The sequence below is a fragment of the Lipophrys pholis genome, assembly GCF_963383615.2.
Source record: "Lipophrys pholis genome assembly, chromosome: 19".
Classification (NCBI taxonomy): domain Eukaryota; kingdom Metazoa; phylum Chordata; class Actinopteri; order Blenniiformes; family Blenniidae; genus Lipophrys; species Lipophrys pholis.
The window spans coordinates 7,110,169-7,227,859 of record NC_137647.1 but is presented as its reverse complement, the minus strand read 5'-3'; the positions used below and the strand labels follow the sequence as shown (position 1 = coordinate 7,227,859).

General features: G+C 42.6%; 10 protein-coding genes across 29 annotated transcripts; 7 read left to right on the top strand and 3 right to left on the bottom strand.

Moving 5' to 3' along the window:
* The first annotated feature begins 4,925 nt into the window (after window positions 1-4,925).
* LOC308124847 (3-mercaptopyruvate sulfurtransferase-like) lies at window positions 4,926-8,380 on the top strand. The gene is made up of 2 exons (XM_080488198.1): window positions 4,926-5,690; window positions 6,816-8,380. Exons 1-2 carry the CDS (start codon window positions 5,102-5,104, stop codon window positions 7,109-7,111), a joined length of 885 nt encoding a protein of 294 aa, XP_080344324.1. The 5' UTR covers window positions 4,926-5,101; the 3' UTR covers window positions 7,112-8,380.
* A 229-nt stretch (window positions 8,381-8,609) lies between these two features.
* LOC308124846 (3-mercaptopyruvate sulfurtransferase-like) lies at window positions 8,610-12,440 on the top strand. 2 transcript variants are annotated; one of them, XM_080488197.1, is made up of 2 exons: window positions 8,610-9,269; window positions 10,791-12,049. In XM_080488197.1, the coding sequence occupies exons 1-2, from the start codon at window positions 8,681-8,683 to the stop codon at window positions 11,069-11,071; spliced, it is 870 nt and encodes a 289-aa protein (XP_080344323.1). In that variant the 5' UTR covers window positions 8,610-8,680; the 3' UTR covers window positions 11,072-12,049. The 2 variants fall into 2 exon arrangements, with proteins under 2 accessions (XP_080344323.1, XP_080344322.1); XM_080488196.1 differs by having other exon boundaries at window positions 8,618-9,269; window positions 10,849-12,440.
* A 915-nt stretch (window positions 12,441-13,355) lies between these two features.
* On the top strand, window positions 13,356-18,128 carry LOC308124172 (SUMO-conjugating enzyme UBC9-like). Of its 3 annotated transcripts, none has more exons than XM_080487040.1 (7): window positions 13,356-13,425; window positions 13,961-14,046; window positions 14,940-15,023; window positions 15,167-15,239; window positions 15,970-16,079; window positions 16,282-16,361; window positions 16,775-18,128. In XM_080487040.1, the coding sequence occupies exons 2-7, from the start codon at window positions 13,981-13,983 to the stop codon at window positions 16,836-16,838; spliced, it is 477 nt and encodes a 158-aa protein (XP_080343166.1). In that variant the 5' UTR covers window positions 13,356-13,425; window positions 13,961-13,980; the 3' UTR covers window positions 16,839-18,128. The 3 variants fall into 3 exon arrangements, with proteins under 3 accessions (XP_080343166.1, XP_080343167.1, XP_080343165.1); XM_080487041.1 differs by having other exon boundaries at window positions 13,356-13,533; XM_080487039.1 differs by having other exon boundaries at window positions 13,356-13,690.
* A 6,199-nt stretch (window positions 18,129-24,327) lies between these two features.
* Window positions 24,328-32,238, top strand: LOC308124980 (interleukin-2 receptor subunit beta-like). Its single transcript, XM_080488418.1, has 10 exons — window positions 24,328-24,454; window positions 25,029-25,121; window positions 25,264-25,396; window positions 25,478-25,544; window positions 27,074-27,167; window positions 27,303-27,448; window positions 27,621-27,804; window positions 27,908-28,013; window positions 28,097-28,163; window positions 28,826-32,238. Exons 2-10 carry the CDS (start codon window positions 25,058-25,060, stop codon window positions 29,558-29,560), a joined length of 1,596 nt encoding a protein of 531 aa, XP_080344544.1. The 5' UTR covers window positions 24,328-24,454; window positions 25,029-25,057; the 3' UTR covers window positions 29,561-32,238.
* Window positions 32,239-36,741: 4,503 nt separating this feature from the next.
* Window positions 36,742-43,934, top strand: LOC308124518 (complement C1q tumor necrosis factor-related protein 1-like). Its single transcript, XM_080487554.1, has 4 exons — window positions 36,742-36,918; window positions 37,602-37,735; window positions 40,680-40,874; window positions 42,059-43,934. Exons 3-4 carry the CDS (start codon window positions 40,682-40,684, stop codon window positions 42,610-42,612), a joined length of 747 nt encoding a protein of 248 aa, XP_080343680.1. The 5' UTR covers window positions 36,742-36,918; window positions 37,602-37,735; window positions 40,680-40,681; the 3' UTR covers window positions 42,613-43,934.
* Window positions 43,935-44,688: 754 nt separating this feature from the next.
* On the bottom strand, window positions 44,689-54,524 carry LOC308124517 (carbohydrate sulfotransferase 12-like). Of its 2 annotated transcripts, none has more exons than XM_080487552.1 (5): window positions 54,399-54,524; window positions 49,684-50,386; window positions 48,594-48,746; window positions 48,321-48,500; window positions 44,689-47,429 (listed from the first exon to the last, which is right to left on the bottom strand). In XM_080487552.1, exons 2-5 carry the CDS (start codon window positions 50,047-50,049, stop codon window positions 46,881-46,883), a joined length of 1,248 nt encoding a protein of 415 aa, XP_080343678.1. In that variant the 5' UTR covers window positions 50,050-50,386; window positions 54,399-54,524; the 3' UTR covers window positions 44,689-46,880. The 2 variants fall into 2 exon arrangements, with proteins under 2 accessions (XP_080343678.1, XP_080343679.1); XM_080487553.1 differs by lacking the exon at window positions 54,399-54,524 and having other exon boundaries at window positions 49,684-50,058; window positions 50,142-50,166.
* A 2,217-nt stretch (window positions 54,525-56,741) lies between these two features.
* card11 (caspase recruitment domain family, member 11) lies at window positions 56,742-78,278 on the bottom strand. The gene is made up of 25 exons (XM_080488342.1): window positions 78,033-78,278; window positions 71,198-71,397; window positions 69,758-69,895; window positions 68,794-68,970; window positions 67,845-67,993; window positions 67,538-67,717; window positions 67,263-67,409; window positions 66,894-67,019; window positions 66,611-66,811; window positions 66,360-66,509; window positions 65,735-65,804; window positions 65,409-65,641; window positions 65,189-65,295; window positions 65,013-65,053; window positions 63,893-64,025; window positions 63,592-63,793; window positions 63,368-63,494; window positions 63,045-63,288; window positions 62,617-62,701; window positions 60,979-61,074; window positions 60,774-60,891; window positions 58,491-58,673; window positions 57,812-57,933; window positions 57,541-57,656; window positions 56,742-57,145 (listed from the first exon to the last, which is right to left on the bottom strand). Exons 2-25 carry the CDS (start codon window positions 71,385-71,387, stop codon window positions 56,941-56,943), a joined length of 3,540 nt encoding a protein of 1,179 aa, XP_080344468.1. The 5' UTR covers window positions 71,388-71,397; window positions 78,033-78,278; the 3' UTR covers window positions 56,742-56,940.
* A 2,826-nt stretch (window positions 78,279-81,104) lies between these two features.
* On the top strand, window positions 81,105-88,775 carry ap5z1 (adaptor related protein complex 5 subunit zeta 1). Of its 2 annotated transcripts, XM_080488335.1 has the most exons (17): window positions 81,105-81,231; window positions 81,472-81,609; window positions 82,851-83,031; window positions 83,278-83,428; window positions 83,523-83,635; window positions 84,242-84,416; window positions 84,600-84,653; window positions 85,684-85,824; window positions 85,925-85,962; window positions 86,392-86,554; window positions 86,631-86,952; window positions 87,037-87,155; window positions 87,397-87,524; window positions 87,615-87,712; window positions 87,797-87,929; window positions 88,021-88,235; window positions 88,329-88,775. In XM_080488335.1, exons 1-17 carry the CDS (start codon window positions 81,191-81,193, stop codon window positions 88,579-88,581), a joined length of 2,463 nt encoding a protein of 820 aa, XP_080344461.1. In that variant the 5' UTR covers window positions 81,105-81,190; the 3' UTR covers window positions 88,582-88,775. The 2 variants fall into 2 exon arrangements, with proteins under 2 accessions (XP_080344461.1, XP_080344462.1); XM_080488336.1 differs by lacking the exon at window positions 84,600-84,653.
* Window positions 88,691-96,834, bottom strand: LOC308124936 (monocyte to macrophage differentiation factor 2-like). 2 transcript variants are annotated; one of them, XM_080488337.1, is made up of 7 exons: window positions 96,448-96,834; window positions 94,219-94,300; window positions 92,844-93,004; window positions 91,985-92,059; window positions 91,766-91,867; window positions 91,508-91,577; window positions 88,691-90,715 (listed from the first exon to the last, which is right to left on the bottom strand). In XM_080488337.1, exons 1-7 carry the CDS (start codon window positions 96,474-96,476, stop codon window positions 90,515-90,517), a joined length of 720 nt encoding a protein of 239 aa, XP_080344463.1. In that variant the 5' UTR covers window positions 96,477-96,834; the 3' UTR covers window positions 88,691-90,514. The 2 variants fall into 2 exon arrangements, with proteins under 2 accessions (XP_080344463.1, XP_080344464.1); XM_080488338.1 differs by lacking the exon at window positions 91,985-92,059 and having other exon boundaries at window positions 96,448-96,823.
* A 5,118-nt stretch (window positions 96,835-101,952) lies between these two features.
* Window positions 101,953-110,093, top strand: wipi2 (WD repeat domain, phosphoinositide interacting 2). 14 transcript variants are annotated; one of them, XR_013936330.1, is made up of 13 exons: window positions 101,953-102,199; window positions 103,017-103,099; window positions 104,568-104,737; window positions 104,940-105,036; window positions 105,274-105,371; window positions 105,481-105,573; window positions 105,677-105,747; window positions 105,833-105,946; window positions 106,086-106,250; window positions 107,344-107,451; window positions 107,584-107,681; window positions 108,672-108,944; window positions 109,414-110,091. XR_013936330.1 is itself a non-coding variant. In XM_080488075.1 (13 exons), exons 1-13 carry the CDS (start codon window positions 102,126-102,128, stop codon window positions 108,782-108,784), a joined length of 1,344 nt encoding a protein of 447 aa, XP_080344201.1. In that variant the 5' UTR covers window positions 101,956-102,125; the 3' UTR covers window positions 108,785-109,318. The 14 variants fall into 14 exon arrangements, 12 of the variants coding, with proteins under 12 accessions (XP_080344209.1, XP_080344211.1, XP_080344201.1 ...); XR_013936329.1 differs by having other exon boundaries at window positions 101,956-102,199; window positions 105,833-105,940; window positions 109,414-110,093; XM_080488075.1 differs by lacking the exon at window positions 109,414-110,091 and adding an exon at window positions 104,119-104,166 and having other exon boundaries at window positions 101,956-102,199; window positions 107,584-107,693; window positions 108,672-109,318.
* The last annotated feature ends 7,598 nt before the right edge of the window (window positions 110,094-117,691 follow it).

Genomic DNA, 117,691 nt, shown 5'->3' with positions numbered 1-117,691 from the left:
GTTGGTTTTTTTTTTTTGTTTTTTTGAAAGACAGAAAAATCCCATGGCTACCTCAAAAAAGCAAGGAATTCCAGCCGAGTGTTTTTGAAGTGAAGCCTGCAGCGGTCGCTGGGTGTCGGCGGGGTAGTTGAAGTTTTACTTTATCAGAAGGAGTAACCGCCTAGATTCAAGGTGCTATTGTCTGAGGTGTCCTGGATGTGCCGTTTGACTATACTGTTCTGTTGTGTCACAGTCACTCCGGCATGTACGGGACCTTCTTGGTGCTAAAAATGAAAGTACAGCTTTGACTCTTGGTGTCCAGACTGAAACAAACTCCTTCCTCTATTTCCATTCTTGGCCGTTGTTGGCAGTCCAACTCTCTGTCACCAAGTTCCAGTGAAAAGTGGATCTTTTGAACCTTCTACCTTTTCTGTGATCCAAATTCTTCTCCACATCCCTTCATACACATATCTGTTGTAGTTTGTTTCTTGTTCTTTTTTGTTTTGTCATTGTGCAATGAGTAAATAACAACAATTAGAGCTATAGATTTTTTTTTTTTTTTCTTTTTGAGAAAATGCACAAAAAGAGAGCCATCAGCAAGGAGTTTGTGAGAGAAGGCAGACAGCCAAACCCATGGGGAAAAAACACCACAAGAATCTGTACCTATTTTGTATATGTATAATAAATTGAGATGTTTTTAATTATTTTGAATGCTGAAATAAAGCATGTTAAGTGGTCTAACATTGCATTCTGCCTAATTCCCTGACTGACTCACTGATTGCTGCAACTTGAACATAAAAGTTTTTTGTTTAGTTTTTTTTTTAACTTAAAAAAAAAAACTTTAAACTAAAGTTAACAAAAATGCTGGGAATGTTTCCTTTTTAGGATCTCTAGGTGAATACATACAGCTTGTGGTCAAAAAGATAGCAGATTTGTCAACAGGAACTCCTTTTCCTGCCTTGCTTCTTCTTTTTTTTTAATTGATATTAAACCTTTCCTACTTTTTGCTGCCTTATCCTGCATATTTAGTTGCATATTCTGTGTTTCAGAGGTGATGAAAGGAAAAAGTAAGAGAGCGGCCTACCTCTCAGTCAGTGGAGTCCTCATTGTTCAAGAGATGCTGGTTTCTCTATTAAATCCAATGTAAAAAAAAAACTAAACTAAAAAACTCCAGGATCCATCAAAACAACAAATGCAGCTTTGGCAATCCACTAAATCATGATCACGGTGTACTTTCTCGCCCCCCAAAAAAATCAAAATTATCCACAGCCATAGAGAGAGACCCTCTGCACAGCTCGAACTGCCGGACGGAGGAGAACTGGGCCGGCTCCGGCCTCAGCCTGCCTGGCATCAGCTTGGCTTCACAAAGACACTGATTGTCTCACCTTGAGGGAGGCAGCTGCCCAAGAAGAGTGGATAGGTTTGCACTCCCAGTGGGAATCTGGATTATTTCTGCAAGAATCTGGGCCCTTATTTGAGGCCTGAGCCGAGGAATGCCAACCTCTCCGGTTTCAGGCAACAGAGGGGGCTCTGTTTGCAGAGAGGAAGCCCCTCGTCAGGCCAGTGCCACTTTACACTGAGGGTAAACGTCAGAGGGATGCAGATGAAGATGAAGATGAAAGTGCAGACACATGCAGCAAATGAAGATTAAGACTGGGCAGGTATTCTCATGCCAGTCTTGGAAGTGTTACATCACTTAAAAGATGGGCTAAAATAAAAATTCACTGAGTCGGGAAGACAAGTGGTCCATGGAACTTTTTACTGACTATCGTTTGACAATTTTCAGGATATTTATGTTGTGGTAATTTAATGTGTTTACTTTGTCTCCATGTTTGCGTTTTACCCTTTGGACATCAAAGTGCAATTGTGTCACTTTTATTATTTTACAACTTTACCAGAGCTTTTTACTGTTAATCACATTGGCATGAGCGTTAGAAGAAATTTGGCATTTAAATTATTTCACCCAAGACTCAAAACATGTCCAGAAAATAATCAATTCTGAATCAAAGTCTCTCTTAGTGAAACAGACTTGTGCCATTTGTTTGAGACCAAAATCTCTTCCAGAGAAATATAGTATATAAAAGCAACGGTGAAGAATCTAAAGAAAATGAGCGATCAAGTATAACTGGTTACATTGCTTGATTTGTACTAAATTGAAAGTGAACATTTGTTGTTGAAAATAGGTAAATACTGTACATATGAATCGGAATGCAAATAAAAAACAAATAAAAAAACAAACTGCAAAACGTAGTAAGAAATGTGTCTATGAAAGGGTTTCAGGTTCTCCTCCTTACCCCATCCATCAAACTATCCACCATTGGACTGACAATCTTTGAGACTTTTGGCTCTCTGATCATGTCTTGAAGCCTGCCTGTTCAATTCCATTTGATTGGATTCGATTGTGCAGCAGGAATCCGCCCCTGATTGAGAATGGGATCGAGGCTTTCTGAGTGGAGTTTGCATGTTTTCTGGATTTTCTCTGATAGACCAAAATCATGGATTTGAGGTTAATTGGCGACTCCAAAGTTGCCCGTCCATGTGCCGGGCTCTCTCTGTGTATTTGCCCTGTGATGGACTGGTGACCTCTATTCACCCCTTCTCACCTGGAATTGATTAAATTGCCCAGTGACCATAAGTCTGGTTGAATGGATGGATGTCACAATGTGTTGATGTCTCTGAAGTCTATCTGCTAGATTCCAACCCTCCTCCAGGAGAGGCTCTGTGCCGCACCTTGTAGGTTTCTCTGTACATGTAAAAACATCCAGGACCGTCAATGATTTGTACTACAGTGGTGGAAATACAAGAGAAAATCCTAGCAATGTTGGGCGAGCATAATCGTGAACCAAGAGCGACACCTTGTGACGAAACACTAAACTACACTGGTGCTACAGAATCAGCCCCACGATTCATTATTAGAAATTGGGATAATTGAATTATTTTGAGCATGTTTAGGTTTTTGTTAAGTGCGTGCATGTTTAAGTGTGTATTTTGAGACTGCTCAAGAGGTAGAAAAGCACTACATATATAAACACAGATCATTTACCAGTTATGTGTGCTAAATCTATTTTACTTTTAACTCAAGTTAACTGAGTTCCCCCTGGACACAAAGCCCTGACTATCGATGATCTGAATTAACCTCCTTCAGCCGACCACGGGACGTCTTTCCAGAGTTAATCTTTCTGTGAATTTTGTTTTTGTGCTGAGGGCTTGAATCAGCTGCCTTGAAAAAATGTGACATGGTGCTGCGTCACACGCACTCGTTCTTGAACAGTGGCTTGCAAAAGTACGAACACCCCTTGAACTTTCCTCCTTTTCTCACATTACAGCCACAAATATAAATCTATATTTTATTGGGATTTAACGTGACCAACACAACATGTTGCATAATAGTGAAGTCGAAGGAAAAGCTGAAGGGAAATGATACATGGTTTTTACATTTAAATAAATTTTAAAGTGTGCATCGGCAAAAGTATTCATACCCCTTTACTCTCATCCCACCAAAATAAAATCCAGTGCAACCAACAGCCTTCAGAAGTCATCTAATTAGTAAATAGACTCCAGCTGTGTGCAATCTAATCTCAGTATACGTCCAGCTGTTCTGTGAAGGCCACAGACGTTCCTTAGAGAACATTTGTAAACAAGCACATTCACGAAGACCAAGGAACACACCACACTTATCAGGGAGAAAGTTGTGGAGACCTGAAAAGCAATGTTACATTATGGTTTTTTTTAAATCCAAAGATTTCAGTAAAAAAAAAAAGATAAAAAATACAAAATATCTCACGGTAATGATGTAGTCCACCATCACAAAATGAAAAGAATATGGCACATCTGCAAACCTAAAATGACAGGCTGGGAGAGGAGAGCATTAACCAGAGAAGCAACAGAGAGGCCCGTGGTAACTCTGGAGGAGTTGCAGACATCCACAGCTCAAGTGAGACAATTGGTCCACAGATTCTCTAATCAGATCAAACTAAAATTTAGCTTTTTGGACTAAATGCAAAATGCATGGGTGGTGTAAAACTAGCAGTGAACATCACCCTCAACACAACGTCCCCACAGTGAAACATGGTGGCGGCAGCATCATGCTGTGGGGATGTTTTTCCTCAAGAGACTGGTCAGAGTTGATGGGAAGATGGAAGTACAAGGAAGAGAACCTGATAGAGTCTGCAAAAGACTTGAGACTGGGATGGAGGTTCACCAGCGACCCAAAAAATAGGACCAGAGCTACAATGGAAAGATTTTGATCGAAGTAAATTAATGTGTTAGAATGGTCAAGTCGAAGTCCAGACCTTAATGCAAATGGAAATCTGTTCACAGACACTCTCCATCCAATCTGACTGAGCCTCAGTTATTTTTTTAAAGAAGAATGGACAATAACTTCAGATCCTACATGGCAAAGCTGGTAGGTTTTCAGTTTTGTTCTGGTTTGAGAAAAAGGAAAACAATGTTTAGATTTTGTTTCAATTCACAATTATGCAGCAGTTTCTGTTGATTCACCACTTAAAATCCCAATAAAATACATGGAGACGTTCAAGGGCTATGAATACTTTTGCAAGCTGTGTGTGTGTGTGTGTGTGTGTGTGTGTGTGTGTGTGTGTGTGTGTGTGTGTGTGTGTGTGTGTGTGTGTGTGTGGGAACTGTTGACTGATTATTAGGAATATATGAAGTAATATAAATATTTGATACAAGTTAATATTAGTAACTATTCAGTGTTAATGGGTAGGACTAGATGAGTTTAAACTTTTTTTTTTTTTTTAAATCTTTTTCATGTGAGGAAATACATGGAGAAACCAGATGACGGATGTTGTGTGCTTTTGTGCTTTCTCCCTCAGTCCAGGTCATTTCCTGTGTGCAAAGAAGGGCTGTCTAATATGATTATTTTTTTAATAAGAGGTGTGGCTTTTAGGGTTGCTATATAAAGCAGATATGTGTAGCAGGACAGTCTTTATTTCATTTTATGTTGTTAAGTATACTTCTCGTTTACTGATACATCCTTCTCTGGGTTTCTGTGTGGGCCGTCTGCGCTGTGTTATTGTGATAAAGACTTATCAGCCAACCTCTATAAATAAATAGGCAGAGCAAGTAGGTGTTGACACTGACCATTCAGCCCGGTGCAGACATGGGCTTGCAAGCTCAAACTCTCGTCTCTGCGAAATGGCTCGCGAACATTGTAAAGCGCAATCTGGTCGGTCCGCACCTGCGGATCCTGGACACGTCGTGGTACCTGCCATCGATGGGGCGTGACGCCAGGAAGGAGTTTGCACAGTCTCACATTCCGGGCGCGTCTTACTTCGACATCGATGAGTGCACGGACCGGACCTCGCAGTACGACCACACGCTGCCGACCGAGGAGTTCTTCGCGGACTACGTGAGGAATCTGGGCATCGGGAACGACAGCCATGTCGTCGTTTACGACGCGAGTGACCTCGGCGCGTTCTCCTGCACCCGGGTCTGGTGGATGTTCCGGCTGTTCGGGCATCCGAACGTGTCGGTGCTGAACGGAGGCTTCAGGAACTGGGTCGGTGAGGGTCACCCGGTGTCCGCGGCGCACTCCAAGCCCGAGGCATCCAAGTTCACCGCCACCATGAACCGATCCTGGGTCAGGTCGTTTGAGGACATCACAGATAACATTCCAACTCAGAAATTCCAGCTGGTGGACGTGAGGACATACGAAAGGTTCCGTGGACTGGAACCAGAACCAAGAGAAGGTGACTACACTTTTACGCGCGCAATTACGCACAAGAATAAACTAAATCCCGAGTTTAAATACTGACAAAACATCCACATTTTACTGTTTTGCACATTTCAAAAAGAGCAATTGGAGCCTGAAAAGGAGAAAGAAAATAGACTAAGACATCAGAACAGTAGTACAAGTGAGTGAAGCGGTGAAGCGGACAGATTGCGTCCTTATCACAAATCGCTGCCTCTCACTTAAACAAATATGGGTGCAAACTTTCACCCACATCACCCGCCTCTCGCGACTTGTTTGTCTTTTACACGCTTCAGAATAAAGATTTACTTGTAAAGAAGAAGAAAATCAATACTCTTCTGCGTCTGTTTTGCGTGATTTGAAATAATCTTGTCTTATGCACACAGTGGGGCTGCGCAATATCAGGCCAACGTGTAATTTGCGATAATGTAGAATGTTGCAATAACTATGATTTGTAATAGTGTTTGCCCTCCCCTCAAATCAACTTTCAGTTGAGAGTTTTAGAAGAGTTTTACTCTTGACGACAGACTACTTGACGACAGATACATTTGTGATATATTGTGCATCCCTCACACACTTTGTCTTCTGCTTTGCACAGAAGTCAGTGATACTCAAATGTATTAGGATGTCCCACCCCTCAAACTTTGAATGGCACATATTTCATACTGCGTATTTGTCTTGTGCCAAGTGATTTATGCTTGACTGAGACTCCTGTATTTAATTGTTTTCCATTATCAGACATAATTGATGACATCTATTAAGATCTTTAGGGAAAATCAGACTTTTTGTGTGCTAGTTAAAGGTTTTTAAATTTAAACTCAAGTAGGTCTTTATATATGGCCTACAACATGTTACACTTATGGTTTTACCTTAAAGCCAATTTCACCAATTTAATGTGTCCCCAATTCACCTACAACCAATTTAGTGATAAAAATAAAATCACTAAAAATCTTCTGGTTCATGATTTCACCGGGCGGTATACTAAATAGGCCTGAAAATATGAAACTATTATGATGAATATTGATACTTTTAACAACTCTATTTAATTTAAAACAAGAAATCGCATACTTAAATGCAAGTTGCACCACTAACTGTACTCTAAATGGGTGTCATTGTTTCACAGGTATTGATCCAGGCCACATCCCAGGCTCCAAATGCATGCCTTTCAACATGTTTCTTGGGGAAGACGGCAAGATGCTTCCCACAGAGAAGCTGAAGCAGTTTTTTGAGGAGTCACAGGTGGATCTGGGTAAGCCTTTATGCAGTACCTGTGGCTCCGGCGTGACGGCCTGCCACATGGTGCTGGCTGCCCACCTGTGCGGCGCCCCCGGCGTGCCGGTGTACGTCGGATCCTGGTTTGAGTGGTTCAGCAAGGCTCCGCCCGAGCACATCCTCTCAGAGGCCAAACACGAGCTATAAGAAGGCGCGTGAACAGAAATAGCTGCTCTTGTAAATCAATACCCACACTGTGCAGCTGAATGAATCATAGCATTGCTGACTGATTGTATTTAATCACTATAAGCTTAATTATATCTGAAGCAAATATACCGGTTACTCTATACATTCATGACAGCCAGTAACATCTGTTGCGCCTTAATTACAGACAAAGTATTCTGTGTATGTAAAGCTATGCAAGGTGTGAACTGTGAATCAATTTTGTCAAGTGGTATGGTTCTTCCTCTGCCTTTTTCAAAAATATTTTTTTTATTTGAACTTTGTAATGTACAGACAAGTGACAAATAAAAGAAAAACCTAACAACTGAATGTGTTTTATTAGAGGGGCTCATTGGCAACCTTGTTAAATCCCCAAATGTCAAACTATACTAGGTAAAAGTCCTATTTAATCCTGCTCATTTGCATGCAGCTTTAACGCATGAGCCAAAGACTGCAGATTTCAGTTCAAATTGATGAGTATATCACAGACAAGCAACGTAATATACATGTGGGCACAGAGGCGGACTGGCACCATAAGTGCACCATGCCAACTGTCTTTTGTATTGACTGACAACATCCTTCGCATAGATCACATGGTAGAGCAAAATGCTTGACTGATGCTGCAGCCATCCTTGTCCCAACACTGCATGTTGATTCCAAGTGACGTAACAGACTGAGCTAAGTAACTGTGCAGAACTGTGCATCAAGGTTGTCTATCAGGATTCATAATCCAATATGTCATTTTATACACCCCAAATTTTAGCTAAATTAAGCTTTTTTTAATAGTGGAGGGGGAAATGAAGCATTTCAGAGACCTTACGGATTGTGCAAACATGCCATCATAAGATTTTGCACACCTGGAATGAATGTCGATAAGTAGCCTCCCGAGTTCATTCAGGGTTTTTCTTGATCTGTCACGTGTCTGTTAATTTTAATTGAAGAAATGTCTGACCTTTTAAGCAGTGTTTTTAAGTTGAGTCTGAAAGTAATGATTGATTTTAGCATTCTACTGGTGGGAGAGATACATTTGTTAAATGCATGTGTGGAGCCTTTGTGAGTCCAGCTTTCCAATTGTTGCACGTAATGTCTTAAGCCTTGAAGTACTTTAAAGGATGCAGCTTTAACCACCTTAGTTACTTGGTACTTTTGACAGGTTTTGGTAGGTGACTGAATATGTTTGCATTTTTAATATTCACAATAAACACTAACTATCAGAGTGAGAAAGGTGTTCTTTTCCCTTGCTCTGATCTGATGACTTTTACGGTGTTTCTTGAAGATTGGACGAAGCAAGAGAATTATCCAAGTTGTTATTGTGGTGACATAGGAAAGAAAAGCTGTGCTAATTCATAAATTACTGAATGCTTGTGCAGTATTGGGCGCTAATTTAAGAAAAAGTTTTTTAAAACAGCCAGATATGTTTTTCAATATGTTTATTAATATTATTATTATTATTATTAAATTGTTTGTGCGTTTGAATGTGTGTCTGCACTGTGCGCACCTGTGGAGTTCTCGCCCTCTCGCGGTCGGAGTGAGCACTGCAGGCAGCGCGTCGTCATGGCGGCTCAGCTCCGGAGTCTCGTCTCTGCCCAGTGGCTGGCTGATGCCATCAGAAACAACCTGGTCGGTCCCAAACTCCGCGTCCTCGACGCTTCCTGGTACCTGCCTAAAACCAAGCGGAACCCGCGGGATGAGTTCGCGCAGAAGCACATCCCGGGCTCGTCGTTCTTTGACCTGGACGAGTGCAGCGACCAGAGCTCGTCCCTGGACCACATGCTGCCCGCCTCCGGTCACTTCTCCCGGTACGTCGGGGACCTCGGCATCGGGAACGACACGCACGTCGTGGTGTACGACACCAGCGACTTCGGCTCGTTCTCCGCGCCGCGGATCTGGTGGATGTTCCGGCTGTTCGGCCACGGCTCGGTGTCGGTGCTGGACGGCGGCATGAAGAACTGGGTGGCGGCGGGTCACCCGTTGACCTCCGAGCACCGCAAACCGGAGCCGAGAGACTTCCGGGCCGAACTGAACCGGGCCTGGGTGAAGAGCTACGAGGAGGTTCTGGAGAACATCAAAACCGAGAAGGTCCAGGTGGTGGACGCCAGGTCCGCAGGGAGGTTCAGAGGCATCGAGCCGGAGCCCAGAGATGGTGAGCAGGACTTTTTGATAACTCCTTGTTCACATCGATACCGATAATCGATAACTTCCTGCTTCTTACAACGGATGCTGGTGCCGATAACCGAAAAGATTTTTACCTGAGTTAATGAAATCGGTTTTATACCCCCTCTTGGCACTTCGGCTGAACTTTATTTTCATACTGCGACCATGTTGTCTTTTTCAGAAACAGTGAAAAATGTCCTCACTGATAATGGTCGTGTCATGTTTCTGGTGATGCATCAATATGGTATAACCAAGTAACAGGGTAAACAAACGGACTGAAAATTAGCAAAATCAAGGAAAATGTTTATAATCGGATCTTGTCCTCTAAAAAAAAAAAAAAACTTTAATTTCTGTTCCCCAATATCGGCTCGATAACTATCGGTACTGATAGTTATCCCTACTTTTCTGCAGAGATAAACATGAAAGAAATCATCACTTTGCGAATCCAGATTGTCACATCAAAACCAGACACCAAATTAAAATGACCAGATGAGACACTTCTCCTGGCCCCAAGATACTTAAATGATACTTCCCCTCTTCAAAAAGAACTTTATGTTCCGTTTACACATGATAAAATGTGTTACGAACCATTAGACTGACCAAATAGCCAACTTTAACCACCGTGTCCAGTTTAAAAAGTCTCCAAACTGGATAAATCTCTTCCTGCGTCTTGTAAATGATTGACTACCTGCTACTGGGCACTGCAGTCCTGCTGTGTAATCTATGATTTTATGGCTCATTAAAGCGCTCATGGTTATAAACTCGCAACAGTTTTATGTGTACTTGTGGTTTGAACTGTTTTTTTTAGCTTATTAATAGTCTCAAACTGACGAAAACAAGCAGCAGCTCCCACTGCACACAACAGAATTAGCAGATATTGTACAAACACGATCAAATATGTGCGTCTTTACTGACGCTGCAGTACTGGATTGTTAAAGCTGTGGAAAAAGAACCAGGATTCAGCAGAGGTCAGATGTTCATGGTAACTCTGCAGATGCAACATTAATAGCTGATATTTACTCTATCTTCTGACACCCATTGTATGACAAGAACTGGACAGATTGAATGTTTTTTACATTTTGGACAATTTGTCCAATTTGTCCACAGACACCGTAGCAGGACTTTGAGTTCCCGTTGTCTCTAAAGATAGTTCTTTATGGCTCCGGCTGCACGTTTTAAGTTCGTTTTCAGGCCGCGAGACATGTTTCTAGAACTGAACAAATACTTCCCCAAGGGTCCCGCAGCTGTTGGACATTATTTTCCAATGACACCTACAGATTTCTGCCGTCCTCAGACAACTCGACCCAAGTTTGTTTTTATATCGCGCTTTTAAAACAAGCACAGCTGAAACTATGTGCTGTACAGGAATGATTGGACGCACACTTTTTGCATTGTTCTACATGTGATATCGATCAAAATGTGTTATAATTGTACATATTTAGTGAGATATTTGTCAGAGTAATTGTCTAAAATAAGCCATCCAGTGATGTGGCTTGGTGACGGTTCTCAGGGTTTACGCAGGTTCACCACCGCGCCGTGCGTCTCTCATCCCTGCTTCTCCGCCACAGATGTGCTTCCCGGACATTTCCCCGGAGCGATCAGCATGCCGTTCACGTCCTTCCTGGACGCCTCCGGGAAGGAGCTGGGAGCCGAGAGCCTGTCCAGACTGTTCACGGAGGCCGGGGTGGACCTGCAGCAGCCGCTCTGGGTCAGCTGCGGCTCCGGCGTCACGGCGTGCCACGTCGCCCTGGCCGCTCACCTTCTGGGGCACCCCGGAGTTTGTATTTATGACGGCTCCTGGGGGGAGTGGTTCAAAAGGGCTCCTCCAGAGCTCATCATCTCAGAGGGAGAGGGGAAGAACCAGTGACCGGCTCAGCCAATACAACAGAAAGATGGGACGTTTTTAATGCTTGCTTTTTTAAAAAAAACGGGAATTTTTCGAGACTCTATAAGGCTGGAGTCGAGTGGTGTAATTTGCACTAGTTTCGAGTGGGTAGTACACTGTTTCTGTTCATCTTCTAAAACACTTTATCGCACTCATGGTTCCTCCTGGACAAGCTGCCACTGCTGTATGCAGTTTGACATACCTGAAACCATCCAGTCTAGACCGTTTCACACTATCTGAGGTGACTTATTGCACAAATTCGTCAATCAATGGAGGTTTTCATGCGAGTTATATAAGCTTTCGTTATAGCCATGTCTCTCTTGGACATATGTATTCAATAACGGGAAAAGTAAATATTTAGCTTCGGTCAAACGGCTGTGAAAGTCAAAAGGGCAAAATGCAGAGGACTATTGATCAGCCGTATCGCTTAACTAATAAGATAACTTCATTTTTTATTTTTTTTGCTGAAACGAGAATGTCACGTCTTTAAAACGTACAAAGTCCTACTTTCATAACCGTTTTAGTTTATCATTGTCGGGTTTGTTGTGGGGTGATGGTGTTACAGTGGTGGGTGTCATATCAAAGGTTCTTCAGATTGATCCTGCCGCCGTCACGTATAAAGAGTCTATAACGCAGATTGAAAAAAATAAAAACTAATCTAAAATCTGTTGTGTTGTTCATACAAGAGACTTCAGTGCCTTGAATTTTAAATTCAACATCCGATATCCTTGACATAGACCGAGTGACGTCATGAGATGGTTTAATATAATGCTGACGTTGACTGAAAACGAAATTAAGTGGAAATGTTCATTGAATGACGTTTAGATGAATGTATTTTGTAAAGATGATGGGGAATATATTTTCAATAAAACGCGATGGAAATCAGGTGGCCCTTTATTTATTTTTTTTAAGACATCTGAAACATTCTATAATTTCTATACAGGCATTTAATTTAATTTTATTTTTTTAACTCCTCACATCCCAGCGCAATCTTCAATATATCAGCCAAGTTTCAATGTGGTCGATTCCAATGCAGGTATCTAAAATCACTGCACATTAACAGTATTGTCAGTACAATAGAAAAAAAAAAAGGCTTTGTCATCTTTCCTCTTTAAGTGTCATTTCGCCTTCCTGAATTTTCTTCTTTCACAAACCGGTCAGACCAGAGTTTCTCAATAGGTGGGGCAGGCCACCACTTTTCCCAGCAGGTTTTTTGTTGTTTTTTTTGTACCTTTCATGATAAAAAAGAAATAAAAAAATTCAGACGAGGCAATTAATTAACCTCACTTGCTTGTGACATGACACACACACACACACGAGGAGAACATAGAAACTTCACACAGAAAAGCCCTGGTCTGTCTTTGAACCCACAACAGTCTCGCTGTGAGGTGAAAGCACCAATGTCAATAAAGGAAAATTAGGAGAATCTATTGAGTTCGATCGCAAACAAAAAGCAATGATGCACAGAGATGTGCAAATATACATTTTAGGATAATCATATAAATGCATGTTTAAAAATGCTTCTCTATTTACACACAAATATGTATAGTCACATTTAATAAGATTAACAAAGTTATATAAATACCTCTTAATATATACATATTATACACATGTGCATATGCACAAAATAGATGTATACACAATGCACACACATCGACCTAGCACATACATCTAGCTTAACATTTTTGAAAAGGGGAAGGGAGAAGTAAAACAGTCAACTTTATATATTAAGCTTTTTTAAAATTAAGAAAAGAATTTTTGGTGGTTTGTACTTTCTTCAATTTCTTGCAGTTGTCTTAACATTTTGATGTTTGTCCCTCATTGTCCATAGACTTGCTTGTTTTTTTTATAAAGCATATTTAAAAAAATAAGATTTTATAAAATAATTTTTACTTTCATTAAAATATTTGCACTCATCTTAACATTTCTATGAATCTCCCTCATTGTGCATAGACTTGCTATTTTGTTTTTTTGTTTTTGTTTTTCTGCCTGTCCTCCGGTGACCGACACATTTTGGACACGACTCAAATCCAGAGGGACGCAGAACGGCTCATGCCTCAACGAAGATGGCCGCCTTGCTGTATTCCAGTGGGACGCGGTTGGCCGCGTGCCTCAACAAAGATGGCCGACTGACGTGGTCAGTGAGGCGTCCCGCGCACTGCCTGAAGGTCCTCACGAAATAAACAAATTGGGGTCCTTCCTGGCAAAGGGACTGGCTGTCGAGGTGTTTTTCGGAGTCACATTGTTACACACAACTGTGGTAAAATATCACCAAATTCAACCACCGTATCCGAGCGGGGTGTTTGAGTAATGTTGATAAAATAATCGGTTCACACGCCTCGGGTTTTTTTTTTTTCCTAACTAGCAGGTTTGTTTCGGGTTTTCTTTTTAAACCGTCGAAGGGTGTGTTTTTTTTTTTTTCGGTCGCCGACATTACACGGTAGCGTTAGCGTTAGCATAGCTAACAAGCTCGCTCTAAAACCCGCTAAACGCCCATTCTGATACTCTGTGAAGTTAAAAACTTGGTAAGTCGATTTACAACATGTAACTAAATGCTTACACTTGTTCAACGTTGGGTCAACTTACCTTTATGTGTGGCTTTATGAGTGTCGTGTTGAGAGGCTTGCTGTTGCTCAGTCAATTAACTTCTCGAGGCTCGCGCTCATACGGATAGTAATTGCCGAAATAATTCGAGATTTTATCATCATGTGGTGTTCTTACGGTATAAATAGAATCAATATGGGCTCTTTGAAATGTTAATTAATTTGTTTTGGGTTGTTTTCTTTCCCCCACAGGGAGGCGTTGATGAGCAGCGATGTCTGGCATTGCTCTTAGCAGACTGTCTCAGGAGCGCAAAGCTTGGAGGAAAGATCACCCGTTTGTAAGCTGCATGTTGCTCAATACTGAACAAAATCAGCCTTTTTTTTTTCTTAATAAGATACTACTACCTTTTTATGTTTTCAAACTCAACCAAATAATGACCAACCTCAAATTAAAGACCTGTGACACACATGAATGCAACATGAATGATATCAAATAAACTATAACATTCCTTTGTAAAGTTTTACAGGGTTTATTTTTGAGCCCACTAATCAATATATTCAAACTACGTGAACTAATTAACACTTGGAAGATCTAGTAAGATTAAGTTAATGTCACCTCTTTTAAAAAGCATCATAAATTAAATTATATAACACCATTCAGATATAAGGCATTTCACGGTGCTTCACAATGAAAATGCGTGAAAACAAGGCAATTAAGAATCTTAATATTAAGTGATTGAAATTGTGAATCACACTAAAGTGTTACCAAGTTTGATATGAGCCTACTAATCTCTTAATATATGCTAACTACATATACAAATAAATTGACAGTGTTTCATCTGCAGGGTGGAATGAGGTAGATTGAATTAATCAGGCTGATAAATTGAGGTAAAATTAAGAGGGATTCTTTTAATTATCTGTGTTAAAGTGTCAAACCCTTGTCAGTAATCCAACACTCTGGAAAAGACCCCCCCCCCCCCCCCACACACACACACACACACCCCCCACCCCCCCAACAGTCGTGTGGTAATTTTTGTGTGTTTTACACACAAACACTTAATTTAAAGTATTACAGTGTCATGAGTAACACAATACGACACATCCCTGGTCTGAATCCTATTCAAACCCAAATTAAATTTTAAATGGGGATAATATGCAAACACACTAAGTGTTGATGTGCTTCTGCCACAACCTGACGCCTGCCGGTTTGTACTTCATGTCAACCTCACAGGGCTTTGTTGCTGTACCCACCAAGAATCCCGATGGAACCATGAACCTGATGAACTGGGAGTGCGCCATTCCCGGGAAGAAAGGAGTAAGTCACCATCAGAGAGCAACGTATAGCGCTCATGGTGTTTTGAAAAAAAAAAAAAAACTTTTATTTCTTAAGTTAACTGTACGTTTGATTGATATTCTCAGTAAGATCAATAAAGTGATACATTTTTCAATTCTCATCAGACTTTGTGGGAGGGAGGACTCTACAAACTCCGAATGCTCTTTAAAGATGACTATCCTTCCTCTCCGCCTAAATGTAAGTACCACTTCTCTTCACGAGCAGAGATACTTGTAAAAGCAAGTAACAGGAGGTCCTAAGGATTACGTGTTATGACCATCATTTTCTCATTTTCCTGTCAAAATAACTCAACGTATCACATTTTCTGTTGACTCTAAATATACAGCTTACAGAAATTACTACAGTGAAAAACGCAACTTCCTATTAGGTTTTGAATCGTGTGCTTGCTCAGAGGCTGTTTGTGGGTAAACTTTTCATGCTGCTTCTCGCGCTGGGGTTTGTTTTGAGCTTTCGACTGTACTCTTGTGGCCATCGTCTATAGATTCTCACCGTACCATTCGACTCCTGCGTAGGTGGTTGAAAGGGGTTAGTGGTGTTTGAGTCTGAAGCGGCTCGCAGCAGAATTCACAAGTCCACTTTTCTAGTCCGTGTCAAACCTTTTAGATTGAAAGCACAGTGGTGGAACGGCGGTAGCCCCTGTTCTAGGTGCACAGTCAGTTTGGTGGTTGGAGTCTGTTTCCTTTCCGGACTTACCCCTTAAAGTTCACTCTGCTACGTGGCTGTGTCGCACGCATCAGCCACAAAGAAAGCTTCAGGTTTTTGCAAAGAGACAATCCTCTCACAGATCCTCTTGTGTTTTAGGGACATTGTGTGAAATAATAGTGTCCTACTTCAAATTTTGTGACTGGGCTGTTAAATTGTGCCAGGCTCTCATGTCCTCCTTTCACTCCCAATCTCTTCCTGTCAGGCAAGTTCGAGCCACCGATTTTCCACCCAAATGTCTACCCGTCAGGCACCGTGTGTCTGTCTATCCTGGAGGAGGACAAAGACTGGAGACCTGCCATCACTATCAAACAGGTCAGAACACACACACACACACACACACACACACACACTGGTGGTCTTACGCCTGTTAGTAGTAGAGTTTCCTCATTATGACTCTACTCCAATTATGGTCCTAATTATGTGTAGTGATTTGGTTTCAAGCGGGTGTTACTCCAGGGAAATTACCACATTGTAGTGAACGAAACACGGATTAAAACCTTCCCTCTGTTTTTAGATCCTGTTGGGTGTCCAGGAGCTGTTGAATGAGCCCAACATACAAGATCCGGCACAAGCAGAGGCTTACACAATCTACTGGTAAGTCTTCCCAGGTAGACCCTGCTGGAGCAGACATTATCCTGTGATGGTGTCAAATTACAGGCACTGGTTTTCCTACTTCCATTAAAAACAGAAGTGACTTTAACATTTGTAGAAATGTTTCTCAAATAATCTTATACCATTAAAAGGTTATTGGTTGTCACTTGTTCCTTTTTAATTGCATATTAACTATAATTCAAGTATTTTTGAAATTTAAAAGTGATATTTGCAACATCAACTTTTCCATTGTGTTTTTTTTCTCTCTCTGCTTATTTCATTTGTTTATTTGGAGTAAAATATAGACATTAATTATGTGTGAAGCTTGATTGATATCAAAACAAATTTCTCTCATCGCCTTCAGCTGTTGTGTTCAGTGTTTCTCACAACCTGCTGTTGTTCTCTCCTCTTTTCAGTCAGAACAGGATGGACTACGAGAAGCGAGTAAGGGCACAGGCCAAGAAGTTTGCCCCGTCATAAAGTGGCGGTCCGGCCGGCCTCCGTGGCGCCCGACGAGCAGCCTGAACTGAGAGGTTATAAACGGGAGGACCACTCCGACAGCAATCCGGTTTTGAGTATTATTACACTTTTACACAGGTGTCAAGAGGACCTGTTTTACTTTCTTCCTTTTTTTTTTTTTTTTTTTTTTTTTTTTTAACATTAAAAGTTCAGTAAGATTGTAATTTTACCTGTCTTCAAAAAAAAAAAAAAAAAAAAGAAGAAGTAATGCACCTTGAGTGCATAGCTGATGATCCTAGGACTCTGCTGTTAGTATGTATCTCTTGTATAATCCATCTCTCCAGTTTCACCATGAGTGCAGAGCGCTCCTCCATTCAAGCTATAAACCATGATAATGTATCGACCGAGCTGTAGAAATACGATTTTATGTCCAAAAACACTCTTTGTAATGTTCAGTCGGCATCAGCAGAGAACAATTTGAACTATTAGCAAGTTTTTTTTGTTTTGTTTTTTAATGAAAACCCCGAAGTATTGTAGATAGTTTCATGAATGTGGACGTGAAGCGGTCAGAAGCACGACACCAAGCGCCGCTGACCCGTCGTTGCCCGCTCTTGTCACACTCGCATCTCGTCTTGCGTATCAAGAAAAATCCTCAAAAGCATCAAGACTTTGAAACAAAAGACAATCCTCACACTCGTGACACGTGGGTTGTAGATCATTTAAAAAAAATAAAAAATAAAAATAAAAACTGCCGCCCCGTCCAGCGCAGGCTCAGAGGGAAGATGAGGGAGGTGGATCAGGCTTCTGCTTCTTCCAGTGATGTTTTATTGCAGTGAAACCAAGTGAGTCGATTCAGATCCAAATTTTAACCGATTGTCACTTTTACACTTTTGCACATTCAACATCAGTATGACTTCTTCCAAAGACGCAGTACGACTACAGAGAAGTCGCTTAGTAAATTGAGTAAAAAGCTGTTGCTGTGTGCGCTCTCCATCGGGTTGTTTTCTGCCACACTGCTTACAAAGTGAATCCGGACCGAGCTGATGGATTCTCGGTGGAGACGGCCTCTCGACCAGCAGCGGCGGCAGATGAAAGTGCACTTGAGCAAAGACCTGATCTTATTAATTCTTTTCGGTTTTTTTTGTTTTTTTTTTGCCTCCGAATATACGAGTGCATGTACATAATATAAATAATGGAAAGTTGTGGAAGTTATGTTTTATATTGTTTTAGCCAGTTGACATTTGTGTGTGGTATAACAAAAGACAAGGAATTGCATAAAAATTGTGAAATAAAGTGAAATTTTAAAACGGCACTCAGCGGTGTTCTGCGTATTTCTTGTGGAGGTTTGTGGGATTATAATAACTGAATAAGTCTGAATGACAGGAGCGTACCACTTGTTTACACCATGTTTATACAAGGTTTTTGTCATGTGCACGTACGTATCCAAAATCAACAAATAAAATAAAGTGTACAAAAAGGGTTCTTATGGCAAAATCTTTATGTATAGCTATTTAGGAGCGACATAGCCTTGTGTAGAACTAAAACATTTATTTTTTCTTGTATATTTCTCACACTATCACATCAGATTTTGCCTTTAGACAAAAAGAAATTTGTAAGATCAAAATAACTCGGTGTGTGGAGAATATGTTGTGCCCCCTTATTTTACATAATTAATTATTCACTGCCACTTGCTGATTTGGTTCTATTTTATATACTGCAACTTACAAGTTCAAACCCTCCTATTATAAACCACAGTGCAGAAATAGGCTAAATACAAAATTAGGAAGCTTTACGTCGAGACAATGCATCTTAGCAGCAAATCAAGCGTCATTTTTCTCGGGAACATTCAGATTTCTTGTTTCTGAAGCTCATCCCACAGATGCATGTTCTTTCTGCTCCGTGATTTCGAACACGAACCCTCTGATCGTTTCACTTGTCATTTGCACGCAACTTTGTCTTTGTACGCTGCAGAACGTCTTGACATTTACTAGTAAATGTCACCACTTTGGTATATCCCCCCCCCCCACCTTCTCTCTTTGTCCAACAGTGGAACCTGACGTAATGGGCTCAGGTGTCTCGCATGCCATTTCTAAGAAATGCAACACCTTTTGTTGTGCCTCGCCTCGCCAGCGGTTCATCCTCTGGCTATGACCTCACCCGGGCGAACAGATCTGGCAAAGCCTCAGGTGAGAAGTCAAGAATGTTGGTGGGTTGTTTTGGTTTGTGTTTTTTTTGTATTTTTTGGTCGTTTAGTTGTTATTCCTGCTGGTCTTTGATTCTGAGAAAGGCTGTGTTGAATCGTAGGCGAGGTTGGTAGAAATCCCGGCGGTGCCGCCCCTGCCGCCGCCGCCTCCATGTCCCGACCCCGGAGCCGACCTTCAGCCTCACGGCTATCACAGCCTGAGTCGCTGCCTGCGTACCGACGTCTTTCCAGGTTTGCGTGTTAAAATCCAGATCAACACTCTCCAGACGGGTGGCTCTCCCGGCTCTCCTTTTTTTGGTTTATCTGAAGTAGTTTTCTTCGATCCAGAGGCCTTTCTGCTTGAACTATCTGTCTCACCTGGTGTGAAAACATCTAAATTGTACAAGAGTGTCCCGATCCAGTATGTGTTTCCTCTATTCACTGGGTTTTGCTTGAAGGGAATCCCGAGCAGTTTGCAACTCTGTGTTGTCCTGATGAATAATTCAGCCGTGTGTGAATGTTGCCATGTCTACTCCCGACACAGTGACACGCTTTGAAATGTTCAGCTTTCTTTGTTCATATGAGTGCATGGCAAAAATGTATGTGGAAGCAGAATTTCCAGTCACTTCATGAGAAAGTCGGTCTCAGTCATCAGGCGTGAGTTTAACTGACCCGCGTCTTCAGTTAGTGAGGATAAAAATATCCACTTCTAAAATTTCCAAAATAAAAAGTGTATGTGTATATATTTTCTTGGCTGGTGGGTTAAATCTTTAGATTATCTTCAGTCGTGATCAGAACTATCAAAATTCTCATATTTATCAGGATTTTAAACATTTCGATTCCCGCCGCATTACATTGATGCTAGAATTTTTTTTTTAATGAAAAAATGTACTAAAATTCACTTGTTTTCCGTATGAGAAATGTTGCATGGCTGAGAGATTAAGAAACAGGTTTGGAGATACTTCAAGGTAATTACAAGATGGAGCCATGCTTTTTGTAATGTTATGGGGTTTTATTTTGTTGAGAATATTTGTTAAATTTGTCACTATTACTACAAATACTCTTTCCTATAGATGAAATTATGGTCACTTCTTATTCATAAGACAAGTATAAAAACTGCAGTAAAGCTTGTCCATTTAAATACTTTTTGAAATCAGTGAATATATATTTTACATACATCAGTCGACATGAAAATTGAGACTCAAGACAGCGTTGTATTAATATTTCAGCAGCATCTTAATCGTTCAAATCTTGATAATTATGTGATTTGTTTGGATTCAAATATATAACCGCCAAACAGTTAAAATATACTAATCTATATTATTTAAATTCCAACGTGTGTGGCTATGTGAGTGGAATCCATCCATCATACCTCCTGGATAGCAGCAAACAAACAAACCAGTGCTTGAGTTGGTAGGCGACTGAGTGTCGTCTCACTTTAAGTTCGACCCTCTGGTCTCTAGGTGCACGGTCCACCTGGGTCTCAGAGAGCAGGGACTCCTACGTCAGACACCCTCTGAACAACTGGCCCCCTGACCCCCGGCTCTGGTACGGCCACAGAACAGACGACGTGGGTAGGTCTTCTCTCCGCTCGCGCACACGTTCGACTTCGTCCGTGGAACGACTCGCCTGAACCGTGTGGCTTTTGTCAGTTTATGAAATGGGAAGTGGTGTGTAGGCTGCCCTCGTTCCCAGGCGAGACGCGTCCTATCGGGTTATTTCACGTCAGCGCATCACATCCTTTAACACCTGAAGCAAAGGAGAGCCTCTTTATTTTCTCTTTCTCATACATATATACGTAAATAAAATAAACCTTACATGGCACAAACACACCATAATATAATAATAGTGAGTCGGTGTACCCATCAGTCTCCCTCCCTCACACAGTCTCGTGTTTTTGTTCTCTTTTGAGGAGAGTTCAGATTCTAACTTGCAGGAATTCAGTGTGTTGCTGCAGCGCAGCTGCGCAGCGACAAACAGCCACTTCCCAAGGTCATCTCACTTGAGCTCTGCTCTGTGAGTCTAAAAAACATTTGATTCAAACTTTGTATGAAAGAGGACACACGCTCACCAGGGTCTGCTACGTTTTACCCCGAATGATCGGTTTGGATTTTTTTAAACCACTTTTCACCATTTAAGATTTGTCTGAAGCCACAAAACATTGTTCAACCTTTAGAATAGAATAGAATAGAAATACGTCATTAATCCCTCATGTAATTAGAAGCTCATAAAGTCACGTATAAAACTTTGCCACGTACACAAAACCTACATGCATTAGATCCTTAATGTTCCATAGTTGTGAATTAATCACATTTTTAGCGTCAGTATTTGCCGTTTCTCTAAAACGTCACATTTGTAGGTTATTTTGACCTCATTTAAGAAGCTCGTTCGACACGCAAACCCTCAAACGTCTCGTCTGTCTTTGCCGTCTATTCGCAGTCCGGTGGACGGAGAGGAACATCACAAACCAGAAGCTCAAAAGGCTTCTGACGGAAATGGAAAAAAAAAAGGTCGCCGCAAAATGAGGTCCTGCTTCCTACTCCGACACCACAACACACAACTGCGCCCCACGTGATTCACACTCTCGGGTCTTGAGGCGATGCAACTTGCTGCGCAAACAATCGGCTGATCACTCCGGAGATTACTATGAAAGATTAGTGGCAAGACGGAAGGTGTCCCTTGAAATCTGGTTTGGGCCTAAACCAAGCTGTGGTCAGCTGGAAGCAGCCACGCAGATCCGTGTGGGACATGCAAGTAATGAAAATAAAAGAAAGTCTAAACTAAGAAAAGGTCTTCGTCGTCTTTAATGCGCCTGGCGATGAGACGTTGACGTGAGCAGCTGCGCTTCTTGCTTTATGTGACGTAGAACGGAGGCAGTTTCAACTGAAAACCACTGAAACTGTTTTATTTTTTTCGTCAGAAGCATCGTGCCGACGAGAGGAACCGGGGGACTGAGGGGAGTCGTTTGAAGTCTCACACACCGACTTACTGACGACGCACAAACTGTCAGAGTCCACCTGAACCGAGTTATCATACAAATAGAAACGCTAAACGCCTAATATCAACCACTTCTGTGGATTCCGTTTGTTCTGTGTGCGTCCGACACAAGGCTGGGGCTTTTGTGACGTGAAAAAAATACTCTTCGCTCTACTAAAAGTCTCATTGTAAAAAAAAAACCACATTCACACACACTGATAGACTCGCCAATAAACCTCAAATCATCAATCACAGATTTTTAGCACTGTGGGAGAAAAAAAACAACCAAAAAAAACAGCCGTGCTCTGGAAGAACATGCAAACTTTGCACAAAAAAGACGTCTGCAAGACTCAAAGCAGGGATTTCCTGGAGAACGAGACGATGTGCCGTCGCCCTGTGCTGCACACGGTGCAGAACAGGGAGAGTTTCTATGTTTCATTTGTTATTTTTTTTTTGTCATAAATAAGCCCCAAATTCATATTTTTGGACATTGGAAGGAAACAGGAACTCAATTTATGTTATTCGTCAAACTAATCTGAATGCGGCTTTGAAATAAACCTTGAAATGTGTGTCATGTGCCACGGGGCCCCACGGGGCTCTGGTACAAGAGATTGTTCTTCGTCAGCTCTGGCTCTTCATATTATTAGGGGCGTCACTTCTCCATATATATGTTTGAATAATCTGTGTCCATTGCGGGTGTTTTTACCCGAGAAGAGCCGCTGTTATTGTAGAATAAGTGGTGAGTTTGTTTGGTGCAGCAACGGTTGAGTTGATCCTCCCTTGTTTCTTTTCACACCTCCTCCTCCTCCTCCTCCTCCCCGCTCGGCCTCTGCGGTTGTTGTCGATTTGAGTCGGGGGTTTTTTCTGGGGTAACTGCGAGAACGAGAAGCGCTGCCATCAAAATGCCCTCTGGCCTACACTGCAGGTCTGAGCCCACGCAGGCGCCTCGACTGGCTCTTCAAAACAGCTCCACTCGTCGACGCTCAGGCATGTTGCATCATAAACCATCACTGAACTTTTAAGACTTTTTTTTTTTTTTTTCTTCAAACTTGCAGTTTTCAGTTGGTGGTTATTCAGGTTTGTGAGTATGTGATGGAGGGGGTGGAAAAAAGAAAGAAAAATCACAAGCTGACTGGAAAAGAAGCCTGAATTTGTTTAAAAAAATAATAATAATAATAATTCAAAAGCCTTCAAATATTCATTCCTTCATTAAGATTTGAGGAGTATTTTCTCTCTCTCCTTCATTTAGGTCACGTTACAATGTTAAAAGCCAGAAATCCATCAGAGCGACGAGGGGACAGTTGGGCCAAATCAGAGAAAATAATAAAACGACACAGTGTCGTCTAAAGTCGAAAAAAAGACTCAAAATACAAACAAGGACTCGGACCAACAACCTTGTGATTTTACCTTAATATAACCGCTTATGTCAAAATTGTGACTTGGGTCATTTTATTCATCCTGTATCACAAGACACTGCTATTTTTAAATATGGAGAATTCAGACTTTGGTCCAGTTTTGTTCTTCTTTTGAAGACTGACTTCAGTTAAAAACCCCTTTAGTTTACGGGTTTATGTCTTCATCATTACATCGACTTCATGGTCCCCGATTGGTTGGCGAAGCTTCCGAAAGACATCCAATCATGAATCTAAATTTAAAAGTCAGACTGCTGCTTCAACTTTCAACCTCTTCCCTCTTTACTGACGCTGGAGTGTAGCAGCGGTGGCTGCGGCGACGGCGACGGCGGTTTTGACGCCGTACCTATTTGTTTGAGCGCGAGGGTGTTTGTGTCTTCAATGACCTCGCCGTCCTCGCGAGTCTAAACCTGGTGTCATTAGCCAGTCTTCTTTTATCCTCTCGATCCTTTGTTTTCGTTTTAATCTGGGTCTCATCGACATGAAACCACTTCATAGGCCGGTTTCTCTCTCTGCAAACCCACTTCACGTTGAGATTGAAACAGGATGTGGTGTTGCTTTGTGTTTCTTGTTTTCACTACAATTATTATTACCTGACGAGATGTGGCAGGGCTCAGGTGGAGGAGGGGGGGGGGGGGGGGGGGAGTAGCAGGAGGAGGAGGAGGAGGAGGAGGAGGTCCTCTGCTGCTCAACAACCACCACTCTGGCCCGTCCTCTCTCTCTCTCTCTCTCTCTCTCTCGCTCTCTCGCTCTCTCACTATCACTCACCGCTCTCATGACGCTTCCTGTAAGCCCTGAACTCAAGCTGTGGTTACGAGTGGAAAATGTCACTGGGCACTAAAAAGAGACGAGAGAGGGGTGAGAAAGAGGGGATGGAGGGATGAGTGACAGAGTGAAAGAGAGAGACGAGTGAGGGAGGAGGAGGAGGAGGAGGAGGAGGAGGAGGGGGGTGTTTGTACAAGACTGTGAGGTACTGATGAGCGAGTAGAAGAAGGACAGAATCTCCACCACCAGAAGACAAACTTGTGATTTCCTCTCCATCACCACCGGTGGCCAAGTCCCGTGAGGTATTGTTTTTTATTTTAATATCCTCATCATCCTCATCATCCTCATCATTCTTACAGATGCATGATTCATTTCTTTCAATGCATAAACTGCAGCGCCGCGCGTTTCAAAGACGTTTCAGGGGTGAATAACAAAGCGAGTGACTCGGCGCGGCGGCACAAAGGGCAACTTGTTGGAAACGTGAACCTTCTCAGGTCATCGCAGCTCGTCCTGTGTGTTCGCAGGGAGAGATAAATAGACGCATAAATGAACACTGTTTTAAATTAGGAGCCTTAATTTGTTGTTCTACGTGTCATTCGGGCTAATTGAGTGCGACGCTGGTCTTTTTGCCGTTCGCTGACAGGAAGCGCTCGCTAACACAGTTAATATATTCTCTGTCGCGTTATGAGTCAGGTTACATTGGTTCTCGTTCGCCGCAGCCTCCTCAACACCAATCCTACCAAATGTATGTCGACTTGTGTGTTTTCTACTTCCACGTTTCACTCATGAGTTTCAAGAGCGCTTTCAATTCAAACGCACCGAATCACTAAAGCGGTCCTCAATTCGTGCCTGATTATTTTACCGCTCTGTTTTCAGAATCTCTTTGGACAGATGTGGAGTCGGCCATGGAGAAGCTCTACCCCGTCCTGGCGGCTCTGTTCTCACTTCACGCAGTCCACTCCCACAAAGGTTCACACAAAGAAACAAACGAAACCGAAATCTCATCTGAACTTTTGTTTTGTTTGTTTGTTTGTTGTTGTTGTTGTTGTTGTTGTTGTTGTTGTTGTTGTTGTTGTTTTTAACCTTGTCTGTTGTGTCTGTGCCCCTGCAGGTCTCCTCTGTACCAATGACTACCTCAGCAGCGTCAACTGCTCGTGGTACGGCTCTGCGCCGGATCCCGGCGGCGACTGTTGGATCACCGGCGTCAAGAAAGTCTTCGTCCACGGGAAACCAAAGCTGATCAAGTGAGACGTCACAATCCTTTTTTGTGGAATTATTGAAGAGATTTGCATTCATCTTGATGGAGTCTGTTCTCTGTTTCTTAGCCAAAGCTGCCAGCTGACGCGGCGTGAGAACTCTCTTCCAGGCTGCAGTTTCCTGTTTGAAAATCGAGTAAGAGACAATAATAGACGTGTCTCATCCACATCCAGTGGAATCATATTCAGTCATGTCGCTTTCAACCTGGTTTCATTTCTGTAGCGTCAATTACAACACCATCATCATCGTCTCACAGAGGCTCATGAAATACTTACTGGGGAAATACTACTGGTAATATTACTACTAGTACTAGTAGAAGTACCACTGTTAGTAGTCGTAACAACCCAACTGGGTGGGTGTGGCTCAGTTAGTAGAGTGGTCGTCTCTCAATGGAAATTCTGCAGGTTCAATTCCCCAAATTGACTCTTTCCACGTGTTGAAGTGCCCTTGAGCAAGACACTGAACACCAAATTGCCCTCAATGCAAGGACTGAGCGTCCTGCATGGCAGCCGCCTCCACTGGTGTGTGTGTGTGTGTGTGTGTGTGTGTGTGTGTGTGTGTGTGTGTGTGTGTGTGTGTGTGTGTGTGTGTGTGTGTGTGTGTGTGTGTGTGTGTGTGTGTGTGTGTGTGTGTAAAGGTGTGTGAATGATTCATAGTGTGAAGCATTTTGATTGATCGAGCTGTTGAAGTGGTGGAAGAGCGCAAGTGAAATCCATTTACACCTATTACTACTGCTATTGTTACTACTGTTACTTCTACTACTATAAATACTGCTACTACTGGTATTACTACTATTACTTCAAATGCTACTATTACTACTGTTACTTCTACTACTACCGTTACCCCCACTACTATTACTATTGTTGTTGTTAGTATTACTACTACAACTACTATTACTACTGTTACTACTACTACTACGACTACTACTGTTACTATTACTACTACTACAATTATTACTACTGTTTCTTCTACTACTACCGTTACTCACAATACTATTACTATTGTTGTTAGTATTACTACTACAACTACTATTAATACTGTTACTTCTACTACTACTACTACTACTACTACTACTACTGTTACTATTACTACTACTACTATTATTACTACTGTTTCTTCTACTACTACTGTTACTAATACTGTTACTCCCGTTACTATTACTATTGTTGTTGTTAGTATTACTACTACTACTACTAATACTACTACTATTACTATTACTACTACTACACCGATATATAAAAAATATATTAAAAGAGAAAAGAACAAAGACATACACATTTAATTTAAAAAAGAAGAGTTTCCATACATACATACATCCACCCACACACACACACACACACACACACACACACACACACACACACACACACACACACACACACACACACACACACACACACACACACACACACACACACACATACATACATACATCCCAGCTGACTCAGAGCGATGTCAGGGTCACGTCACCAGTCCATCACGATGTAAACACATGAATTTAAAGTCCTTAATTAACCCGAAATGCATGTTTTCGGAGTATCAGGGGAAACCTGAATATTCAGAGAAAACTCTTTCCCACACAAGGAACACATGCAAACTCGTCACTAGAAGGGCTGGGAGCGTTCTAACCACTCCATCTCGTCTCACTTCATTGATCCCTGCAGGAATTCTCCGGGTTGGAGAAGATGCCCAACATCAGCATGAAGTGTAACGGCACTTTGGTGGCGGCGATCCATAACTATAAACCGAGCGGCCACAGTGAGTCACATTTCACTTCATGTGGGCCAGATGAAGATAGGCTCACTCATAATCGTATTAGAATCCAGTCGAAATCATTTGTTCAACAAATGATTGTTGTTGTGTGTGTGTGTGTGTGTGTGTGTGTGCATACAGTTAAAATGTATCCTCCACGTGCTCCTCGGGTCAGTTGCACTGCCAATGGAACGTGGATATATTGGAGTCCAGGTCACAATGTTTCACACTATCTGACTCGCTTGGAATTTCAAGTTCAGCTCAAAAAGAAGGAAGAAACCTGGCAGGTGAGTGTTCCAGCGTGAAAGTTCAGGACAATTTCACGAGAAATACAACGGACATGAGCTGAAACTAAGACGTACACATTGAAAGCTCATGCAACCAGACTCGTCGTGTCGTCATTATGCTGCGGGTCAATTTCAAAATAGTTTCTTTTTTTTTTTTTAAACTTGTCACCAGAGGGCCAACGTGTTGTACACCAACCACAAAGACCGGACGATCCCAGTGGAGGAGCTGAAGGGGGACCTGCAGCTCAGGGTGAGGGTCAAGCCCCTCGACAGGAAGAACAGCCAGTGGAGCGACTGGAGTCCCACGACGTCCTGGACGGGCCCTCCGGACAAGCCGGAGCCGTCAGAAAATGAAGGTAGACGCAGGGAAATGTTGGGCAGACTTGTGGCTCCGCTTCCCTCGATGCTCACACATAGATGAGATATTTGCATTTGACAGTTTTTCGCTTTCGATTCCAGAGTGGTGGCTCCGTCACACAGCGGTGCTGTCCGTGGGATTGCTGCTCCCGTTGTGTCTCCTGATTTGTGCTCTCCTGCTTATTTACAGAAGTTGCAAGAGGAGGGGGTGAGTGCATTGCAGCTGTGTGCGTGTTTATTTTCACGTGTTATTTTTGTACAACCTGTAATGACTCGCCCATGTTGTTTCAGGCTCCTCAAAGAGAAGCCCATTCCGAACCCTTCAGAGTACCTCACCGTCTATGAAGGGAATCTCAAGGTAAAAAAAAAAAAATTAAATACAGGTCTCTCTAAACCTTTTCGCACAACATGCACCAGAGTTTCACAGCCGGTTAATTTCACCCCAAAACGTCGCTAAATGTGTAGTAGAGTGTGTTTGCAAAGTACAGCAATGAGTTTCTTTATTCCTGCGGCTCTTTCATTCAAATGTTCAGTCAGTATCAAATGTATGGGTAAAGAAGCTTTTATTTATTTTGTTTGTTTGTTTCATTGGTTGCATATAAACAATAGTTTGTAACCCTGAAAATGAAATGTATTTTATATAATTATATTATATTATATCATATTATATTATATTATATTATATTGGATTGGATGAGATTACAGTAGAGTAGAGTAGAGTAGAGTAGATTTCCTCAATGAAATGTATGTTCCAGCAAGCAAGAATCCAGGAGGAAGGAGACAGTACTGCATCAATCAATCAATCAATCAATCAATCAATCAGGCTTCATTGAGGTTGAAATTAGAGCTGAATTCATCTTTTGTGGCGAAAAACTGGTGAAAGAAAGTTTGAAACTGGAAGCTGAAGCTCCACCGAACCCCCCGAGACGGAGCGTGAACCCAAACAGTTTGTTAGTTTCCACTGATAAAACGTTTCACCAGAGCCCTGCTTCACCTCCTCAAGTCTTTTCTCCCACACAGGACTGGCTGAAGCCTCTGAGGGTCTCCCCGTCGTTCTTCACGTCCCAGCCATGCGAGCAGATCTCCCGGGTGGAGGTGTGTGAGGACCGGGACGCGCTCCCCACTTCTCCTCCTCCCTCAGGCTCCACCAGAGCCCTGCTTCACCTCCACATCCACCCCTCTGGCGGCTCCCAGACCAGCGGCGTCGCTGGCGACTCGTCCTCCTCGTCCTGCTTCTCCAACATGGGCTACTTCATGTCCAGCTCCTCCGGGGGCTCGGCTCGCACCGACTCCAAAATGGCCTACTTCACCTATCAGGACGATTCCTGTGCCCTCCAGCCCTTCGTCTTCCCTTCGCCCGCCACCTGGAGGGCGTATGAGAGTCTGAAGAAAGAGCAGCACAGCCCAGACTCTGGCTTTTGCACCGGAAAGGATGAAGAACTGGACATTGACCTGGACGGAGAGGAAGATCTGGATGATCTGACCTCACATCTTCTGACCCTCCCTCTACATCTCCCGCTCCAGATGTACCCGCTGTCCCGTCCACCGTGTCCTCCTCACCCTGTCTTCGTGGCGCCGCTCTCCTCTGACCTCCAGCAGGAGGAAGTCCCAGCCACAGCTGCTAGTGGCGGCTCTGCGGCCTGGGTCGTTCCCAGTGCCGCGTGCAGGCCTTCCTCCATGCCGGTGGAGCCGCGTAAAACCGGATATCTGACACTCAAAGAGCTGCAGATGACGTTCAGCAATAAATCCATCTGAAGGGGCGACGTCGTCACCAATTCTCAAATTGGGTCATTGTTGGGCCACACGGGTGGAGCCAAACCAAAAGCAAATACACGAGCAGACCAGCGTATTACTTTATAATGGAATTTTTATATATATATATATATATTTTTGGTCTATATTTTAAAGATAATTCTAATTTCATCCACAATGCGGTCTAACGAGGTGAGCATGGGTACTATTTGAAAACACCACTCAGTTCCAACGAGGTTTCAAGATGGGAACGCATCGATCCTGTTTGGGTTCCATGTCTGGCGGCTGACGTTCAACCTGGAGCTCTGATGAAGCTGAGGCGCTTCAGACTGGAGGTTCCTCCACCTTTCGCTTTATACTTCCACTCCGCCAGCATCTCAGGTGAAGCTTCGTCTGTGCAGCTGCTGAATGCTCGGATTAACAAACGAGGGACTGAGTCCTGGCCTTTAGAAATGTAGACTCTAATAAAGGACAAATACATATCAGAATGTACCTGCGTTGGATGAAGGATGACAGTCTGTGGAGTTTGCATCCAATTGCAGTTTGAGTAACTCAGCTCGGGCTTCAAGCTGCTATGAAGACTTGGCTCGTTATCTGTGTGAGGCTGGTGTCAAATTACGAGAACATCGCGCTATGTTTTGGCTTGGCCGTTAAGATAAACAGCTCGGGTTTAACAAATCTACGTCCGCAGCATACACAAAGGTACTTACTGGCCCTGGGTGTTTGTGCCGATTGTTCTTTTTTTTTTCCAGGCAGGTCATCGATGCAAACGGTTGATTTGGAGATTCACATGCAACACTGAGCACTGACGGACGGGCTCAGTCAACATGACAATCTGAACCTGACGCAAAGAGGCAAACGGCGCTGACAGGGGCTGCTGGGGTGATAATTAGGTTTGGGACGATTAGACTAATTCTGAAAGTAAATAAGGTTAAAATCTGAGCAGGGAAGCTGAAAAAGTGACTCAATTTAAGGGCCAAAATTGCATAAACAAAAAGGGAGCGTGGCGTTAACTCAGTGAACTGTATGGCAATGTTCGTGGCCCTGCTTGCCATCGTACAGGAAGCATCTGTACATACATGAACTTCTCCCTGTAAAACAAGCGGAAGCCATAAACATACGTCACCTGAATAGTTATTAGACAGTTTAAAAAAAAAAAGGAAAATTGCTAATTACATTCCTTGACTAGTTATCCCAACCCTGGCATTAATCATCTTACATTTACCATATTGAGAAGTATCATACTTCTTCAACAACATGTACTTCAAACTATCTATATATCATTTTTGCTTGACTTTATCTGCATGTATAACAACATTGCAATGTGGGAATTACTTTAAAATGTATGCAGCTCTGTTAAGAACAGCTCTCTTTAAAATAAACAAAAAGCACAACGACCGCAGGATTTCAGTGAGCTTTGTATTACTTTAACTTGTGAAGATATTTGTTGCGGCAGTTCTTTCAGACTTCAAAGATCAGTTGAAGTGCTTGGATTTGTGTAAGTAGCTCCAAGTAATCCTAACAAATAGCCCGCAGTGGTGAATGTGAGCGTGTGTGTGTGTGTGTGTTTGACCAAAGTCAGCTGGGATCATCTAAAGCTGAATGAAATGGAATCGAAGGTGGATGGACGGATGGACGTGTCACGAAAAGTTCATAATAACGTGTAATCACTCACATAAAGTGACTGAGCCGATAACAAAATCTCAGCATTTTACTTTAATTGACACTGATACTGTCTCTGTCTTCTTATATAGTCCAGAATTGAATGCTTTGTAAAAAAAAAAGTCCACTTTATTCCAGTCACGCACTCCATATTTTATCCCATATTTTAGCTTTTTTGAACGTAATCTTCTTAAAAAAAAACCACATAAAATAAAATATATATAATCTTTTAACATGAACTAAATTACAATATTTCAAATGGATGTGGTAATTATCAGTTAAGATTTGAAAAAGCAAATAATCCAGAAAAGAATGAATAATTAACTCAAGATTTCTACATCTTCCAGGTCTGGATGAATCAGGGGTCTGTAACCTTTATGACCAAAAGAGCTGTTTATCAATAAACAATTGATCACAAAACGTGCAAATTATCTGGAAAAACAACAACAACACATCTACAAAAATGCTGCATTCATGTTTCATCGCTACAATTCAGTAATATTTTATTTGAAGCCAATATGAGTACATGTTCCTCTTTTTTAAAATGAATTGAACAGTTTAAACTATATAAGCAATCTTAACCTTTTTTTGTCTGCGATTTTACCATTTCTGCTGTTTTGCCTGTGGTTTTCTTTAAATACTTTTAACAATTTTTTTTCTTTTTTTTTCGCAACTTTAGCTATTTTAGCTCTTTTGCCATCTTTGGTTATTTTCAGCCAGGTGATTAGACCATTTCTGGACGTAAAAACTGTGTAGTATGCACCAAAGAAATTTTTTTTTTATGCAATTTAAGGCCACATATTTTTACATTTATATAGAATTTGGTGGACGCTTTATGCCACGTGTGGCTCCAGAGCTGCGGGTTGCAGACCACTGGTCCGAATGATCCCCACCTCTCTAAATCCTTCTCAGTCGAAGTCTGACATTTCGGACAGAGTTGGTTTGAATTTGTGAAGGTCGATTTGTCTCCACCGACACGCCGCGGCGTCTGTAAAGAGACCAAACCCAATAAAAAGCTCTGGTAGAAATGTGTCAACCTGTGACTTCCTGTGTGTGTGTGTGTGTGTGTGTGTGTGTGTGTGTGTGTGTGTGTGTGTGTGTGTGTGTGCGTGTGTGTGTGTGTGTGTGTGTGTGTGTGTGCGTGTGTGTGTGTGTGTGTGTGTGTGTGTGTGTGTGTTTACATGTCCTGTCAGCTGGTCCCGGTGGTGTGTTGCCTGTGAGAGCGAGTGTGTGTATTAGTGCGGTTTGACATTCAGCTGTGACACAACCAGCAACATCCGCTCACCTCACAACAGGATTGACATTATTTCGCCATGTCAGTTTAAAAAAAAAAAAACATACACGAGATGCTGCTTTCCATCTGCGTTTCTGCAATCTCTTCTCTTGGTTGGTTGCACAACGTCTGGCAGGAGCTCTTCGGTTTCAGCGACCACGTCAAATTACACACGCCATCAGACGGTGCCACAAACGATTCACATTAATATTCACTACTATATTCAGTCCTCGTATCCTCACGACATGGACATTCGAGTCAAAAAAAAAGAAAAGAACAGAGTCAAATAGATAGGATTTTATCCCCAAGTTCAATTTTTCATTTGACTTTATGATTCCAGAATCTATCGAAATGATTCGTTACAGTTTGAAAAAGAAGAAATAGCAGAGGGAGAAAAAATACGCCAAGAATAAATCTAATTTTCATATTTGCTTTAGCTTTATGTATCTATTAGTACTTGTATATAATGAGCTTAAAATAGAATCGAATAGAATTGAATAGAATAGAATCGAATCGAATCGAATCGAATAGAATAGAAAACAAAATGCTTTAATGATCCCAGAGGAAGGTTTTATTTATCCAATAAATATATCTACATCAAGGCTGAAAACCTTGTTTTTGCTGCAGTATTTGAAATGTCCACATTCTCTGTGTGCTTTTGTAATTTATCTCCAGCCTCCTCTTAAAATCTAGAAACATGCATGTTGGGTCATTTCAGTCTGAATTCGACACTCGTGTTTGTTCCGTGGATAATTTCATCCATTTGTACCTTATACACACCTTATACACATAAACACCCGGTATAAGTTTAATGTAGGTTTTTCAAACGTACACGAACATAAACTGTAGAAACACTGACGCACTTTTTCACATCGCCACTAGATGACATTAGAAAACTCTGAAGCGGTGCCTTGCCTTCCTCTCATGCCTTACAAACACATTTATTCCTACACCGACACCTTGTGCCGTGATTCCAAGTACTCGCCTGAAGATCCACTGACAAGATCATTTAATACTCAGCGTATCAGAAGTCGGACCAGAACCTCAGTGTGAGTCGCTCAGGTCGCTGACGTCACCTCCCATGTCAAGATGTTCCTCCTCCATTGGGAGCAATTTAGGGTTTTGGGGGTGATTTCAGACGGGGGATCAAACAGGGTGACATTCAGCTCGACCAACTGAGCCACGGAGAACTACGTATTGAATTTCAGAGAGTTGCCCCTCTCATATATTTATATTATGTGTACAATTTGTCCACTTTATATATTGATGCACAAAGTTATTATAGGACAAACACAATGACCATAACGGTTTTATTTCTTTTTAATAAATCATTTTTGATCATTTAGATCTGTCGCCCTGGTTTGACTCAGTTACTCAGCAACCTTCGATCTATCAGAGCAGAAATACAAGAGAGAACAAACCCGATGAGACATTCTGTTAAAAAACTAAAAAAAAAGAAAAGAAAAACCCACACAGCCCCTTCACTTCCCTTCATGCACCGTTTGATAAACACCTCACCTTAAAACGGAGGAAGTCAGAATGTTGCCCAATATCTCCGAAGCAGCTCAGGGGAAAATATCTATTTATATATGGGGGGAAAAGAAGGGACAAGATACCACGAACTTTGTTTAGTCAGAGGATAAATATCATTATAGAGCGGCGCCATTCTTGATCGTCCAAGAAATTGGAAAGATTTAGAATTTTAAAAAAAAACCTGCATTTTATACAAACTCCTGACAGAAAGACTCACTAAGAACATGTTAACCTGCTCACTAAAAGTAAAATATGTCATTCCTGATAATAACGTCAGGGTAAGAAATATCTCTGCACACATTAAATGTCTTTTAATTCTAATGTTAGAATATTAGTGAAACGGGGTTTGTTTTGGAGTGGATCCCCGGGGAGGAACAACGACGACAATACAGAACAATCTGAGCAGGAAGAAGAAAAAAGTGTTTCGGCAAAACTGAACAATTCAACAGAAAATGTACTGATTTGTTGTGTCTCTTAAGGAAACTGTTGAAAAGTTAATATCTCGGTCGTTTTTACAATTTATGTGGTTGTTTTGTTTCAATTTAGGACATTTTCCTCCAATTAAAAATAGAAAGATAGTTTACACTTTAGCAACCATTCAAATATAATAAACAAAATATAGATGTAAATTGAGTCGGTGTAAAACGCTTTGGAAATACTGCTGCGCAAAAGATGAAACTATTTTATATCAAAAAGGAAATGTTAAGGTAGTTTTCATATCAACTGGAAAAAAAAAACGTAATAATGATGGAAACCTTGATAGTTATTATGTTTGATGCTTGAAGTAAATTCAATCGTTCCAAATGTCCCTCGTCCCTCACACACAAACTTCCATAGTAAAGATGGACCAAACCATTTTCAGTCTGATTAGGAGAGAAAATACTCTGTGTTTTATATTATTGTTATTAAGAGATGAGGTATTAAGAAGGAATTACTTTATATTTTCACTGGAATAAAAAACAACTATTTAAAATTCCCTACAGTGATTTTCTTCATGGATTTTCTCCAATAAATCTGAAAATGTCGAATAAGAAAATACCAACAATTTAAATTGTTTTATTCGACTGCCATTATTTGAGCCTTGTCTTTATTTTATGATCCGCCACTAAATCCAGGAGTGGAGCCGTCAGTTCACCTGCGAGGTCAAAGGTCAGACGCACGAAGACACTGGACCTAAAGTCCTGGATGACACCCGCTGAGCTCGGAGGACAAATGAGATTTAAAGAAACACGCAGGAGGATTAAAAAGCGTGGTAACCAGGGGCGGGACGGGTGAAGCAGAGCAGCATCAGGTGGGTTTTTTTTTTTTTTGGTTTTTTTTGTTCCTCCTCACAGTGGAGACAGACTGAATCACACACAGGAATGTCGTCCTGTTGTAACAGCAGAATTTGTCCATGAGAGCTCGAGCCGCCCCGGGGTCCCGCACTCAGTAATGAGTAGCAGCTGTGCTCGTCGTGTTCCACACATCCTGCCTCAGCCGCCGCCGCCGCCGCTCGTTCTGCCAGAGGACTCAGGTGCAGCACACCCCGGGGGGGTGCTGCCGTTTGGGTGTCTGTTGTAATCCCCCTGCAATGAGGTGAACTCAGGAAGATTGTTTTCTGCAGGGACTGAGAGAAAATCGGATGAAAACTGAGGATTTCCGTTGGTACCTTGGCGTTTGGGATTTGGAAAGATGGTTTGATCCTGCTTATCCAGTCTTGTAAATCCAATGTCGAGCCTCAGCCCAAAAAGAAAAATAATAGATTGAATTGTAAACACAAGAGAGGCTGGCACTCACAATAATATGACAACAATGTGAGAGAAATTCAAAAAAAAAAAGCTGGAATAAAGTCAACAGTAACTCACTACTGCCACCTAATGTATAAAAGGGGTAAAACTTATAATGTACAAACTGCAGCTTTAAGGTTTAATTTAAAAATTTAAATAAAACACATTGAGGTGTATAAGACGTTGTATATTTCAACCTTTTATATCACAAGGATACATGAAAATACCTTTTATTAAACAATTCGTCAAGATTATTCTCTTTAAACACCAGCCAATAAAATACAGTAATTTAGTCCTTGAATTCCCCAACATTGAGTTTTTGTCACCAAATTTTTTCACTAAAATTCACTGAATGTTTATTCAATTATTTACTTTAATGGCGCTTAATGAAGAGCTGTAGTAATAAAGGCATTTATTTACTACGCATTTATGTTATGTTAAGTATTTATGTTTAATATTGTAATTTACTTGGATTGGATTTTTAAGTTTTTTGCTTTTACTTCACTATATAGTCATAGAAATGTCCCATTTTCTGCATCATTATAATTGTCAGCTTTAGTTACCGTCCAGTTCAACAGTGAGGTTGGAATAGCACAGGCAGTTTAAAAATAATAATAATAATCCAACAGGCTCTTTGAAACTCTTTTCTGGTGTCTCTGATATCTTAAAAAAAAAAAACAAAAAAAAAACACGACAGCCCAGATGTCTGTGATTTGCTCTGATCTCAACAAAGCAGGGATTTCCCCAGTGATGCTTTGACAAGTTTCCTTTCAATGAACCAAATGTTACAAAATCTCTCGAGAAAATAAAAAAAAAAAAGATGAGGGGAAACAGAAACGGTTCAAAAAAAGTGGAAACAGATTTGTGGATCCGTTTTTTTTTTTTTGTCTTAACATGTGTTGACTTCGCCCACGAAGCCTCCATCCAGAGTGGAGACGTCCAAAGCAGGAACATACTGAAATGTATCGCCTCATGATGACAAACATCTTTTATCTTATATTCTGAACTGCTAATATTTAAGCTTTGTGTGTGTGTTTTCATTTACTTTTATCTACTCGCTGACTTTTGTGATTTCAGAAGGTTCTTTTCATCCAACGCTGGATCTTCTTCTTCTGGGGCTTCCCTTGGTGAGACGCTTATTATGAAATAATCTTTGAAAAAAAAGAAAAGAAAGAGAGAAATCCCTTTTCCAAATGACCCTGGAATGACTGTGGAATGAAGCCCCCCTTCCCCCCCCCCCCCCCCCCCCCTCCTCCACTTTGTTTTTTTCCTCATCAAATTCTTCCAGCCCAGAACTTCTATCAGGAGGATGGGAAGTCTTTGTTGTCACCCCAATATTGTTTTTGTAACTTCGCACTGCCTCATGTAGCAGCTGTTGAAGTGGGAAGTTCAACTCCGCCAACTTTCCTCCAGCTTCACTGAACTTAGAAGAAAAAAATAATAAAATTCTGGATCTGGAAGTAAATATGGACTGAAATCAGTATTTTACATATTTCCCATTTTAAATCCCCACCCTGCAGTGTCTCTCTCTCTCTCTCTCTCTCTCTCTCTCTCTCTCTCTCTCTCTCTCTCTCTCTCATCGCTCCTACAGTTATAAGAAGAGCTCCACTTTGCAGGGTGTAAAAAGTTGCTCATCAATTCGACTTTGTCCTCAATATATTCATTTTCTTTAAATCGGTTTGCACTCTCCATTGTTGCTCTGAACAGGTGCAATAGTTTTCCCATCACATCAGGATCCACAGCTGCCACCAGGATTTTTTTTTCTCTTAAGTTTGTTTTTACAGTCCAATAAACCCTTGTTCCCATGAAGGAGGGATCAGAGAGGAGCTGGACTTCCCTTCAGAACTTCAGAACCCGCACAGTGAGGGAGCTGCTGACTCAGGCTTCTCTCTCTCCTCCTCACCTGGTGTCTCCTCGGCGGACCGAAGCGGCTGCAGAATCGAGGTGAGAGTCCTTCTCAAACAAATCTCTGTCGTGCGTGTGTGCGCATCGTTCGCGCGCGCGCGCGCGCTATTTGCGGATTTTACGCACAGTTTACGCACGAACAGGCGCGCTCCACGACGCAGCCCGTTCCGCGGAACCTCTTAAAGTCTCCACTGCTTTTGAATGCACGCATAATGTTAAAGTTTATACATTTACAAACTTGTCAGTGTGACATAAACTGCAATAAAATCCTTTGTAAGTAAATGTTCATATCAGAGATTATTGCGTTTTATGTGTTTCTTTGACAAGCTTCCAGCTCAAATAGAGGTTTCCACCAGAAAAAGAGTTATGTAACATTCTTGTTGAGCGTATGAACCATATCAAACACACTGCATGACCATCTGCGGTCTTTAAATCCCCCGAAGAGTCCAAACACAGGCTGCAGATTTCCCCTACAAGATGGATGAGAGTCGGGGAAAAAAAGAAAAAGAAAAAGAAAAAGAAAGAAAACACCACCCGGATCAGCAGGAATGTTTGGTTGGAATGGGAACTTGTACAGCTGCGAAACTGTATTTGGAAACTGGTGCACACAGCTGTGTTTTCTCGTGTTTCCATAACTGGGACTTTTAATCAAACTGAAATTTAGCTTGAACTACTTTAAAATCAAGCCTCGATTGGAGCATTTAAGGATTTATGAGGAAGTCAAGTTCCCACACTGAGAGTCTGTAAACACTCAAGTCCCACAGTCTGAGTAATTACCCCCCCCACACACACACTAAACAGTTGTTAGTTTTAATTTGGAGGAATTTGTTGTGATTTTAGTCCCTGTTTACTTCTTTCCACTATTATTTATTTGACTTTACAAGAGGAGATGTGTGTTTCATGAACCCCTTCATGAATACCAATAAACTCCTTTTACTCACTGGCTTTTGACCCAGCATCACACAATGATTAAATTTTATTTGTTTTAAAAAATTGTATGGGTTTTTGGCTGTCTCTATTCCTGTTTTTGTTGGATTGTATAGTTGGATTTGTTTTCTTTTAGTTTTTTTTTATCTTTTATGTTTTAAATTAGGGATGCACCGATACCACTTTTTTCCAAAACGAGCACTGTATGCGTACTTGCATTTGAGTACTCACCAATACCATTACCGAGTACTTAATTTAAAAAACAATTGACACCGATACATATACTGTAAGAAAACGTCACGTGCGTGGCCCCTTAAACAGGCGCGCTACGAGCTTGACCAGTGTGCCTGAGAGAGCGAGCTTGCTTATGCACGAGCCGGTCGAGCACGAAGCTGCACATAAAAGTAACCGGCAAATAAATACAATAAAAACAAGAGTTCATCTCAGGAACTGAGTTCTAGGTCCTGCTTTCTGCCGGCTGTGAAGCGAGGGAGTTAACCGCTCCTCATTGCCCGCCCTGTGACGTGCTCTCCTTACCGTGCCTTGCAGCGACGTACCGTAAACCGCGCTGGTATGTCTTCAGTGTATCTTCCTACATAACAAGGATCCAGTAGTCGATAAAACCGTCTGTTTATGTACACACCGAACATACACGGGGGAGCAACGGCCCCCTGGAGGATAACGCAACACACACACACACTACAATACCCACAATGCCTTGTGTCCGTCTCAACTGCAGCAGCCCCAGTAGGTCTAAATACACAAAACGCGCGCTGCCGTAAAGCGGTATCGGGTGTCGTGGTATCGGTGGCACTTTTCTGAGTACGAGTATTCATGCCTGGTATTGAACCGATACCCGATACTGGTATCGGTGTATCCCTTAAGAAACATTTAATAATGAATTACACAGAGGCACAACACAGAACATTAAAGGCAGTAAATATATGAGCTTTAAAGGCATCATTTATGTAATGCACTTTTGTTCCTCGAGTGGCAGTAGAGAGTCACTCGATTTGTCTTCAGACCAAATCTTTTGGATTTGTGTGAACGTTGTACCAATTAGCATTTAAATTAAGCCGACAATAGCACCATTTTCCTCCTACATGTTTGACTGTGAGGTGCATGGTGGTGCAGTGGGCAGCACTCCTGCAACAACATCAACGGTTCGAGTGCAGTTCGGGCCTTTCGATGCAGTCATCATGTCCTATCTGTGCATGGATGCTGCAGTCCAAAAGCATGCACTTGAGAATATGAATCTGATGAAGCTGTGTAGAACATAAATGAATATTTAACTGCTTTACTTTCCTCTTTCTGAGCTGTCATTCTCACACAAACTATTGTATTCAGCAATATAGCTAAACCATGTACTTGTAGGAAGGGTATAACAGATCCAGCTGTGTCCTATAAGCACGGCAGTACACATTGTGCCGGTTACAGTACACACTGGATACACTCTGGCACGCGGCCATAGCTTTTCCATTGAAACTGTGCTTCTCTTGGCTTGCTTGTCAGAAAGAAAGAAAAAAGTGTTGGGAACATTTTTTCCAAGTGATTTATGATCCATGCAGACTTGAACTCTGGCACTGTTTGGAACTTCTCTCTGTTTTGAGTTTTAATGTAAAATTTAACTGAGACTTTAAGCACCGTGTTGAAACAGCACATAAAACGACACAGTGAGTTTATGGAGGCCATTTAGTTCTTTTCTTTTTTTTTAAGGGGAGGGATATATATATTTATTTTTTTTTGCATGATTTTCCACAACCATAACTATGTTTTTTCTTTCATGAGGTAATGAACGGTTGAACACACCACTTTTTCTTCCATCCGGGACGACATTTATGAGTCATGATTACATTATTTGTAATATTTCAGCCGTGACATAGCGTCTTTTTTCTTTATCTTTATTACTGCAAAAGTTGATTGTCCTACTGTGGATGGGTGCTTCTCATATAATCTTCATATAATCTTCAATTTCAGCCTAAAAGCATTAAAATTGAGGCACAAGAAATAATCATCTGAAACTTGTCCCCCCCCCCTGCTTTTCTCCCATGCACAGTTATGTTGGGTGTCCTCTTCCTCCTCCTGTCCTTCCTCTCCCTGGTGGCCCCGGTGCCTCCTCCACCTCCTGTCCCCTGCAGACGCTGCTGTGACCACCTGGAGCCAGCAGAGGGCAGCGGAGATCAGCCCAGCGCAGGACTCTTCAGCCATGTCCCAGAGGTCCGCACCCACATCAACATGTCCATTCTGAAAGGTGATGCATCTGCAACAGAATGCATCACACAGGTCATGCGTCAGGTCATCATTATCATATACATCTCAATACAGTATGAATTCCCAGTTTTTGTTATCATCTAACTGTATATAGTGTTTTAGAAGATGGATGAATGGATGTAAGTTAACAAGGAAACATTGTGCTCTCTTTGAAAGGCACTGGTAAATGTGATGCACGAGCAACATGACAAATATCAACTTATATGCAGTAATATTCCTCTGAGTAAAAACATAATAAGTAATCCATCGTGCACTGTTCCGCAATAGTAGCTTCTCGTTGGAGTTTTTGCACGACCGTCCTCTGGTCTGTGACAAACACGTGTCCAAATTTTTGGCCGATTCAATTCCACTTCAAAGAAAAGCTCAAAGCATAACATTTCAAACCAGCACCATGGTTCAGAGTTGGAAGAAAGTGTCTCTGCTGAAATAAATCGCTCTTTGATTTGTCAGTGCAGAGCATATTCTTTAAAAAAAATAATTAAAAAAAGAAGAAGAAAAAAACCTGTTTTTCACTTCTATGTTCTCTGGCAAACTGCAGTTTGGCTGTGGTTGTTTCTGTTGGATGGCAGAGACTTTGTCCTGGCCAGCCTCGCATGTAGGTCAAATCTGTGCAATTTCTGTCTGATTACGGAAAGATGCTCTACGACACCAAACAAGAGCTGCAGACGCTCTCATTAAAGAAATTCACTTCTCGGAGGCTTCGTCCTGCATCAAATGATCTAATTGGGCGTTGCAGGGTCAGTCAGTCCAAAACTGGAAGGAGTTTGAAATTGGCATTGCTTACAGGTCATTTTCCTCACTGTGAAATCATTTATTTCAAACCACTTGGTCTTGTGAGACTTACAGGCGAACACACAGATGTGGTGAAGTGCTTGGAGCAAAGCAAATCCTTCAGTAACAGGGAATCCAAATGTGAGACTTTTGGATGAGACCGGTTTTGAATTGGTTGGTTGGTTGGTTGGTTGGTTGGTTGGTTGGTTGGTTGGTTGGTTGGTGCTATGTTGATGTGAGGGAGTACTTGAGGGGAAAGATGGATCTTAGTGTTTTGCAGTTTGTCTGTTTTTTATGTTTTGTTTCTGTGTAGCTTGAAAATCCTTATAAAGAATGGAAATTGCTCCTCTGACTGTTCCATCAATCTCATAATGTTGAACTATTGTTGCCCAGGAGACAAAGGGGACCGAGGGGACCGAGGGACACCGGGTAAAGCTGGACTAGAAGGCCCTCCGGGCTCCAGGGGGCCCGCGGGAGCCAAAGGCGGTAAAGGTCAGGCGGGTCCTCCAGGAGACCCGTGCAAAGCTCAGTACTCCGCCTTCTCCGTCGGGCGCCGCAAATCCCTCCACAGCCTGGACTCCTACCAGGCGCTGATCTTTGACACCGTCTTCGTCAACCTGGACAGCCAATTCAACATGTTCGACGGGAAGTTCTTCTGCACCATCCCGGGGATCTACTTCTTCAATCTCAACGTCCACACGTGGAACTTCAAGGAGACGTACCTGCACATCATGCAGAACGAGGCGGAGCGGGCCATCGTGTACGCTCAGCCCTCCGACCGCTCCATCATGCAGAGCCAGAGCCTGATGCTGCAGCTGGAGCTGGACGACGAGGTGTGGGTCCGCCTGTACAAGCGGGAGAGGGAGAACGCCATCTACAGCGACGACGTCGACGTCTACATCACCTTCAACGGGCACCTCGTCAGAGGGAGCGCCGAGGGAAAATGATGGAGAGGCCCACGATTCCAGCTGAGCTCAGAAAGCAATTCGCCCTTAAGGTGTTTTCTTCTGACTTTGACTTTTTAGATTGAAAACACAAAGACTCTCCTTGGGCTCAGAATAAAATTTGGAGTAGCAGAATGAGTCATTTGGCTTTTAGAAATTGGGAGGTCAAGACGTTCAGCAGCTCCAAAGAAAAGTATCATTCTTATATGTTACGACAATGCCAATGGTGCTCTTATTTTGAAGATGGTGCTATAAACAACACTGCTTTAAGATTTTATAATCCTCATTCTCGGTTTGATAATATAATAAATGTGAATGAAAACTTGCACTAAAAACCTAAATCCAGTTCGAAGCCGTTTGTTGCTACCTGGTGTATGAAAAGCATAACTCTGCATTGTTAAAAGCTATAATTAAAGATATATTGGATTAATGCGTCATTAAGTGTTTGTGTAAAGGCTGGGTGGTATGACTGATACCGTCCTGCCTATAAATCCACTTTTTGAACCAAAAGCGTTTTGTTTTCTCTTGTAAAAGACTAATTAAGCCCTCAACACATTCTGTACCTGTGAATGCAAACTAAAGGACGTCAAAGCGAACATCTAGAACAATGTGAAATTAAGAAAACGACGCTAAAGCCTTTTGAAAGGGTGAATTTGAATGCAATATATTGTGCTGCTGTAAAAAATACTAGCGTTTCCATTCTAATCTTTCGGGCGGGAGGATAATGAGGGATTGGCTCGAAAAGTCTTGCAAGATTAAGTGAAATCAATGACTCCTTAAGAATATAATGAAGAGTAATCCTCGGTTAAAACTTCGGCGTTTATGTGAGCAGGCCTTTAGGCTCGCCTCATTAACTCAAAGGACAAATCGTGAGTGTGATAGGCTGGATTAGTCCCTTTCTGTAAACACTCTTTTTTTTTATCACTGGAGTTTTCCTTCCTTTTTGCTCTGATACAGGAAGACTCCACTTCTTGCCTGATGCTTGCAGAATGAAACCACATTTGGTGTATCTGTGGAACACCGGGGGAGAACGGGAAGCTCCTTTTTTATCTTCCGCTGGAGAAAAGTGATTGTCACAGACACAATAACAAATCCTCCTTCATGCCCCACAACCTTTATTTCTCTTGTACGAACAACCACAAATACTGATGAAATTGCATGAATATTTGTACAAATCTTATAAAAACAATAATCTCTCTCTCTCTCTCTCTCTCTCTTTTTGTTTTCTTCTTTCTGTGTGCTTCAATGTGCTGTCAGGATGAGGTCAAAATGTAGGACGTGGTTTGGTACCAAAGATTAAACAAACCATCGAGTTATTCTGGGATGAAATGTTGCCCTGGGTTACTGTGGGTAAAAATATGCGCATCAGCAGTCCGACTTAACAAAGGATCATTAAACCCGTAAGACTGATTTCAGCCCTGGAAAAGCATAAACCCGGTTTTATTTTGCCAATACGTGAACAAGCTCCTTTCTTTTATTTGTTTTGCATCTTAACGACGCAACTTTTTTTTCTTTTATTTTGCATTCTGACAAAAAATAATAAACAGCAGAAATAACTGAAATGTTGACTTAACATAAACAACAACAAAGGTATGAAAAGATGACGGCTTGCAATACAACACTGAAGGGGTGGGAGTGCAAGTTTAAACTCCTTTTTTTTTATTTTTTGTTTTTTTTTAATGTTTACACACAAGCTTCCCTTTGTGTATGTTGACACCAGCGTGAGGAAATGACGAGGGAACAATGCTGCTTTAACATTTTACAGCGTCACAATGCCCCACGACTATAGAAAACAAACCAAAAGGCACTGAGACAACACTGACTTAATCGTGTGTGTGTGTGTGTGTGTGTGAGTGTGTAATTGAGTGTATACGTCTTAGCGACCGACGCGCGCGTGTGTGTGTGCGCCATCGCATCCACGCGGCGATGATAACACGGTGCAACCCACTGAACACAAGCACACAGCGTAAGAAATCATTCAAACCTCCTTCTACTAAAGGGCTCAGCTGTTCCCTATTTGTCCCAAATAATAAGTCACATAAGATAAACAAGGCCAGTTTTTTTTTTTTTTTTATCAAATATACCTTGTTGTGGCTTGAAGTAAAAAGTAAGTCCTCCTAAAAAAATATTTTTTTTTTTTTTTTTTTTTTTTTGTTGCAGTGTAAACTTTTTCAACCAAAGGCACGTTATCCTCTCACATAGATCCTTGTTCCTTCTCAGCCGCTGTAGCCGTCGGCAAATCAGTTCGACCTAAAAATTCCTACAGTAAAACTCCGACTCCATGCATCTTCACAACAGTGCATTCGCATTGTGTGTACGTGAATATGTGTGTATTTACAGTTGGCTTTGTGCAATGTGCTTCAGCTCCTTGCTACAAAGAACCACGCGTCCCATGAAAACGTTGCCTTTAAAAAATAAATTGTGGTTTAAGTCTCCGGGGGGGGGGGGGGGGGGGGGGGGTCGCCCGCTGTGGTTTTAATGTTACAAACTGCCTTTTGTAGGATTAAAAAAAAAAAAAAAAAAGCAGGCGCAAAAAGAACTGTAAGAAATCGTTCCCTTTAGAAGCCGTTAAAATAAGCACACGCACGCGCCTTTGCACGTGCAGCGCCGATGGAAATCTAAACAACGCGGTCGCTCCGGTTCTTCGCTGTTTTGTCGTCTCACAAGCAAGCCGAGATAAATCCCGCTGTGTGGCTGCTGTGCTCCCGTGTGACGAGGCTACATCGTGGCGTTTGCATCATGCTGGAGAACCGGAGGCCGACAAAAGCAAGCGGCCAAAACTGTCTCGGAAACGATTGAGGTGATAACAGCGATCAGCCATGACTCTATGACCACCTGCTCGGTGTCGCTGTGTCTCCTCTTCTTATGACTTCAACATCTGGCACCAAGATAATAGCAGCAGATCTGTTCAAGTACTGTCAAGTTCAATCAAGGTCATTCAGAGGCTAAATCCACAACCTCCATCTGGTTGTTGAATAACTCTTCCCTTCTTCCTATAATAAGTCCTGGCATCATGAGTTCCCATTGACTAGGCTTTTTTTTTTTTTTTTATATGCTTTCGATAAACAATGGTCCACACAGGCACCCTGACTCCTCTGCAGCTGCACAGCCTCACTTCTGACCACTTTGAGATTACATCCAGGATTAATTTCGGCAGCAATTTAAGCTACAATAGCTCATCGGGTGGATTAGGCCGCACGAGCCGGCCATCAAAAAGCTCTGCTTGCCTTTGACCTGGAGGGGAGTTCACCGATTCTCCTTCCGTGCGTCACTCTGGATGGATACCAACGACCGCAGACAAGGAAGAGCAGTTTTAGAGATCCAATTGGGTCCCTGTCAGACTCTCTAATCTTCACACTCGCCCACAAACCAGGAGCTACAATAAAGACACCACCTGTCTTGTTTTATTTAAAATATTATGGCTGATCGGTGTCAATTCTGAAAATCATCTCAATGCCGAAGCTTCAAATAAGTCAGGGTCGTTTTTCCGATGATGATATGCATGTCAGTGAGGTAAAAAAAAAAAAAGAACCTGTTTCTATTGTCAGTGAGTTCTTTGTTCAACGTAAACATCCCTTTACATTGCACTTATAAAATGTGAAATAAATTAACTGAAGACAACCAGTCTAGTGCAACTACATTTAAAACTAACCTCGAAGCACACTGGGGTATTTTTTTTTATTTATTTTTTTTTAAATCTGAACACCCCGATTTTCTTTCCAAAGCCGTTTCATGTGTGTTGCCATCGCAACCAAAATGCTTCCAATGCCTCCGCAAACACAGAAGTGGCGCCATTTCTCTGAAACGCCGTGCGATCATCAGTCACAACGCGAGTGCGGCGGCAGCCGGTGCGGCGTGACATCAAAGTAAGAGGCGCTGAAGACGTGGACTTCAGGATTACGCTGGACGTGACACGTCGTGAGCTCTCCGGCCTCCACAGCCCACCCTGACGCGTGTGCTTCTTCCTATTGGTACGGTGGCGTGAAAACAAACTCTAAAGGCTCCACCTCATCCGTGTGCTTCGAGCTGAGCAGTGAGTGTCCTCGCCGATGTGCACAATCGAACGGAGCGTAAACAAGAATTTGTATGCAAAGCTTGGGATAAAGAGATAAATGCATCGCTGTTGTCAGGGTGGGACACTATTTCAATACATTAGAAAAAAAATGCTTTTTTTGTGTGTGCGTGTGTGCGTGTGCGTGTGCGTGTGTGTGTGTGTGTGTGTGTGTGTGTGTGTGTGTGTGTGGCCGTTAAAACTGTGGAGACCCGCGGGGTCACTCGTTGAGGAGTGACTCCGGCCTCTCGTAGCCAAATAGCCTGAAGTCGGGTTCGTACAGCTTGTAGAGCTCCCTGCGCGCCTCCACCGGCACCGTGCTGAACCAGTCCGACTCCCAGCTGCTGGCCGTGAGGTTCCTCTGGGAGGCGGGGAACTCCACCACGTTGTCCACCCGCAGCTGCCGCAGCAGCTGCTCGGCGTCCTCCTCCACCGTCTCCAAGTGGCCCACGAAGTCGTACTGAATCTGGCAGGGGTGGCAAAGGCGGTAGACCTGCCGCCAGTGCTCATTAAAGGGCATGTCCTTCTCCGTCTGCGGGTCCAGGAGGTACTGGATGAAGTGGGAGAACAAGGGGTGGACGCCCACGGCGAACGCCTCGTCCACGGAGGCGGGGGGAGTCGGCTGGTTGGCGTAGCGACGCAGCATGACCTGCGCGAAGCGCCGGTAGAAGTCCTCGTTGCGCTGCTCAAACTTATTCCGGTAGGCGGAGATGAGGCGCACGAAGGGATCCCGCACGAAAAGAAACTTGGTGTACTTCTTCAGTTTCACCTGTGAAAGAAAATGAACAGATTCTTTTCAACAGAGGAGGTACAAAAAAAAAAAGAAAAAAGGGTGCAATAATCAAAAATGATAAATCAATCATAAACATGCACTCTAAAAATCTGATTATCATGTGATGTGAGTTATTAGATCCATTAATACGACTTTATTTTACCACATCTACAAAACTGAAGTTACTTTATCAACAAACATGATTGAATCATCTGGACTGAGGAAAAGACTCATTTCGTGCCAGGTTAAATAGAAACCCACACGATGAGTAACACCATCGACATTCCCACATTTAACAGGATATGTTGAAAATACCATGAAGACTCAGTCTAAGTTCACCAAGCATGTAAGTAATAATCTAAACAAGTGCACATAAACACATCACATCTCATTATTTTCACTACGAGATGAATCCCAGTCGTGTAAACGGGCTCACTGAAAGAGATTAGACGGTTAAAAAAGATACACCCTTAACAAACGTTCAGGAAAAGAAGTCAACAAAAAGAAAATCCCAGGAAGCTGATTGAAAGATGTTTTTTTTTAAATTGTACTGTCCCTGTTATAAATGAAGCACAACTTGTCACCTTATCTCTCTATACTGTTTTCTATGCAGCTGAGGAAAAAGCTAGATGTGTCTCCGCTCAGCTCACCTCCAGGCTTCAGCCGATGTCACATTAATTTTAACACAGTTGAGTTCACAACAATTTGACTCGGAGTTGCGGCTGTGAAGCTCAACACCTGATGAGATTTTCCAGCCCAAACACGTAAGCAGCACATTTAATGAAAAAAACAAACAAACAAACCCCCCCCCCCCCCCCCCCAGCACTTGTGTGTCTCTCCATCAGTATGTCCCTGCGACGCTCGCTGAAGCGTGAAATTTGAACAGACCTTCATGAGGTGCCTGGCGAACTTGCTGTAGCGTTTCCAGAACTTATTGAAGGTGAAGTGCATGCTGGAGTTGTGGACCAGGTCGGTGGGGATCGCCAGCGGGTCTCTCTGGGGGACGCCGTCCTGCAGCATTCTCTCGCTGAGAACTATCATGATGCGCTTCCAGTTACTGCACGCCACCTGTGTGGGCGGTGGGGAAGCAAAATTCAGCCACTCAGTCATTTCAGCCACGACTTGGCCCATGTGCTGGACCCACAGCGTATGTTGTTCTACCTTGGGAACGTAGCAGTAGATGATGCCATGCCTGTCATCCACAATAAGGTGATCCAGCTCCTTGTTGGGAATGTCATCAAACGAGCGGTTTTTCCCGGGAAACACCACGCTGTCGTTGGCGCACATTTCCCGGAGCAACCTCCGGCGCTGCTCCTGTGGAGGCAAATTCACCATTAGAGACGGGGAAAGAAAACATCATCTGGCAGGGGGCGGCGTTAAATTCTAATTGTTTGTAGCAGCAACGGGAGTTGTGTCTATTGCAAAGAATATGAACGTGTTTTCAGCAGAAGGCTGGTTGGATTCCTGAATTTGTATTAAATAGAAGTGTTTTCACATGAGCTCGTCTGGGATCCTGCAGCTCTGCTTTGTGTGTTTGACAACTTGATTTCACTACGATTCCTTCTCAAAAATGACCATTTGTTACTCTTTTAATCTCGTTTTTTTTGGCTGAAAATGTTGGGAACTAACAAATATAACAAATCACAGGAAGTAAAGTGCCTTTGCTTTTTTTTGCTTTTTATACAAAACGCTTCCTAAAATGAACTCATGTGACCACTATGATAATAAACTTCTCATTTCCCGGGAGGAAACAGTCATTTCTAGAAAAAGAATAACAAAAAAAAAAACAGGCTGTATTGAGAGTATTTTTGGTAACTTAAATCATCAAAAAGTAAATATGGATCTTTTAAACATAACTAAACATGGTAAATGGGATTACATTTCTCCACCAGAGAGGCTGCTGCTGTCAACCTGTCAGAGTATTATTTCCTTGCAAGCTCTCCAGTCTTGTTTTGTTATTTTCCAGCTTAGAAATGTTCATTTTTCAAAGCAGGAAAAAAAAAGCAGGTGGAACACATGACACCAATGAAAACTCTATCTAAGTATCTTATTAAGTCCTGTCACTGAATCAGCATGTGACTGGCTACTGCAGTAAATTGAGAACAGCCCGTCATCGTTTTATTTATTCCTCCTGTGCGTTTTCCTTCTGAGACATGTCAAAATGTCGGCGCTGGAAAAGCTGATTCAATAAACCCTTCACTCCCATACAATTAAACCTGCTATTAATATGAGTGATAAGAATGTAATGAACCTGTCGTTCAATGAGCTCCGCTGCCACCGGAGTCAGATGGATCTTCCACTCCCTCCTCGGTATGTACCGCTCATCCGCCTTCTCCGATTGGTTGCCCGTGTCGGCCGGAGCCGGGTCGGTGGGCTCGCCGGTCCCCGGCTCTAGGAACTGGTTGACGAAGGCGTCAATGTCGGACAGGAAGGACGGGGTCCGAGAGGTCTGGGGCTTCTGCTGGGGGGGCAGGTGGGGGGTTTTGGGGCCCGGCGAGACGGGGGTGTGCAGGTAGAGGTGCGACGCGCCGACGTCGTCCCAGTAGATGATGATGAGGAGAATCATGAAGGCCGAGCCCAGGATGACGAAGATGTGGAACAACCTGGACGTTCCCATGGTGGCTCGCTACAGAATCACCATAGCAACATAGTTAGGACTTCACAAGGTGTCGCTGCGGCGTCGCCATGGCAGCAGATTGAAACAGTTACCCGGGTATTTTTTCATGTGACAACCAGGGCCACAACGATTATGGATTTCTTGCTACAGGGTCACCATGGCAACAGAGTCAAGGTCCAGGAGCTTCTTTGTTGGCGATCCCCATGGCTCTGAGCGCACGGCAGCTATAGCGGAGTCTGCGGCAGCATCGGGGCTGTCATAATAGAGGCACACAGCAGGGGTCCGCCGCACAGCCAACGAGGAATAGAAGCCTCACCGCGGATCCATACGTGCTCACCTGGAGACAGAAGCGAGACAAGACGTAGAGAGGGAGGAAAAGCACAACGGGGTCTTCAGTTTCTCCATCATTTTCACTATTTATCACTCAATCAGGTGATTGAATGCCCCTTTATGTCGGCGAGGACGATTCCATGTAAACTTGTTATTTTTAGGTCGAAAACGCATCTCGAAAAACACACAGCTCAACGCTACAATTTGAAACAAACAAAATGCTCCTCTACTAATAAAGAAAAAAAAGAACTCAGAAACTGAAGCAAAAAGTCACGCCAGTCAGTTCACCGGGTTCAGTTTTCGACGAGCTATGCACCGAGTTCCTCCTTCAGCTCTGAGTTGACCCAACTCCCACTCCCGGCAGTAAAATCACGAGCGGTTGTCAAATATCTACATGCCGAGGAGGAGGGAGGGAGGGAGGGAGGAGGGAGGGGGCGTCTATGCGCACGCCATAAAGCAACACATTTTGCATTGCACAAGTATCCTGCTGTACCCATGCCAACCCTTCCTATGGATCACGGTCCGTCACAGGTCGGGCACCCCTGAGGCTACAAAAGCCCCCTTATGTGAAAAAGCTTTGAAAGTGAGCCAAGCGCCAGTAACTTCAAACACCAAACCGGGATGCATGTAGAAAAACACGCTGAAAAGCTTGCAGTGTTTGCGCCACGCACAAAATAGCAAAACTGAAATAAACAGCTTCAGGTGGGTTGCTGTACATATAATATTTATTCTACCTGCGACCTATCTCAGCCACTTTACACGTGTCTTCATCCCCCGTTCCGTCTTCCCGTCCCTGATTAGTCTGAAAGTCACAGGGTGTTGCTTTTGCATTCCGGTGCACTTCTAAATTTGGAGCCTCTCGTACAACAGTGCTCATATTATTTCCTCTTTCCTGAAGCAATGAGGGGACCACTGGCATGGAAAAATCAGGATTCCTCTCTCCAGAGGCTGCAGACTGCGCCGCCTTCTTCCTCTCAGCACACCAAACAAATGATCTTCTGCCACCAGGATCTGCATCGTAACGGAATGATCGGGGGCGAAACGCGTTCAGCTCCTCTGCCGCTGATACTCAGGTGCTTAAGTGTGATTAAGAGATACTTGCGGCTTAATTAATGAACAAAATTTGCAAGCCGGGGCAGGAAATTATGTATGTTGAAACTAGTGACTGCTGAAAAGTAGTTATGTAATCATGATGATGAGCCCACTGATGGTGTCACCTTGTGACACTGTTACACAGGCACTGAACGTTTCCAAAAGCATGTATGTTTAAAAAAAATAATTACTTGTTGGATTTATTTATTTATTATTCACAAATGTTACTTGTTTGGATTTATTTATTTATTCATTTTATTTATCTAGTTTAATTTATTATTCCAAAAATACTACTTGTTGGATTTATTTATTTATTCATTTTATTTATTTATTTTAATTTATTATTCCAAAAAGACTACTTGTTGGATTTATTTATTTATTCTTTTTTTTTTTTTTTTATTCCAATAATATTACTTGTTTGATTTATGTATTTATTTAGTTATTCAAAAAATGCAAAATGTAGGTGCTTTTTTCCCCCCAAAGATAACTTCAACTTCGGGTTACTGTTGACGGTAGTGAAAAGCTCATTTTCAAACATTTGGCACTCAGTGGATCTCGTCAACGCTCATCCCACAGCCCGGAGTTATGGGCATGAGAAGTATGCATGCAAAATCCTGTCAACAGCAACAAGACTCGACGTGCCTGGAAAGTGTTAAATGACCTATGATGACTCCAGTCAATGAACCTGCGGCATCAGGTGATTCAATACATGTAAACATTTATTCATATATGCAGGCGTTAAGCCTTTATCAGGTGAGGAGCTGTATTTGGCCACTTTTAACTCTTGCGATAACTTTAGCTTGTGAAATATTTCTACATTCTGAAAATTACAACACTTCTACAACACCCCTCCCTGAAATCTCACAAAACTATTCGGGTTAGGGTTAGGGCTATGCATGTCACACTAGAGCACGTTACAGGAAGTCCATGTTTGAACAAATATGTGATATTCAGGCCATTTTGGTCGGTGAAATACTTCATTATGTTGTAGGACAGCAGCAAACAAAATGACATTTACCATCTTTTTGCCATTTATAAGCATTGTTTAAGATATCGGACAAAATAAGTGTGGCTATGGTTGAATCTTTCTTCCGTAAATATAAAAGTTAAAAAAATCCTTTCCTTTATTCCTGCTCTTAAAAAGTCTTGAAATGAGGTTAATTTATTCTATTTCCAGGTATTTTGAAGTGTTTAGTGCTACAAGGATTTTCCATATAATGACTGTTTACACGGTCAGGATCTGCTATTGAGCATACTCCAATTATTATTGGATTTCTGAGTAATAAAAAAAGCCCGCCTTTAAAATCTAGTGTGAAGCCAACATGACATGCAGCATTGCCCGGCATGACCTCCAAGTGAATGTGTGTAAAGGTTTTTGTCCTCAAAGCTTACACACAGAATATATCAGTTATTCTATAACAGTCACAGTCATTGCATCTCCGCTGTGCACACAGTTTAAAAAAAAAAAAAAAAAAGTTGTGCAAGCCGTTTTGTTTGAACCCAACAAAAAGCCTCGATTTGATCATTAAAACTGATCTTCTTGACTCCCATTCTACTGTGACTGAGCAGTAATGAGCAATCTCTTGATCCCGTCTCACAACTTATAAAGCACCTTCACAGCGTTGAGGTCCTAATATAGTGTTTACAGAGCACAGAGGATCATGTTTCTCAATCTTAACCCTTTCGATTCTCATTTCTGAATGTGTTATGGTCTGCAGCAGGAAGATGAAGCCTTTGCTCACACTGTGGTCATCCTGCTGTTTCTCCTCTGATCCACCTCCACCCTCAGAGCCTCTCGGAGCAGCTTTGAGATTTGTCATGTAAATCTTTGTGTTGAAAGGCTTCACTGCACATTTGCATCAGTCTGTCAGGTTGTCGGGCAGGAAAGAAACTCCACCTTAAAGCTGCACTATAGAGATTCATTGAACACACGTTCATTCATGTCCACATCTCCACCAATACCGTAATAACCAGACGAACATTATACTTCATGGGTTTTTCTTTATGACTTATTTATAATGCGATTTGCTGAGGAATTTGAGCCCTGCTGACAGTTATTTCTCATGAATTTCTAAATGATCTTTTACAGTCTTATTTCTCATTTGAAGTTGACAGAATGACTGAATTCAATGGAAAAACAGTTTTGTTGAACCGAAATACTGAAAGTTTCCGTTACTTTCTCAGTTGTAGTTGCTTTGTCTACATTTGATTCAATTTGCCAGCATATAAAATATACACTTCAAACATGTCACATGATATACAGTGGATGTTAATTAAAGTGTGGATGTATTTATGATTGTAGTAGATTACATGGTGCCACTGTACTAAAGTTGGAGTGAAATGACATACTTTGTGGTGGTGGGGGTGGAGGGGGGGGGCATGTTCTCAAAAATACTCCTTAATCACAGGTTTGTGAGTATTTGCGACTTCCAGCCCTGCTCGGTCCACATTAGTTTTATTTACCTCCGGTGCGAAGCCCCCCCCTACCCCCCTCCCCCGGGCCGAACCGTGGCAGCGGGCCGGGGCGCAGTGAACGAGCGGCGGGTCGCGCGCTCCGTCCTGCCCGCTGCAGCCGCCGGCGGATGCCAGACCGGACACAATGTAGCCTTTGACGGGGAGGGCAGCGCCGCGAGGACTGGCTGTTCCTCATACCGGGGAGTCCCCTGCGCGTGTGGCTCGGCTCATTAACCTTTTAACACAATTCATGTCAAATAATATAAAACACAGGGAGAAGCATAAAGGACGCTTTTCCCAGGACCCGCTGTTGTTTTTTTTATCAATATACGCTGTCAGCGTGGCTCGCAGTCTATTCCTCAGAGAAGTGCACAGAATGAGAGTAAAGAAAACCTGCTGTCACCGCCGGGAGATGTTCCGTTGTTTCTAATGATTCCTGGGAATGAGAAGTCATGAGAATAAGAGCTCCTCACCTCCGTTGTGTCTCCCGGCTCCCTGCGCCGCGTCAAGCCGAGCTGAGCTGCCTGCCTGCCGCCTGAGAGGAGAGCGAGAGAGAGAGCCGCTTCTTCGTCTTTTTCTTTTTTTTTTTTTTTCCACTTGGCGATGGAGCGAGATCACGGTGCCAAGCATCGCGAGAGTTCGTGGTGTTTTCTGCAGAGTGAGTTGAGCTCATGAGGAAAAAAAATAAAAAAATCACTTTTTTTTTCTGGGTCAGCTCGAGCGCATCATGTCTGCTCAGGGATGATTTATGTAGACATACCCCCCCCCCCCCACCCTCACCCCCCACCCCCTACCTCCAAAATCCTACCGAGCTCAAAATAACCTCTTGTACCTGCAAAAACAAATGTCACCACACACACACACACACACACACACACACACACACACACACACACACACACACACACACACACACACACACACACACACACACACACACACACAAGCAATTATACAATTATAATGATCACAAGGAAACGTGGCAGTGGGTGTCCGCGACTATCTCTGCTGCCTGCGGCTCATGAAATCCTCTTATTTGTGAAACTCTTCTCATCATGTGCCATCAAACCTTGGGAGGAGCCCCCGCGGAGCAGCTGATTCACTGTGCCACACACACACACACCCACACACACACCCACACAGTTCCCTCACTATATTCTTAATATTGATCCGTTTTATCCGACTCGTGTGTTGCGGGAGCGCTCTCACCTCACAGCGAGAAGGTCACGGGTTCAAATACTGGTCAGGCCTTTTTCTGTGTGGATTTTACGTGTTCTCCCAGTGTTTTGCGCGGCTTTCCGCCGAGTACTCTGGTTTCCTGGCACGGTTCAAGAGCGTGCATGTGAGATAAATTGCCTGTAGGCATGAATGTGAGTGTGTGCTTGTGTTTCTCTCTGTGGTGACCTGTTCAGAGGATATTCACATATGTGCATGTGTCACACACACTAAATTATAACATCATATCTTTAGTAGTGAGAGGAGGACAATGGAAAAGCAGGTCTGTTTCTCAGGGATCATAAATTGTACTATTATTATGAAGATGCATGTAAAGCTGAGGTCATGTACTGTTACAGTATTTTATTCATTTCCAAATATGACATTTATAATATTATTGTACGTTGCATACACACAGCAAGAGTCTGATGGCGTGTGTGTGTGTGTGTGTGTGTGTGTGTGTGTGTGTGTGTGTGTGTGTGTGTGTGTGTGTGTGTGTGTGTGTGTGTGTGTGTGTGTGTGTGTGTGTGTGTGTTCTCTCGCATTTGAGGAGATTATCTGATGAAAGAGGTTAAAATAAATCCTCTCCTGGCCCGTCCATATTTGTCTGATTTAACCTTCACTGAGCCACTGCGAGAAGAAGAAAAATACATTCAAGCTCTAGAAATCAACACGGGCAGCCGAGTCAAAGCTGATAAAGCCGTAAGAACACGGACTTATACCAGCTGCTGGATTATATTAATGTTGCAAAAATACATTTTGTTGGGTGGGTCTGTGGATTGAGGTCTGGTGGCTTTTCAGCTTGAAGTTTGCATGTTCTCCCTGTTGGTCCCAGAGTTTTCTTTGAGCCACAAGACCTCAGTGTGTTTGTTTGATCCATTCTGTGACGTGTCTTTTTTGAAGCCATCAGTCTCTTTTCAAGCGGTAAAAATTCAAACTTCGAAAGTATCTCATTCATTCATGTTTTACTCCACCCGAGTATTAACAAAATTCACAGATGAAGACGTTTCTCCAGCATAAAACGTTCTATGAATGGGAATAATCATAATTTGATCCTGCAACCCTCAGCTCTTGAGCCACAAAGCAACAAAACTTCATTTAAGTAATTATAATTCTTTACTTTTAACTCAGATTTTCTTTTCTTTTTTTTTTTCTTTTCCTGATTATTCAGATTGTGGATTGATATATATAAAAAAAATAGATAACAAACAACAACAAAATTGATAAACAGTTATAACGTTTCAACAGTTTGCAAATCCAGTTCTTTCAATTTCATAAATGCAATTAAAACTAGTTTATTATTATAATATATCAAAGTTTTGAAAGTGTTAACTTAATTTGAAGGGTAAAATGTTCTCTGCGTGGCTCAAGACATATTTTATCCCTTGAAAAGGGTAAAAATGGCTTTTAGTAGACTGGCTTTGTTCATTTTTAATGGTGAAGTTACACGCAAAAAAAAAAAGAGAAAGGAAACAACCTAATATCAGCCGCAAGGGGGCGCTGTTATCCAGGCAAAGCAAGATGTAAGTCAAAATGACACCATAGTTTAAAAAAGTACTTCAATGGTTAATAATTAATAAAAAAAATAAAAGGCGTGGTTTGTCTTTCATTCTGTTTATTCTAAATCAAATACACATTTACAAAATATATAATGTTAAAGTCTTTAACATGTCCAGTGCTAACATGAACTTTTATTTTGGTATAAATACAAATGTGTGACAGGATGATTTACAAGATGTTTTAGGTGTGTGTGTGTGTGTGTGTGTGTGTGTGTGTCTGTCTGTCTGTCTGTCTGTCTGTCTACAGGAGGTCCTGCTCCACCCAGACGGTCTTCTTCTGCTCATCCACGATCCTGTCCTTGATGATCCTGATCAGGTCGTCCGTCCCCGTCCAGGCGTCGGGCTCCAGGGTGGCGTAGAGACAGGGGACGCCCTCCAGCTCCTTCTCCTTGGCCCGGCACAGCTTCACAAACTCGTCCTCCGACTCCACGCTCAGTGGCAACTTCCTGTGTGGACAGGAAACAGGAAGGAAGCAGTGTTGTGGCGATGAGTGCGGTGATGCTCAGAACCCCGTGTCTGCGAGAAGATCCTGTAGACGCTCTGCAACAGTGGTCTCCGCGCTTTGGCGTGCTTCTCAGAAAGACTCGACTGACAAGACCAGTTTGATGAAGCTCATTTACACCAAAGACCGAGGCAATTACACACGGAGAATCAGAAGAACATGCCACTCCAGACCGAAACACTGCAAGATTATCGTTCCTGTCGTATTGAGTTGAAGCACACGACTTCACGAACTGCCACGTGCTTCACCCGGCTCCGTCTCGTCCCTTGCCTGTTTGCTTTTCAGAAGTGTGGTTTTGCAGCTGTGTGGTTTCAGCGAGCACGTTGCGCCGAGCCCTACCGTAGCCTCTTCACGTTCTTCTCGCAGATCTTGATGTAGATGATGATCGGATAGATTTCCCTGCGCAGGAGGTCCTTGATGCAGCTCAGCTCGGCCTCCAGCAGGCAGTGTTTGCCCTGGCGACAGGTGGAGAAATCGGCCTTAACACACAAACTCTGAGCGACGCTTCGCGCCGGACGTGTCCATTCTAGAGCCGCATTTGTTGACACAGGGAAAACATCAATCGTCAACTGCCTCAGCGCATATCAGCAGACAAATCAGGCCCCCTCACCTTGGCAGCGACGGCCTCGATGTTTTCTCGGGTGATGCATTCGAAGGTGGTCTGTTTTTCTTTGTAGTGAATGAAGGGCTCCACATTCTGCTTGAGGTGAAACTCCTCTTTGGACAACATATCTGCGCAGAGAGGGGAAAACGTTTGGCCTATTCTGATAAAAAAAAACTCCCAGAACGGAGCTCATTTGGTAACAATCATTTACAACAAGGAAGTGAAACTTTGAAGGTGTTCCGCCCCGGGGGGAATACGCGTGTGTAACCAAGTGGTAACGCCGTCTCTCGGCTTGCCAGATGTTCGGCTCGATATTCCAGCAGCACCTCTAGACGAAGCCTCTCCCGGGAGCTGCCAGATCGCCGTGGGACTCGGAGGTGTTTTACACAGAACAGCGACTCCAGCGCGTCGTGATCCTGCACGGTCGTCCAGATAATCAACCAGGCCATCTTTCATCCAACCTGCGCCGTTTCTCCGGTTACGCTCCGCCACAGGGCGGCACAATGCCTGACCTGAATCCCGAGCGGAGCCACCTTCTCTCTCACCCACTCGCCTCCTCGGCTACTTGTTATTCCTCTAGCTTTGATTCGCAGCGGGCGAGCACAGCGGGAATATGCAAACGAGATGGAAAGTCATGCGACCGACATCAGGGTTGTGACTCTCGGTGTCTGCGTCACAAACTAACCTGGCTTGCAGATGGTGAAGTCCATGGCCGCCCCCATGTTGAGGATCTTCTGAATGACGACTTTGGCCAGAGCGTTGGGGCTGAACAGGACGGGTCGTCTTCTCTGGGGCCGCTGGGGGGTGACGGGACTGTAGGGGATCAGGTTCAGGCTCCTGCTGAGCTCACTGTCTGGGTCTGCAGCGTCTGGCAGAGAGGACCAGGGTTCAGCACGGCATGAAACACAAAGGTTTAAGGAAGGTGTCGAAACATCCCGGAAATATGGGCTTTGAGTAAGTCCAGGGAGAGTTAGAAGGTTTTATGGACACATGTCTCTTTTATAAGAGTGTCGTCCTTCTGCCTCTTTTTTTCCGGGTTTATTTCAACTTTGACAGAAATGACAAGCTACAATTTGTTGTTGTTATACATATATTACAGATATGAATCTCGCCTGGAACTGAACATTTGTACTGAGGAAGTCCTGTAATGACTATCAAAACTCTTCTTTTTTTGCTGTTTTCAAGTCATTTGGAATATTTATGGACATATGGCCCATAAACAGGGTTCAATTTGTCCCACATTGATGACCTTGTGTAAGGAAAGTTACACTTTCAATGGAAATGTTTGAGGATATATGTCGCTATTGAGTGACGTAGAAGTGACTGAAAGCTCGCTATCGTACTACAAGTGAAGTAGAATTAGTACCGCAGCCGTACTTATATTGACTTGCATGCTGAAGGCTGCAATGTGCTGCAAATTTAGGTGTGATTCTACGTGTTTTTATTCAAAATGCAGCATTTTTTTTATGTTCAGGAGTTTCTGCTGTTGCTGCATGTTGATTAAAAGGATTTATCAAAATGAATAATACAAAATAAAACATAATAAATATTAGTTTTACTTTCCATACATTCATTTTTCTTCCGATTTCCTCTCAAAAGCTCAAAGTCACGAGGGAAAGAAATCCTTCTGAGAAATGTCCCAGCGCATTCATGAAAGGCCAAGGATAGCTCAGGAATAAATGGTGCACACTCGTTTTTTTAAATCTTAAGTAAATCTCCTTCAACTGGATTTCCCAGCTTTAATTAAAAAGCGGTATCAACACGGCGTCAAAGGCGAGGTAGAAGACATTTCCCAGTGTCATCACGCCTTAACTTGTGTTCAAACTTAATTCAGCCATTTTCACTCGCATCACTGTAAATGACATCTTTAACATCTTCCGTCTGCTTCGGTTCTTCTCACTCTGAAACTAACCGTCGGTTCTGAATCTGTCTGCTTCTCCTAAATTATTTCATTCATGTGCTCTCCGTGGCAGATATTTCCTCTTTTGGGCAGTCTTCACAAGATGTTTTTGCAGCTTTCGTGTCACGTCTTTGTCACACCTCCACTTGCTTTCACACCGAAATCAACTTCCCTCGATGCCAAATGTCATGTTGTATGAATAACAGAGGTGGAAAAATGGAAACTCTTTCTGCAATTTAACACAAATAGCAGTTCATACTGGAACGCTTAAGTGCAAAGTAAAATATCAGATTCTTTATCTGATCTTTCTATTCTTGTGGCAGATTTCAACATGAATAGATGCAACAACACAAAGATTCATCCTGATACTTGGCAGCAATACTTTCTTTTTCTTCTATTTGACATTTGAGTAAAACTCAGAATCTGTGCATTTTGACATTAACATACAATAAAAAGTGAATTAGCACATAATCGCTTCTGACTGCTCTGTGGTTTCTTTGTCTTTGTGCTCACTTAATGTCGTTTGGTGGGATTTTGCTTTACTTTTTCTTTGAATCAAACTTGTTCCACATCCCGTTCTTTAAATTGCGACCCCTTTTGGAACCTTTACAATTTCTTTAAAGATACTTTAGAGCAGCAATTCCCGACCAGGGGCGCAGGACCTACTTACACAGGCTTTGGTCACACAGAAGTTGTCGAAAGAGATTAAAACAACTATAATGATTCTCTAATCTAGACCAGACCTGGGAAAGTATTCTCCAGTTGGTGAGAGAGGGTGTGCCTGCCAGCTTGTATTAACGAGGGGTTCAGCAGCCGCTTTCAAAGGCAATTTGAGAGGAATGGAACCTCTGGAATGGAATTTATAATCCACTTTATATCAACCTTGAACTAACTTTTCCTTTCTACCTCCACTTTGGCAAACCAGTTGAGTTTCTTTCTGCAGGAAATGCTTCACGCATAAATCTTTCAGCAGTTACACTTTTGCCCATAGGTTTCCCTCCTCAGTCGGCATCTGTGTCGTTCTTGCTGGATCCCCGTGTCGACTTTTGACTCCTCGCTCGTCCTCACCTTCAGGTTTGAGCGACTCGAAGCCCTGCCGGGGTAGTGTTGTGCCGCCCGAGTTGACGATCCTCACGCGTTCGTTGCTGTTCATTCGCTTGTACTTGATGTCCACCCTGCTGACGAACTGCATAATCAAAGCATTTCATTTGGGGAACATCGACACGCGCCGCAAATCCATTTTGGGGAAACAACTTGTTTGCCGTTTTGTTACCTGCAGTATCTGAGTGAGGAAGATGCTGGCTCTAGACAAGCGAGGGCTGGTTTTGGGATCAGTCGAGGGGCTACCCTCCTCTGGCTGTAAATTAATCTAGGCAGATGGAAACGGGGCACACAAAGTGACGAGTCAAGAAGAGTCAAACAAAACAAAATGAACGCAGCGCAGAGGCTTCACAAAGGCTGAAACACACACACACACAGCAGGTCATGTATAATTCTCGACTCGTGTGATGAAGAATTCATGAAATCATGAAAAAGTGAAAATGTAAACAGACAAAAAACTAAAAGAAGAAAAGATTAAAAGGGAATTTTAAAAAGGCAAGAAGCAGAAAAACAGAATAAGGACAATTAAACTTTAAAGGACCAACGGTTGTTTTTCATACCAGAAATGGGTCATGGGAGGAGCTCTTATGTCTGCACACAATTGTGCTTTTACTGTGTTGTAGTTGAACAAACAGTGAGTTTAGAGAAGTTTTTTTTCAAACGTCTTGTGGTGACTGTAGATCAGGGCAGTCCAACACATTTAAATTCAGAGGCCATGTGCAGTCCAATTTCATGTTAAGTGGGCCAGACCGGTGACATAGTGCCATAATGACCTATACATTTATACTTTAAAGGTTTTATTTGTTGTGGCGCAGAGTATACGTGATGAAAATGTCAATATTTTTGCCAAACGAAGCAATTACTGTCAAAAACGACTCCAATCTCAACCATAATCCAATTTTAATGAAACCTGGTATAAAATACAGTGAAATGTCAAAAAACAACAACTTCTCCTACAGCTGCTGCATTATGCATGTTTTAACAAGCTCACCCTGACAACGTGGCTTTAAGGCTTGTTTGTGTTGTGTTGTGTTGTGTTGTGTTGTGTTGTGTTGTGTTGTGTTTTGTTGTGTTGTGTTGTGTCGTGTCCACTGTTCTTAAGAAACAACTATGTTTTCTTTAAAATTTGTACAATTTCCTTGATGGCTTGGCCAGATTGGAGCCTCTTGCGGGCCGGTTTTGGTCCACAGGCCTTATGTTTGACATCCCTGATGTGGGTTCTCTTACACTGAACCGCCATCCCAGTGACACCCAATACACCAAAAAAGAGCTACGGTACTTAAAGAATTAATTGAATCAAATAAAGCATAATAGGAAAGCATTTGGTTTGCCTGCTAACCTAAGGTAAGGAAAGTAAATATGTGCAGCACATTATAAACACATCCCTTTGACATGAAGCCAAACATTTTATTTTCATAGATTTTGTTGATTATGTTACGGTATTTTGGGATAAAAAGTGAATATTATTTATTGTGTTTCCAAATCCCCCTGACAGTTTAATAACTTTGTGTGGCGGAAGTTAGATTAGTAAGTGTATTTCAAGTAAAATACGGTTGTCACCTAATCTAATTATTTTAACAAATAAAACTTTTCCTTTTCCCAGTGCTACAATGTTTGAAATGTTGTTTCTTTTCTTTTTGCTGATTTTAGCATAAACTAGATGCCAGAGTGCCCCCACTACACCACCTTGATGCCACAAAGAAGAATTACGTGCCGGAGAGTTTGTTGATTACGTATCGTATTTTGAATAAAATATAAATTGTTAAGAGAAAGAAACTGAGAGCGAGAGAGAGATTGGGATGTTTCTTACCTTGCTGTTGCGGAACATTTCATTTTCTTCTTTTCCCCCTCGACAAAGTAACTTTTGAATCTTCACAAGAAGCAGCTGTTTAGCTCTACACGCACACGCACACGCACACGCACACGCACACACACACACACACAACCTTGTGAAATTTCACACTATACGACACTCTGTTATTTTTAAGCCGCTTCCTGTGCTTCTCTGCGGCAGCAGATTGTGCAGCTCAGGTGTGAACGTGTTCAAAGGTGACGAACTGTAGGTGTTGTGCTCGACATTGTTGTTGCACCGTGAGAATATACTGTGCTCGGCAGAGAATATGTGCATGATGTCAAACTGTCTGCAACGTGCGTAAGCTTTAAATGTGCGGCCTTCACAAGCTCATCTCGTATCTGCAGTGTAACATTAAAAACTTTTCGAAGAGTGCGGCTCTGTACCGTGAGTTGCAGGGTATGGTGCCTCGGTCGGCCTGATCAAATCTAGTGTAGGGCTCCACACGCGAGCAGAGCCACTCACTGCGGCCCTGGTGTCTGGTGTCCAGCACATGGACCACCTCATCACAGCGCAGGGGCAAGGTGCAACTGTCCGCCTGCCCTGATACGTTGAGGTTGGCCCGTATGTAGAAAGAGTCGCCAGAAGCGACCTTGCCATCGGCTATATCCCTCTGGAGACGACGATAAGCTGTGGAGCAAACACATTGAAGGCACGTATAGAGAAGACGTAAAGTAAATGAACAAAGAGGCGGGTAATCACCACTTACAGTCATAGTTGGCTCGATAGTGCAGGCTGACTGGACCGGAGCAGTGCTGCAAAGTCCAGACGGCCTCCTCCTGAGTGCTGGTATCCAATGAAATGCTTTGGCTTTCCCCACGTATGCATCCCTCAATCTGGTCAGCCAAGAATTAAACAGATACAACTAAAGCAAAGGAGTTAAACAGTAATGAATCGTATCTTAAATGTGCGGCCAATGTGGACGCTACATACCAGCATGAGGTGGTGTCCCTCCCGTAAGCCCGCCTTCTCAGCGATGGAGCCCGACTGGATGGAGGAGATAAAAATCCCACTGTCGTTGCCGCCGACCAGCGTGATGTCCTTCAGCAGGTTGTCGCCTGGCAGGGACAGCTCCTGCACGGGCTTCAGGGAGGAGCTGATCCTGGAGAAGGAGGACAGGGACGGGCGGAACGGCCTGCATGCAACAAACGCAGCAAAACGGAGAATCTGTGGTCAGTAATGGCGAATAGCATCCACTGCTGTGTTTGTGGGTGAAGACGTGGCTTCGCTGTACCTCTCCAGTGACAGTTTCCTGAAAATATTGTTGACCTGCTCCAGGTCGTACGTGTCCATCCCCTCCGACTGATGGGAGGAGGAAGACGAGTGAACAGAGGGAGGACCGCTGAGAGGGCGCTGCACTTCATCCTCTGAGGGAGACCGAAACAGACACATAAAGACGCTGATTATGGAAAAAGTCTAGTATTTCAACATAGAATACGATCAAATTAATGTTCATTGTACAGTTATGTGTGGAAGAAAGTAGGTGCAACTTTATCTCGTGCAAAAGAGATTTGGTTTAAGAAGTAAGTTGGGTTTTTTTCTGTTTTATAAGATACCAGTTTGTTTTGTTAGGTAGCTTTTAGGATTAGAATTTACTCTAATTAACTATTTTTGTTAAAAAAAAATTAAAAAAATGTTTTTTTGTTTTCCCAGTTAGGTAAAGTAGCATTTGTATTTATTGTTTTGCATATTTGTTTATGGGTAGAAATAATTACAACAAATCACCTTTCTGTCTCTGTTTTTCCTTCTTTTTCCAGTCTCCCTTCACCTTTTTCTTTATATTCTCCCCCTGCCCCCCCCCCCTTTTTTTTTTTAAACCCTAATGTGATTTTTTTCCTTCTGTTCACTAAAAAAAGTTCAATATGGATGAATCAGCGAAATCATGTACTGAAAGGCAGATTTATTGCGGTGTGTGAATTTGTTTCATGTCTCCGTTCTTGTCTGATGGCGAAAGCTGCTGTTACTGATAAGCCTCAGCCGGGTCCTGCATCCGACGGCGCGAAGGAGGAAGTGGGAGCGGCGGCTGCCACGTCCGGTCAGGTGGGCCCGAGTGGTGACGCTTTTCTGTTGTTATGACCGGAACTGCGCTGCCATGCACATGTTAGACTTCAATTTTAGTTGACGGTATTAAGACGCAGCTAAAAACCAGAAAAATGCGACATTTCACTTGAAACTGAACTGACTGAATGATTTTTATACATTTAGAAATGTAGTGTAGTTTTCCCAGCTGCGTAGGTGATGTGTATGTACTGTTTATCAAGGGAGGCTGGTATTAGTGTAAGATGTGACTTTAGGTGGGAAGGTAATCCTTAAATACTTAGTTTGTTTTTGTGCAGAGTGTAGGAGTTTATTACCAGACATCATTTCCATGTTGTCGCTGTCAAAGTCCAGGAGACTAAAATAGACAGAAATACTTAAGTCCATCACTTCTGAAGCTGCAATTTACGAGAAACTCAACACAAATCAACCTGCATTCGCAAAGGGAGTGATTTCACTGTAACATGATTATCTTGTGAACTTTGTAGAGTACCTGCGTAGGGGAAGGTCATACTCCTTCTCCCTCTCTCTGCGGTATAGTGATGCTTTATCCGGAGGTTCAGGTTGCGTGGACAGGATGCTGTCATGGCGGTAACGCAGCTGGTAATTTATAGGTGAACAAAAAAAAGCGGCCGTAAAAGTCAGTCCAAGAAAAAGGTCAGCGAGGATCAAGAAAATGTGGAACGAGTGCATTTGAGTCCACTCTGCCTCACCATATTGGGCCTGCCGGGCAGCTCCATGGGCATTACAGAGGGTGGGCCCGGGGGCGGGTACGGGGGCGGGTAGGGGGGCGGGCACCGGCACGGCGACGGCGAGGAGCAGAGCGACCGAGCTGAATAGGGGACATACGTCAGGGATATCGGCGACGAGGGAAGGGAGCTGCTGTTTCCTGGCATGTTTGGGGTCTGGATATTCAGGAAATCTCCTCCGTTGGCCGAAGGCGAAGCTGGAAGGAGGAAAACGATGCAAATATCATGGATCACGAAGGGAACTCCCTGTTCACACAAACACGTGCTGTTTGGAAAGATGTGGGCGTTACCTGCTGGTTGGCTGGCCTCTGGTTTGACGTGAAGCTCTTTGGAAACAGCGACTGGAAGTTTAACTTTTATCTGAGGTAGACAAGGTAAAAGGTTTTAGGTTAAAATATTCCAGTCTCCTCAACTTGTGTAAATTCTAACTTTAGAGCTTATTGAAACAGTAAACTTCTTTCAAAGATTGACGATATGGTATTATCTCTGATTATATATGTGTGACTATTCAAAATAACAATGGGCCAAAACCCCTCAACGCTCCTGGATGTTTCCAGGGTCTTCCTCCTCTAACTTTTTGACATTTTAAATTTAGTCGACTCTGCAAAAAAAACCCCTGATGAAAATCAAATCCGATGTTTATTTGGAAGAGTCTGCCTCTTTGTTTACACTTTATGAGGGACCTCGTGCACATTATGTTTATTCTTGTGAGGCCACATATCCACGTTTAAACAATATTTTACAGAAGTAACATGTAACATGTAATCCTCACAGTTCCATTTCAGCCATTTTTATGTGCAATGATGTACCAAGAGATGCACCTCTGGTTCTTAAATGTTGCACTTGAAGTTTTGACCTTATGTGTTGGTTGTGGAAAAAAAAAAAGAAAGAAAGTGCGAGTGACGGGCAGCTGACCACGGCTTTAAGGTTGGGTCTGCGTTTAAGTCGGGGCTCCTCGGGTAGAAACTTCTCCTCCGGCGACTCGTCGCTCGACCATTCTGATTGGCCCTGCGCAGGTTTAAACTCCTGAGAGATGATCGCTGGAGGAAGATCCCTCGGGAGACTCTGGGGGAAAAAAAAAAAACGGAACAAACAAAACCGTAAGAATGCTGGATTAAAAAAAAAAAAATCCAATGCTTCTCCGTACGGACTTCGCCGTGTCTGACCTGCGAGTTATCCAGGACGACGTCTTTGGAGAGCCGCCGTAGTCGAGATTCCAGCGTGACCAGCTTCGCCTCTTTACGGACGTTCTCGATGTGAAGCTCGTCGGTCTTCTCCTCCAGGTCCCGGATCTGTTTGCGGTACTTGTCCTTGTCGATGAGGCTCTGGGAGAACTGGTGCTGCGCCTCGTCTCGGGACCGGAACGCCTGCGGCAAACAGCGAACAAGCGGTCGATGAATAAACCATTGGGGTAGGCGTCTCTGTCCGGGTACGCGTGTGTTTTTTCACCTGGTCCCTCTCCTTCTCCACCTCCTCCAGCTGTATGGTGATGGTGTCCATGCGGTTGCGATACATCTCGCAGTCCTTCTGCAGGGTGGAGCACTTCAGCTCAAGATCTTCCTTTTCCTCCAGATACTGTACACAAATGCACGGAGACATGCACGTAACCCCAGTGTTGTTATTCATGGATTAGTTGTTTTTGTTTTTCAGCTTCAATTCACATCAAATTCATCCACTCAATAAAAGAGAGAACCACCCCCCCCCCCCCCCCCCCCCCCCCCCCCCCACACACACACACACACCCCCCGCCCCACCTCCATGTGCTTCACCTCCACTGAATGAACATGCTTTGTGTGGTTGTGCGTGTGTGGTTGTAACCTTGTCACGTAGTTCCTCCGCCTGTCTGACTTCTTCGTGCAGATTGTACAGACGGTTGACCAGATCCTGTCTGTCTTCTAGCGCTTCCTGTCTGTCATGTTCCAGAATGTCAAGGATGGCCTTGTCTGACGCAGGCAAGGGTCCCGGCTAGGTTAAAAAAACAAAACAAAAAAAAAAACATGCTATAAGTTACATGACAGGCGCCGAGACTTGAGTTCTCATCATTAGTAGTAGGAATCCAAAGCTCCTGTCGAGCCTGTTCGATTTGGCCGTACCTGTATTATCGACTGCAGCTCCTGCAGTTTGATTTTGAGCATGTCGTTCTCTCGCTCCAGCTCGAAGATCTCCTCCCTTTTCGGCCGGTTCTCGATGTCGTTCTTCAGCTTGAGGCTCTGCCTGCGCTCCATCTTACACTCCTCCTCCACTTTGTTCAGCCTGTGCTTCAGCTGATCGATCTGGAACGCAGAGTGGACACAGAACACGTAGCGCGATGTCAAACGAACGGCTTTAAGAAAACAAAAACCAAAAAAAGGGGTGATGATTTCCTGTCTTTTGTTTTGACATTACTGCGTTAATCAGTACCTCTAGCTGCAGGTCCCGACTCCTCATCACAGCCATGTTCTTCTCCTCGCTCAGCGTGGCGTACCTCATGGCCAGTTCGTAGTTCCCATCCTTCACTCTCAGCAGCTCGTCGCTGTAGGTGTTTCTCTCTTCTTTCAACTTGTTGTACCCTACGAAACAACAAAGTCGTCTAACCAGGCTTGTACAGACAAACAGCAATGGATGGACGGATGGATGTTGTCTTAGTTCTGGTGTTCGAAGGATAATTTCAGATGTCTGCTTAGTTTAGACCAACTTCAGACATTGGGGGTTTAAATCAGATAAAATTGGACATAATAACTTTCAGAGAATTGCCAACATTCCATCTGAGGGAAATGACATAAAACAATGAGCTATAATTAGCAGTTTAACGTACAGCCTACATCAACTAAGCGACCACTAAACTACTGAACTACTAAAGCAATGGGAAGCTGCTATATAAGTGAAATCCGTCACCATTTTCCTATTTTTTTCTTGATTCGATTCCTTTATTGAGAAAGTGGAAGTTGATCAGACATCATAAGCTGACAATTAAACTTAAATGAAGTTGATATGCCAAAAGCAATATATCCTCCTCAACAAAAGCCGGCGACACTGGACAGTATCGGTACACTATTTCTTGTTTTTGTTTCATTGTGAGTGTGCTTTGTGTCTCAGCTGCAGCGGGACCGAATGAAAAAAAGATCACAGCCATGTAGTTTCAGGATGAGGTTTTGGTTGGCGAATGACAACCGATCCTTATCAAGCTCAAATGTAGTGCACCGAGCAAGCAGTGTGGTAGCAGGCTCAGCTCACTGCGGTAAGATTTTGGTTTAAAGTTGAACCCTTTCTCCGGATTGTCGTTTTAACTCCTTTTAACAGAAAAAAAACCCCAAAACACTTTGTGGTCAAGTACGGTCTCGTCTGGAAAAGGAAGGTGCTTGATTGTTACTTTGCTGTAAGGCCTGGAGCTCCTGGTTTGCGAGTCGCAGCTTCTTCTGCTCGTCCTCCAGGGTGCAGTTCTTCTTGCTGAGCTCCGCCTGCTGCAGGGTCTTCACCTTCGACTGCTGTTGCAGTTTCATCACTTCGTTCATCAGAAACTGAGTCAGACCCTCGTGACCTTCCTCCACTGGAGTGAGGAAACAGACGGCGGGTGAGGAGAGCACAAAAGGAAAAAAAAAAAAAATTTTAAATGCTGCACAATTGTCTATCACATGTGCACCGTAGCACTGAGCTGAATGAAGCTGGTTCTAATCTAAAGCAGGGACAGATATGAGAAGCAGTGGTGGCTCAAAGTGTTTGATATGGCTGTTTACAAGCTGAAAACAAGAACCCAGGGTGTGTTTCTGTTTAAAGCCCCTCTCTCAAAGAGATCAGACGAATCTTGACTAGTCAAAGACAAATAAAAACAAATAGATCATAAATCAGCAGCAACCTTTGCTTGGACCTCCACGGAGTTGCGTCAGTTGCCCAAAAATTGCTCAACATTTGCCGGGTAATGTTGATCATTCTTGTAACAATAGTAACAATAAATCATTTTTAACCCGTTAAAAAGTGTTTCTCTCTCGCCCAGATGTCATTTTGTCATCATTTGTAAGCCAGATGGAGCTCCTAAAGTGTTAAATCTGCTTATTTCTCATTTCTCACCCTTTTCTAAGATGCATATAAGGCAGGTTTCTCGCTGGTTTTGAGTCATCTGTGACTTCTATGAGAATATTTTACCAACAAACAAGCAATTTGGGGAACTGAAGCCACTCATTTGTGAGACCCTGCAACTCAAATTGCGAATCACTGGGAAAGTTTCGAGACCATATAGTATATTCTGATGACAAGGGAGCTTAAGAAATCAGTATAGAAGAATCGAATAGAATCTAAAAGGGTTTAACTGGGGTCACTAATTGGGGATCATATCTCACCTACGATGGTGGAGAAGCGTCGCGTCGGCTCCTTCCCGGTGACCAGCGTGTACAGCTTGGGGTAGTAAAACTCCAGACTCTCCAGAAACACCACGTAACCCCGCTCTCCTTTAGTGTGGAGGATGTCAAGCAGGCGACCTGACGGAGGAACGAGTCGGCTCGTTTAAAACGCAGAAACTCAACGATCACGTGCAAAGTGTCAAAAATGAACTGAAGTAGACGTCTGGTTTAAGAAAGAACTTTCCACCACAACCATTTAGATTTTCGTAAAGGAACAAGTTGAACAGACTGATTACTTTGAGCACACATCATGGTTTTAATCACATCTTAGGAGAAAGCGAATACTAAATATTAAGTGTACTGAGGCAAAAACGAAGAAAAAAAATTGTATCACACACAGTTTTTTAATTTTTGGGGGGCTTTTCTAAACTGATAGAAAGATGTCAGAATACACCGTTAACAAAATATAAGATAAACTCTATTGTCTGCCCCAAATGGGGACGTTTTTCTTTAACAGGGTCCCAAACAATAAAATACAACACATATTCAAAAACACACTTCAGACACATATACAGACATACGGGAAATGTTAAACGGAACCAGGAAACAGTAGCCGATAAAAATAGAAATAAAAGAAAATATATATATATATATATATATAATTAGCCGGATAGTGATGTATGACCTTCATCAGCGGTGTCGCATCCTGGACCTGGTGGGCCGCTGTCCTGCTCCATCACTACTCAATGTAACGAGCAGCTACTGGTGTTTCTGCAGAGCCCGACATTGACTAATGAACCACATAAAACATGCAGGACTGAAGCGTCCGAGGACTTCACAGCACAAATGTGGTGATCCAGCATCTTTTTAATGTGACTATAAAGCAGGTATTGACTGGCAATTTGCACCGAATGAGACGGTATTTTCTTGCGTGTGACGTAAGAGCAGGGCTCTCAAACTGCACAGGCGAGTACTAGTTGTTATTTTGTCTATTTTGAAAGATTCCATTACATTGTCTAAGAAGGATTAAAAAAATAAATAAATAAATAAAAATAGATCACCATCTACAGTTTGCAGTTTTGTGTTGTTACACAGTATTTTAACTGAAATTATACATTCGAAGAAATAAGTGGTGCACAGTTTGTTGGACTACTCAAATATTGAAGTGGCCCTCCAATAGGGTGACCCCTGCCCAAGAAGCTGGAAATACCAATTAAAGTGGAAATATGTTTTGTGTGTTAAACTGGTATCTTTATGAAGTTACTGTTTATTCTTTAGAATTATTACGTTGTGATGGGGGGGGAAAAAAAAACAGTCAAGCAAATTGTAATAAAGTTGGATTTTATGTTTTTTTTATTTTATTATTAGATAAATATATCAGGTAAGACTCTTTAAAAAAATATTTTATATACAAGTCCACGCACAAACGCTTTGACTCACTGGTGCGGTTTGAGGTCGTGACCAGCAGCATGGAGTGAAGGACCTCGTCCTCGTCCTGCTCGTCCAGCACTTTGCACTGGCGGAGGTAAGGAGTCAGCTTCGACGGGGAGATCATGCGGCAGAGGTCGTAGCGTTTGCACTCCACCCTGTCCCACTGCATCGCCGCGTCCTCCAACGTCCCGTTCTCCATCGCTCGCGCCCTGGAAAGACACGCGGTGTGTTTGAGTTGGCCTCGAGTTATTTATTTATTGTTTTGAAATATAAAAAAAATAAATAAAATACAACCAAAAAAAAACAAAACTGTGTTGTGTGGTCTCAAAGCAAGAAAATCCCTCACTTCAAGTTCGGGGAAGTCTGTGGGGAGTTTGCACGTTCTTCCTGTGTGTTTGTGGGTTTCTCTCTGGGTGCTTTTTTTTTTTTTTTTTTTTTTTTTTACATCCTTCCTCTCGTGCAAAAATATCTCTTATCTATGAGAAAAGATCTATTTTCTCTACATCAGAGGTGTCAAACACATCTTAGTTCGGGGGCCAAATACAAATATATACCCAATTACATCTCGAGCGGGCCAGAAAGGTAAAATAGTGCAATGACAAACTTCAAATTTCATCTTTGAAGTTTTTTTTTTGTTGTTGTGGCGCAGAGTATACGCGATGAAAATGTTCATATTCAAAATGAGGATTGCAGTGACGAAAGCGCTCCATATTACTTTGGGTTTACTCGACTTTAAGTTGAACTGTGTTTATGATTATTCATGATTTCTTTTTCCCATGTATACAGTATGAGTATGTTTTGCGTATCTGAAAATTTAAGCTGGAAGTTGTGGATGCCATGCTTGTGTCTAGAATCCCCTCCCCCCAATTCAATATTTGTTTTACATTTTTACAATTTGCTTGGTAGTTTTGCCAGATTAGACAGTTTTGACCTCGTGTTTGAAACCCCTGGTCTTCAGCTATGACAAAGCATCTTGGAATGCATGTAATCTGAGCATCTATACTGTGTACCTTCACTAAATTAAGCAACTTAAAATACCTTTTTTTTTTTTTTTTTATATCATATATCCTATGATCATAATATTGGGCTGACCTGTGGCTGTTTCTCTTTGTATTTATGTTATTGCATGTCTTCATACTGATATAAAATTAAGCAGTAGTTGTTGATTAAAAAAAATAAAATAAAAAAATACGGATGGAAAGAAAGATGCAACAAAAAGAAGAGACCGTTTCATTTTGGGTTTCAAAAAAAAAAAAAAAAAGAAAAACCCACAAGCAGACATGTCTAAGTGTACTTTCAGTTGCAAGCAAGACGAACAAACATGCAAACATGCTATTTCTTTTTTTTTTTTTCTTTCTTTTTCGAGAAGCAGAAAATGAGTGGGTTTCTTCTTTTTGCTCAGAACAAACAATCTCAGTTAACCTCAATCACAGAGTCAAACGCTGTGTTCCTACTTCAAGCGGCCCACCGACGGTGATTTCAATGAGAAATATTTGAAGGGACCCGCATTAAATCAGAACATCCGTGTGAAAACATTAAGGCCTTTAGATTTGTCACCACTACTTTTGACGGCAATTTCGAGGTTGCGACGTCGTTTTAGAGACAAGAATCAGGCGGAACTTGAAGTGGGAATCGTTTTAGACGATTTTACACGAGCAACTACATATCGAAATGGCAAAATGGTTTTGCGATGTAAAACCACTGAGATAACTTGCAGCCTTTCTATTTACCTCGAGACACAAACACAAAACACACCAGCAGGTTGTTTACGCCATTCGTCCTTATTGGATCGTCTGTCACGTTGGAAATGACAATTAAAAACGAGCCGCCGCGTTAAAAAAAAAAATAAGTCAACAAAATCCAGACAAACACACAAACAAATCAACTGACGTCTTTCCATTTGCCTCTCGTCTTTCCAGAAACAAATTGCTGCTCTGTCTATTGTTCTGTTACTCCCACTTCATTTCCTGTCTCCAGTTTATCGCCACGTCTGATATACAAATACACACACACACGCACACACGCACGCACAGACATAAACACACTTTTCTTTTTCTTTTTTTTTTAAATGGCAGAACTTACTGGAGATACAAACTCATGGATAAGATGCATTTTATACTCGTACCATTAAGAAAAAAGAAAAAATATTGATATCTAAACTTGATTCTGATTGCAAACTTAAGGAACATGTTATTTCACCTTTATAATCAGAAGCAGGTTTTTATTTTTTTTTGTTTATTTCTTTATGGTATGGGACTAGGAAGTGCGTTATATCCACGAGTGGGCCTCACCAGTACGTTTTGCCCTGAAAAATGTGTGTGAATCCTGAAATCCTGTGGAAAACCCGAGTCCTTAAATGCCGCCTTAATCAGGGAAATTATTAATTAAACGGGTGTGAGCGTTTTTCACTCTCACACATTATTGTGTTTTATCACCTCGTAGGGACACTGAACTGTGTTCCAACTGACTAACTAACCTTAACTCTGTTAGTTTAACTTTAAGTAAATACAAGTAAAATAAGGGCACGCACGCGCACACACACACACACACACACACACACACACACACACACACACACACACACACACACACACACACACACACACACACACACAGCTTCTAGGGACATCGATTTGTCTTAAATGTAATAAAAAAAAAAAAGCGTAATTCCATTGATGGATTATTAATTTGAATGTGTGAAATACTGAATGGCAATTTACTCAACATGACTCCTAATCACTTGTTTTTTTCCATAGTTCTCGTATATTCTCGTCTCGTCAGTCACAGCTCAGCCCCCTGGTCGGGTGGAGGACATTTTTTTTTCAGCCGCCACAACAATAAAAGTTACACATCCCTGTTCTCGAGACGTTGTATTGTCTTCCATCTCCTTCCTGCAGTCACAACCTTCACTGTAATCGTCATGCACTCGTCTCCTCTTCGGGGTTTTATCTAAATCCAGGGTCATAGGTGCTGGCGTCGACCCCAGGTGACCGTGTGTGAAGGCGTGTTACAGCCTGGACAGGTCACCAAACAACCACACACACTCACCATCACTCCTACGGGGGAATTTTACAATTACTAATTGACCTCAGATGCTTGTTTATGGACTGTGGGAGGAAACCAGTGTACCTGGAAGGAAAGCCCTGCAGGTGAACCATTCAAACTGCCCTGGACTCAAAGCCGGTGTGTTCTAACCTGTCTGACCACTACACCACCACGAAGCTTTCAGAACCAAAGTGACTATTTTATTTATTTCATGCACAGCTACTAAAACCTCAACGATAACAACCATGTATATCTCTATTATTTCCCCAAACACGTAATCGCATCAAAAGTTATTGAATGATTTTCATTACAGAGGCTTGGGACGTCCCCTCAGATTCAGACATGCTCGTCCACACACACACACACACACACACACACACACACACACACACACACACACACACACACACACACACACACACACACACACACACACACACACACACACACACACACACACACACACAAACACTGTCCATGAATGTTTCATATTTGCATGCTTGTCCAGTTGGTGGGTGGTTATCCTACAATCCTGCTTTGTGACTTGTAGCCAACAGTTAGGCAAATCGAGACTATCTGACTCTCGTTGCTTATGTAAACACACGCAATCACAAATACATACTTTTGCATGGACTCATTTCCGAGGTGTATGTGACGTGTCACATATAAACTGTAAGTACAGTTTGAAATTCAGTTGATTTTCAGCTGGCCGGCGAACAAAATCACTGACATGTCGTTTAGTTTTTAAAAAAGCAGCCTGAGGCAGAAAGAAAACCAACACATCCTCTCTACACTTGAAGTTATTATTTGTGTGTACACCGTGAGTGTAGTTCCACTGACCCTGAAGATGATGAAACCACAAACACGCAGCCCAACACAAACACACACACACACACACACACACACACACACACACACGCACACACACACACACACACACACACACACACACACACACACACACACAGGCAGACCCCTTCACTAACCACACGCACACATTTCCTCTTCTCTATTCTCTTATTTTGGAGTTCATTACCGAGAAAGTTCATCCTTGCTTCCTCCTTTTCAAACCAGATGTGAGTACAGCTCTCTTCCTCTATTTTCTTTTAGTCTTTGCAGACAGCTGCTTTTATTTAAAGTGTTGTGGTCAGAAGACTTGCTTGTCTTTTTTCTTTTTTTTTTCTTTCTTCAAAGCAGTGCAAACGTGTATAGGTGTGTGTGTCACTCAACCCAATATTTAATTTTTTTTTTTAAATACACAAGCACATCCATGATACTTGCCCTTGCGACACTCAGACGCACTAAAGAATCTTCCCTGTCCTTCCATGTTTCCCAACACTTCCTTCCGTCTTTGTCTTTCATTCTTTCATAGATTTTCTTTACAACTGACTTAAATCTTCATTTTTTTTTTTTTTTTTTGCAAATGCAACATTTTATTTCCAGTTTGCAGAAGTCGAACCAATGATTCCTGCTCAGCACTCAAAACGACAATTTCCTTAAAAGAAAGTCCTCAGCAATTCACATCTGAAGCAGCTTCACTGGAGGACATTGAGTTCAGATTGTGAAAAATAATATTCGGGGAAATTGAAGATGCACATGAAATAGACAGGCGGTACAATTTGTAGCAGAAGTGCATTGAAAAGAGCCCGAGTCCATGTTGTTGTCGCATCATTATGAAGCTACGCAACCTGATGCGGTACACAAGGTTTACAGTTTACTCCAGTATACTGACCCCACTATAGTCAACCTCAGTTTTCACTGTGACCTTTTAGAGTCATAAACTCATGTCAGATGAAGAACTTTATTCATCCATTTTTTTATGCACACGAAGAAAAAAGGCCACATTATTATACCATTAGTTGTACCTGAGGTGCATCAGCATTGAGTTGCCTGTTTGTGTTCTCAAAAACAATGTGATTCATTTGTTGTATATCTAAGTTAAATCATCACAGCCTCCAATCACAACTCGAGCTATGCCTCATTTATTTTTCCTTTTAGACCTACTACATTTATACTCTATATTTCAATGCTTAAAGTGGCTTTTACTCCTTGGAAACGGGCATATACCTCCAAAAATGACACAATTCTTTCTGAAAGTGCAGATGAATTGTGATGATTGAAGTTGAAAATGATAAATGATATGTTGTGCTTTCAAACAACAACATTTCACCACACGTGATTAAAGCAATCAAATCGTAAAGCAATAAAATGGACTGAAATGAGTCAACAAACTCGCTATGAACACACAGCGCCTCATAAACAAATATAAGTCTAAGCTGGGATGAACTATTTAGAGACAAAAGTGCAAAATATCTTGACAATTTGTAATTCAATGCATCATAGAGAAAATAATGTGAATGAATAAAGCCCTTGGTGAACATCCGTGTTATAAACGAAGGAAAAGTTCAATGAATTCTATTCTTTTCTTTACATTTATTAGTAAAATCACTGAGTCATCTTGAGGACTTTTTGATAAAAGGACAACACTTTAAGTAAAATTGGGTGATTAGCACGTTTTACACTGATCACCTATTAGTTCATAACAGCAGAATGTTAGATAAACAGCCATGTAGCTTCATTTACATTCTGAAGACGTTACCGTCTTCATCCACACTGTCAGATATCAGAGGAAATATAATCCGAGATGAAAAGTTAATTACGACTCGACGTCAAACCAAATTTGTAGGAAACGCTTTGCTTTCCCCCACACGGCTTCGTGGTGGTCTCTGTGTTCCTGCATATTTCTGTGGCACATAAAACTTCAACAGTCAGTTTCAGTCGTCTTGCAAAAAATGCAGCAAACTCACGACCCATGAAACGTGTTCCATGTGCACAAAGCCATTCGGCCCCAGACTTGCATTGTCACTTGCTTCCTGTCAGCAGACTGGCCTTGGAGGAGCTGACCGGTGAACTGATGGGTAGATATGATTGGTTCAGTTGTGCAAACTGTCATAAAGGCTCCATTGTCCAGCTGAATAGCAGAACCCTATAGGAATTTGATACCTGGGCTCTCTTTCTGTTGAGACTTTGAGAGACGAGAGACTCTGAATGAAAGCTTTTCTCCTTTCTTTGACGGTTCAGGTCTGCTGGTTTTCATAGTTTCTTCATGGAACTCTGCTTATTTTCTTGATTATATGTAGACTTTGTAAAAGAAGAAGATCTCCTCATTTATTGCTGAAACAGTTGGGATGCAATTCAAACACGATGCTGCCTATTCGTCTTCTGCGCTCTCCTTCATTCTCACAGTCTGTGGAGCTCACTGATCTCTGCACCTGCTGCTGGAATCCCAAACATCCCAACAAAGCCCGATAAAGAGTTTGTGGTGACAGAATCTCGGCTATTTGGTTACAAGACCAACAACTTCCCACATAATCTAGACTAAAGTATGTCAGTGAGTAGTAAGGTAAACAATTATTAACCACCACCTGGTAAAGACTCACAACATGTTTGTAAAAAACCTGTATAGGTTTTGCCAATAAGCAAGAATTGAAGACTTGGGGGGGGGTAAGCCAATGGGTGTTTTTTTGTTTGTTTTTTTCTCTCATGATAGACTACAATTGATGACACATGGCACGGTCATGATCGTCTGTCTGCGCAGTGATGCGAGTAGCAAAACCAAGTGTGACTTCTCGTTTTTTCCACTTAAATTTGTCACCCTCGTCTCTCTGGCAACATTTTTAAACAAGAAAAAACACAATTTCCAAAAAAATAAAATAAAAATAACAATAAGCACAAATCTCTTAACATATCAGAGCTGAAAAAGCGCGTAAAGAAAAGTTGTTGTTTTTTGTTTTCTTACCTGAGATGCGACGATATATAAAAGGGGGTCGGAGGGGAAGGAAACTCGAGACTACAGGCGCGGGGAGCCGTTTGCTTTGGTAGTTTTCTTGTTTTCAACAAACACGAAACCGGTTTGCTCCACCGTAAGTCCTCAACGCTCAGGTTGTGTCCATTTATCCGACAGCGAGAAAAGTTAAGAGCGCACGAAGAGCGCGTGAGGAGCCGCGGCACCAGCCCAACGTCTGAGCGACCGAAAGACACTGACTGACAGAAAGAAAGCGAGAGAGAGAGAGAGAGAGAGAGAGAGAGAGAGAGAGAGAGAGAGAGAGAGAGAGAGAGAGAGAGGAGGCGGACGGTGAGAGCTCAGATGGAAATAAACTCACAGGAACATGTCTTGAGAAGGAGCGCAGCTTTTGCTTTTATTGGCTGCCGCTCAACCGCAGTACAGACAATTATCTCTTTTCTCTATTTAAATTAAACGGGCTGTTCTGTTATTGCACGTGTAGCACCTGTATGAAACATGGATGGATAGAACCTTCTTCCTCATAGTGATTGAGGCTATTTCGTCCGAAAACCCTCCAAAATACACGCGGTTCACTTAAGCTGGAGGAAAAAGCAAATTACAACTTCCTTATTTGAGTTAATTAGAAACCACTCTGCTGTTATGATTGTAATCTGAGAGCAAACACGACATACCTTTCGTTTTCAAGGCAAGTCTTTAAAGTCGACCGGTTGTGATGGTGTTGAGTCACACACTGGACAAACTGTTTGGTAAACCTTGCTGCGAGCAGCTTGGATTCCCTTTTGCCATCAGAACCGTTTTCATTCTCGGTGGAATTGAATAAGAAAAGTCGCTCAGATATTTCTGGTCCATGTTGACGCGTCAGCATCGCACATCTACTGCAGATTTGTCAGCAAACCATCCCAGATGTGAACCCACTTATCCACTACATCCCAATGGGCCTGTCTTTTTTGGACTGAAGCCTGGTGAATATGGAAGTCTTTGAACTGGTCATGTCCAATCAAAGATCCTAATAAAGGTTGTGGGTGAAACTCCCAGCAGATCATTTTATGAACAATTCAGACTGGCTCGACTGGCAGCAAACATTTCAATGTCCCATAAACCTCCTTTCTTAACCATTTTCATGCTCGGTTTGAGCTTGAGCGAGTGTACATGCACAAGTACGCTGAATATCTGACTTTTGGTTGGTTCATTGGCTATTTGGAATAACCAGCACATGAAAAAAAAAAAGGAAATTTGATTGGATTTTATGAGGAAAAAAACCACACTGGGAATTCTTTTTTATTTTGTGATTAAAGCCTTTTATTCTTTAAACATATACAAACAGACAGTATTACTTTTAATTACAATATATCTAAAAGCCTGTGATAAATACTTGCATGCACAACAACCAGATAAGATGTTCAACAATTGTACTTTCAGTGCAGCCATTTGGAATTCCTGTTAAAACTTTCATTTCAGAAGATTTGGTGGTTCAACTATTATTGATGCTTTGATCATTTCACTGTGACTCTGAATTGTCTTCTTCCAGTTAAAACAAGGAACAAGCCTGTTTAATAACTTGCAAAGAGGAGAAGAGTACAGATATACTGTAGTTAATTAGTCTAACTGACAAATCTATTGAAGAACAGCAATGAAGCACCAATGCTTTGTTTTTTGCCACTAAATGAAACACAAAAAAAATGAATGTATTTACATGGAGGGTTTGAACAAACCAATTCCATTGAAACATTTAAATTTATAATCAAGTCAAAATAATTCTTAATGTATACATTATTGCAGTAATTCTAACCCAAGAATCTTTTGTAGAAGTAATATTGTCATTTAAAGATGAACATCCATTACGTTTATTGAGACCAAAATTGTTAAGTTGTAAAAATTCATATAATTTCTTTTTTTTACTGGAGTTTACTCTGGCTATCCGGGGAAAACAGAGAACCAAGTTTTGAGTGAAAGAGTATTGATATTTCCTTCTCCAACAGAGTGGAACTGAAATTAGAGAAGTTCGACACCTAAAAACATACATTTCGAGCACATGATGAAATAGCCTGATAATATCCTGCAATTCAGCAATATATTGAAACTAAAAGTTGAAAGTTTGCCTTGGATACAGACAAACACTTGACGCACTGTCTATGGTGCAATTTTTTCTTTCTCTTCAATTAAATATATGCTTTTTCTTTCTATTCTGCACCTTTGCACATCAACATAAATTTTGATTTTGCCAAAATGGTTCATTTCAATTAATTAGAATATATATATATAATTATAACTTCTGTACTGTAAAATGGAATTTGGGACATCATTTGGAAAAGAAGCACTGAATCAGTACATTTAGAAATTTCAATCTCCTGTTAGTTCGTTCACAAATGCAGTATCACAAATATCAAAATAAAGAAATGCGATCTCCTCGAATATTGCACGAAAGCAGGATAAAAGTGTCTTGAATCAGCACGTCTTAACTGTTGATTCTCTTTGAACATTTAAATAATAAGCAAGAATTTAGTCATTTGCATTTGTTTTGATACTGTAACTTGAGTAATAATCTAAGCAACATAAAAAAGAAACCTGTGTTTGCTTTCTAGGATCCTATTTGAAAGAATCACACGGAAACTACAATCACATGAGAATGACTCAGACTTGCTCCTATTGGTCCACTATTAATGGAGAGTATAAAAACTACATTTTAAAGGGAAGATTCCTTTGTAAAGAGCAGAAGTGGTCCTTTTATCAAAAGACACTGTAAGGACATTGGCCCCCAATCTGTGGCCACACCAAATTTTAAAGCAAATACTGTTCATGATACTTTTTTACAATCACTATTAGTTCTTTCCTACAGGCTCGGTTTCTTTATTGTTATATTTGGTTGTTTATTGTTCATTTATTTACTTCCCTGTTTTGTTAATGTTTTGCATGAAATTTGTTAAAAAATAAAATAAAATTCGGAAGATTTTACAATTAGACATATTTTTGTTTTTTTATCTATGGAAAAAAAATGAAAAGTTATTGAAAGGAGAGAAAGAAAGAAATTCAATTGGGGTTTTTTAAAAGCGGAACCAAAGTCCCGTCACGTGATTCCAGTCAGGACCTGATTAGCAGCCGGACTGTTTACCTACACATTTGACAGCGATGGCAGCGTGACTTTCTCGATTAAAATGTACTCTCACGCTTCAGAGAGTTTTATCAAACAAGCACGGTAAGAAGAGGACTTTATCTTACAGCTGCTGGTTTTTTCGCGGGTTGTTGTTGGTGAATAGTAAATGTTTTGAGCTAAAGAGGCTAACGCTGCTAACGAGACTCAAGTTAACGTTCTGTCGAATCAGTGTTTAGTCATTGCTTTAGGTTTACTGTTAAAGCTCGCAGCCATTTAGGATGGCCGTCACAGAAATGAGAGTGTATATATATATATACGGTGTGTGTATGTGTGTTGTTTCAGGGAGATTCAGGAGCCTGAGCTGCAGAAGTTTTACAGCAGACTGCTGAAGCTGCTACAGGGGAAGGACTTTGGTCATGAGACACTTGACAGCCTGCAGAGGCTTCTCCTCATCCTCTCTGTCAACAAGTACACCAGACTGTAAGATCTCTCCCCTCTCTCTCTCTCTCAAACGCTCCCCAGACGCCATACTGTGGAAGCCCACTGCATGTTGCTTTAAGGTTAACTGTGAATAAGATGGGTTAATGCAGAGAAGGGATTTCTCTAAGGGAAAGTTATTTCTATAGTTGCACCATTCAGACACAAAGAAATGCATTAAAACAATACCATTAAGAAATTAATAATAAATAAAACCCCTATAAAGGTAACTAATAGAAGCAGTAAAGTCTATTGGACAGCTTGAGTAAATAATAATGTTTTAAAAGATGTATCACCAGCCCTCATGTTTCAGAGAGTTTGTTCAACGCGTGAGGAGCGTAGGAACTAAATGCTGTTTCACCTTGTTTCTTCTGACTCTGGGAACACGGTAAACCTCTTCCTGAGGACCTCAGGGGTCCGGAGGTTTTATATTCTGATAGTAAATGAGATGTATTCACGCCAGAGAAGTCAAATTTTGACGTCAATCCTTCGACTCACAGGCAGTAGTGCAGAGATTTAAGCACAGGTGTAATGTGCTCCACCCTTTTTGTGTTGGTGAGGACTCCAACTGTCAACAGATTTTTTACCAAGACCTGGAAACACACTGTTACAATAATCCAGCCTACTGAAAATAAATGCATTGACAAGTTTCTCTTAAATCTTGTTCGATGAGAAGTCCTTTTAATTTTAGCAATATCTTTCACATGGTAGCAAGCTGATTTTGTTAGTCTTCTCCCTTTTTTCTGTGTGTTTGTGTAAAACTAAGATAGTGATTGAATTAGCAGTAACAGAAGACCATTGCCCATCCATAGTCTATTTTAAATGAAAAAAACAATTACTCCTTCCTTCTTAAAGCACATAATCTGGTTAAAAAAACTCCCTTTTAGAGAGTTTTGTACTTTGACGAGTGTCCAGAATTATTTTATTAAATATGATTAAACAAGTCAGTACTTCTCTCTTTTTACAGGTTTGTTTCACACAAATATTTGTATATATTCTGTGTTGCCAAGAGGAGCTTCACGTTATGAAACTGCAATGCTTTTTTGACTAATCAGAAATAATATAAGTAGTACTAAACTAAAAACGGTTTAAAAAAAAAAAAAAAAAGGAGCATTAACTCGTGTTGAATAACCTTGTTGATCATCATTGGCTTTTTGGTTTTAAAGTGTTTCATATTCAGGCTGAGCTTTGTTCATTGACTTCCTGCTACTAAGCCTTGTTTCTTCTGTTGTCACGTCATAAAGGCTTCCTCCTGAGCTCCAGAAAAGGCTTCTGTCGCTGCTCTCGTCTCCCTCAGAGCAGCTTCAGGTGCTGAGCTCTGCTGTGCTCAGAGAGACACTGCCCCTCTCTGGTCAGAAAGTGAACTGCAGCCAAGAGAACATCAGTCAGCTGAACAGCCACGCTGCAGCCTTGCTGCTCTCACAGGTATCGCACGAAATAAGATCTTCTATTAAACCCCATTCATCTTTATTACAAGACTTTTCTATGCTTATGAGAAGCTGTTTGTTACTTCTTAAAGTGATTGAAATGTTCTTTTTTTTTTAAGTTAAAACAAGATATTTTTGGCTGTTCTGTTAATGATCACAACTAAATAGAAGATCATTAAACTAAATTATCGCTGCAACTATTGTTGAGGAGAGGTTTTCCCGTAATGTCTAATTCCTCCAACAGGCCGAATCCAAAGCTGACCTGTCATCTCTCTGCGTCCTGCTGCTGCGCGGTCTCGAGAGCCGACCGTCTGAAGGGCCCGCTCACCCGCTCACGCTCACACTGCCCATCATCAATGCCGTCCTCACACACAGCCCAGAGTGCCTCACCGAAGGTAAATAACACACACAGCTCACACTTTATATCCACCTGTCAGCATGCTTTGTTTTCAAACAGGTCTTTTCCCTTCCAAATCGGACTGATTGTAGATCACGTGACCCTCCTGAGTAAGAAGCTTGTGGATTGGCTGCGTTATGCCAGCATAGTGCAGGGAGGCGGAGCCTCCACGGGGGGATTCTTCACAGGGCCCAGATCCCGCCAGGTGAGCGATCAGCATTCATATCCAGGCTGCATAATTTGTTAAAAAAAGATATAGTAACCGGGATATCGACATTTGCAGCAAGCATACTGCAAAAGACTGACTGAACTGCAATAAAACACGTTTTCATACATTGTGCATTCAGGCTCTGTGTGTCAACGTGTTTGGCTCATCAGATGGAGCCCTATGATACTAGATTGTGTTGACAACAGATCATTTCTCCCTTCATTATGCCGAAACATCATATCCAGTGAGAACAGGAAAAAAAATCAGCCAGGAGCCCAAAAATCTAGAACAAATAATAAAAAACAACAAATGGAACCAAGTGACCCACTTCTAAAACGAGTCTCGTGGGAACTGCAGACGCACATGTTATCAGGGAAAAATAAAACAAACATGGTATAGTTGCATCTGGTTAAAAATGAACCTAAGAAGACACAGAACACTGTTATTTAGACATCAGCACCATATACTTTTCAGTCGTATCCCTAATTCAATACTTAACAAAGTGATTGCAGTAATTAATACTCTGCAGCCTCTAGTAGTTTGTTTCTTTTGTCTGTGCTTGAATTAATGGCGAGCATCACTGAAACACTTTGCCTTCATCAGCCGGTGCCCATCGCAGAGCTGGATGGGACGGTGTCCGGGGATTTCTTCACCGTGCTCTGCGTGGGTCAAGGCTTCACCGAGGACCAGTGGATGAACGTCTACTCTTTTTCCATGCTGAGGCATTGGCTCCTCACCTACCACTCTGTTTCCAATGGCAACATCATGTCGGATGCTGGTATGTCTTTCTAAAAGATGCAGACAATAATCTTCTTCTATCAATGACGAGGGAAGCGTCAAGCTTCTGGACTGGGATTTCTGTTCCTCACCTTTTGAGAAACTTCAAATGAATGGTGAAGGCTGCAATTCCCTCATATCAGCCATTTCCAGATGACCTGATCTTTGTTTTCATCGTCTCCAGCAAACAGGCTGCAGCTCAGCCTGTCTCTCTCCCACTCCCACTCATTTTCGAATGGTAAGACACGGGTTTGTGGACCGACCTCAGCATGCGTCTGCGTCTAAGAAGCAATAAATAAACCAACCGCCGGCATATTCTGCTTAATTCAACAGAGGTGCAACTAAACCCACTCACGCCGTGATTACGACTCCCAACTCACCGTCTCTAACAAGAGCTGCTGTTCTCTGATCTCTTTTAACTTTTCCTTTCCGTAAAATCTTCTAATCAGATGATTGAACCTGTTGGAGCCGCGAGTGGATGATGATACTAAACACACCAAAAAGTGACATTACACCTTGACTTGCATGCAGTGTTGTTAGTGTTCTGCTGAGATCTGTAATTGGATGTTTGTGGTCCTCCGACTGAACGAACCATTTTCAACAATAATGACAGTTTTGCAAGCATACCATAGGACCGCATTGAAAAAAAAAAAAAAACACTGGTTAGATGAAAAGTTTTTATGTTGCTTATATGAGTTAGATTCTGTGGTGTGCACAGATTGTTTTTTTTTTTGAAGGGACAAAATGTCTGATTCAATTTTGTCCAGAGGTTTCAAACTAATCAGGGTTCTGCCTTTCTCCACAAGAGCTTCACTTTGAATGAATCCTAATGCTCCAATATGACAGAATTCTTTTTTGTATTACAAAATATTTATCATTGCGTTGCATTGCATTTTTTCTGGGGGACACAAAGCAAACAGTGACGTCTTTTAACCATTTCAATCTTTTTTTCCATTGGTGAAATATTCTACAGGCTTTATTAAACATATGAATTCAAGGTTTTAACAATGCTAAAGTTCTTCAGTTTTCTGTATTTTCTGCTCTTCTACACTATATTGATGGATACTGTAGTGTTCAATAAGAAAAAATGTCCCTTCACTTCCACCTGCAGGTCAAATTGAAAATAAACTAAGCCTTGACATTTGATGTTATCCAACTCCAGAGAGTCTTTTGATTTGGCCAAAGGAAGTCGGGTTGAGAGTTTTATGATCATAAAAATGACTTTGGGACTATGCTTCGAGTCTTGAAGTCTCATTTCTGGCCCTCAGACGACCGGTCGGAGGTGGACGGGTCGGTGGTTTCTATGGTTTCAGCGACGTCCTCCTCCAGCCGCCTGCTGCCGCCAAAGGAGCGTCTTCGAGAAAAGGCTTTCCAGTACTGCCAGCGACTCATTGAGCAGAGCGATCGCAGTGAGTGTGTGTCTGTGTCTGTGTGTGTGTGTGTTTTGAACTAAAGTTACTATTTGTACTTGAAGATTTTGCGTGAACTATACTACTCATTGTCTTTCAGAGGCACACAAGAGGTCGGATACAGAACTGCAAAAAGCTGTGAGTTGTTTGCTATTTATCATTCTCTTGCTTTATACGGTGCTCTCACACACAAGTACTTGTTCAGTTCCTGGTTTATAATTGTCACATTTTGCTTCAATCTCCTACGTCCTGTTAGTACTCGGTTGGGATTTTAACTATCTAATGATACATCATTTGCTTTGTGCACATTTATCTCATTCCAGTGAAGCACCAGTAATATCATATAATTATATCCATCAAGGAAAGCTGTTGTGTTCGGGTCAAAAGAAACGCTGTTACTGTGTTACTACTATTTATCAGTACACCCACACATGTAAAAGCTGAGTGTTGATGTGGAAAAGTGTTATCCTAAAGTAGCCAGAAAGAAATTTGTAATTTTTTATTTTTATTTTATTAAAGGAGGTTGGTTGGGTATCGTTCTGCTTCTTTTCCTGTTTGCTCCCTCAGTGTCTGGTGGAGGCCGTGTGCATCCTGGACTGTGTGTGCGTTGAGGACGCGTCACTCGTTTACCGAACGTTCCCGTGTGTAAAGGCTCTCGTCGGTCGGCTCAGCGCCGACCTGTCATTCGCCAGAGTCCTAATACCCGTCGCACAGTTCTACCTCAACCACGGTTTGTGCCCACTCCAGTGTCACACGGCTGTTGGTGTCCGCTGCACTTTTCTATCGTCCTCTTGACTCCCGTTCAGGTGAGCTGGCAGCGGTGGACTGCGACGGTGTGTGGACGCTCGTGTTTGGCCGGTACCCCGGCGAGCTCTTCAACGACCCTTTCCTGGCGCACGAGCTCCTGCGCTTCCTTCGCCTGAACCTGGACAGCGTGCAGCTTCGAGTTCCTCAGTACATACGCTCGTTCCCAAACCTGCTGAAGTTTTTAGCGTGGGACAGTCCGGCGGTGGTGGATGACTTTGTGGATCTGCTGCCCTCCCTGGTTACAAGTGGAACTGCAGTGGAGCTGCTTCACACCCTTCTCGACCTGCCCTGCCTCACTGCCGCGCTGGTCCTGCAGCTCAGGTTCATTCACAGATTATAGCAAACCTGTCAAGAACACCTCTACAGTTTTTACCATCATCTCATGAAGGTCTGTTTGTGTTGCAGGTCTGTGAGTTTACCGATCGCTGAGCCAAGCGGCCACGGCCTCCGGTTACAGGACACATTTCGAAATCCTTCTTTCCGTGGGCTTTTCCTCTTCCTGCTTCGAGGGGAAGCTGGATCAGGTATTGACAACGTCAGCAGTGGAGACATAGGATCAGCTACAAGTCTAAGTACAAATACGTGTGTTTTCCACAACATGGTAAGAGAAAAGATTCCCCGAATCGACTCTCAAGTTAAAGGATGAAAATTGTTCTGCATATAATTTTCAGAAACCTTCAGAGGAATTTAAGAGCCAGATATGGCCCTCAAGACCCCCGAGATGAAATCACGTTGCTTTTTCATAACTTTCCTCCTTCCTTTTAGGCGACACCATTGACCGTCTGAGCACGCTCCACGAGCTGCTGGCCGAGGCTGCGGACTGGCCGAGGGTGGTTCACTGTGCACAGACCGTCCCCGTGCTGTTACACATTTACTTCCACAGAGTTGTTGAGGTAAACTGAAGTTTTCCTTTTCGATAACACCCACATGGGAGACGTTCTCCAGATGTTCAGGTTGTTTTCTTCAATGTGTTGTTTGTTCAGGTGGCCGATGAGAAGCTCTTAGCTCATTTGATTCTGGTGATGCTTGAGAGAAGCAGCCTCCTCCTCAACATCCCGAAATACGTCAGAGAGATACACAGGTAAATCCTGACGAGCCGGAGTGCTCTCATCCCTCAGCCAGCCTCTCGTCGCTCACTCGTTTTTTGTTTTTTTTTTGTGCGCAGGGTGTTTAGCTGCCACCTGCTGAGGCTGTGCAAGCTCCACCCCTCTGTGGTGGTGGACCAGTCCCACGAGCTGCTGGAGTTTGCCGGCGCCACAGCCAACGTCTACAGCAAAGAGGAAGTCTTCACACACGTGGTAAAGTAACTCTCTTTGCATCGCGTACAGAAATGATGGCGTGATTTCATGAGAGATGCTACGATGAGTTTTCCAATCTTCGTCCTCCCAGGTGTGGGTGCTGGGGGAGTATCTCTCGGTGTCATGCGACTCTCGCTGCTCAGTGTCGCTCATCACTTCCTGCTTTGAGGCTCTGGAGGCCGTGCTGTTTGAGATCACTTCTTCCGCCCCTTCACCCGGAAACGTTTGCCCCGCCCCTAAAGTCATCACCACGCTAATGAGTGCCCTCGCTAAACTGGCATCCCGGTCACATGACCTCATACCCAGGTGTCCGGCTTGGTTGTTTTTTTCCCACATATACTTGGTCTTTGTGATGCGATCTGTGTGTTCTCATTCATATAATGTTTCTGCATCTTTCAGGGTGTCCTTATTTCTCTCCAAGCTGAGGACGGTAGCCAGAAGTGGCTCGGTTGCGTGGTGCACGGACGAGGAGGACCTCGTTTCCGTGGTAACCCGAGGCGAGGAACTGTGGTCACTGCTGAAGGCCCCCGGTGTGGCGCAGAGCGTCCTGACCCCACCGCCTCACATCAACACGCCGCAGTGGCACAGAGATACAAACGTGGCCATGCCGCTGCAGCTACGAGTGCTCACCAGGCTCGCACACTCGCAGTGAAGCACGCGTACAATCACATGACCAACGCGTCATCCTCTGCCGATGAATTAGTGGGAAAAGAGACATTTCCTTGAATGAACCTCATTTGATTTTTTTTTTTTTTGCACATTCTTCTGTAAATAAATGACTTCAAGTGTTACTGTGATCAAGTGTGTCAAACCAAAAAAAAAAATACACAAGTCTCTTTTACTGATAATGAAGGGTACTTTCTTTTAATGCATTGATTTTACAGAAAGTTTGTTTTTTACAAAACAGATCTCGAAGATTTACAAAAAGATAAAAATGCTCAAGTCCTGAGAAAGTGCTGCTTATTAAAAGTAAAAAGAAAAACTGCTAAATTACGAGACGTTCCAAAATTCTGATCCATACAGTGCTTGTGGAAATAGAAAAGTCAAGACTATAAAAATAGAAAATTTAATTTGCATATATCTATATATAGAATCTCCATGTATAACATGTCTAAGGTGTTAATTCTGCAACATTGAGAGGATTGTAGGAAATCCTACATTACAAATCACTTCTGTTGATATAAAAGTGCTTGTGGATAAGAGTGCATCACATCGACTAAAGATTTCTCTCAAGATACTAAACAAATATCTGAAAATAAGTTGAGATCTAATTTTTTTGGCTAATTTTCAAAAACATTTAATTAGAACAGCCTTCTAATAAGGCAAAAAAAAAATTGTGTTTAACTCCTAAGGTGGGTTAAAGTTAAGGTCAAAGTTGTTTGATGTGGCCATTGAGTGGCTCTCGAGAGGCAGCAGATGAACAGCACAAAGTATTTTAAAGTTCAAATTCTCATCGACATACAATATATGTAGTAACCTCTCTTTTTGAACTATCGACTTTGACGACGCAAAAAGGACAAAAATAAAAAATTGCCTTATGGTGTTCAACGAGTTTGACTATTGTCATGTAGTCGTTAGCAGCGACATGAATGCCCATGTGGCCGGTTTTGGCACATCACTTCAAAATCAAGTCTGACAAGTTAAAAGGTGCAGAGGCATGTTTAAAGGGAAAGTTCATCACTTTGGGTCGCTCACTTCTGTCCAGAGATGCATTACGTTTGCCTGTTAAGCATTGGGCACCCACTTTATCGTGGTCGCGGTAACGTCTCCTTTGGCTATTTGGACTCGGCGGTGCATGGTAACGCAGCGGTTAGCACTGTTGACTCACAACGAGACAATCGGGAGTTTGAACCTGCGGGCTGACAGGAGCTTTCAGTTCGCATGTTCACTCGGTGCATCTGTGGGCGCTCCAGCTTTCTCCCACAATAAAAAAAAAAAAGATCGGAAAGTTTCTAAGTGGAGCTGCTGAGCAACTTTGCCACAGGTTCCACTCGTGGCTTGAGGAACTTTCCCAGTTGAATTTACATGTTCTCCCTGGGCATGCATGGGTTTTCCCAACCTACTCCTGCTTTAATCCCGCAGCGGGAACTCAACATTGCCCGACTTCGAGTGTGTCCATCCAGATATATAGATTAAGATAGTTTCAATGGGCTCCACCTGCCCTGAAGCAGCAAACCCGGATAAAGCGACATTGATAAAGGGTGAATGGTAATTAATAAGTCTGCAAACAATCAGAAAGCATCTCTTGAAGAAAAAAAAATAAAGATTCCCAACATGTTGAACTATTCCTTTAAGTGAGCACTGGCCTTCTCTAAGCATTCATGGTTCTTGCAGTGGTGTCAGTCAACACTAGGCAGTCAAAAGCAGGATTGTCAGACATTTAAGGATGTATTTGTGTGAATCTGCTAAGTGCTAATAAGTTTCAGTCTGTGCTGATCTTATTCAGGCCATTAAAGTGTTTTGGTCCCAGTTTGTAAGAGTTGATCCCAGCGGTCTTGTCCAGCACCCAACCTGCAGGTGTCGCCTCGTATTTCAAGTTATAAATCAGAACAGCGACGTCACGCTTGTCGGGTGACAACACCCAGTCACCTCGACGTCTGCAGCAGGGGCCCCGGTAAGTACAGGTACCTCCAGATGGCGTAATAATGAACCCCGGCCCCGGCCGCCACGAAAAGGTGCCAGATGGCGTGGGCGAACGGGACCAGGCCGTCGCTTTTAAAGAAGACCACGCCCACCACGTAGAAAACGCCCCCCAGAGCCAGCTCGCACACACCTGCACGCTCCACCTGCAACACAACAGACACAAAAGCTTCATGCATCAGTGGCTTTACCTTTTTAATGTCAGACTCCACGGCTTCTTTCATAGACCAGCCAGTAGAAGCACTAACTCCACCACGATGTGGAACAAAGTGGTATTTCAAGGCTGGAACAAAGTTGCTTGATAACGTCGATATCATATCTTTGTGGCACAACGCACAGAAAACCTTGACACAATGTCATGACTGTTGTCTTCTCAATTTGTTTTGGTGATAGTAAAGGCTCCCTGAATGGTTCAGGTTACCAGTGTCTTATATTGTGCACGTTTGTTCATTTCACTGAAATGAGACGTATACCAGTCCATCTGAAACATTCACACTTTGAACTTGAGACAGGGTAGAACAATTCAATAATAATCACCTTTTAAGGGGATTTGACTAATGGATATATACGAAATGGTGAGTTTACTGACAGAACAGGGTTGATTTACATACATTTCCTCGTAATTTCTGGTAAAGAATGGCAAAAACACTAGAGGACTGTTATTTTGTCTTTGAGGAAAAAAAATTTTTTAATTCTAAATTGACAACAATGTGCAAAATATGTTAAATCTAAAGCCTAAGAAAAATCATAAAGTTACTCCATATTGCAGCAAGTAAACGTGTTTTTATGTTCCAGGCTAAAACAAAGCATTGTGTTTGCCTTTTTTTTAATGTATTGACTGTCTGTTTCTCCAACAATAGAAGGAAGTCCGTCCGAGTAGAGAGAGCTTGTTTTTCCTCGAAGGCCAACACTCGGGACCTTTTGTGGTTTGTGCTCACCATGGACAGAATGACCAAAGCAGGAACCGCCCCCATGGCCACGTATCCCAGCAACTCCGTCAACTTGTACCTGCACACAGACGAAAAACAAAACAGGGGCATGAAAAGATAATAAGTCCATTTTCCCCGGGTGACTGTTTCGGCTGCAAACAGCGGCGCAGTGTTTGTTGTAAACGCCGGAGGGAACGGGGAGGGTTTGGTTTCAGGTTAATTGTATTAAAACGAAAGAGACGGGACTCAAAAGAGGGACTGTGTTACCTCTCGTGGAAAAAGAAGACGTACATGGATCCTACAAAAGCCATGACCCAGATCAGCCAGCGCATGTGGCACGCCCAGGGCCCCAGCTCCCTCAGCATCAACCTGAGGAAACGCATCACACACGCCTCGTTACACCGCACTCACTCCCATCTTCCTAATCACTCTTGTTGTCCCTCCAGAGTTCCGCGGGTTTTCGCCGGCCGCGGTTACATCACCCACCAGGGAGAGTAGGAAGCGGCGATGAAGAAGTAGATCGCCATTCTGTCACACATATGGAAGCGCTGCTCCACCTTCCTACACAAACGAATGAAGAAGATGGAGGCGTTCTTTTATTTTTTGACAAACTTGGGAGTGGATACTATTCAAAATTAAGAATCTGAAGGTATTTTAAAGGCAAGGGGTTGGGTTCATACGGTGTTGTATTGTTCACCATAAATTTCCCTTAAAGAGTGTAAATGAATGTGTAAGTGACTGTCTGTCTCTGTCTCTGTCTCTGTCTCTGTCCTGATCGACGGTCCAAGTCGTACCGTACATTTCTCCTGCTGTAACGTGCGATCAGCTCCAGAACCACCACGACCCACAGCTGGTCGAAGCGAGGACACAAATGGATGAAATAGAATCGGCCATGTGAAGCACTTTGTAACCTTGGTTTTAAAATGGGCTCCATCAATAAAGATACTATTATGAGTGTTGTGACTTTAAAAATAGAAAACAATGTTTTGTTGAGTCTTTTTCTGAACTACTGCTCCAGTGAAGGATGTTTAAAAAGATATGATTCCATGTTTTTTGCCCTAACGGAGGATTAAAAAATGTCTATTTACTAGAAGTAATACACAGCAAAATAAAGCAGGAAGCAATAGGAGCCCCTTGGTAGTTTGTGTGTGAATGGCCTGTTTTCTGTGAATGTGCCACATCTGTTGTTTGACGTCTGGCCTTCTGGCTGTGCCAATTAACAAAGTGTGCACATATGAGTGTGTTGTAAATCCATCGGAGCGGCACAACAAATACAAACACACACAGACACTCGCGTCCATCTGCTAAATCCCCTACCAGCATTTCCTGCAACACAAACACACACCGAAGGTGGCTGATTTTCCAGGCGGCGGTGTGGAAGAGCGTGGACGTGACGAAGAGGCCGGTGAGACCGCTCCCGTAGAGCCAGGCCGCCGTGCGATGCCACTGGTCCGCTGACAGAAAGTAAAGCACGGAGCCGCCCATCAAACTGGGGAGGATCCACAACTGAAAAATAAAAAAAAAAAGATAAAAAAATTATGATTTATTGGTATTTAAGCTACACCATCAGTCTGTCTCAATTTCATCAATTGTTTCTCAAAGATTTATTTATTTTTTTTAAATAAGGATTTTTCCATCACTGTGATCATAATACACATGAACACCTGTTGTGGGCTGTATGTTGGTGTGGTTGACATAAAAAAATAAATAAATAAAATCTCCCTTGGTCCAAGTCTGGGCTTCTCTCTGTATGTGTGTGAGTTTCCTCCCACAGTCCACAGACATGATGATGTTAAATTGCCCTTATTGTCTGCCAATGTGAACATTTGCCGAGTGGCAGACGAGCAACCTGCTCCAGCATCACGCCGCCTGAGGTTTGATGAAGTGGAAGATAAAACCTCAGCCTCCCTGAAATAGCCAAAATACTTTGTTTAATTAAAATGTTTTTACTGCATAAATCACAGCATTTGAAAAAGCTGTTCAAGCTGAAGTATTGCAATATGTTGAATTTGAACCTTTTGAGTGCGAACCTCCTCCAGATTTCCGCCAATACAATCCTGATTATACGTACGGTATTCGTCTTTTAAGAAACTGTTGAAGGAGTGTTTCTTAGAGAGAGCACGTTTGTTATCACCAGAAGGTGATTTCATGTTTGCTACGCAGATATTCAATCTCTTTTCTCATGTTTCTCACTTGTGAAGAAACACAAGTGTGGGTTTTCTTATTGTTACACTGTTCCTTTAATTGAATCTGTAGCCCGCTGAGTGTGAACGTGACGTTTTGGCTTGTCAAAGGGCACCCAGCGGGCAGTTTGGTGGGAGAAAATGAATGAGAGAGCAAACGTGTCAGGAACACAGGCGACTACAGAAAACTCTGCCCCATTAGAGGCTTTACGGTCATTATGACCATGTTTCCTTCTGTCTCTATCTGTCTGCTTCAGTCAAGCGGAGGCACACAGGGATTACAGCAGATTAGAGAAAACTACAGGCTGACTCACAGATTAAAACCCACTCTCTCTATCACTCAGCCAAAAAAAAAAAAAAAAAAAAAAAAAACTCCACATTCTGCTTCATGCCTCACAATCCTCTCCATCTTTTCAGAAGCTGGACACCCTCACTACACAGGGGCAGTATGGGGCACAGGCCAACTTTTAAAGAGTTTTTTTTTTTATTCTCAGAATGCATGCTCCTCATTCCTCATGGTCTGTCTGCTCGGCTCACCCCGTGCGTGGCACAGTTTGCGGCGTGTTCATATTCAGTCGGCTGGTATCTCTTACTGGCCGGCACCCTGCAGTTCATGAACCTGAGGAAAAAGGCAGAGAGAGAGAGAGAGAGAGAAGGAAAAGAGGAAAAACACAGAGGCAACGTTTGACTTTATTAATGGGCAGGTTAACTGTGTGCTGAACTAACAAAGGCCAGTGTGTGTGTTTGTGATTCTTGAAGGATTTACAGGTCTCTAATCCGCATCACGTTGTCTGAATTTTAGTGTTCCTCATTATTACCGGTGATGTCACTGCCTGTACAAGCAGGATACCACAGCCCCAAACCATCCATGAGATTTGCATTCCTCCTCCTCCTCCTCCTCCTCCTCCTCCTCATCGTCGCCGCACTCGGGGAAAGTTGCTGCTTGTGTTCTGTACTCCTCTGTGCTGTGTATTCTATTTAATCAGGCGGTAGATCTCTAAATCCCAGCTTACAGGAGGAAAAAAAACACATCTGGAGATGTTACGAAACCACATTTTCTACATGAAGATGAACACACACACACACACACACACACACACACACACACACACACACACACACACACACACACACACACACACACACACACACACACACACACACACACACACACACACACACACACACACACACACACACACACACACACACACACACACACACACACAGCTCTGGTTCGAACGGAGCCCCTCGTGCAGGGCCACAGGTGTGTCAGTGTTGGTCAGCTGTGTTATTTGATTACACATTTAGGCCAAATGCTCCACATCACGTGCAAGCATCCCTCCCATTGCTGTTTGCTTAAAGAGGTCAACGAAAGGAGCAGTCAGAGCAATCTCCTCAAGTCGTTTAGTTGTATCCTTCAGATTGAAGTACCAAACACACTCTCACAGACAAAAAAAACTATTGCAATGATCTCACATCTGACGACCCCCCCCCCTTCATTTTTAAGAATGCAAACAATTGATGTTCGAGCTTAGAAATGATTTCGGGAATCATTACTCAAGTCTCCTCAGCACTTCCTGTCACTTCGGTTTTGGCTCATAATCATGGTTCACTCAGTGTTGAGGCTCCAAGTTGCACACAAAAACATGAATTGAAAAAAACAATAAATTACTCCGGTGGCTTCTTTTTTTTTTTTTTTCATCCCCTGCAACTCTTCAAGCTGTGCCAAGTACGTAACAAGACTATTTTCTTCTGAGCACTGTTGCTGTATTGTAGCTCTGTGTGGACCTGAATGAGGCCCTCTGATGTCCTCTAATCAGTTATGACAGGACTCCGTGTGTGTGTGTGTGTGTGTGTGTGTGTGTGTGTGTGTGTGTGTGTGTGTGTGTGTGTGTGTGTGTGTGTGTGTGTGTGTGTGTGTGTGTTTGTTTCTGTTTAATGAAGTGAAAAGGAGGAATCAGGATTCACAGGCTGATCAGAGAGAATGTTATTACCTCACTCCACTCATCATTGTCTTGCTCAGACTCTCTCCAGCTACACCTTCTATTTCTGCAGGCCTAATATCTCCCTGTCTGCATGTTTTTGCATGTAGGTCTCATGTTTTCAGCTCACAAAGCAGGCGTTTAGGTCATAAAGACCCATTACTTCACATTCCACACATTAATAGGATCGGTTGCATCTAAGAGGATCAGAACCTCTGGAACCTGGTGCGATCATGTACACGACGTGTGCACACATGAGTTATTTGTCCCATGTATGTGTTTGTTTAAATGGAATCTCTGCAAGTGACAAGCCTATTCCCATTCCAGCAAAGATCGAGTTAATCTCCTTTGGGACCCAAACTCTGGTTCTCACGATTATCGCCATCTCCCGGTGACACAACCACGCACTCACAGAGACATTCGGGAAAAGTGATAAATGAGTGGCCTGGAGCAAATCCATGGATGGTGTCCTCTAAACTGCTGTCTCAAAGTTCCTCTGGACACAATAGGAAAAGTGTGAGGGTGAGTTTTAGCGCATAAAATAAAAGTGTGCCGACAGAAAGATGAGTGTGGTGTCGAAATAATGATCGTAGTTCACTCTCACTCACACAAAATAAGTCAATGTGTATAATCTATAACATCCCCCTGACTGTCAGCGCGCCAGCGCATCAGCGCGCATGGACGCGCGCAGGATGGAAAAACTAAACTAAACACGAAAACAAAACAACAGCATGGTGCCAAATATGAGCTTTCAAACTTTCCGTTGGCAATTAAGATTTACCTGCCAAATTTTGTCTTTTTAAAGTCCATCTCGTGCGTTTGTGGGGTGCGTGGGCGCGCGCGCGCGTCGGTGCGCTCGCGCTCTATCTACAGCAATCCAGCGAGTGTATTCTCCTCCTACAGATCCATTCCGGATATCCCACCGCCGTGCGTCCAAACATAAACATGTAGAGTCCAAGAAGGGGCACCGACCTGCAGAGTCGGTCAACGTACTACATGATTAAAATAGTAACGCGATACTTCTTCCCCGCCGGATCAGAACCACGACGCGCCATCCCGACGCGTCCCCGTGAGGTTGAAGTGCAGCGAGAGGAAACTGTGCAGAGTTTTGCTCGGAGTCTCGGATGTGTTCGCAGGATGTTCCCCGGGACTGTACTGGTAACGCCTCCCCTCCTCTTCTCCCCTCCCCTTCCTGCCCCTCTCCCGCCTGATGATAAGGCGCACCAACAAACAGCAACCCCTCCCCGCGAGTCGCACCGCCGCCGGAGTCGCGTGCGTCCTGGTTGATGTTTTCCACCGGACTGATGTGGGATTTGGTGGAAAATCACTGAGTTAAAAAAAAACCCCAAACAAAACAAAACCTGACCACCTGATCGAATACATGAATGAAGTTTTACACGTCATACTGTAAACACAAGTATAAGATTTAACTTATCAAAGATGAAAGAATAATGAGCATTTGCCAACTGCAGTCTGATTGTTCAAGTGGAAGATCTTTACACTCTCTCTCATGAATACAGAAAAGGTAGAAGTGACATTCATTTTCATTTTTACTCGAACTTATGGCACCATGCCATCCCCCTATAGCTTTATACTCTGAAGTCATTCATATTTAAACCTTCTGATCTGAAATTTATTGCCAATTCGTTTATTCTTCATGTTTGCGTTGCATGAAAAAATGTGCTTTATAGATAAACAAAAAAAAAAAAAAAAAAATCTATTTAAAAAAAGAAAAACTCAACATTTTCATCAATTTCCTGTCTGGGTAACAATTGATAAAACATATTGAATAAAATGAAAGATCATGATAAATGTCTCAGATGTTTTGATTGTAGATACTCACCATAGTTTTATAGCGTGCAACAAAATGCAATAAATTAAAAAGTAGCTAATACTTTGAATAGTTTTGGAGATAATACTTTTGGACTATGTTGTTCTTTTACTTGAAACAATTTAACACTGGCTTCCATTGAGAACAACATCTCAGTACTTGTTCTCTTCAAAAGAATTACTCAATATTTTGATTCATCTGTGAACGCGTATCTTCAATGGCAATAAGAGATTTGTTTTTAGATATTTAGTCACATTGTGGTTTTCATTGTTGTTTTAATTATTATTGATTTGCTTAATGTTTGTTGCACTTTGACAATTTGTTCCAAATGTGCACTACGGATAAGTGTATTTATTTATTCATTGCTTTAAAAGGGAATTGCAACATGCTTGGCTTGTGATATGCTATGGGGTTTTTTTTTTGTTATTTTTTAAGATGGTTATGAGTTGTTATATATGGAATGGTCACACTTCAAAACGAGTGTTTAATGACTCTACTGATTATTTGTCCTGCCTCTGTTTTAGGTGACATTTTCCAGAGGGTGAAACACACAGTTTGGAAAACACTCAACATTATGTTTGGACTTTATACAAGGTCAATATGTTCAAACTGGCTCCATCAGCCCACGGCAGTGAAATATTGTTTGCTGTACGCTTGTGAAACCATGCGTCTTCAGAGGTAACAGAACCTTTACTTTATTTTCAGACAGAAAACTTCACTTTTGTAATGTGTTTTCAACCTGAGTGATGATTGAAATGTACTGTTTGTCCTTCGTGTATAAAGTACAATCATTCACTGTGTTGCATTCACGGGTCTGGAGTGTTCTTGGAGCAATGCAAGTCCAAGTCATTGATCTCCTCAGACTAACAAGGTAAACATGTCATCTAGTGTGTGTGTGTGTGTGTGTGTGTGTGTGTGTGTGTGTGTGTGTGTGTGTGTGTGTGTGTGTGTGTGTGTGTGTGTGTGTGTGTGTGTGTGTGTCATGATGTCCCACTCAACTTGTGGGGACTTAAAACCTGGAGTCCATAATGTTTGGTGTGTTTAACAGTCGTCGTGTTGTTTTAGGTGAAAGTTTAGACTAGTCAGGTCCTATTTGGCACACCCTGCCAATAAGTGGGCTTTGATTTGAATTATACAGCCGCGGGTGTGTTCATTATTTTACAGACCCTTGTTCACCTTCCCCGCACACGTACACGCAAACACGCGCGTGCTCAAAGTCAACGGAAAATTAAATATTATCCAACAATAACAGTGCCCACCAGAAGCCCTTTGTGGCACCGTGCGGCAGCTGTGTGAGAAAGAACAGATGCATTATGCAAACACACAGATATCCAAAAAAGTTTCCTCGCTGGGAGCAAAACACGTTACACATTTACCCCCCCCCCCCCCCCCCCCCCCCAGCTGTGTCTGGAGATAAGACTCCATGTCAGGGACCGTGGCAAGTTCACCAACGTTTGTGCGCGTAAATAACATCATTCCCCCAAAAAGTGCGAGGAAAAAAAATCCACTTGATAAAGAGAAGAAAAGAAAATTAGAGGAAAGTGTGTTGAACCAAAAAACACTCCATTTCCAGACTTCTTAAAGAAAATATACGTGTGCATGTGATATCTTTGCAGTGCGTCACATGAAGTTTTAAAATCACATCTCGAAGCTGGAAATGCAGCCATGCCTTTTTGTTCTTTATTTTCCCAGAGCCCGTCTTCTTGAGTGTCTCAGTCCATCATTTTTTTGGTTTTATTTTGTTTGGAAGCTGTGCTCCGGACCTCTGCCTGTGCTGACGGACCTCAGGAGGAGAGGCAGCAGCCTCTCGGTCCCTGGGAACAGTGAACTGGACCAAAGGACACAGCTGAGTCAGAAGGACAATGACTCTGGGGTTACTTCAAAAACAAAGACGAATGCGCGTGTGGATTTATACTTCAAAACACAACAGCATCCTTGTGAATATTAGTTTCCCTCTAATATGGGGCACCTATCAAATCCTGATGACTTTTAAGTATTTATTGGATTAGAAATTCTTCTATAAAACTACTTTCTTAGTTTTCTTAGTTAGGGATCTTGTCCCTACTTTCTTTGCTCTTTATTCCTTCAGTATTTTTTCCCCACTCCATGTCTACCCTCCTTTTGTTCTGGTGAATCCTCACATTGGATGAGCACAGGTCTGCCAAAGGCTCCAACATGCTCAGACGTACACCTGAAACTCCAATGAAACTGATACACGCAAATACCGTGACTCACATTCAAAATTACAGCTCAGCCAATGCCTCACCCGCCGTTTCCTTCCCATCCCACGCCTCAAACCCTGTCTCTGTAACCGCCGGAGTTGGCGGTTGGAGCGTAAATCATGTACAAGTCTTGACAGTCATGCCCATGATACAAAAGACAAGCCGTGGAGAAAACGATCATTGTGGAGCCCTGAACAACAGCGATGCGGAAATGACTGGAGAAGAAAAACTGGCATTTCATTTAGATATCTACCATTATTTAACAAGACCTGATGCATCATTTATGAATATATGACAATAATTCTATACCTTGTGCAGCATTTAGACATATATGGAATTTCACTCAATCTGCAGGATACTTCAATTGATTTATTTATATGTTATCACATATGATAAAAAAAGAGAGACCGGTTTACAAAAAACACATGTGCGTTAAGTTCTAACATTTCCTCTTTATAATCAATGTGTGATATGTTATGGATGCGTATTGCTCCGGATTCCTGAATAAAATGACCAAAATGAGTATTGTCACATAAATGCATACATGACAGGTGCATTTATGAAGGAAAATTTTGCAAAACACATGCAAGTGTGGGTAATATCGGTGGAATTTGTCTCCTTGTATCTTATGTGTGTTAGTTGAAGCCTACATTAAAAGGCAATACAATAATCTAAATCTGGATTTAACTGTCTTCCTGAAGAGCTCTTCAATATGTTTGCGCAAAATAAATTAAAACGGTAATTGTTTCCACTGCAACTTCCTCAGGCACACATTCAAGGCTGATCTCAGGGTTTCTTCTCTCCAATAAAAGGCAACCCAAAGGCTTCGTGATCAGATAAACGCTTAAAACCGTCTCACTTGTCTCGTTCCCCATGTGAATGTGGAGCAGCTTTATTTTTTAGCTTTTCACAACATAACCCAAGTCCCGCTGTCTGTCATGACGGATGCTTCCAGCCTGCAAAGAAAACTTTCTCAACATGTGGCCTCACATTCCAAAGTTCCTAAAAACATCACAGGGAACTCTGGTGGAGGTCTTCTCCAGGTCCAGGTCTAAAGCATTTTCCAGGAATATTTTAACAATCTCCAGGGCTTTGCCACCACAAAGATTTTCTATTACTGCTTTGATAACCAGCCAGATCATGGCATATTGGCAAGAAAATAGTCATCCAGACTCACTCAAACGTTTGAAAAACATAAAATGTGTCACTTAATCACAAACTACTTAGGTCACTTCAGGAGCTGCAAATCTGTGTATGTCTAATTTAACAATGAATATTTGATCTGGTCCAGTGGTTAGCCCTCTTGCCTCACAGTGAGAGGCCATGGGTTCAAATGCTGGCCAGGCCTTTCTGTGCAGAGTTGCATGTTCTGTGTGTGTGTGTGTGTGTGTGCGCGCGCGCGCGGGGGCTTCACCTGGGGACTTCAGTTTCCTCCCATGGTCCAGAAGAATCATTAAACACGGGACATGATGTTAAATTATCCTTTGTGTCAAAAGATGGTCATCACATAAGGTTTACCATTTGAGAGAGTGGCGGGGGAGCTGTGTCTCTGAATTGGGAAGGATGTACATTTGGGACACATCATCAGGAGTGTACCTTCGAATCAGGGGGTGTTTCAGCTTTTTAAACACTAGTCACCCTCATCAAAAACACACATGTGAGATTAATTGATTACCCTAAATTGCCTCTACGTGTGAATGTGAGTGTGTGTAGTTGTCTGTCTCCCTCTGTTTGCTCTGTGAGTGTATCCTGGGATTGGCTCCAGACTGCACAGGATGAAGCAGTTTAGAATATTGATGGATATTTTATTCAACACAAGCAACAAGGTTTACAGTAATGGATGATGAGGTTTACTTTATATGGACCAATAATATGTTTAAATAGTGTTCCTACAATTACTTTCATACTTGTGATGAAATAAGATGCGGTGAGAAAAATATCTGTAATCTTTAAACTTGCCAAGAGAGGGCGCTGGTACATCAAACCATAGAGGAACTGGAAAGTGCGGACTTTTCGAGAGAGTTGCTGAATATCTCCTGTGTATCAGCGGCAGCAGACGTTTAGAATGTCTCCTCACAGTTACAAATATTGCCAGTGTGGATGTTTATTGTGTTCAGGACGGAGGTCTGCGGGTCGCAGCGTGTCTCAGAAGTTCCTCGTGAGAGAGAGACAGAGACAGAGGGGTGTCCTGTCCCTTTAAATGTGCGGCACGCCGCGTGCTCTGCGCATGCGCGCTGCGGGTGAAGCGGCCCCATGTAAAACAACAACAATCACTACAGCAGCACTGGACGAAGAGATGGCTCCCTGAAGCCCAGCACCTGGCCCTGATCACCCACCTTATCCCGGTCCGGCGAGCTGCTATTTCCCCCCCCCCCCCCCCCCGGAGCTTTTGATGGTGCCGAGCCGATGAACCTGGCCAGTCAGAGCGGGGACGCTGGCGGCAGCCAGCTCCTCTTCGCCAACTTCAACCAGGACAACACGTAAGGCCGGGCCGGGGACTGAGAGCGGACCCGACGGCCTGTACTGTACCGCTAACGCGAGCTAGCGCCGTGTGGACTCAGTCTGGCCGCTTTACGGGATCCCAAAGCTCGACGCGAAACACATTTAACGCGGAGTCCTTTATTGGAAATAGTTACTGACGGAGCACGATGCCAGTCGGGTGATAAACGACCCATTTTATTCTGTTATTTAACTCGCCGTGGCGTAGATTTGCGGCTAAGCGTGATGCTGAGTGGTCAAAGGCTAACTTTAGCCGCAATACACAGACATGTTGATTAGGTGTGGGGTAACTTTTAACCCGGCTCTTCTGAGGATTTCTTTGTTTTATGCTCATTAAATAGGTATCCCGGATCTAAGTGTATGTGTAGGGTTTAGCCTCTATATTTGTCTTTTAATTTCACAGTTACAGTGAGATAACAATTGGCTATATCGGTAAAAGTTAAAACTGGGTCACCTCTTTTATTTTTCTATGTTTAAATTTAAGTAAAACATGTTAAGGGAATTGGCTAAATATACTGATTTCTGTTTAAAAACTGTTAAGGCGTGTGGTTATTGCAAAACACATCAAGTCGTGTGACCAAAGCCAGAATGTGCCTCCCACATGTTGCTGGTCCAGTGGCTCAGACCCTGAAATCAGTCCAGCAGGCTGATCCCGCTGATGTTCACAGTAAAAGGCCTCTGGCCACTGAAAAAACGATCACTGACTTCATTCATCAATAGTCACTTTCGTTTTCAGCCTAAATGTCTGATCGCATGCTCACTGCAGCCCCAATCTCTTTGTCTGTTGCGTCTGTGCAGGTCCTTGGCTGTTGGCACCAAATCAGGATACAAGTTTTTCTCCCTGTCCTCTGTGGACAAATTGGAGCAGATCTATGAATGTAGTAAGTATTGCATAAGCCCCGTTCCTCCCTTCTGTTGCCATCTGCCCACTTGTTTGTGCACAGAGCACAAAGTAGTTTCATATTTGACAAAATACAGTTTGGTTAAATTATTGCCCAGTCATGCTTATCGTGTTATTCTGTTAATTGCATGCCATCGAGACAAGACGCCGCACCATTAAGAGTTTTATTTTAAATATTAATGGTATCTTGTCTGCACTTTTCTCACATTCTTCAACAGTGAGCTTCCGCATCAAAATTTGATTACATGCTATATATTTGGTATTGCCTTCTAGTGCATTTTTATATTGCTGTCCAGTCTGCAACATCATGACTTGTATTGATTATGTTGGGTGTAGCACATCACATCTGGTTTACAGTGGCATATCAGACAACACTATCATTTTATTTATTTAACTGGTAGATAAAACGTACTTATCGTGTATGCTTGTTCAGTAGTTGATTGGCCTTTCATAAAAGAATTTAAGCAAGTCAATAGTGGATCGGTTTGGTATCATGGGCATTAAACATACATCTGATAAAGGGTCCGTACATGCTGCTAAAGTTCACACTGGGTAGCCACCTGAGCCTCGTTCTTTGCGGCGACATTTTTCAGTTGTGTGCTCAGACGGGTTTTTAGCAGCTTTGTTGTCGGCTTTGAGGAATTAACAAGAAGCTTGGGTATGTTCGGTAGGAGACGGGAGTTTTTGAGGGGATGTGAGCATAGTGTTACGTTAATCAGCAGTTGTTCAACAGTGCATCTCAGGATATGTCCTGGCATAAACCATGTGTAGGTCAAGAATGGAATCGTTCAAACAAAGAGTAGTCCATTTTCATTTCTATAGCAGTTTTAAGACGATCAGCAGTGGCTCCAACAAAAGAGGAAGCCAAAGGAAGGGAATTCACGCATCATTGTTTGTTTGGGTCGTGTTTGCTCAACCCATTCTCTAAAAATACATCTCGTGTGTGTGCCTGTGTGTTCATCCATCCATCCATCTTCTATACCGTTCTATCCAACTTAGGGTCACGGGCCGCTGGAACCACTGGAGCTGACTATGGGCGAAGGCAGGGTACACCATGGACACGTCACCAGTCCATCACACTGCAAACACAGAGAGAGACAGACAGACAGACAATCACACACTTGCATTCAAGCCTCCCATTTTAGAGCGACCAATTATCCTCAAATGCATGTTTTTGGACTGTGGGAGGAAAGTATCCTCAGGAAGAACACGCATGCTCCCCACAGAAAAGCACTCAAAGCCCAACCTGGACTTGAACTGGGCATGTGTGGTTTTGGTGTCCAACAGAAAGCTGCAAAAGCCTTCATGAATCATTTTGTCACCTCAGCATTGTTATCACCACATGTATTTATGTATAGCTCCTCCTCCAATATGTAATTGGCTGTCGCCTCTGCGTGGGCACGGTGAGGTGATGTGTTTCGCCGCTTTATGTGTGTGCACCTCTGCAGCTGACACCGAGGATGTGTGCATCGTGGAGCGCCTGTTCTCCAGCAGCCTGGTGGCCATCGTGAGCCTGAAGGCGCCCCGGAAGCTCAAAGTCTGTCACTTCAAGAAGGGAACCGAGATCTGCAACTACTCCTATTCCAACACCATATTGGCCGTCAAACTCAACAGACAGGTAGGAAAGCAATAGGGGAAGCTCTTCATTTGGACTGTAGGTGCGAGAGATCCCGGATATGAGACTCGGAGCTGAGCTCCGGTTCAAGCATCGATATACAAGTTTGAAATTCAGTTTCCGTCTCATAACCAATTTGAAGCTATTAAAACAAAAATGCCTTCGCAGACTTCACATCTAAAATACATTTGTGTTCCCTGTGCAGAGGCTGATAGTGTGTCTGGAGGAGTCGCTTTACATTCACAACATCCGAGACATGAAAGTGCTGCACACCATCAGAGAGACTCCTCCCAACCCTTCAGGTCAGTCTGCCGAATACAGTATCTCGTTACTTGTGACATAAGATACGAGGATAAAACGCTTGAAACGCCATTTTGCTCTCATACTTTTTCTTTTTTTTATTATTATTATTAACTGTCGGAGTACTTTGACCCACGCTGTGCAGATAAACCACCCAGACTGACGCTACTATTTTAATGAGTTCAGACGAGATCAACTGCACTGTTCTTTGTTTAATCAGCTTGTGCTTGTCTCTGCAGGATTGTGTGCCCTCTCGATCAGTAATGACAACTGTTACCTGGCGTATCCGGGCAGTGCAACAATAGGCGAAGTGCAGGTTTTTGACACGGTGAACCTGGTAGGTGGTCGCGTTTTCTCTCTCTGGTAGCGTCAACGCCTTGTTTGAATTGGAGATCTTCCGTTTCTTCTCAAGTTGCTGTTCTCTGACCGGTGCGTCTGTTTTCCAGCGAGCAGCGAATATGATTCCAGCCCACGACAGTCCGTTAGCAGCTCTGGCGTTTGACGCTAGTGGAACTAAACTGGCCACCGCCTCAGAAAAGGTACAGCGGCTACCGTACGGATATCGATGTGTGGCCTTTCACTCCCGCTTGAGTAAACGGCACGAGTTTGGTAAATCTCTCTTGTATTATTCACTTCCTCAAGGGCACGGTCATCCGCGTCTTCTCAATCCCGGAGGGACAGAAGCTTTTTGAGTTTCGACGGGGAGTCAAGAGGTAGGTCAAAACACCTGAGAGAACCTTCGTGAATTGTGTCTCTGCGTTCAGGTTCACCAGCTCCTCCGTCCTTTGTGCGTTTCAGGTGTGTGAGCATCTGTTCTCTGGCATTCAGTATGGAGGGTCTGTACCTGTCCGCCTCCAGTAACACAGAGACGGTCCACATCTTCAAACTTGAGACACAGAAAGAGAAGTATGTGTACGTACCTTTTCTTTCTTACTTTTGTTTTTTTCTTTGAGAAAGGTGCTCCTCCGCGTGCGCAAGGATCTACGGTATGCGTCCTTCTCCGCCCCCGAACAAAACCCAGACGTCTCACGCGCGCTATGTGTGCACACAGGCCCGCGGAGGAACCCGCCACATGGGGAGGCTTCCTGGGGAAGGTCCTGATGGCCTCCACCACCTACCTGCCCTCTCAGGTCACAGAAATGTTCACCCAGGGGCGAGCCTTCGCCACCGTGCGCCTGCCTTTCTGTGGCCACAAGAACATCTGCGCCTTAGCTGTGTGAGTATACACAAACGTGCAAAATAAACTGAACACGCGTCACTCATAGGTTGTTGTTTTTTTTGGGTCTTTTTTCCAGCTCAATCATGGTAATTCAGATCAATTTAAACCTAAATATAATTCGACTGATTTAGTTCATGATGACTAATAATAGATACAAGAAAACTACTTTTTTTCTATGTTGCTTCCTCTGTGAGGTGGTTGTCACATAACTGAGTTTATTTTTGAGCTAGATATGTAGTTGAAATAGAACTTCTCACGGATAATAGTGACTTCATGCGTGGCCGTGTTGTTTGACTGGTCTGCTTGTCCAAAACTCCCTGGTGTGTGTTCGTTGAGCAAAACGACGACCAGCTCGCACAGGAAGCAAGTTGCTCTTTCCACCAGATTTCGCAACTCTGCCGTAATGGGGTTGTCTCGCATCGTTGAACCGAGAAATTTTAAACCAAATCATCAAGTAACTTCTCAAGAAATCACTGAGACGCAATTTGCAACTTATTAACGTGTGTTTGTGGTCCTGCTCAGGCATGTCTCACCACAGGTAGCCGGCAAAAAAAAAGTGGGTTAAATAGTTTTCCTTGTCTTTTGTCAGGTCTGATCATTTGGCCCACTCGGCTGTAATTGAGCACCTGGCTCGCAGAACAGCGGAAGTCAGACCCGTAGTGAGATCAATTTGAGGCCGTCTGCGCTCGCAGACAAGACCTCGCACACAGACCACAAATGACAACGGCCGACCTACTTGTTTGTCGGTCTGATTTGGCCTCATGATGAGTGAGTCTGCTAAAAACCGCTCTGTCACGGCGCTCACGCTAGCTGCGATTTTAGCTATTTTTAACCAAGAAAACTTCCACTGTTGCTGTTCGACGTGAATCACTTCCTTTTTCCTTCAAATTCCCACAAGTCATTGCTGCGTGACAGAATTTCCAAACAGCGAAAAGTTAATTCACTTCAGTACGTTTTGATCAGTGTCGGGTTGTACCAGTTAAATTCATGATTCAGATTTCATGAGTTGCGTAACATCGCGTTTACAGCAAAAACTACTTCTTCATTCAATAAGGCGGGAAAAAAAAAATGTTTTCTTGTTTCAAATCAGGATTCAGAAGATTCCCAGGCTGTTGGTAGCGGCGGCTGATGGTTACCTGTATCTGTACAATCTGGACCCGCAGGAGGGAGGCGAATGCACGCTGATGAAGCAGCACAGGTAACACACACACACACACACTCCGAGTAAATACGGAGTGTATGTGTCCGATGAAGGGTAACGATGCTCAGCTCGGTATTGGGAATAATGATTTGTGACAGTTGAACTGAGAGATTCTGTCACTGACCTCAGGTTAGACGGCAGTACCGAGCCCCCCAATGAGATCCTTGAGCAGGGGTCACATGATCGCCCACTTGTGGCCCAAACCTACAGTGCAGCTGTCACTAAAGGTATATTCACAAGTAAGGCTGTATTTCAGAGGTCCATAGTTTCCTCATGGTTTTCTTTTATTCTCACTGATTATAGCTGACAGTCAAGGGAGCAAATTGAAGATTATATTGGAGTTCGATGGAACAAAATTCTTGGAGAGTTATTTTAATTTAATTTGTTTTCAAGCAGTTGGGAGCTTTGAATGATTTTTTTTTTGGGGGGGGGGGGAGGAAAGCAGAGCTTTATTTAAAACCCAATCAATAAATTACGATATTCGGAGCGGCGCCACATTGGGCTGCATTACATTTAGGGCCCGTTTACACAGCAGCAATTTTAAGTGAAAGAAGCCTCGCTATTTCCTCGTGAACAGATATCGTTTTGCTGAATGTTGTCCCGTAAACTCAAAACCTTTCAGAGATGGAAAAACTCTGGATTTTGACTTGGAAATGTTTTTGTGTAAATGGGGCCTTAGATCAGTGTTTTTTTTACTTCCTGGGCTTTTTCCTGTATGTCCCTGGGGATGCCAAAATATTAAAAACACCTTTCATTGTAATGCACTCAATTTGAACTCCACTGCAAACTAAAGCAATTTAACGAAACGTACTTTAATTGACAATCTCATCCCGTCTACTTTTAAAGGCACAATTTATTCTAACCCTGAGTGAACTTTGTGTGAGTGTGAATTTTTTACATTTATTTAGTTAGTTATTAAATATTTACATTTTCCTGTTTTTAAAGCACTCCTAAGGAAATTGTTAGGAATTTATGGACCCATTTTGTAAAGCGATACCATGTTGTTGTTTTTTTGTTTTTTTTAATGTGTCACTGTGGCGTCGTAGATGTTTGTGCATGAAGAAATCATGCCTGTCTGTTGTAAAATGTGTCAGTGGCTCATCTGTAGTGGACTTTAAAAAAAAAAAAAAAAAAAAAAAAAAAAAAAGCATTTCCCCATGTGAATGTCTGTCGCTTCCCATCTGTGTGGATTTTTAACTTCCCAACGTGTCTCGTAGGTTACTGTGAAGAGCAAGGCGCCGTCGGAGGCGCAGGGCTAGAAGACGACCTCAATGACTTACGCTTAGAGGAGGAGAACGAGCAGCCGCCACTCATCCTCGAAACTGACTGACTTAACACGCCTGCCAATCAGAGGGCTCCTCTGATGCTGCTACATACATGTGACACAAGGAGGAGAGGGGAAGGCAGGGGGGGGGCAGGGGTCAGGAACAGAATCACAAATGCAGGGTGGGGGGGTGGTGTTTTTTTAAAACGCTCAAAAGTGTTCATTTGTGTGTTCACATACACATCTGTCTTCTTCTTTCCTTCCTTTTCCTCCCTTCTTTCCCCTCCTCAGTTTAGCCTGTGCGGGTCGAACTGAAGCTTTGCATGTACATGTGCCAACCGCTGGAAAAAAAAAAAAAAGAAAAGAAAAATGCTCCGATGTGAAAATGAGCATCTTTGGGCGTGAGTGTGTGATTTAAAAGAAAATAATGTAGCTGTGTCTTCTTCTAAAGACACACACGATATTATACACACAGACGCAAGCACTGTGTACAATGAAAGTGATTGTGTAAGTGCCTCTCTGCCCCGGTGTCATGCTTTCTCTTGTTTTAAGAGGGAGGACCTCTTTGCATTTGTTTTAATAAAATCTTAATTGAAGGCGTGCGCTATCGTTTCCTCTCTCACCTACAGTCGCCTGTCGTCCAGCGTGGCGTGACACAAGTTTACCCAGAATGAAATGGTTTCGGTATGAGGCAGGTGTGTGTGTGTGTGTGTTAGCAAGCGAGCTTGTGCCGAGAGCCCATTTATGTGCGTGTGCTGGGCATGTACATTCAGCAAAACATCTAGTAAGAATTGGCCTCCACTGACTCGTCCCTTCTCACTTTCACCTCATTCACACAGAGTGCCCCCCCCCCCCCCCCCTTCCCCAGCCCTGCAATTGTCAGTTGATTTTGAACTGATATTGATGAGCTTTTTTTTTTTTTTTTTTTTAAATCTACGTAACCAATCATAACCGATGACGTGTCATGTGTATGAAAACATGCATGGTGTTGTTGACGTGATACTGTATCCATACATCAGAGACATTTGGGGGGGTTGATCAGCTTAGAAAGACAGGAAGTCCTCGGTGGTGGTCGTCTGCTTTTACTCCTCATCCTACTGCATCTGTACATTAGTTGATGTGGCAAGATATCACTGTACCATATCATGGGGTTATGACTTGAGAGAATCCGCACTCGGTGGGACGGACGGTGGACCGTCAACCGGTCCAGGATGCTGCATGACTCTGCTTAAGTCCTGCGGTGTGTGACGCCGCAGGACGAGGATTAGCGATGGAGATCTGGGAGTGTCAGGCATTTTCTAATGATTTTTGTATAAAATGTGAAACATTCATCCGAAACTAAAATGAATAAATAAATTCCATGTTGATGTATGAGATGGGTGCCTGTTGTTGCTGTTACACTGGGGGTTCTCATAAAGCACAGACTGAATGAACACTGACGGTACGGTTTCATTTGTCTGCATTCCAGCTCCAGGTTGAGAAAAACTGCTTTGTCCCTATAAAACAAAGAGAAATATAAAATTGTATATTAACATGTTTAGGGTTAAAAAAACAAACTTAACTTTTATTACAGTTCTGTTTATGGATATTTGTGTTCCGTGTGTTTGTGATAGCCTGAAATGTTAATTCATTTAAAATGTAGAAAAGAAACCCAACCCTTCAAAGTACACAAATTGTTCATCTTTTTTTTAAATTCTTCATCCAATTTATGGTTGCATGAACCCTCAGCTGATCCCAGCTATGAATCCACGGCCTGGACGGACAATTTTAGAGTGACCAATTAATCACGAATGCCGTATTTGAGCTGTTGGAGAAAAAGGAGAGTTCCCAGAGAAAGTCCACACACAGGAGGACTATGCAAACTCTACGTAGAGAGGCTCCCCGAAGGCCATCCTGACCAACGTTTGACTTCTAAAACCATGTTTAAGGACGAAGCACAGATCTGCTGTGGGTGTAGTCTGGTCCAATCCCTCCTGTCTCTTCATGTAAACAGATTTGATGAGGTTAAGATCAGGACTGCAACTTCTGATTAACACAGGTCCTAGGTTTGTCTTTGGTTTCCTCTGGGGCTGAATAGAATTCGTGATGGGAGTACACTATAGATGAGAAGCATTATATTAAATCAGTTTAAAACTTTACCTCAATACTGTGTATGCATGACTGTACAGAACAATCTATGTCAATTCCTCCAGCTAAGAATATCCTGATTAGGATTATAAATCTTAATTAGGTCATTTAAGACTTTTCAAGAGCTCTGTTGAGGCATATGTGAGACTTTGGTCACAATATGTCTTGTTTACCCCTCTATGCTTCCTGTCCTCCACTGGAAGCCCTGCTGACCGGGATGATCTTTCTTCTGGCGGTTCTGCAGGCTCCTCTGCATCGTCCAGCTCGTGCACAGTTTTTCCCTGAATATAGACAAGCTTCTGTTGACCTGCTCTTCCTGCAGGGACACAAAAACAAGTTTCTGTTCGTCTTAAAGAGATAATAAATTCTACTGAAAGTGGTGGAGAAACAAAAAAAATCTATTCCTTTTTGGCTGTTGTCCAGTTTGAAGCTCGTCTTTTTTTCTGCCTTCATTTGACAAGAACTCACGACTTCTTGTCCAAAACTTCTGCTGCTGCATTTCACGAGTCATACAAAGATGAAAAAATAACTTTTTAAAAAAAATCTTCTTTTTTTTTTTTACTTTATTGCATTTGTCCGGCACACCTAAAAGCTTCAGGACATAACCTTGACTTCTCTACAGGCCTCCCGTCCCTTCATGAACAAATATTCCCAATAAATGACTATGCAAACACAAATCTTTCTGTGTTTGTTTACATTTTCACCTCTCCCTGCAGCCTCGTCTTGACCTTTTTCAAGGCTGGCAGCTCTGGCCCGGGCCACCTCCTCATCCTCCTCATCCTCCTCGAGACGCAGTGCCGGTTTGCGCCTGCACAAGAGTGGGAGGACAGAAACACAATGTGGGATTACATTAATAAAATATCAAAATGATTTATTTATTTATTTCTTTTTTACCACCACGATTCACTCAGAAATTGACCTGACGAAAAAAGAATTTAAATGAACTTTCTTTCAGTGATTTTGTTGAACCGATTCCGTCTCCTCCAGCTCCTCAACGCGATGGATGGGGTCTGTCTCATACTTGAGCCTGGAAACAAGGAGCTGGAGCTCATGTCAGCAAAGGACACGACTGCTGTGCCGTGTTCTGACCCGGTAAAACAAGTTTCACACCGGTCAAAGTGGATCTTGGTGGAGCTGAGCTCCGTCTGAGAGCACTTCATCTCTTCCATTCGGCTGCTCTCCTTGATAGCGGGTCGCCACATCACCACAATGGCTTATTGCAACTTGCGTCTGTGGCTCCTCTCCGAGGCACCAACAGGATTTCTCACACAGGATCAGGACGAACCCTGGAGCGCCACCAGGGGGAGCTGATGTCAGGAAAAGTGGAAGAGAGCCGACTATCACAGGAGATCAAGAGTGTGTGTGTTATTATAGGAAGGGCTTGTGGTGATGTGTGAACACACAAATGTGTCATTGAACCCCATAAATTGCAGCAATGCAATGAAGAAAGATTTTAAAAGGACATACATCTGTCTTTCAAAAAAAAAAAAAGTAAATAATGAGTAAATGGATCACTTTGTTTTTTATGACATTAGTCAGGTTGGGTTAAAGTTGTTGATGCTGTTTGTTCATTTACTGGAGAAACAAACTGTCGTGTAACTTGGCTCTCATGCCTCCTCCAGCTTCCAGCTCCTCCTCCAGCTTCGCTGAAAGGGAAAACAAAATAAACAAACCCTTACACAAAAGCAACAACAACAGCACAATTTCGACTGGTCCTTATACCTTCACATTCCTTTTTTTTTTGTTTGTTTTTTTAAACAATAATTCCAGACTGTTTATTTATGTAAGAAAAATCCATCTCTTGTACATATACTTACCCTCTCACTGAAACATGGAAACACAAACTGGACAGTGTAAATTTGATTTATTCACTTCACATGTATTTTGGATTTTTGCAATATTTTTAACCAAAAGGAAAAAGTAAAAACACACTAAATCTAAAATGCACAATTCAGCTACAGTGTGGGAGTATGTGTGTGTGGATTACTCTATAACAAGTTAGACCATGTTTTAGAGCTTTTCTTCTGGTTCTCGGTGCCTGTAGCAGCTCCCAGCTCTTTGAGGAGTCGGCAGCGGTATGGAGGATTTCTGAAGGAGTCCCACCACTGTCATGTTTAGAGGGTCCTTTAAGTCTACCACACTTAGAAGTAAGAGTAATTCATAAAATCAACTGTGAATAATCCTTCCCTATGATAGTAAGGATATCAATGTAGCTAATTCTGGCAACTAACATTTGACTTTATGTAACAAAGTGCAATGTTGTCAAGTTCTTACTGAACCAGTTCAAAACAGGCCTCAGCTCGTTTCTTTCCACTTTTTGGTTTGAGGAAATCCGTGGATTTTCCCCAGTGGTTATCTTGCGAAGCTGCTTTGATGGTCACGACAGTCGCCTTTGGAAACACACACTGCTCCTCCATGGAGGATTTTCCCATGGAAGAGGGGAAAGGGAAAATAAGAAGGAATAAATGTGTATTTTCTATGTAGCATCTTTAACAGCATGACTGTGTTTTTTTTTACTTTCTCCAGCAGGTTCAATGCAAGCTTGAAGGTCCAGGCCGATATTGATGAAGACCTTAATCGATCCCCTCCGCCATTGTTGTAAAACATAAACCTTAATGCAGATTTCACACCCAGTCATGAGCAGCACTCCTGAGAAGTACCGCCACTGCATCTTGGTGTCAAAGGTCTTATTGAAGCGGGTCACCATCCACTTAAATATGCAGTTATCGATGGCCTGGGCAAGAGCGTTGATTGAATACTCACAGTATAAAGTTCAGATACTGTATAGATGACCTTTCAAAGGGGGATTTGAATGTCTAGCACATAATTGAAGCTCCTTTTTTCAGTACACCTGGACATATTAAGCCCATTTGCAGCTCCTCAGAGTTGATGGCCATGAGGTGGGTGACTTTGTGAAGCCCTTCAGGAAGGAGAAGGAGAAGAAATAATATAATAGTGTCGCTGACGAGATAGTGTTTAATGGAAGACAGATGCAATGTCGAGGGGATGAATCTATGAGCTGGAGAGCAGAATAAATCCCTGAGAGAGATGTCAAAAGATAAGGAATGAGGTAGAAAGAAGATAACTAGGTCAGAAGGACATGCCAGACAGAGAGAGGGGGACTTTTTATACCCTCAGTGGAGTCCACTTCAGTCTGCTCCTCTCTGGCTTCCTGTTTAAACTTCGTCTTTCGTGCATTATGCCTCCGGTCAGCTTGTACACGCTCATCCTCTCCTCAGGAGTGAAGCCCAGGATATCAAAGGCCTCCTGTGGACGCGAGAGCGTAGAGAGAAAAGAGAGACGATATGGGAAACACGTCAAAGCTGCAAAGTGAAATCACCCCAGAAGCAGCAGCAGCGCCATCAACAGGCAAATATAGTTATTCCATTGTTGCATAGGGCTTTATTTTCGATTACGAATTCAAAACCCTGCACGAGTAAATGTGCACAGAAAAGGTGGTTTTTCCCAAATCCCTCCTGAATGATTTGGTCCCCTGGAGAGCCCTGAGAGGAGACAAGATAAGTCTATGTCATTTCCATCAAGGAGACATGTTATTAGATTCAATTCAATCAATGCATGCCCATTGGAGTCTGGAGCTTTGCTCCCAGAGGCTCCAACATTGTACCACAAGTACCGGAGAGCCTTCCCTGTGTTTTCAGCCTTCCCACAGCCAAATTCTCTCCTCGTGGAGAATCATCTGAAACAATCATGATGCGTGAGTCGGAGGGAACTCTGAACACACATTGTGCTTACGTAATGAGGATAGACTGATCCTCATGCTCGGCGATGACAGGACGTAAAGAGGGCAGAGGAGAAAAAGGGAGAGAGTGAGAGAGAGGACAGATAATTGCTGCTGATTTCCCTCTGAGTGGATCAGAGGGCTGCTCGTGTTCTCTGTCAGCACTGTGAACAACACGGGCAGCTGTCAGCTCTCCCCTGATGCCACATAATGGCTTCAAAGTATTTCTCCACTCCCCGGACAAATCATCACACGCCACACCGATTACACACCTCCAGCTACTGTCCTCTTTCCACATACGTACAGCTACGTAACGACTTTCAAACAACCCGTCTCCAGGGGGTAAAAACAAATCGCCACATTCTACTTGCATGCTCACCTTTTTTGCCACCTTTCAATGACCTATGCAAAAGCTCCCCTCTCCTGACTCTGTAAACTCCCCCCTCGCTATGTCTTTCTCTTAATTACTCAGACGCACTATTGATCACAACCCTGCATCCCTGACTGTGTTTGCTCCTCACCCATCATCTTGGGAGAAGAGACTGTATGACATGATAGATAAATGTTTCATTGACTTACACAGCAATATTTCATTACTGCTTGATCACTCTCTGACACTGCGCATGATCAGATATGTATCTATTAGTACCTTCCAATGAACAACCATGCAAAGTGTTCATCATTAGAAGCAACACTTCTTGCCTGAGGACATTTCGAAACTCTAACTTTAGAACTAAACCAGCTCGACCATCTCAACCACAGGTGACATTAAATTCCTCATTAGGCTGTTATGTAAACGTGCGTTTCAATGGATTCCTTTAATAGCAGCAGGCCATTCAATGTTATGATTGCTGACGTAGCGGCTCCACCGGTTTCCTAGGATGGAGAAAGGAAGTCAGGTTGGCCGCGTCGCTGGATTGACAGAGCTTCGATCGGCATGAACTCACAAGCGCTAAAAAAACTGAAAAGCATTAACGGTTTTTATTGTGAGGCTTACATTGTTCTTGGTGGTCTTGATGGTGACTTTGTCACTCAGTCTGCACAGCAACAAAAGCCTCTCTTTGGCCTTTGACCCAGCAGGAGCGTTTGATGTCATATGATTTGTTGATGGCGTTCAGGCGCTCCTTCTCTGATTGGACCGGGAACGGCATGGGGTCCTCATTGTCCCCACACTCCCCTTTATACGCACATTGAGCATGGTGGCTACTTCAGCTGTCACCACACACACACACACACACACACAGATACACACCAACAAAGTGACTTGACCAGCTCACAAATCTACGAGCCGCTGTATATGACGTTGTCTCCTTAACAAGCTTAGACATTCATCAGACTGCTGAAGCGCCAATGAGTTTTTAGGCCAACTATCAAAGGGCTGCACTGCATTTCAACCGCGAACTTAACATGATGAGAAGGGAACTCGTCTCATCATGTCCACCAAAGCTTGATGGACGGCCTTTCTCTGAAACGTCCCTCTCTTTTTGAGCATCGGCATCTCCATTTTTATTCGCCGCACAGCCGGAATCATAACAAGACTCCTCAGAACTAAAGCAGCTGTTACTCTCAATTCTCAAAGGAGGCACAAATACATGCAGGCTCGCACACAAAGACACACTGAATTGGCCTCAGGAGACTCAATGGGCCAAAACGTTTCATCTCTCCCTTCACATTTCTATCAGAAGTTCATATTTTTTCATGCTTAAACCCTGACAGCGTGGTTGTTCCAGTTTGAAGATGTGCGGCACAATCTGAGGATTTGTATTTGTATGCCTTTTTGTTGTTGTTCTATCATAAATATGTAACTTATTGTCATTTTATAATGTTTATAGTGTCATTTGGCCAATCAGTCTGGATCCCCCAACTGTTCTGTATGAAGAAAGACTTAATTTGTGTGACCCAAATGTATCACTGGGTTTGAGTCCACTGAAATTGTTAAGTTATGAAGACTTTGATATTTTGTCGGACACTATCAGAGCCAAACACACACATGAGCACATAATCATACTAACAGCTGGACCGTTTCAGAGGAATAGATTACTTTGCAGATTCTGAAAAATGGTGGGAAAAGTTCAGGACACAGTCACTGAAAACAAACAAACAAACAAAAGAAATAAAAAAAATAAAATAAAATAAAATAAAATAAATATATATATATATATATATATATATATATATATATATATATATATATATATATATATATATATATATATATATATATATATATATATATATATATATATATATTCTATAAGCATTATATATAAAATGGATCTGTTGTTTTTGTAGTTTAAACAAACATTTATAGATTTAACTGGACAGCAGTTAGGTCACTGTGTTATTTTAGGGTAAAACCTGTACATCACCTGTCTATAGAGAGGGGGTTTCCAACACAATTAGAATAATTTTCCAATAATCTATTATGTTGCAGACACCAAGCATGTATTCATGACATGCAATAACTATATACGTGAAGAAAGCAACACTATTACTTTGAATAGTCTTCCTCAGTTAAGTCTGTCTTAATAATATTCACATAGCTGTAGTATTAGATTATTTATATTGACATGTTAGCACAACGAGTGTCCCGGGGGTAAAACTTTGTGAAATATTGATGTTAAATAATTTACTTATAGCAGAAGCAACAAAATACAGCAACAAAATTGCTGGGAAGAAATATTGAAATGCAGTAAAAAAAAAAAAAGGCTGAAAGTCTAAAGACCACTAGTTGATCTCAGGCAGGGTTTATACAATGTGATGTTATCATTATAATCTTTTATACTGATTGAATTTGTTCCTAAATAATGAAACACTCCCCTCAACAGGGGTTTAATGGAATAGTAACAGAGCTGCCCCTCAGTGGAGACCATAGATTTGATAATTGTAATACCGAAGCAGTCGCTCCCTTTGCAGAGCAGATTGAAACAGCAGATTTCCAATTTGTTTCTAATGAAATTTAGTCAACATGCCAATGGAAACTTCAGTATTTGTAAAATTATTTGTAAAAGAAAATCATAATCACAATTCCACAGAATAGATTGAATTCAATCGTACTTCTTTAATTTCGATAATCATGTGTTCCATTTGACCCAGGTTGGATGTCT

Coding starts and splice junctions, on each gene's coding strand:
- LOC308124847 (XM_080488198.1), top strand. CDS start 5,102: ATGGGCTTGCAAGCTCAAACTCTCGTCTCTGCGAAATGGCTCGCGAAC. Junction 5,691..6,815: donor GGAACCAGAACCAAGAGAAG/GTGACTACACTT, acceptor ATTGTTTCACAG/GTATTGATCCAGGCCACATC.
- LOC308124846 (XM_080488196.1), top strand. CDS start 8,681: ATGGCGGCTCAGCTCCGGAGTCTCGTCTCTGCCCAGTGGCTGGCTGAT. Junction 9,270..10,848: donor CGAGCCGGAGCCCAGAGATG/GTGAGCAGGACT, acceptor TCTCCGCCACAG/ATGTGCTTCCCGGACATTTC.
- LOC308124172 (XM_080487040.1), top strand. CDS start 13,981: ATGTCTGGCATTGCTCTTAGCAGACTGTCTCAGGAGCGCAAAGCTTGG. Junction 14,047..14,939: donor GGAGGAAAGATCACCCGTTT/GTAAGCTGCATG, acceptor TCAACCTCACAG/GGCTTTGTTGCTGTACCCAC. Junction 16,362..16,774: donor GAGGCTTACACAATCTACTG/GTAAGTCTTCCC, acceptor TCCTCTTTTCAG/TCAGAACAGGATGGACTACG.
- LOC308124980 (XM_080488418.1), top strand. CDS start 25,058: ATGGAGAAGCTCTACCCCGTCCTGGCGGCTCTGTTCTCACTTCACGCA. Junction 25,397..25,477: donor GGGAAACCAAAGCTGATCAA/GTGAGACGTCAC, acceptor TCTGTTTCTTAG/CCAAAGCTGCCAGCTGACGC. Junction 27,168..27,302: donor CTATAAACCGAGCGGCCACA/GTGAGTCACATT, acceptor GTGTGCATACAG/TTAAAATGTATCCTCCACGT.
- LOC308124518 (XM_080487554.1), top strand. CDS start 40,682: ATGTTGGGTGTCCTCTTCCTCCTCCTGTCCTTCCTCTCCCTGGTGGCC. Junction 40,875..42,058: donor CAACATGTCCATTCTGAAAG/GTGATGCATCTG, acceptor ATTGTTGCCCAG/GAGACAAAGGGGACCGAGGG.
- LOC308124517 (XM_080487552.1), bottom strand. CDS start 50,049: ATGGGAACGTCCAGGTTGTTCCACATCTTCGTCATCCTGGGCTCGGCC. Junction 48,747..49,683: donor CGGAGCTCATTGAACGACAG/GTTCATTACATT, acceptor TTGCCTCCACAG/GAGCAGCGCCGGAGGTTGCT. Junction 48,501..48,593: donor TCTACTGCTACGTTCCCAAG/GTAGAACAACAT, acceptor CCGCCCACACAG/GTGGCGTGCAGTAACTGGAA.
- card11 (XM_080488342.1), bottom strand. CDS start 71,387: ATGGAGAACGGGACGTTGGAGGACGCGGCGATGCAGTGGGACAGGGTG. Junction 67,410..67,537: donor AGCTGCAGTCGATAATACAG/GTACGGCCAAAT, acceptor TTTTTAACCTAG/CCGGGACCCTTGCCTGCGTC. Junction 66,812..66,893: donor TGGAGAAGGAGAGGGACCAG/GTGAAAAAACAC, acceptor TGTTTGCCGCAG/GCGTTCCGGTCCCGAGACGA.
- ap5z1 (XM_080488335.1), top strand. CDS start 81,191: ATGTACTCTCACGCTTCAGAGAGTTTTATCAAACAAGCACG. Junction 83,429..83,522: donor CCCAGAGTGCCTCACCGAAG/GTAAATAACACA, acceptor GACTGATTGTAG/ATCACGTGACCCTCCTGAGT. Junction 85,825..85,924: donor CATTGAGCAGAGCGATCGCA/GTGAGTGTGTGT, acceptor ATTGTCTTTCAG/AGGCACACAAGAGGTCGGAT.
- LOC308124936 (XM_080488337.1), bottom strand. CDS start 96,476: ATGGACTTTAAAAAGACAAAATTTGGCAG. Junction 94,301..96,447: donor AAAAAGACAAAATTTGGCAG/GTAAATCTTAAT, acceptor CTTTTTCCTCAG/GTTCATGAACTGCAGGGTGC. Junction 93,005..94,218: donor CAAACTGTGCCACGCACGGG/GTGAGCCGAGCA, acceptor TTTATTTTTCAG/TTGTGGATCCTCCCCAGTTT.
- wipi2 (XM_080488075.1), top strand. CDS start 102,126: ATGAACCTGGCCAGTCAGAGCGGGGACGCTGGCGGCAGCCAGCTCCTC. Junction 103,100..104,118: donor GGAGCAGATCTATGAATGTA/GTAAGTATTGCA, acceptor TATCCAACTTAG/GGTCACGGGCCGCTGGAACC. Junction 106,251..107,343: donor AACATCTGCGCCTTAGCTGT/GTGAGTATACAC, acceptor GTTTCAAATCAG/GATTCAGAAGATTCCCAGGC.